Source organism: Myotis yumanensis, unplaced genomic scaffold (assembly GCF_028538775.1).
Source record: "Myotis yumanensis isolate MYYU_CA2020_CCGP unplaced genomic scaffold, mMyoYum1.0.hap1 SCAF_21, whole genome shotgun sequence".
Lineage (NCBI taxonomy): Eukaryota > Metazoa > Chordata > Mammalia > Chiroptera > Vespertilionidae > Myotis > Myotis yumanensis.
Window position 1 is genome coordinate 17,788,048 of NW_027223772.1, and position 144,179 is coordinate 17,932,226.

The window sequence follows — 144,179 nt, forward strand, 5'->3', positions numbered from 1 at the left end:
TCCAACTCCAGATGCAGCTCCAGATCTAGATCCAACTCCTTCTTCAGCTCCAGCTCCAACTCCAGCTCTAGATCCAGCTCCAAGTCCAGCTCCAAGTCCAACTCCAAGTCCAACTCGAGCTCCATCCGTGGCCACACTCTCGCCTCAGGGCCCCGACAACGCCAGGAATTTCTCTTCAGTCCCTGATTTCACAGACCTGCTCTCAGCCGATTGCTTCTTGGAGGAGCCCTTCTCCTCCCGCAGGCCCTGGTACGACTTTGTGGGTGACAGCGACGTGGACCTCTTCCAGTTACTGGATCTCCCAGGGAGTGTGTCCCCGCCAAGTCCTGCAGATGCCGCGGGACCAGAGGGGACCAGGGTGTGCGCCCACGCGGGTTCGAGGAGCGCCAGTCAGTGCGTCTCCGCCGCCAGTTGCTCGCCTGCAGAGTCGGCGAACCTCTAAGCATCCACCCTGGGGAGGTGGCCTGGGCTCTGCACCCCGCCCCGCTCCCGCCAACACCCTTCGGTGGCCACTGCGCATGCGCGTGGCGGCGGGCGGGCCTGGGCTGCTGCGTCCCTGGTCCAGGCCGAGCCCATTAGGGCGCACGTGACCTCGCTGCGGGTTCACAGCGCTGGGAGCGCAATAGCTGCTGCTGGTGCGGGACCCACTGGAGAGCTGCTGCCCACAACCTTCCCAAGGACCCAGGCCAGCCTCCACGCTCCTCCTGGCAGCGTGCTCTGGCGCCCGCAGGGCTGGGCGAACTTTCAGAGTGTGCCCATCTGCGACTCGCGGCTTCCTGGTGCTTTTCCCAGCGCATTCCCTGGACTCGGAGGATTCACCCCCTTCTCGCGGCGGCATCACTGAACACCGGGAAGACGCATCACGTCTCGTTGGGGAGGGGGGTGGTTATTTTACTTATTTTATTTTATGTACTATGCTGTATGAAATGATTTATTAAATTCCGCTGCATATACTTTTTATCCCATACTAATAAAATTCTGCACAATATGTCGTGCTTGTGATTGGGTGTCATTTCTGATCATGTCAGATCATGTTTGGCATCATGGTTGTGCCACAAAGCTCAGGTCCCCGAGAGGAGAGTGGAGTCTGATGTTCCTTGAAATGACTGTAGTTTGGGCTCCACCTGTAGGTTCCTGCCTAATCCCTCTCTCACAGGCAAGGCCATCCCCACCCTAAGGGGCACTAAAAGCCCTTAGGAACTCACCCTCCAAAGGTGCCCCTCCCTTGTGGTCCTTCGGCAGCCTCAGTGCCCCTCTCAGAATCCCTCAGTCCATGCCCAAACCCGACCCCACCCGAGGAGCCCGCCCTGACCTGGACGACTTCAGAACATGTCCAGAACCCTACCCCTGCCCCCGCCATGCCGTGAGAATTCGAGCTCTCCACAGCTCCTAGAAGAAGGGTGCCAAGGGCTGATAGGAGTGATGAAGTTACTCATAGATCAGCCGGGTCTCCACATTCCTCAGTTCACGTAAGAAAGAAACCAGATGTCAGCCAACAGTGCGGAAAGTCACCTGGACTAGAGGAATGCCCCGGTAGACACAATGACATGCACACCACAGTGTGACCGTGGGATGCCCTTCAGGAATGTTTTCAAACTCAGAAGGCAGAACGTGACGCACCCTAGAGAGAAACCATGTGAATGTCATCTACGAGGGAAAGGCTTTCTGCGACGATCTGGGCTTAGAAACAACAATGCGATGCACAATGGAGAGAAGCCTTATGAGTGCGCTGAGTGTGGGAAAGCCTTCAGTCAGAGTTCTTTCCTTCGACAGCATGAGGCCATCCACACAGGAGATTAACCACATGAATGTCCCCTATGTGACAGAGCTCTCAATCAAAGATCTCACCCCAGAAAAGCAGGATTGAGTCCATCCTGGCAAGCAATGCTATGAATGCCACTAGTCAAAGCTCTGGCCTGGACCAGCACCGGAGAATGCACACGGGGCACAAACCACATGCATGTCCCATGAGTGGGAAGGCTTTCCGTCCAAAGTCTGAGCTGACGACACGTTCCCACGTAACACACAGCAGAGAGAATCCATGCGAATGCCGTCAGTGTGGGACCGCCTTCAGTCAACATGCGAATCTCATCAGACACCAGAGTTCCTACACGGGAGAAGAGCCCTAGGCATGTCGGCTATGTGGAAAATCCTCCAGTCATGGTCCTTCCCTTAGAAAACATGACGGAACTCAATGAAGGAGAGGGAATCATGAAAGACCGAGACTGCTTTACACATTATTCGCTCAAGTGAAATGATGCAGGGTAAAATCAGGTGAAACCTTTTATTCATCAAACAACACTGGTCATGTACGGAATCATTCACGGTGTAAAAACCACTGTGTCTGAAAGGGAGGCATTCGCCAATCACTTCTTACACAACCTAAAATATCCCACACCAAGGATACCGCAATCCCAAATGGAAACACACATACTTAGTTGTTTTTATATTAGAAAATATGAGGGCATGTGTGCTGTGTGCTGTGTGCTGTGTGTGTGTGTGTGTGTGTGTGTGTGTTTGTGCATCTGCCTGTGTGAACGCTTGTAAAGAGCCCTTCAACACACAGCTCAGCAAGTAATGAAATGTCTGTGGAAAAGAAAGTTGATTATAGAACTGTGACATCCATTGCGGGAAGCTAGGGTGATCTGGCAACTTTGAATGTAGAATTTTGTAAGAAATTCATCTTTCAGAACAGCAATGCTTGCAGATACTTGAACAACAAAATGTGTTGCGAAAGAAGCAAAGTGTTGGTGTGTTAGTTTTCCTTATGCGGTTTTGAACACATACGTTCAGGTTCACACAGCCCTTTCCCCAATGGCTGCTTGGAAAGATGGCAGCTCCCTCTGTCTATGTTTTCTTCAACACAATCCAGTGATGACGCAGCCAAGATCTTCTACCTCAGGTGCTAGATGCCACTGCAGAGCACGACCCTGCTCAGGCAAGGTCATCCGGGCATATCAAGGGCTCTCACGGGAAAATCTTGGTGGGACATCATTCTATGTCTGTGCTATGTGGGGCCAGGAGACAGAGTTCTAGACACTTTTTTTTTTTTTTTTGGTTCGTTACACACCCTGTTTTTCTTTTAGACATCATGGAGCAGGGGGCCTCCAGTCCCAATTTACAAACCAAGGAATCGATCGGTTGGGTTATCCCTTGTGGACGTCAAGGCCGTCAACTTCTGTGGAGACCAACGTGCTCCCAGGAAGCAGAAATCATGTCCAGTTAGGGGAGAAGCCACCCTGACACGGGAAGAGGCGGTTCAGATGGCGAGCTGAATCTAGCAAGGAGATCTCACAGTGTGGTTTCCTTTGGCCTTCCATCAGGCAGGTCATCGTCTCTCACATGGATTCTAATCAAAGCCCCCTCGGGAACAGCACACTCCCGAGTCCTCTTGAGGGCAGGGCCACGGCTGTGTGGCCACCTATGTCTGCCAGGCCCGAGGACAGGCACGTGGTGCGGGCAGCTGCTCGGTCAAAGGACTAACCAATGATTGCGGCTCCCTGATGGCCCCGCCGGCCCCACCCCCACCCCACCCCACCCCACCCCGCCCCTACGCACCGGCGCGCGAAAAAGCAGGCATGCACGCACGCACGCACGCACGCACGCACACACCTGCACAAGGGGCGGGGCCTGAGGGCAGCGCTGCCTCGAGCCCCATTGGTTGGGACAGCTGGGTGGCGAGTGGCTCCCAGGTATTTAAGGCGACACTCGCAGGGCTGTTTGCCAGAGCTTCAAGCGCAGAGGGCCCAGGAGCACCCAGGATGCAAGACCCCGGGTTTCCCACCGGCTCCCGGTTGTCCCCAAGCCCCCCGAGGAAGAGGACGCGGCTGTGGCGCCAGCGGCGGCCTCGCACGGTGTTCAGCGCACAACAGCTGCGGGTTCTGGAGGGATTCTTTGAGGGGAAACCCTACGGGACCTATGAGGAACGCGAGACCCTGGCGGCCAGGCTGAACCTGCAGGACTCCCAAGTGAGGGTGTGGCTCAAGAACCGCAGGGCCAAAGAGCAAAGGTTGCAGCGACTGCGCAAGCAGCAAGGCCAGGGAGCCCAGGCTGCTCCCCAGCAACTGGCAGTCTGCGCCCCTCAGCCCGCGCCTGTGCCCTCGCCTGCAGGCCCTGCGTCCCACGAGGGCCCTCTGCTCCCTGCCAGCCCTGTGCTGCCCACCATTCCTGTGCGCCCTGAGGAGCCAGTGTTCCCCGCTGGCCCTGTGTTCCCAGCCGGCACCATGCTCCCCGCAGGCCCTGGGCTCCCCGCTGGCCCCGTGTTCCCGGCCGGTCCTGTGCTCCCCGCGGGTCCTGTGTTCCCAGCCGGCCCTGTGCTCCCCGCAGGCCCCGGGCTCCCCGCTGGCCCTGTGTTCCCGGCCGGTCCTGTGCTCCCGGCGGGTCCTGTGTTCCCAACCGGCCCTGTGCTCCCTGCAGGCCCTGGGCACCCCGCTGGCCCTGTGTTCCCGGCCGGTCCTGTGCTCCCGGCGGGTCCTGTGTTCCCAGCCGGCCCTGTGCTCGCTGCAGGCCCTGGGCTCCCCGCTGGCCCTGTTTTCCCAGCTGGTTCTGTGCTCCCGGCGGGTCCTTTGCTCCCGGCCGGCTTTGTGCTCCTCGCTGGCCCTGTGCTCCCCACCAGCCCTGCACTCCCTGCCACCTCCGTACACCAAGGGGGCCTTGGTTTCGGCAGCCTACCTCCGCGCAGGCCCTTGCATGTCTTCCCGGCAGCAGATCCCAGCGCCTCCAGCTACAGCCAGGCCTGCTCCGACCCTGCGCAAGGCGTCCAGGGCACGGTCACCGCTGCACCCGCTCCAGCTCCAGCTCCAGCTCCAGCTCCAGCTGCAGCCCCAGATCCAGACCCAGCTCCAACTCCAGATGCAGCTCCAGATCTAGATCCAACTCCTTCTTCAGCTCCAGCTCCAACTCCAGCTCTAGATCCAGCTCCAAGTCCAGCTCCAAGTCCAACTCCAAGTCCAACTCGAGCTCCATCCGTGGCCACACTCTCGCCTCAGGGCCCCGACAACGCCAGGAATTTCTCTTCAGTCCCTGATTTCACAGACCTGCTCTCAGCCGATTGCTTCTTGGAGGAGCCCTTCTCCTCCCGCAGGCCCTGGTACGACTTTGTGGGTGACAGCGACGTGGACCTCTTCCAGTTACTGGATCTCCCAGGGAGTGTGTCCCCGCCAAGTCCTGCAGATGCCGCGGGACCAGAGGGGACCAGGGTGTGCGCCCACGCGGGTTCGAGGAGCGCCAGTCAGTGCGTCTCCGCCGCCAGTTGCTCGCCTGCAGAGTCGGCGAACCTCTAAGCATCCACCCTGGGGAGGTGGCCTGGGCTCTGCACCCCGCCCCGCTCCCGCCAACACCCTTCGGTGGCCACTGCGCATGCGCGTGGCGGCGGGCGGGCCTGGGCTGCTGCGTCCCTGGTCCAGGCCGAGCCCATTAGGGCGCACGTGACCTCGCTGCGGGTTCACAGCGCTGGGAGCGCAATAGCTGCTGCTGGTGCGGGACCCACTGGAGAGCTGCTGCCCACAACCTTCCCAAGGACCCAGGCCAGCCTCCACGCTCCTCCTGGCAGCGTGCTCTGGCGCCCGCAGGGCTGGGCGAACTTTCAGAGTGTGCCCATCTGCGACTCGCGGCTTCCTGGTGCTTTTCCCAGCGCATTCCCTGGACTCGGAGGATTCACCCCCTTCTCGCGGCGGCATCACTGAACACCGGGAAGACGCATCACGTCTCGTTGGGGAGGGGGGTGGTTATTTTACTTATTTTATTTTATGTACTATGCTGTATGAAATGATTTATTAAATTCCGCTGCATATACTTTTTATCCCATACTAATAAAATTCTGCACAATATGTCGTGCTTGTGATTGGGTGTCATTTCTGATCATGTCAGATCATGTTTGGCATCATGGTTGTGCCACAAAGCTCAGGTCCCCGAGAGGAGAGTGGAGTCTGATGTTCCTTGAAATGACTGTAGTTTGGGCTCCACCTGTAGGTTCCTGCCTAATCCCTCTCTCACAGGCAAGGCCATCCCCACCCTAAGGGGCACTAAAAGCCCTTAGGAACTCACCCTCCAAAGGTGCCCCTCCCTTGTGGTCCTTCGGCAGCCTCAGTGCCCCTCTCAGAATCCCTCAGTCCATGCCCAAACCCGACCCCACCCGAGGAGCCCGCCCTGACCTGGACGACTTCAGAACATGTCCAGAACCCTACCCCTGCCCCCGCCATGCCGTGAGAATTCGAGCTCTCCACAGCTTCTAGAAGAAGGGTGCCAAGGGCTGATAGGAGTGATGAAGTTACTCATAGATCAGCCGGGTCTCCACATTCCTCAGTTCACGTAAGAAAGAAACCAGATGTCAGCCAACAGTGCGGAAAGTCACCTGGACTAGAGGAATGCCCCGGTAGACACAATGACATGCACACCACAGTGTGACCGTGGGATGCCCTTCAGGAATGTTTTCAAACTCAGAAGGCAGAACGTGACGCACCCTAGAGAGAAACCATGTGAATGTCATCTACGAGGGAAAGGCTTTCTGCGACGATCTGGGCTTAGAAACAACAATGCGATGCACAATGGAGAGAAGCCTTATGAGTGCGCTGAGTGTGGGAAAGCCTTCAGTCAGAGTTCTTTCCTTCGACAGCATGAGGCCATCCACACAGGAGATTAACCACATGAATGTCCCCTATGTGACAGAGCTCTCAATCAAAGATCTCACCCCAGAAAAGCAGGATTGAGTCCATCCTGGCAAGCAATGCTATGAATGCCACTAGTCAAAGCTCTGGCCTGGACCAGCACCGGAGAATGCACACGGGGCACAAACCACATGCATGTCCCATGAGTGGGAAGGCTTTCCGTCCAAAGTCTGAGCTGACGACACGTTCCCACGTAACACACAGCAGAGAGAATCCATGCGAATGCCGTCAGTGTGGGACCGCCTTCAGTCAACATGCGAATCTCATCAGACACCAGAGTTCCTACACGGGAGAAGAGCCCTAGGCATGTCGGCTATGTGGAAAATCCTCCAGTCATGGTCCTTCCCTTAGAAAACATGACGGAACTCAATGAAGGAGAGGGAATCATGAAAGACCGAGACTGCTTTACACATTATTCGCTCAAGTGAAATGATGCAGGGTAAAATCAGGTGAAACCTTTTATTCATCAAACAACACTGGTCATGTACGGAATCATTCACGGTGTAAAAACCACTGTGTCTGAAAGGGAGGCATTCGCCAATCACTTCTTACACAACCTAAAATATCCCACACCAAGGATACCGCAATCCCAAATGGAAACACACATACTTAGTTGTTTTTATATTAGAAAATATGAGGGCATGTGTGCTGTGTGCTGTGTGCTGTGTGTGTGTGTGTGTGTGTGTGTGTGTGTGTGTTTGTGCATCTGCCTGTGTGAACGCTTGTAAAGAGCCCTTCAACACACAGCTCAGCAAGTAATGAAATGTCTGTGGAAAAGAAAGTTGATTATAGAACTGTGACATCCATTGCGGGAAGCTAGGGTGATCTGGCAACTTTGAATGTAGAATTTTGTAAGAAATTCATCTTTCAGAACAGCAATGCTTGCAGATACTTGAACAACAAAATGTGTTGCGAAAGAAGCAAAGTGTTGGTGTGTTAGTTTTCCTTATGCGGTTTTGAACACATACGTTCAGGTTCACACAGCCCTTTCCCCAATGGCTGCTTGGAAAGATGGCAGCTCCCTCTGTCTATGTTTTCTTCAACACAATCCAGTGATGACGCAGCCAAGATCTTCTACCTCAGGTGCTAGATGCCACTGCAGAGCACGACCCTGCTCAGGCAAGGTCATCCGGGCATATCAAGGGCTCTCACGGGAAAATCTTGGTGGGACATCATTCTATGTCTGTGCTATGTGGGGCCAGGAGACAGAGTTCTAGACACTTTTTTTTTTTTTTTTTTGGTTCGTTACACACCCTGTTTTTCTTTTAGACATCATGGAGCAGGGGGCCTCCAGTCCCAATTTACAAACCAAGGAATCGATCGGTTGGGTTATCCCTTGTGGACGTCAAGGCCGTCAACTTCTGTGGAGACCAACGTGCTCCCAGGAAGCAGAAATCATGTCCAGTTAGGGGAGAAGCCACCCTGACACGGGAAGAGGCGGTTCAGATGGCGAGCTGAATCTAGCAAGGAGATCTCACAGTGTGGTTTCCTTTGGCCTTCCATCAGGCAGGTCATCGTCTCTCACATGGATTCTAATCAAAGCCCCCTCGGGAACAGCACACTCCCGAGTCCTCTTGAGGGCAGGGCCACGGCTGTGTGGCCACCTATGTCTGCCAGGCCCTAGGACAGGCACGTGGTGCGGGCAGCTGCTCGGTCAAAGGACTAACCAATGATTGCGGCTCCCTGATGGCCCCGCCGGCCCCACCCCCACCCCACCCCACCCCACCCCGCCCCTACGCACCGGCGCGCGAAAAAGCAGGCATGCACGCACGCACGCACGCACGCACGCACACACCTGCACAAGGGGCGGGGCCTGAGGGCAGCGCTGCCTCGAGCCCCATTGGTTGGGACAGCTGGGTGGCGAGTGGCTCCCAGGTATTTAAGGCGACACTCGCAGGGCTGTTTGCCAGAGCTTCAAGCGCAGAGGGCCCAGGAGCACCCAGGATGCAAGACCCCGGGTTTCCCACCGGCTCCCGGTTGTCCCCAAGCCCCCCGAGGAAGAGGACGCGGCTGTGGCGCCAGCGGCGGCCTCGCACGGTGTTCAGCGCACAACAGCTGCGGGTTCTGGAGGGATTCTTTGAGGGGAAACCCTACGGGACCTATGAGGAACGCGAGACCCTGGCGGCCAGGCTGAACCTGCAGGACTCCCAAGTGAGGGTGTGGCTCAAGAACCGCAGGGCCAAAGAGCAAAGGTTGCAGCGACTGCGCAAGCAGCAAGGCCAGGGAGCCCAGGCTGCTCCCCAGCAACTGGCAGTCTGCGCCCCTCAGCCCGCGCCTGTGCCCTCGCCTGCAGGCCCTGCGTCCCACGAGGGCCCTCTGCTCCCTGCCAGCCCTGTGCTGCCCACCATTCCTGTGCGCCCTGAGGAGCCAGTGTTCCCCGCTGGCCCTGTGTTCCCAGCCGGCACCATGCTCCCCGCAGGCCCTGGGCTCCCCGCTGGCCCTGTGTTCCCGGCCGGTCCTGTGCTCCCCGCGGGTCCTGTGTTCCCAGCCGGCCCTGTGCTCCCCGCAGGCCCCGGGCTCCCCGCTGGCCCTGTGTTCCCAGCCTGCCCTGTGCTCGCTGCAGGCCCTGGGCTCCCCGCTGGCCCTGTTTTCCCAGCTGGTTCTGTGCTCCCGGCGGGTCCTTTGCTCCCGGCCGGCTTTGTGCTCCTCGCTGGCCCTGTGCTCCCCACCATCCCTGCACTCCCTGCCACCTCCGTACACCAAGGGGGCCTTGGTTTCGGCAGCCTACCTCCGCGCAGGCCCTTGCATGTCTTCCCAGCAGCAGATCCCAGCGCCTCCAGCTACAGCCAGGCCTGCTCCGACCCTGCCCAAGGCGTCCAGGGCACGGTCACTGCTGCACCTGCTCCAGCTCAAACTCGAGCTCCAGCCCCAGATCCCGATCAAGCTCCAAATCCACCTCTAGCTCCAGCTTCAGCTCTAGCTCCAGCTCTAGCTCCAGCTCCAGCCCCAGATCCATATCCAGATCGAGCACCAGCTCCAGCTCCATCCCCAGATCCAGATCGAGCCCCAACTCCAGATCCAGCTCCAGATCTAGATCCAGCTCCTTCTGCACCTCCAGCTCCAACTCGAGCTCTAGATGCAGCTCCAAGTCCAATTCCAACTCCAACTCCAACTCCAACTGTTGCTCCATCCGAGGACACACTCTCGCCTCAGGGCCAGACAACGCCGGGAATTTCTCTTCAAACCCTGATTTCACAGCCCTGCTCTCAGCCTATTGCTTCTTGGAGGAGCCCTTCTCCTCCCCCAGGCCCTGTTACGACTTTGTGGGTGACAGCGACGTGGACCTCTTTCAGTTACTGGATCTCCCAGGGAGTGTGTCCCCGCCAAGTCCTGCAGATGCGGTGGGACCAGAGGGGACCAGCGTGTGCGCCCACGCGGGTGCGAGGAACGCAGGTCTGTGCGTCTTTGCCGCCAGTTGCTCGCCTCCAGAGTCGGCCAACCTCTAAGCCTCCACCCTGGCGAGGTGGCCTGTGCTCTGCACCCCGCCCCTCTCGCACCAAGACCCTTTGGTGGCCACTGCGCATGCGGGTGGCGGCGGGCCAAGGCTGCTGCTTCAGTGGTCAAGGCTGAGCCCATTAGGGCACACGTGACCTCGCTGCCCATTCACAGCGCTGGGAGAGCAATAGCTGCTGCTGGTGCGGGACCCACTGGAGAGCTGCTGCCCACAGCCTTCCCAAGGACCCAGCCCAGCCTCCACACTCCTCCTGGCAGTGTGCTCTAGCACCCGTAGGACTGGGCGAACTTTCAGATTGTGCACATCTGCGACTTGCGGCTTCCTGGTGCTTTTCCCATCGCATTCCCTGGACTTGGAGGATTCACTCCCTTCTCGCGGCATCGTTGAACACCGGGAAGACGCATCACGTCTTGTGGGGGCGTATTTTACTTATTTTTTTATGTATTATGCTGTATGAAATGATTTATTAAATTCTGCTGCATATACTTTTTATCCCGTACTAATAAAACTCTGCACAACATGTCGTGCTTGTTATTGGGTTTCATTTCTGATCATGTCAGGTCATGTTTGGCATCATGGTTGTTCCCAGCAGGCTCTGTGCTCCTCGCTGGCCCTGTGCTCCCCACCACCCCTGCGCTCCCTTCAGCCCCAGTACACCACGGGGGCCTTGGTTTCAGCAGCCTCCCTCCGCAAAGACCCTTGCAGGTCTTCCAAGTAGAAGATCCCAATGCCTCCAGCTACAGACAGGTGTGCTGCAACCCCTTTCCATCTGGGGGCTCTTGGGGAGCACCTCGCCTGCCTCCACCAGCTGCTGGTGGCCTCTAGCTTCCTGCTCAGAGCTAATATACAAAAGCACACACATTTTATTCACCTCAACTTCAACCTCAGCCTCCCATGACCTTCAAGGCCCGCTTAGTTTGGTGTTTTTGTGTCTCTAGTCTCCCCTTTCTGGCACCCCTACATCGTGCCCTCCTTTGGAGGAATAAACATCAGGCATCGCAGCCAAGTTCAGCACAAGGAGAGAGAAAGAGAGAGAGAGAGAGAAAGAGAGAGAGAGAGAGAGAGAGAGAGAGAGAAACATTGATGTGAGAGAAACATGGGTTGGTGCCTCCCACAAAAGCACCCTGCCAAGAGCCAGGATAGAACCTGGTAAGTGCAACCATGTCTGTGCCCTTGACCAGGATTCCCTTGTGACCCCGAATGGAACCTTCAGCTTTCCATTGCATGATAGGTCCTCTCACCTACTGAGCCACATCTGCAGGGCTCCGTTTTGTCTTTCAATTGGATCTTGTCATCTGTTTATACTGGAAGAGCTTATCGCCAGTTAAGGGTGCTTGCAATGTTATTTTTTACTGAGTGTTTTGGAATCCTCTGTTTCTCTTTTGTTTTCCTGTTCTCTTGTCCTGTATGTTGATTGCTGGGGTCCAATCCCAGCGGGTCCAGGGGTCCCCAAATGTATGGACGGAGTCGGCGAAGAAGGAATGACACGAAGACAGCCTTCAGTTGATCAGCAGCCTAGTCAGGACCTATAGCCAGGATCTCCAGCCAAAATTCTGGTCGGAGTTCTGGTTAGGAACTGATGAGGATCTGATGTTTATTGTCTTGTTACATCCGTATTTATACCAGCCGATTTTAATCCTGTCAATTTCTATTACAAAGGTTAGGGCGTTTCTTATCTCCATTCCAGGGAGTAAAGATTATGTAGCTTAACTACCTGCCTGGCACTTAATTAAGGGGTTGTATCCCCTCCCTAACCTCAGGGAAAGATCCCCACCTGGGGAAACAACCTTTCTCGGAGAGGTGACCTTGGTTAAAACACATGGCGCTAAAGGGAGCAAACATATTAAGAACAGTATGCTATATATGCCAGGTCCATTGAAACATATGCTGTGCAGAAGTTTCTTTCCTGCAGCGACTGTGTCAAGCAGCAAGGATGGACCGGCTTCCCGCAGTTGAGGACTTTCTGTAGTGCTATGTTTGAATTATTTTCTCTTATTTCTCTCGTGCCTCCCATAGACTTTCGTTGTGTGGTTACCTGGACTCTTGACTTAGGACAAATGAACAGCCTCTCCTTACATTGGAGGTTGAAAAACCAGGAGAAACACACACACACACACACACACACACACACACGCACACGCACACGCACACACACACACACCCCAAACCACCCCCAAGGTAAAGCCCTACCTCACACTACACTCCATCACTGCTAGATGTATTCAAGGACAGTTGACAACTTGGATAGCAGAGACAGTGAACAGGGATTCTATAGAGTTATATGTCAATTTTCAAATGAAGCATGTGGTTAAGGTCATTTTTAAGCTTTTTTTTTTTTTTAGTAAATTCACTAGGTTTAAGGGCATCCGTTTGCCACGGATGGAAAGGACAGACAGATATGTGACAGGCAACAATAAGCACTGAAATAGTCCTTAAAATCCAGAAATTCTACTGATTAAAAAAATACAAATGGGGCCGATGTTTGTAACCATTCATTGCCCAGAAATAGAATCAATTGCAATGAATGAAGAGAAATGAGCAAAGAAATAATAAAATAAAATAAAATAACCTCCCCCCTCAACACTCTTCACGGGTACTGGGTCCAAGGAGTCCGCACAAGAGGCGATGGTGAAGCACACCAGGCATCGCAGCCAGCTTCAGGAGAACCTTTCCTTGAGATGCTTTTGGTGAATGCCACCTGAAGGGCGGGCCATGCGGGGGCCTAGCCTGGGTCATGAGCTTCCCCACCCTAAACTTGACCTCCAATGTGTGAGGGCGTTTCAGTCCTGGGGCCGGCTGATTGGTGGGTCTCTGGCTCCTCCCACCAAGCTCTTGGGCTATAAAATGCAGCAAGGTGAGCGGCCTAGGGCCTTCTGTTCGCAGAGACTACTTTTGGAGCACTTTAATAGAGTGATCTTTGGTATAATATGCTCTTTCATTATTTATTTTATTTTATTTTAGAAATTGTTGGGGCCTGAAACTCGAAAAGCAAAGGCGCAGTTCCCGGCATTCCTCGTGGGCTGTACTTCCCGTTGACCCCACGCTGAGATGAGGCACTTCCTGGCCTCTGTCACTAAGGCGGGGAAGATGGAGGTAGCGTCGGTGTTGGTCTCGGTCGAGTGGATAAATAACTGGGAGAAATCAGGGAGAGGCGACCTGTTGGACTTATGTTGGCTTCTCAGTGAAAACAAGAGCCACAGCAGTTCGACTTACAGAGATTTCCAGCGAGCTCTCTATGAGTTATCACACCATGTCATTCAAGGAAATCTGAAGCCCGAACAAGCAGCTGATGTTTTCAATGACATCAGCGAATTTCGTGAGGATGCGCCTTCCATTGTTGCTGATGTCTTTTGCATGTTAAATATGGAGACAACCGTTTTAGAAGGGCAAAAGAGACTGTTTTATGCAATTGGTATCAGTGTGTTTGTATTTCTTTTCAGACACGATTCTAAAGGAACGCCTGGATCCAGAAACATTGGAATCATTAGGACTCATCAAGCAATCACGGCAATTCCATCAAAGATCAGTGAAAATCAAGACAAAACTCTTTTATACGCAGCAAAAGTTCAACTTGTTAAGAGAAGAGAATGAAGGCTATGCTAAGCTGACTGTTGAATTGGGGCAAGATTTATCGGGAAATATGACTGGTGATTTAATCTTAGAAAATATCAAATCCTTAATAGGATGCTTTCATCTAGATCCCAATAGAGTTTTGGGTGTCATTTTAGAAGTGTTTGAATGCAGACCAGAATGTGGTGACTTCTTTATATCCTTATTAGAATCTTGTGTGAATATGTGTGAGCCGCAAACACTTTGTCATATACTTGGGTTCAAATTCAAGTGTTACCAGGAGCCAAATGGAGAGACTCCTTCTTCTTTATACAGTGTTGCAGCAGTGCTCCTACAAGGTAATCTTATTGATTTAAATGAACTCTATGTACATCTTCTTCCAGCTGATAATTGCATGATGGATGAATATAAACAAGAAATGTTGGAAGCTAAGACCATTCTTAAAAAACTAAACGGTGGCTGTATTGTCTTCTGAAAAAATGGATAAGCAAGAGAAGGCAAAGGAAGAGGAGGATGAGGAGAAAGTAGAAAAGCCACCTGACAACCAAAAATGTGGTTTGTTAGAAGCCTTATTAAAGATTTCGATTGGCAGCATGCACAGAACATGATGGATCGGATGGCTCCATACTATGTTGCTTCCCACAAGCTGATAGCTCTTGCTATTTGCAAGCTTATTCACATAACTATTGAGACTCTCTACCGAAGAGTTGGCATTCCTAAAGGCGCTGAAGGCTCACCTGTTCATGCTTTGCAAAATAAGAGAGTGCTAAAACAAGCAGGGAGCTTTGAGGATTTGAGGACAGATGCCTTCAATACGTTCTGTTACCTCGGTCCCCACCTTTCTTGGGATCCCATTTTATTTGCAAAAGTGGTGCGCATAGGCCAATCCTTTATGAAGGAGCTTCAGTCTGATGGAAGGAAACAAGAGGATCAAGAGAAAGTGGACGTTATTCTTAGCTGTTTACTTGGCATTACTGACCAGGCCCTACTTCCATCTCTTTATCTAATGGACTGCAATGCTTGTATGACTGAGGAACTATGGGGAATGTTATAAACATTTCCATATCAGCATAGATATCATCTGTATGGCCAGTGGAAGGACGAAACTTACAACAGGTCCCTACTTTTAGTAAAAGTTAAAGCTCGAACAATAGACAAAGCTAGAGATATCATGAACCATCTCACCAAGGAAAATGTGAGGCCTTCTGGAAGACAAATTGGGAAATTGAGCCACAGCAATCCAACTATTTTGTTTGATTATATCTTGGCAAAAATACAGACGTGTGATGACTTGATGGCACCTGTAGTAGATTCACTGGAATGCCTCACCTCATTGAATTACGATGTCTTGGCCTATTGTATCATTGAGGCTTCAGCAAATCCAGAAAAGGAAAGGATGAAACACAACGATACAACCAGTTCAAGCTGGCTTTGGCCTCTTGTTAGTTTCTGTGCTGCAGTCTTTCCTAAATATCCAATGGATCTGGCTGGTCTTCTGCAATATGTGGCTAATCAGCTAAAGGCAGGCAGAAGTATTGGCCTGCTTATATTGCAAGAAGTGGTACATAAAATGGCAGGAATAGAAATCACGAGGGAAGAGACGACAACGGAGCAACTAGAGGCCATGACTGGTGGAGAGCAACTAAGAGCTGAGGGAGGTTCTTGTGGCCAGACCAGAAACACTAAAAAATCCTCCCAGAGATTAAAGGATGCCCTATTGGACTATGACCTTGCTCTTCTCCTTGTTTTGATGATAGCTCAGCAGTGGGATAGGGTGATCTTTCAGGAAGGTGGAGAGAAAGATGTGGAACTGGTGGGAAAGCTCTATGACCAGTGTCATGATACCCTGGTACAGTTTGGTGGATTTTTAGCACTGAATCTAAGCACAGAAGAGTACACAAAGAGAGTGCCTTTGATTGATGTGCTTTATCACGAATTTCATATACCCCATGATGCAGCATTTTTCTTGTCTAGGCCAACATATGCACGCCATATCTCATCCAAATATGATGAACTTAAAAAATCAGACAAGGGAAGTAAACAACAACATAAAGTCCACAAGTACATAGCAGCCAGTGAAATGGTGATGGCATCTGTCCGTGAAGCGGTAGTCTCATTGCACTTTTCCAATGTCTGGGATGACATCAGCCCTCGATTCTATGCCACATTCTGGTCACTGACAACGTATGACCTTGCAGTTCCACACACCAGCTATGAACGGTAAGTCAGTAAACTTAAAGTCCAGATGAGAGCACTTGATGACAATCAAGAAATGCCTCCAGAGAAAAAGAAAAAAGAAAAGGAGCACTGTAGTGCTCTTCGGGACAAGTTGCTTGAAAAAGAAAAGAAACAGATGGAACATGTACAGCGAGTTCTACAGAGACTGAAACTGGAAAAGGACAACTGGCTTTTAGCCAAGTCTACACCAAAGGAGACCATCACAAAATTTTTACAGCTGTGTATATTTCCTTGATGTATTTTTTCAGCAGTCAATGCTGTTTACTGTGCTCGTTTTGTTGAATTGGTACATCAAGAGAAAACTCCAAATTTTTCCACACTTCTTTGCTACGATTGAGTTTTCTCTGACATCGTTTTCACAGTGGCAAGCTGTACTGAAAATGAAGCGCGTCAATATGGGAGCTTTCTTTGCTGTATGTTAGAGACTGTGACTAGGTGGCACAGTGATAGAGCCACATATGAAAAAGAATGTGGAAACCACCCAGGATTCCTTACTATACTTCGGGCAACTGGATTTGATCAGGGAAATCAAGCTGATCAACTAGACAATGAAAATTTCCGACATGTGGTACATAAATGGCACTACAAACTAACCAAGGCATCGGTACATTGCCTTGAAATAAGTGAATATATTCAATGAGGAATATCTTGATTGTGCTAACAAAAATACTTCCTTGCTACTCGAAAGTTTTAAATCTGGGTCAGGCTTTGGAAAAAAGAGTGCATAAAATCTGCCAAGAAGAAAAAGGGAAAAGGTGTAGTCTACATGCATTAGCTACCGGCTACTCTGGGCAGTTGAAATGTAGGAAGTCATACATGATACCTGAAAATGAGTTTCATCACAAAGACCCCACTCCGAAGAACGCAGTACACAATGGGCCTGTTGGTGGGTCTTCTTCATCTTCCAGAGGAAGTGCATCTAAATCTCATGAAAGCAGTGCTGATGAGAATGATAACTCAATGGAAACAACTTCTTCACCACTAATCAAGAGTAAGGAGAGAGAAACAGGCAGGAAAGGATTGGACAAGTCAAGGGAAAGTAGATCCAGGGAAAGAGAGAAAAAAGATGAAAAGGACAGAAAAGGTCGGAAACGGCATCACTCAAACAATGACCGGGAGGTGCTACCAGACCTAAGGAAGAGGCGAAGAAAAGGAGAAAATGGAACGATGGCAGTTTAAAAACACAAAAGTGAAAATCCATGTGATAATTCTTCTCCAAATGAGAAAAACAAGGGGGCGTGGGGCGGGGGGCGGGGGGGGGGGGGAGTCAAAATTCTTCAGGTAATGAAAAAGGCAGCGATTCATTTAACTCTGAAAAGATGGATAAAAATCTCCCCCCAGTGGCAAAAAAGGGTATATACAGACCCCTAAGTTGAAGGTCCCCTGGAGGAGGATGCCAATGCTCCATGCATCACTCTTGGAACAGTATCTCCCATTCTTAAGAGCGTCGGGTATTGCCCATTTCAGGGGAATCTGCTTGAAGTCAAAAGATGACTGCAACCCACCATCCTCTAGACAAGTCATTTCAAAGTCACCAGTTGTCAGGATATTCTTTTCACCTCTAGTCAGTTCCTTGCAGCATGGTTCCTGGGTATACAATTTTCATTTGAAATGCGACACCTGGAAGCAGCATCTGATGAAAATTTCATCCCCTTTTTTCTCAGAAAAGAGAGGAAACCGCCTCCGCGGACTAGTTCCTTCATGATGTGAATAGACTGCGGTGATGTGCAAACTCCTATACCTTTGGCGATATTGGGATGACTGATTGTATTACGTGAGGATTTTGGCTTCTTGTAAAATATTTAACTTTACTCCCTACTGGGAGCCGATCCACCCTTGCTGTTTGACGTAGTCGCTGCATGGAAGAAACATCTGCACAGCTTACATTTTTCAAGGCACCTGGCGTGTAGGACATATTTCTGCTCCCCCTCTTAAGCTCTATGTGTTTTAACCAGGACCCTCTCCCCGAGAAATGGTCGTTTCCCCAGCTTAGGGGTTAACAGGACTATGGAAGTAAATCAATGAGTAACCCCCCCTAGTATTACAGAAATACCATGTACTACTTATGAAGAACTTGGACTAAGACCATTGGCAATAAATGTGGGACTTGCTTGACCCACATCCCCAGGGTTTTGCCCACCAGGGAGAGTACCAGAACCTATACCCCTGGAGACCCACTGACACAGGGAAGTCCCAGGGAAGGCAAGCAGCAAGGCTGGGAGGACATGACCTTGACTGGGTAGGATAAGCTCCTTCAGTCACTTTCTTGTAGCTTATCAGTAGAGCAGTAGAAGAGTGACCTTGGAATAGCCCTTATAATGGAACACAAGAGATTAACCTAGACAAGATCAAAATCAACAGCACTAGATAGAGACTAGAGACAGGATTATGGACATGAAACTAGGAACAGTAGAAGGTTTCCTGAAACATACCATGATGTAATGGAACAATAAAAAGAGAACCCAACCATGATGATCAACTGAAGGCTGCCTCTGTGTCATTCATTCTTCGCCAACTCCGTCCACACCTCCATGGGAACCCCTGGACCTGCTGGGGCTGGACCCCAGCAACTTCCTGGGAAAGATCATTTGTACATGTGGTAACAGCCATAGCAGCTTGATCCTTTCATATGCCCTTAAATATGTCACCAGATTTTCCCTTGCTCAGTCATCCTCCTGTTGTCACATCTTCTTATTCCAGTTATGGAAATACTGACCATGATAAATCCTACCCATTACCCTCACCCTCACCCTCACCCTCAGCCCTCACCCCTCACCCCTCACCCTAACCGTAAACCCTAACCCTAAACCCTAACCCTAACCCTAGCCCTAACCCTAACCTTAGTCCTAGCCCTAGCCCTAGCCCTAACCCCTAACCCCAAGCCCCTAACCCTAGCCCTAGCCCTAGCCCTAGCCCTAACCCTAGCCCAAAACCTTAAACCCTAAGCCTAACCCTAACCCTAACCCATACTTTTTTCCAGAAAGGCATGTCAATTTATACTGTAAACAGTTTATGTGAACATGGTTGTCCTATTGCACCCTCAGCAGCAAAGAGAATAATAATTTATTATCTTGCAAATATAATAGATCAAAAATAAGAAGATGCCCTAGCAGGTTTGGCTCAGTGGATAGAGCGTCGGCCTGCAGACTCAAGGGTCCCAGGTTCGATTCCGGTCAAGGGCATATGCCTAGGTTGCGGGCACATCCCCAGTGGGGAGTGTGCAGGAGGCAGCTGATCGATGTTTCTCTCTCATCGATGTTTCTGACTCTCTATCCCTCTCCCTTCCTCTCTGTAAAAAATCAATAAAATATATTTAAAAAATAAAAATATACTGCATTTTGTATTCAAGTTGCATTTCTTTATTAGACTAGTTCTAGGCTGAACATAAAAATTACAGGACATTAATATTTTCCTCCGTAAGTGGTTTGTTCAAATCCTTTGCAAATTTCTCCTAATAGATACTGTTCTTCCAATAGCTCATGAAGATCTTTCTGTGTTAAAGGGGGGGGGGGGTGTAAAGTTTCAAAGCCAAGAAGCAAGAATCCAGTTCCTTCCTTGCTTTTTCTCTTTCTCCTGGTCAGTCTCAACCTGTTATTGCCAGCACAGAAAGCACTTGGCAGGAGCATCACCTCTGTATCTCACAACGGGAGGGCCAAGCACTACAGGAATTGTCTCATTACTTCCACAAAGAGATACAATTCCAGGGAGATTCTGCTGACCAGTCAGGTCTGGGAACACTGCCATGAGGAAGAGCTAACTTCTGAAAAAAATAAATCTAAGATTTAGCAATGGGTCCCTTGGAGACTTAGAGTCCACTGCTACAACGTGCCCTTCTGAAGAAGCCTGTACTCAGCAGACAGGTCATAAAGAGATGGATGACAGCCAAGCACCCACAGGGTACTGGGCAGGCAGGCAGGTACTTTTCTTCCTAGATCAGTGGCAACAGAGAAACATGGCTCCATGTCACAGAACATACCACCATGACCTCGACGTTTTCTTTCTGTCACTTCTTGAACACTGCGGTTCAGACTTATGATCCCAGGTGCCTCTCTCCTGTGGCATCATTTGTTTAGCTAACACTTCTTGCCAAGAAACAAGTCCCTTAGGAGAAAACTCAGCAAACAGAACTGCAGAGGCAATTATCATTATTGTAATTAGCATACTTGCCTCGTAACCACCATGTAAATGCCTGGAATCCTTCATTCTCACTCAAGCTGGACTGGGAAGTCTAGGGAATAAGAAAAAACACTAGGTACAGAGACCAGAACCACAAGCAATGGGCCTGGACACAAGGGAAATGTTTGCTACCTTTTTCTCTCCCTTCTTTGTATCATTAGTAAGTACCTGGTGCCTGGGCCCCGTGGCAAGCAGTGAATATAAATGATTTGTGAACCGATTCTTACCACCTGCTTTGCTGACATGGAAATGCAAATAAATATCCCCACAGAAACCAGGGCAATGGAAGTATATTTGAATATACTGTATCTGCAGAAATAAGAACAAGAACACATTAGGAAGGCACAGGTACCAATTTCCACAGGATGTTTTCAGTAGATGGTGCCTGAGAGTATAAATCACCAGCAGAGCCCATGTAAGTCTTCATGTGCAAGGATCAGGGTGCCCACTGGTTGCTACACACACCCTTCCTTGGCGTTGCTTAACATAGTTTCTAAAAGTTTGTGGACCAACAGATTGTTTCATTGGGGAGGGGAGACCAGACGTGACATTCCATTGGTGACAGTCACATAGAACAGTTCTGACACTTTTCATTCTATCTTCTTGGCCACTTGGGCTTTATTTGGAATTTTCTTTGTACTAAGTGCACGATTAGTCCTTCGTTCACTCTGTTGCACTAATGAACACCTTCTCTGACAGCACTGCCCCACACAACTATGAGCCTGGAAATGCTCCATCCTGGGCTCTCCAATATGGTCACCAACAGCCACAAGTGGCTACTGGCAATTAAACCCTGACCAGTGAGACTTGGAAACTAGATATTTAATTTTAAGTAATTTAAATGTTAAATGTGAATAGTCACATGTGGCTTCTGGTGACCACAAAGGAACTGAAATTCTCAATCGATTGGCTTCATAGGTTAGGATGGATGTAAGGACTCAGTGATGCTAAGAACTAATTCTACAGAGAGAACACTGCTGCACAGGTGGGACCCCCTACCTGGTCAGCTGCTCCAGGAATGCACATCATTGTCACAGAGAGAACTCAAACAAAGAAGGCCAGGAGCACGCCCCCTCTAGCAGGAGAAAAGTAATCCACATGCCTAGCCTATAGGTGGGGCCAAGAATGTGCTTCCTAAACATAAATTATAAAAGCATATTGTTTACCTTTTCTTCAAAATGATAATCTCTAGAATCATGTAGGCAATTAGAGAACCCTGTAAAAGAAGACAAGAGGAAGTTTTAGTGCACTAGGGAAAGACAACATACTTCAAGATAAAAATGAACATCTCCAAGAGGGAAAAACATCTGGGCAGGAGAAGATTAGGATGAATAATTAGTAAGGTCCAGGTGTTCTTATGATGGCAAAAAGTATAAGCCATAAAAATCTATCTTGCAAAATAATTATGCCTTTTAAAGATGACAATGAAGATAACAATGATCAATTCTCAATAACTACTCATAGCTGAAGCTTATTACAGGCTTATTTTTGTCAACTTTTCCATCTAATTTCTAAGAGCTTTTACTACGTTTCTCCGCCCCCCCTGCGTTTTGAGAAAAGAAGTTATGTGGAGATCTCTCTCTTATCTGGAAGGGTGTCTGTCCTTCATCAAGTGCTCATAGAAAGTCTACTATGTGCTCAATACTGTGAGGGTCATCTTAGTCATTATAATTAGCTCTGGGAAGTGCCTTTAGAAATAACACATTTGATCTTACAAAAAACTCAGACTACACCAAAATGTTACAATTCTAATCCTTACCCGTTTTGTATTCTTCTGCAACCCTAACTATATTTCCCTTGAAGTCTTTTCTGCCCTCCAGGGAAAACTGTTCTTATCTATATACTGAACACAGATCTCTCACCAAACATGAGGCAAAGAAAAAACCTCTACTGCTTTGGAAGAAGCATGCCTCCAAGAATTTTCCTTTATTTAATTATCTCAAGTCTCTGATTTAAAAAAAAAAATCAGGAAGGAAAAGGGTCTGGCCCTGGCATGTGTTTCTCAATGGTTAGAGTGTGGGCCTGAGCACTGAAGGATTGTGGGTTTGATTCCTGGTCAAGGGCACATACCTGGGTTGCAGGTTCAATCCCCAGCCATGGTCGGGGCACATACAGGGAGGCAAACAACCCGTGTGTCTCTCTCACATCGATGTTTCTCTCTCTCCCTCCGTTCAACTATTTCTAAAAATCAATGAAAAAATATCCTCAGGTGAGGATTAACAACAGAGAGAGAGAGAGAGAGAGAGAGAGAGAGAGAGAGAAACGAAATGAAAGAAGGGTCTGTTTCATTTACTAGAAATAAATGTAATTTTATGTAAGAAAGAAACAAAAAGTGATGAGAAATGTTAAAGAACATTCATAGGAAGTTTGAATATAAAATCAACCAGATGAAGGAAATTAAAAGTTAAAATATGCTTCTCAGGAAAATGTTAACTTTCCTTATATCAATCACCCATAAGACCTGAGATAGATAAAAAGTAAACCATCCACTTTCATATTGCTCTCTTTCTGCCTTCTCAGACGATAGTCAGCCTCTGCTCACTGATCTGAGCAGCAGTACTCGCAGATCTAAATATCATGTGCAGGGGCATGGTGATGTTGAGGTTCAGGGCATAGTTGTTCACCAAGCTGACCGTGAAGAACATAGTCACCATGACGGCATAGTATCTGAAATGCAGAGGCAACGGCTTACCACACAGAATCTGCTAATTCAAGAAAATCAAATAGAGAAGGAAATAAATACCTCCAGTTAAAAGTATATTGCTTATTTCCTCTTTATTAAAATTGTATCACTATTATAATTTGAGTAGAATAATAAGTACCTATAAAAATACTTCACAAAGCCAAATGAACATGGAAAAAGTTTAACTTACAGAGTATGTTTCAAGAAACACTATTTTAATATGCTTCAAGTATACATAGCAACTAAAAACTAGGCTTCAAAAAATGTTACCTAATAGCAATTGGGTTTTTTTAAAAATATATTTTATTGATTTTTTACAGAGAGGAAGGGAGAGAGACAGCTAGAAACATCGATGAGAGAGAAACATCAATCAGCTGCCTCCTGCACATCTCCTACTGGGGATGTGCCCACAACCCAGGTACATGTCCTCGACCGGAATCGAACCTGGGACCTCTCAGTCTGCAGGCCAACGCTCTATCCACTGAGCCAAACAGGCTTCGAAAGCAATTGGTTTTTAAAAGTAAATTGGGAGAGATGACATCAGCATCATGGAAGAGTGAGAAGACTCCATTGTTTCTCCTCTTAAATTTATCTCAAGACAATTATAACTCAACAAAGATCCCATGTTCAGCACACAAACACACCTGAAATATTTATGCATTAGCACATCTGAAGATGGACATGTTGAAATGAGGGAAGGTGGGATGGGGGAAGAACAGGAGGGGAGGTGGGACAGGGAAAGGACAGGGACGTGACCACAGATGCAGTTTGGTGCCCATCCTGGCTCCAGCGATCAAGGAGCACAACAGTGGGGGAGAAGTCTGGCTGCAGCCCTCACACTACAACCTGGAGGGTCAGAGGGGCAGAAGCAGTTTTCTTCCTAGAAAAGGCATTTCCCTTCCACCCTCCCCATTAAGGCAAAGCTGGTATTGAGGTGGCTGGGAAACCATTACTGTAGGGGTGGAGCAGAGCCATAAGATCTCTACCTCAAATGCACACACAGAGAAACAACCCATCAAATACCATGAACAACAGGGTAACTTGGGAGCACAGAAAGGAAATGAAAAATCTCCAGGAACCAAACTCAAAGGCATGGAAGACTGTGGTTTAAATGACAGAGAATTCAAGACTGCAATTACAAAGAAACTCAACAATATACAAGAAAACTCAGAAAGGCAAGTCAAAAGTTCAGGAATACAATTAATGAGCAAAAGCAGTACTTTACAAAAGAGATTCAAACTATAAAAAAAAGAAACACATTCTGGAGCCAAAGAACTCAATAAATGAGACAAAGAATGCACTAGAGAGCATTGGAAACAGAGCAGACCAGATGGAAAAAAGAATTAGGGAACTTGCTCCGCCAGCATGGCTCAGCAGTTGAGCATCAACCTATAAACCAGGAGGTCACAGTTCAATTCCTGGTCAGAGCACATGACCAGGTTGCAGGCTCCATTCTTAGTGCAGGGTGTGCAGGAGGCAGCCAATCAATGATTCTTTCTCATCATTGATGTTTCTCTCTCCCTCTCCCTTCCTCTCTGAAATCTACAAAAATAACCCGTGAAGAAGAGAGAGAACTGAGAGTTGAAATTTAAAAAATAAAAGCAATATAAGGATAATAGATACGGTATATCAGAAGGAGAAGAGAGAGAGGAGGGAACAAAGATCCCACTTAAAGAAATAATTGACAAGAACTTCCAAGCCTATGCAAAGAACTAGATGTTAGAATAGAGAAAGCCAACAGAACACCTACTTATATCAATGCAAAAAGAGCTTCTCCAAGACTCATTTTATTCAAACTGTCAAAAATCAATGACAGCCGAAACCAGTTTGGCTCAGTGGATAGAGCGTCGGCCTGCGGACTGAAGGGTCCCAGGTTCGATTCTGGTCACGGGCATGTGCCTTGGTTGTTGGAGCATCCCCAGTGGAGGGTGTGCAGGAGGCAGCTGATCGATGTTTCTCTCTCATCGATGTTTCTAGCTCTCTATCTCTCTCCCTTCCTCTCTGTAAAAAATCAATAAAATATATTTAAAAAAATAAATAAATAAAAACCAATGACAAAGAAAAAATTCTTAAGGCAGCCAGGAAACAATAAAGATTAACCGACAAAGGAAACTCCATTAGATGATCATCACCAGACTTTTCTGTAATGTTTTCAGTAGCAACACTACAAGAGAGGAGAGAGTGAACGAAAATATTTAAAATATTGAAAGAGAGGAACCCATCAGCAAAGGATAAGATATTCAGCAAAGTTATCCTTTAGACATTAAGAAGAAATAAAGGCTTTCCCAGACAGACAAAAGCTGAGAGAATTTACCACCGTAAGACTGCACATAAGAAATGTTGAAAGGACGTCTTCTACTGGAAACAAAAACACAAAAGTACACAAAAAGATGAATAAGATGATTAATAGATAGTAGCAGGAAACTGAAAATCTATTTCAGAGTAGTTTATTAAATAATCTATACTAATAAAAGAGTAATATGCTAATTAGACCATGAGACCTTCCAGAGACCTTCTGGATGTCCTTCTGGACAAAGCCAGGGGCTTGGCTGGCCTGCAAATGGCCATCAGCCCCTCACCTAGGTTGGCCACGCCCCCCAGCAGAGACCCCCACCCTGAAGAGGGTCTGGCCAGCCTGAAAACAGCCCTCAGCCCCTCACCCAGGCTGGCCACGCCCCTTAAGGGGACCCCCAACCTGATCCGGGATCCTCTTCAGGGCAGATCAGCCGGCCTCCACACGTGCACCAGGCCTCTATCTATACTAATAAAAGGGTAATATGCTAATTGGAGTGGGAGACCTTCCAGGAGGCCTTCCAGATGCCTTTCCGGACAAAGCCATGGCAGCGGGGCTGAGGCAGAGGCAGTTAGGGGTGATCAGACCAGGAGGGGAGGGCAGTTGGGGGAGATCTGGCTGACGGGGGTGGGACCGGGCGGGCAGTTGGGAGCAAGCAGGCCGGAAGTGGGGGGCAATTGGGAGCAAGCAGGCTAGCAGGGGTGCAGTTGGGGATGAGCAGGCCGGCAGTGGGGGACAGTGGGGGGTGATCAGGCTGGCAAGGGGGGGCAGTTGGGGGTGAGCAGGCTGACAGGCAGAGTGGTTAGGGGCGATCAAGAAGGCAGGCAGGTGAGCAGTTAGGAGCCAGCGGTCCCAGATTGCGAGAGGGATGTCCGACTGCCGGTGTGGGATTGGGCCTAAACTGGAAGTCGGACATCACCCAAGGGGTCCCAGATTGGAGATGGTACAGGCCAGGCTGAGGTACACTGCACCCATCCACCCCCCAGGCACGAATTTCATGCTCCGGGACACTAGTTATAACATAAAGGTTAAAGGGGGGAAGGGCATTAAAATAATTGTAACTATTGCAGATTACAAGTTCACAACATAAAGAGGGATAATTTGCAACAACAAAATGATAAAAGAGGAGGAAGAGGATTGAATAGTACAGGTGAATGAAGAGGCAATCAGAAGAAAAAGGACTGTTATATGTATGTATGTATGACACATTTTGCACAATCCTAGTGGTAACCACAAAACAAAAATCCAGAGCTGAGATAAAACATTAAAAAAGAAGAAGAAATGAAGAATAAAATCATAGAAAACTGTCAAATTAAAATAGCAGAAATAATTATAAGAGAAAACAAACAATGGAAATAGAACAACAAGAAAACAAAGGATACAATAACTGTGGTAAATCTTCATATATCATTAACAACCCTAATTATAAATGGATTGAACTCACAAATCAAAAGTCTCAAAGTAGAGGTATGGATTATACAACAAGACCCAACTATATGTTGCCTGCAGGAGATGCTGCTCAATTACAAAGACAAACACAGGCTCAAAGTGAAGGGGCGAAGATGATACTTCAAACAAATGGCATCCAGAGAGAAGTGGGTGTAGCTGTACTTATATGAGACAAAACAGATGTTGAGATTTAAAAAAAAAAGAAACAAGAGACAAAGATAGACATTTTATAATGATAAAGGAGACAATTCATTAAGAAGACATAACACTTATTAATATGTATGCACCCAACCTGGAAGTATCTACACTAATAAAAGAGAAACATGGTAATTAGCGTACGACCGCTACCCTTTTCATTGGCTAATCAGTGAGTATATGCAAATTAACTGTCGGCCAAGATGGCGGTGGCCGGCAGCCAGGCAGCTGGAAGCAAACATGAGGCTCCCTTGCTTCAGTGACTACGGACTCCAACGTTCCCCACCTCACTTTCCGGCCTCTCAGTTGCAACTCTAAGCAACTATGTACTATGTTGCAAATAAGAAGCTAAACAAAAGCCTAGAAACCGGCTTTCAGTCAGCCGGGCTTTAGCAACATTATATCGATGTTTTCAGCAGCGAGGCCTCAGAGCTAAAGCTGGCCCAGAATAAAAAAAAAAAAAGAAAACAAGGAGCAGTTGGGAGCTTTTAGTAAACTGCCAGCAGGAAAACAGCCCTCAGCCCCTCAGCCAGCCTGGCCAGGCACCCCAGTGGGGACCCCCACCCTGATCCAGGACACCCTTCAGGGCAAACCAGCTGGCTCCCACCCGTGCACCAGCCCTCTATTCTATATAGTAAAAGGGTAATATGCCTCCTGGCACCGGGATCAGCGTGACAGGGGGCAGCGCCCAAAACCCCTGATCGCCCTGTGGCTCTGTGTGTGACAGGGGGCAGGGCCACAACCTCCCTATCTGCCCTGCTCTGTGCCTGATACGGGGGAGCTCCCCAATCCCCTGATTGCCCTGCAGCTCTGTGTTTGACAGGGTGCAGCGCACCAACCCCCTGATCCGCCCTGCTCTGTGTGTGACAGGGTGCGGCGCCCCAACACCCCTGATGGGCCCTGCTCTGTGGGTGTAAGAGGGTGGTGCCGCAACCTCCCCATCGACCGTGCCTTGAGTGTGACAGGGGGCAGTGCCCCAACCCCCCAATTGGCCCTACCCTGAGCATGACTGAGGGTGGCATTGCAACCTCCTGATCCGCCCTGCTCTGTGCATGATGGGGTGGCGCCCCAACTCCCCAATCGGCCCTGCTCTGAGCCTGACCAGGGGCTGCACTTAGGAATTGGGCCTGCCCTCTGCCACCCGGGAGCAGGCCTAAGCCAGCAGGTCATTATCTCCCGAGGGGTCCCAGACTTCGAGAGGGCACAGGCCAGGCTGGGGGACCCCCCCCCCCCGCCCCGAGTGCACAAATTTTTGTGCACCGGGCCTCTAGTCAAGATATATAAAGCAATTACTAATAGACCTAAGGGAGAAACTGACAAAAATAATATTATAGTAGGGGACATGAATCCCCCCCTGAGAGCAATGAATAGATCATCCAGACAAAAAGTCAATAAGGAGATAAGGGCCTTAAATGACACAGCAGGGTGAATCAACTTAATATTTATAGAATTTTACATCCCAAAATGCCAGAACACAAATTCTTTTCAAGTGCACACAGAACATTCTCAAGGAAAGAGCAGGCCGGCAGTGGGGGGCAGTTGGGGCAAGCAGGCCAGCGGCGGGGGGGGGGGGCAGTTGGGGGCGATCAGGCTGGCAAGGGGGGGCAGTTGGGGGTGAGCAGGCTGACAGGCAGAGTGGTTAGGGGCGATAATATACTGGATAATAAAACTAATCTTGATAAATTTAAGAAGACTGATATCATACCAAACATATTTTCTGGGAAAATCACAAATATGAGGAGATTAAACAACATGCCACTAAACAACTACTGGGTCAAAGAAGATATAAAAGAAGAGATCAAAAGATACATAAAGACAAATGAAAATAAAAATACAATATACCAAAATTTGTGGGATGCAGCAAAGGCAGTACAAAGGGGGAAGTTTAGAGCATTACAGGTCTAGCTCAAGAAACAAACAAAATTTCAAATAAACCACCTAGCATTACACATTTAAAAACTAGAAAGAAAAAGTCCAAGATGCTGGCAGCATAGGAGGTCTGAACTCAACCCCTCCCATGAGCAAACACAAATATACACATATATACAGAGTAATTACTCCTGCAAGATAGCTAAGGGCTTCATAAACAGTTTCTCAACAACAAACAACAACCGAATGGAGAAGGCTGGGAAAGCCACAAGCCCTCTGGGAGCTGCAGGAACTCCATGGCTTGGAGACGCCTGTGAACACCTTAGGGCAGGAGGGATCTCTGTTCAGGGGCTGTGGCTTGCCTGCAAATCACAGCAGTTTCCCAGATCTGCTGCCCAATCCTTTTGCCTCCAGAAAAGGGAGCAAGCAGGAACAACTCAGTGGTGCAGATGCCTGGCCTCCCTGCTGGGCTCCAAGTTGGCACTAAAGCCAGAGGTCACTTCTACATAAGACCACTTTCTGTACAACAAATGAGAGAGACTCTATAGAGAAGTCTGGGGAGCCACTGGAGCTCTCTGGAGACTGCGGGGATTATCCCTTGTTGGAGGTGCCAAAGAGCACCATTGCTTACCCCCCCTTCTGCCTCCACAGAGTGGGTGGCAGGGGCTCTATCCAGGTACTCTGGCCTACCAGCAAAGTAACTGCAGAGTGTACCTGACACATCACCCAAACCCATTTCAGTCCCAAACAACGGGAGAAAACAAGATCAACAGGACATTACTACATGCACCTGGCCTCCCTACCTGGAGCCATTTCAGCTCAGTGGGCCAGTGTCCAGGACACCTGATACCTGCTCAGTTCCTCTGGCTGACCAAAATCACCTGACAAACACAGCCTACACCAAGGACCCTGGTACATAAGGCCACTTTACAAAGAATGGGAGAGAGGGCTATTTCATCTAATTCATAGAACAAACATAGACACTTTAACTAAATGAAAAGATGCAAGAATTCTCTCTCAAATGAAAGAACAAGAAAAATGTGCAGAAAAAAAGAAAAACCTAAGGAAATGGATATAAGCAATTTGCCTAATAAAGAATTCAAAGAAATATCATAAAGGTGCTCACCAAACTTGAGAGTGACATAGAAAAACTTAGGGAGAACTTAAACAAAGAGGTAGAAAGGATAATAAAGAACCAACCAGGTCTGAAGAATACAGTAACTGAAATGAAAAACACACGAGAGGGAATTAGCTAATACAGAAGAACACATCCTGAAGACAAACAATGGGAATCAACCTATCAGGACAGAAAACAGAAACAGAATTTTAAAAAATGAGGATAATTTAAGGGACCTCTGGGATAACATCAAGAACCCAAACATTAGCATTACAGGGATCCCAGAGGAGAAGAGACAAAAGAACAGGAACTATATTTAAAGCTGGGAAAGGAAAAGACACCCAGGTCCATGAAGCACAAGATTTCCAAACAAAGATGAACCCAAGAGACTTACACCAAGACATATTGTAACTGAAATGGCAAAAGTTTAAGATATAGACACAATCTTTAAGGAAACAAGAGGAAAACTGAATTACACACAAAGGAAACTCCATAAGGTTATCAGCTGATTGCTCAGCAACAACTTTACCAGCTAGAGGAAGTGGCAGGGCATCTTTAAAGTTCTGAAAGAAAGAAAACTACACAATAATTTACCCAGCAAGGTTATCATTCAGAATTGAAGAAGAGATAGTTTTCCAGAGAAAAGCAAAAACTAAAGAAGTTCATCACCATTAAACCAGCTTTACAAAAAATGTTAAAGGGACTTCTTTAAGCAGAAAAGGACAGGCTATATTCAGAAATAGGAATATATATATTAAAGGGAAAAATCTCACAGGTTAAGCCAAATATTAAATAAATACAGTGAATCACACATTGAAAACATACTAAGATCAAAAGAAAGAAGTATCAAACACAACTCAAACAATAAGTAGCCAGGATATACAAAACACAAAACATAATACCAATAGCATACGGCTCGGATGGGGTAGTAAAATGTAGTCCTTCTAGAATATATTCACCCTTAAATGCTTATCAACTTAAAACAGACTGTTATAGATATACATAGACCTCATGTAAACCACAAACCAAAAACCTACAAAAGATATACAAAGAAAAAAGAGAAAAAAACCCAACTACTGAAAACCAGCAAACCGCAAGGAAGAGATCAAGAGAAGAAACAGAGAACTATAAAAACAACGAAAACAATTAACAAATGGCAATAAGTACATACTTATTAACAATTATTTTAAATGTAAATAGATTAAATGCTCCAATAAAAAAAATAAGGTGGCTGAATGGATTTAAAAACAAGACCCATCTATAAGCTGCTTACAAGAGACTCACTGCAAATCGAAAGATGCGGACTGAATGTGAAGGGATGGAAAAAGATATTCCATGAAAAGAAAGATAGGGTAGCAATTTCAGACAAAATATACTTTTAAACAAAAATATTTTAAGAATACAAAGAAGGACATTACATAATTATAAAGGGTTCTATCCAAGAAAAGGATGCAGCAAACATAAATATCATAACTATCACATCCAACACAGGAACAACTAAACGTATAAAGCAATTGCTAATGGCATAAAGGGAGAGACCCACAGTATTACAATAGTACAGGATTTTAATATCCCACTCATATCAATGAATAGATAATCCAGACAGAAAATCAATATGGAAATAATGGTCTTAAATGTCACTTTAATCCAGATTGATTTAATATCATTTTTAGAATATTTCAAACAAAAACTGCAGAATACATTTTTTAAGTGTACATGGAACAATCTCTAGAATTGATCACATATTACATCACAATATAAGCCATAATAAATTCAATAAGACTGAAATCATATTAAGCATCTTTTCTGATCACAATAACATGAAACTTAGAAATCAACTCCAGCAAGAAAATTGGAATGTATCAAAAAGGAAGTCAAACAGAACATCAAAAACTATCATAAAAACAAATGAAAATGAAAAAACTTCTCAAAATTTATGGGATACAGTAAAAGCAGGTATAGAATAAAGTTTATAGCTATGCAGGACTACCTCAAAAAAAAAAAAAAAAAAGGAAAATCCCAAATAAACAATTTAAGTCAACACCCACAGGAATTAGGGGGAAAAAAACACCCAAAGTAAACAGAAGCAAGGAAACAGTGAAGATCAGAGAAGAAAAAACAAAATTGATATTTTAAAAATTGAAAAGATCAATAAACTAAAACACTGACTCTTTGAAAAGATAAACAAAATTGCAAACCCTTAGCCAAACTCATCAAGAAAAGTGAGCCCAAATAAATAAAATCATAAATGAAAGAGAATTTACAAGTGATACCACTGACATATAAAAAGTCATTAAAGAATAATACAAACAATTGTTTTCCAACAAATTCAACAAAATAGAAGAGATGGATGAATCTTCCAGAAGTATATAACCTTCCAAGCCTGAATCAGGAATAAATGCAAAATCTAAATAAACTGATTACTAGCAATGAAACTGAAGCAATAATTTTTAAAAATTTCAAACAAATAAAAGTCCAGTACCAGATGGCTTTATAGGTGAATTTTCAAAGAAGAATCAACACCTACTCTTCTTAAACTATTTCAAAAAACTGAAGAGGAAGGAATGCTTTCAAATTCATTCTATAAAGCCAGCATTATCCTGATAACAAACTCAGACAAAGACATTACAAAAAAAGAAAATTACAGGCCAATACCCGTGATGAACACAGATGCAAAATTCTCAACAAAATATCAGCAAACCAGATTCAACGATACATTTAAAAAAAGTATACATCATGATCAAGTGAGATTTATCCTAGGAACGCAAGGCTGACTCAACACCCATAAATCGATCATCATGATACATCACATTGACAAAATAAAGGGTTAAAACCATATGATCATCTCAATAGATGCAGCAAAAGCATTTGACAAAATTCAACAAAAAGCTCTCAACAAAGTGAGTATACAAGAAACATAGGCTATATATGATCAAACCTATAGGTAATATAATACTCATTGGTGAAAAGCTTAAAGCTTTTCCTCTAAGATCAGGAATAGGACAAGGATGATCACTATCACTAGTTCTATTCAACATAGTATTGGAACTCCCATCTATAGCAAACAGACAAGAAAAATAAATAAAAGACATCTAAATAGAAAAGGAAGTAAAGCTCTCATTATTTTCAGATGACATAACCATAAGGACTGAAAGAAAAAAAAAACAATTAGAATTAATAAATGAATTCAATAAAGTCACAGAATAGAATTAATACACAGAAATCAGTTGGGTTTCTCTACACCAATAACCAATGATCAAGAGGAGAAATTAAGAAAACAATTCCATTTACAATTGCATCAAAAGCATAAAATACCTAGAAATAAATTTAACCAAAACCTGTATTATGAAAACTATAAGACAATGGAGGAAAAAAAATTGAAGAGCAAATAAATGGAAGAATACACCTTGCTCATGTAATGGAAGGATTAATATTGTTAAAATGTCCTTATTAAAGGAAGATACAGATTCAATGTAACCAATATTAAAATATTAATGGCATTCTTTGAGAATTAAAACGAATCCTAAAATTTATATGGAACCACAAAAGACTGAAAACAGCCAAAGAAATTTTGAGAAAGAACAAAGTGAGAGGTATCACACTACCTGATATCAAACTATTATTATTATGCTACAATACTTAAAACAGTATGGTACTGGCATAAAAACAGAGGTATAGATCAATGGAATATCGCTGGGGTCCAACCCCAGCGGGTCCAGGGGTCCCCAAAGGTGTGGATGGAGTTGGCGAAGAAGGAATGACATGGAGGCAGAGTTCAGTTGATCAGCATAGCAAGGTTCTCCCGCCAGATTCTGTTGCCAGGTTCTTTAGCCAGGTTCTCCAGCCAGGTTCTATCCAGGTTCTTTTGCCAGGTTCTGTCTAGGTTCTCCAGCCAAGTTCTATAGCCAGGTTCTGTCCAGGAACTTTTGCCATGTTCTCTCGCTAGGTTCTGTCTCTAGGTTCTGTGTAGGATCTCCAGCCAAGTCCTGTCTCTAGGTTCGGTCTCTAGGTTCTTCAGCCAGGTTCTCTTGCTAGGTTCTGTTTCTAGGTTCTGTTTCACTCTAGGTTCTGTTTCTCATTGTATTGTTACATCTGTATTTATACCAGTTGATTCCAATCCTATCAATCTCTACTCCAAAGGTTAGGGCGTTTCTTATCTCCATTCCAGGGAGTAAAGATTATGTAGCTTAAGCGTGATTGTTTGTAGTTAAGGTGATTAACTACCCGCCTGGCACTTAGTTAAGAGGTTTCATTCCCTCCCTAACTTCAGGGAAAAATCTCCACCTGGGGAAACAACCTTTCTCGCAGAGGTGGCCTTGGTTAAAATACATAGCGCCAAGAAGGGGAGCAAACATATTAAGAACAGTATGCCATATACGCCAGGTCCCTTGAAACATATGTTGTGTAGATGCTTCTTCCCTGCAGCAACTGTGTCAAGCAGCAAGGATGTACCAGCTCCCAGCAGAATATAATAGAGCAACCAGTAATAAATCCTTGCTTATATGATCACTTAATCTACAATAAAAGAGGCAAGGATATACAATGGGGTAAAGACATTCTCTTCACTAAGATGTATCAGGAAAACTGAAAACATTAAAAAAAAGAGAACTAAACCACTTTTTTATACCACATACAAAAATAACTCAAAATGGATTAAAGACTTGGATATCATACCTGAAACAATGAAACTCTAGAAGAAAACATAGGCAGTAAACTCTTTGACATTTTTTTAGCAATTTCTTTTTGGATATGTTTCCTCAGGCAAGGAAAACAAAAGAAACAATAAACAAATGTGACTACATCAAACTAAAAATGTTTGCACAGCAAAGGAGACAATCCACAAAACAAAAAGGCAACCTACTGAATGGAAGAAAACATTCACAAATGATACATCCTATAGGGAATTAATATGCAAAATACTGTACATAAGGAACTCATACAACATAGCACCAAAACAAAACAAAAAAATTAATCCAATTTAAAAATGGGCAGAGGACCTGAATAGACATTTCTTTAGAGGACATACACATGGCCAACAGATATATGGAAAAATGCTCAAAATCACTAATCAGGAAAATGCAAATTAAAACCACAATGAGATATCACCTCACACCTGTTAGAATGGCTATCATCAATAAATCAGCAAATAAGTACTAGTGACGATGTGAAGATGCACTGCTGGTAGGATTATAAATTACTGTAAACACTATGAAAAATGGTATGGCACTTCCTCAAGAGATGAAAAGTAGAATTGCCGTAGGACCTATAAATTGTTTTTTTGGGAGGTATTTATCCAAAGAAAACAATATTACTAATTTGAAAGACATATGCACCCCTATGTTCACTGCAGCATTATTAATAACAGCCAATATAGAAGCAACCTAGATGCCCACCAATAGATGAATGGGCAAAAAAATGTAGTGAACATATACAATGATATATTAGTCAGCAATAAAAAATAATAAAATCTTGCCATTTGCAACAACATTGAGGGACCTAGAAGGTACTATGTTAAGTGAAATAAGAGAAAGACAAATACTGTATTTCACTTCTGTGTGAAATCTAACAAACCACACCAAAAGAATGAACAAAACAATACAAACAGACCTATAAATATAGAGAACAAGCTGACGGTTGCCAAATCGGGTTGGGGGAGGTGGTGAGAGGGGGATTTAAATATTTATTTTTTTAATTAAATTTTTAAAAAAGCAACAAGCTATTGAATAACTATTGGGTCAAAGAAAAAAAGAGAAGAGATCAAAAGATGCATAGAGACAAATTAAAATGAAAATTCAACATACCAAAAATTTTTGGATGCAGCAAAAGTGATATTAAGATATAAGTTTAGCTTAGTAAAGGCCTATCTACACTAATAAAAGAGAAACATGCAAATTGGTGTCACTCTGCTATCCTTTTGATTGGCTAATCAGGGAGATATGCAAATTAACTGCCAGCCAAGATGGCGGCCGGCAGCCAGGCAGCTTATGTGAACAGGGAGGATTCCTTGCTTCAGTTACAGAGGACTCCAACGTTCCCCGCCTGACTTGCCGGCCTCTCAGCTGCAACTCTAAGCAACTATGTTGCAAATATAGAAAGTAAACAAAACCCCAGAAACCTGCTTTACTCAGCCAGGCTTCAGCCAGCTGGACTGCAACATTGTATCAAATACAGAAGGTAAACAAAGGCCAGAAAGCTCCTTTCAGCAGCAGAGGCCTCAGAGCTAAAGCTGGCCCAGAATAAAAAAAAGAAAAAGAAAGAAAGAAAGAAAGAAAGAAAGAAAGAAAGAAAGAAAGAAAGAAAGAAAGAAAGAAAGAAAGAAAGGGGCAGCTGGGAGCTTCCGTCACCTGCCAGCCTGAAAACGCCCTCAGCCCCTCACCCAGGCTGGCCAGGCACCCCAGTGGGGACTCCCACCCTGATCCAGGAAACCCTTCAGGGCAAACCAGCCAGCCCCCACCCGTGCACCAGGCCTCTATTCTATATAGTAAAAGGGTAATGTGCCTCCCGGCACCGGGATCAGCATGACAAGGGGCAGCACTCAAACCCCCTGATCGCCCTGCAGCTCTGCGTGTGACAGGGTGCAGCGCCCTAACCCCCTGATTGGCCCTGCTCTGTGGGTGATAGAGGGCAGCGCTCCAACCCGCCCCCCCCCCCCCGCTCTGTGTGTGACAGGGTAGAGCCATAACCTCCCCATCGGCCCTGCCCTGAGTGTGACAGTGGCGGCACCCCAACCCCCTAATCGGCCCTGCTCTGTGTGTGACAGGGTGCGGCGCCCCAACTCCTCCCCCCACAGGCCCTGCTCTGTGTGTGACGGGGTAGAGCCATAACCTCCCCATCGGCCCTGCCCTGAGTGTGACAGTGGCGGTGCCCCAACCCCCTGATCGGTCCTGCTCTGTGTGTGACAGGGGGCGGTGCCCCAATGATCCAATTGGCCCTGCTCTGAACCTGACCAGAGGCTGCACCTAGGGATTGGGCCTGCCCTCTGCCACCCGGGAGCAGGCCTAAGCCAGCAGGTCATTATCTCCAGAGGGGTCCCAGACTGCGAGAGTGCACAGGCCAGGCTGAGGGACACCCTCCCCCCCCCCCCCCCCCCAAGTGCACAAATTTTTGTGCACTGGGCCTCTAGTCTCAAAAAAAAAGAAATTTTAAGAATTAAATGTATCTTAGCAAGTAGAAAAAACATCTAGAAAAAGAAGAACAAATAAAGCTCAAAGTCAGTAGAGGAACAAAAATAATAATAATCCGAGCAGAAATAAATGAAACAGAGAACAAAAAAAGGATAGAAAAAAACATCAATGAAATAGCTGGTATTTTGTAAAGATAAACAAAATTGACAAACCTCTAGTTAGATACACTAACCAAAAAATGAAAACAGACTCAAAATCAGAAGTGAAAGAGAAGTTACAGTGGCCATCACAGAAATATAAATCATTATACAAAAACACTATGAAAGGATATACACCACCAAATTCTATAAAACTAAAAAAAAATGGTAAAGTTCTTAGAAATATACAACCAACATAGCCTGAACCATGAATTGGAAAGCCTAAAGAGAGTGATCACTAGTAAGGAAAATGAAACAGTAACACTCAAAGAAGACTTAATACTAATCCTTCTCAACCTCTTCCAAAAAATTGAAGAGGAGGGACTACTTCCTAATTTATTTTATGAGACCAACATTCCCCTGATAGCAACACACAAAAAGAATATTACAGGCTAATATCTCAGATGAACATAGATACAAAATGTCTAATCAAAATATTTGCAAATATAACAATACATTAAAAGGATAATACATCAAGATTAAGTGGGGTTGCCCAGTCAGTGTAGCTCAGTGGTTGAGCAATGACCCATGCACCAGAAGGTCTCAGATCAATTCTTGGTCAGGGCACATACCGGGTTGTGGGCTCAATCCCTGTTGGGGAGCACAGGAGACTTGGTTGGAAAGTTTGTAAGGAGGACATTCCGAGAGGGAAAAAAAAAAGTGTGCTGAAGGCAGACTGCTCTGTTTATTGGAATTACGACTTAGGGGAGTGCCAAAGGCCACACCCCTAATTATTCCTTGACCTTTCCAAACAAAAAGTCTGTGCACGTGCAGACCCCTGGATGTTTACTGGAATCCTTATGCTTAATCTTTGGGTGTCCTTGCTTAAAGGACACTGCAAACACATATGTCCTCCCAAGATTACTTACCCTACTGATTGTATCTAAAAGATAAAATTTATCTCAAACTGCTGCTACAATAAAAGCCTAATGAGACAGGTAATCCAGGCTGTCTGGTTCCTTTAGCCAGGCAGTCCCTTAGTCCTCTCTTTCACAGCAAACATTGTGTTAGAGTAATCATTCACTCGTCACTCAGGGTGTGCTGGTCAGCCCTAACAGATCCCCAGTAAGGGGCGTGCAGGAGGCAACAGATCGATATTTCTCATCGATGTTTCTATCCCCCACTTCCTCTCCTTTCCTCTCTCAGAAATCAATTCTATATAATAAAAGCCTAATATGCTAAGTGTCTGACCATTCAACCAGTCACTATGATGGACACTGACCATCATGGGGCAGACACTCCAACTGGTAGATTAGCTTGCTGCTGGGTATGGCTGATTGGGACTGGGCGAGGCGGGCCAAACACAACCTGGAGCCCTCCTGTGGTCCCTCCCGGCCCGATTGTGCACCAGTGAGGTCCCTTGGCCTGGCCTATGCTCTCTCACAATCTGGGACTCCTCGGGGGATGTCTGCAGGCCAGGCCGAGGGACCCCACCAGGGCACAAATCCGTGCACCAGGCCTCTAGTAAAAACAAATTGGAAAAAAAAAAAGTTTAAGTAGGGTTCATTCCCTGGATGCAAGGATGGTTCAATGTTTGCAAATCAATCAATGTGATAAACCACATTAACAAAATAAAAGATAAAAATCATATAATCATATCAATAGATGCAGAAAAAGCATTTGACAAGATACAACATCCACTTATGATTAATATACTATATAAGATGGATATAGAAGGAAAGTATCTCAACATAATAAAGGCCATATATGACAATTCAACGGTGAAAAACTGGACTTTTTTTTCTAAGATCAGGAACAAAACAATGATGCTCACTCTTGCCACTGTTATCCAACATAGTACTAGAAGTGCGAGCCAGAGCAATTAGGGGAGAAAAATAAATAAAAGGTGTCGAAACAGAACTGTCACTATTTGCAGACAACATGATTCTGTATATAGAAAGCCCTAAAGATTCCACCAAAAGACTATTAGAAACAATGACAAATACAATAAAGTAGCAAGATACAAAAATCAGTATACAAAAATCCACTATATTCCTATATGCCAGGGGTCCTCAAACTTTTTAAACAGGGGGCCAGTTCACTGTCCCTCAGACCGTTGGAGGACTGGACTATAGTTTAAAAAAAACTATGAACAAATTCCTATGCACACTGTACATATCTTATTTTGAAGTAAAGAAACAAAACGGGAACAAATACAATATTTGTATTTGCATGTGGCCTGCGGGCCGTAGTTTGAGGACCACTGCTATATGCTAACAACAAAATACCAGAAAAATAAACAAAACAATCCCATTTACAACTGCAACAAGAAGGATAAAATACCTAGGGAGAAATTTAACAAAGGAGGTGAAAGACCTGTACACTGAAAACTATAAGACATTGTTGAAAGACACTGAAGAAGACACAAAGAAATGGAAAGATATCCCATGTTCATGGATTAGAAGAATAAACACTGCTTAAAATGACCATTACCTAAAGTAATATACAGATTTAACACAATCCCTATCAAAACCCCAATGTTATTTTTCACAGAAATAAGAACAAAAAAATCCTCAGATCTATATGGAACCACAAAAGACCCTAAAATAGCCAAAGCTACCTAGAGAAAAAAAGACAAAGCCTGATGTATCACACTACCTGTCTTAAAATTATACTACAAAGCTAAAACAATCAGAAAAAGAGACATACAGACCAAAGGAACAGAGTTTAGAGCCCAGAAATAAGCTAACACATACTAGTCTATGGGCAACTAATAGTTGACAAACGAGACAAAAGCACACAGCAGAGAAAAGAAAGTCTCTTCAATAAATGGTGCTGAGAAAACTGGAAAGCCACATCTAAAAGAATGAAACTAAACTGCTATTTGACACCATAAACAAAAGTTAGCTCAAAATGGACCAAGGACTTGAATATAAGACCTGAGCCAATAAAATACATAGAAGAAAACATAGGCACTAAACTTGTGGACTTTGGTCTCAGAGGGGCTTTTGTGAACTTGACCCCAAAGGCATGGGAAATAAAAGCAAAAATAAATGAATGTGTCTACTAGTACATCAAACTAAAAAGCTTCCACATAGCAAAAGAAACCATCAACAAAACAAAAAGGCAACCAACTGAATGGGGGAAGATATTTGCAAATGATACCTCTGATTAGGGCTGATACCAAAAATACATAAAGAACTCATACAACTCAACAACAACAACAGCAACAAAAAACACCAAACAATCCAATTAAGAAATAAGCTGAGGCTGAACAGACATTTCTCTAAAGAGGACATATAGATGGACAATAGAGATATAAAAGGATGCTCGGCATGACTAATCATCAGGGAAATGACAATTAAAACCACAATGAAATATCATCTCACCTCTGTCAGAATGGATATCAGTAAATCAAATAAGTGCTGGCGAGAATGTGGAGAAACAGGAACCCTCTGGCATTACTGGTAAATTGTAAATGTAAATTCACAATGTAAATTTCTGCAATCACTATGGAAAACAGTGTGGACTGGTTCCTCAAAATATTAAGAACAGAGCTACCACATGACCCAGCAACCCCTCTTCTGAGTATCTACCTAAAAAGTTGGAAAACATTTATCTGTAAAGATATGTGTATCCCTATGTTCACTGCACAAGACCCAAGATATGGAAACAACCTAAGTATCCTTTGACAGATGATTGGATAAAGAAGATGGGGTACATATATACAATGGAATACTACTCAATCATAAGAAAAGATGAAATACTCCCGTTTGCGAGAACGTGAATGGATCTTCAGAATATTTATGCTAAGTGAAAATAAGACAAAGAATAACAAGAATGGTATGATTTCACTCGTATGTGGTGTAATGGGTTGACTCAGCGAGATAGACCACCGACTCAGAATTTAAATTTAGGAACCTTTATTAAGCTGGCCAGCTGTCTGCAGTTCAGCCTTTGCTTCAAACTGCAGCACCTGACTGCAAGAGTTTTGGCTATTTATTTGCAAAAACTACAAAGTTACAAAGCCATGCTTACACAATTTGTTCCCGACACAGTATAGCATTATCACCTTCCTATCTATGTTTTCCGGGAACAGAGAGCACAGTATATTGAGGAGGGACCATGAGACCATATCTCAAGGCCTGACCTGATGTCAGTACCTTCCTATCTGTCTGTTCCAGGAACAGACAGCACAGCGTGCCCCCATATGCAGCCCAGTACATTCCCTACTGGTCTTATTCCCGAATCAAATCTTTGATTCAGCGTCCTCCTCTACGATATGAAATTGAGGAGGCATTTGGCAATGCAGGGGCCAAATATGAGCCCTAGGAGGAGCAGAACGACTGGTCCTGCCAAGTAGGAGAGCAGGGTAGTTAGCCAGGGGGACCAGGAAGTTTTAGCTGGGGCTGGGTGCTGTGGCTGGCTCGGCCTCTCTGGCTTGTCTAGGGGATGCAAGGGGCCAATCGGGTTGAACCACCGGGGAAGAGTCCGGCGTTGAATGATGAAGAGCTGGCCAGGGTCTCGGCCGCTTACATAGAGTCTTAGTCCCCAGGTCTTTCCCCCTTCCCATTGGTCAGTCTACCAGGCGAGAGGCATGAGGAGGACGGGGTTACAATTTCCGATCGTGCAGTTCTTCTTCGGGGCCCCAGGTAGAACCTCTCTTCAACGGGTCTCCGGTCTTCTGGACCCGCCATCCCTCGACGCTGTCGTTCGTTTTCTTAACCTGCGTAGGATGGATCCAGTGCCTCTTTCCTGCGACTTTGATGGCGGTTGGAGTGCTCAGCACCACCTGGTAGGGTCCATCCCATCTAGGTTCCAGGCTGCCAGTCGTGAGGCTTCACCCAAACGAGATCTCCCGGAGAGAAGGCAGGCTGTGTTGGACTGGATCTCAGCACGTCCTCCTCCCGTAGGGCTCTCACCACCCGTCGTGCTGACGTGGCGCTGCTCTGCAAAGCCTGTAAGGACTTAAGCAAATTTTGGGTAGAGAGATGGGCGACTTCCTCCTCCCTCAACCTGGGCACCAATGGCAGCGGTTGCCCAAACATTATCTCAAAAAGGAGTTAGCCCTTGGATGCATGGGGTGCACCTAGCTCTGAAGAGAGCAAAAGGAAGGAGACTTACCCAGTTTTCACCAGTCTCTAATTTTAACTTAGTTAATGTTTCCTTTAAGATCCAATTTATCCTCTCTACCTGTCCAGAGCTCTGTGGTCTATAAACACAATGCAATTTTCAAGTAACTCTTGGGGCCTTAACTATGGATTGTAACTTTGGCGATAAACGCCAGGCCATCGTCGGACCCATGTATAGTGGCAGGCTAAACCGGGGACAATTTCGGTGAGGAGTTTCCTAACTACTACCTGTGCTGTCTCTGCCTTGGTTGGGTATGCCTCAGGCCAGCCAGAGAAGGTATCAATGAAAACCAGCAAGTATTTATACCCTCCTTGTCCTCCTGGTATCTTGGTGAAGTCCACTTCCCAGTGTTCTCCGGGGTTCTGACCTCGGAATCGCTGTCCCGGCGCGGTCACAACAGGGGGCCCTTGATTCACCCGGGCACACACTTGGCACCTTCTAGCCAACTCTTGAGATATTTTCTGGAGCCCTGGGATGTAAAATTCTCTTCCTAGTAGTTCTGATAGCTTCATTCCCCCAGGTGGGTGCTCTGGTGGGTCTGGGAAGCGATGGTCTGCCCCAGGGCTTCTGGCATTATAGGCCTCCCATCTGGCAGAATTAGCCATCCAGCCTCTCCTTCCCGGGCCCTTAGTTTCTCAGCTAGCTTCTGCTCCTCTGGCAGATGAGTAGGCTTCTCTGGGAGCCTCCGTGCTGGCAGGGCTACGAGAACTTCTAGGGGCCCTACTGGTCTTTTAGTCAATTCCTTGGCCCCTATATGGCTGCCAGGTGGTTAAGTATCTCAGGAGCTTTTTTCTTTCCTCCTGAGGTCAGGAGACATCTTTAAGGTGGCTCCCGTGTCCTCCTGTAAGGGCAGTGTGAGGAGATATATCCCTGCAGTCCCTGGGTAGGTCTGGCAGGGCCAGTGCCGGGGCGCTTACCAGGGCTTCTTAGATCTCCCCTGGCTCCTCCTCATGTGCCCCCCACTACCGGGTACCTTCCTCTGCGAAGCTGCTCCCGTCGTCCGTGTAGAAGGTCTGATCTGGATTCTGCAGGGCTGGTCCACAATGTCCTCACGGAGGGAAGTGAGGGTAGTCAGTGTCTCCTTGCAGTCAGGCAAAGGGGCCTCTGCCTTCTCGTCAGGGAGGAGTGTGGCAGGGTTCAAGGTAGCTGTTTTCAGGAAGCTGAAATGTTTACTCTTTTTCCCTTTCCCTACCAGACGGCCTGAGTGAGTGCTATGAGTTCCACAAGGAAGTCCACCTTTTGGCCCCCCACTGTCAGGGTTATTCTGGGCTCCTGGGGACCAGCTGAGCTCCGACAACCCCAATCCACCTCCTCCACCAGCATGGAGGGAGTCGGTTCCCCCGCACATTCAGGGCACTCCCTTTTCCAATGTCCTTCCTTTCTGCAAAATGCACATTGATTCTTCCCAAGCCTGGGTTGGACTCCTTTTCTTCCGCGAGGCTTTTCTTTGCCCTTGTTGTCTCTCTGGCCCCTTGGGCCATTTTCCTCGTTTAGGGCCAGGAGGACCTTGGCCATCCAGGTGTTTAAACCTGCCATTGGGTCCTTCAGATTGTCAGAAACCTTCTGGGCCACCTCAACCAACTTAGAGATTGATTTCCTCTCAAAGTTCCTTCTAACTTCTGTCATTTTTTCCTAATATTTGGGGCCGACTTGGACAACCTTCCGACTTTCCAGGGCATCAGGGTTAGGCTCCTGGACTGTCTCTGTCACCTTAGAGAGGTTTGTGGGTCTCCAAGCAGCAACTCAGATGCCCCCTAATAGAGTCTGGCGATACCGATCGAGAGCCTCCTTTCCCCTGTCACTATAGGGGTTCCAGTTGGGTTGCCTAGAGGGAAACACAGCCTTTAATCTGTCTTTTATTTGTTCTTTCAGAATGGACTAAAGGAGCTTTATTTCCCTACAGGGTCTTATATGTCACAGGACCTCACAGGGTCTGTAATTCCTGGAACAGAGGGCTAGTATTCACCACTTTATTAACCCCCTCTGTTCTAGACAGGCCTTTCCCAGTTTCCTACAGTTGAGGTTTTGTGCCACCCCTGACATGGGCATGGTCACGCAGGCCTGTAACACAGTATACAGGTTGCTAACTGTCAACTGTCTCTCAATAGAGACCAAAATTTAATGGGTATTCTTCTTTGCCCACCTGGGCAACTGCCCTCTCAGCAGCTAGACACCCTTTACTTTTTGGGTTCATTCCACATAGTCTTTTTCCAGGGCAGTTTACACATAGGCCAGTTCTTCTTTCTAGCCACAAATACAGTTTGTCAAATTTCCTTAAAATGTATTCTGGCACAGGAGAAAGTTGTTTTGCTGTATACAGGTAGCTTAACCCCTATACAACTGGGCTTGGACCTCTGCCTAGCAAATTGCAGTTTATAAGTTCAATATGCAGCCTCCAGTCCTCCTAACCCAATGAGGTTTCGGCTAGTCTCTGAGTCAGACTTCTCCTCTCTTGGAGAATTTCAAAGTCCTGATGGCTCCCAGGTCCAGGGAGAGTGCCCTTTTCTTAACTCTGTTTATAGTTACAGGGCCCTGCTTTCCTTGTCTTCCCACCAGTCCCCTTCTCTCAGCCCAGGCCTGATTGATTCAGCACTGGAGGGGTTAAAAAGAATAAACCAGGGCAGAGAAAGACTGTGCTTAGTTACTTTTTGTGACCTTGAAGTTCATTGATAAGACCTGTTAGGTCTGCAGCCAATAACTTAACTGCCAACACCCCCGCCCCCCTTCGCTCATTCACTCCCTAATCTGGTCTGGAGCTGGGAATAGCGCCTCGGTCTGCCTTGTTTCCCCAGAGGGCTGCCTGTCTAGCCCCAGATCTAGAGGGCCGACCTGCCATAGTGGCAACATAGGAACTGCAGGACTGGCAGATGTCGCAAGGTCCTGCAGGTTCTCCCCCTCTCTCCCTCTGTCTCCATACTCTGTCCCTGTCTAGTATGGGACGGACTGAAGGGGTTAAAGGACGACAAAGCCCCTCCTGTCGGTGGGTACGGAGGGAAGACAATTGGCATCGGGGGAGGCAGGGGCTCTGGGTCAAGAGCTGCTGGCGTGGCCTGGGCCTGAGGCCCGGGCTCACCCGAATCCTGTGCCAGGGGACCATAGCGGGTGGCCGGCTAATGGGTTCTTCCTGCTCTCCCTGAAGGACCGGGGGAGCCTTTCTCTTCTGGGGCCCGGCCAAAAGAATTGTCTGTCTCTGTCCCAATTTTCCCTCAGGAGGCAAGCCCTCATTTACCGGGATTTCTTGGACAATATGTCAACCTAAATTTGAATATAAGGAATTTGATTAGGATGCCCTGGGCGGCCGTGTATGACGTAATGGACCCGGTAGGCAGTGGTCAGATCAAAGGACCCTGCATCCGGCCACACCTCCTGGAAAGTGGGCCACTCCCATTCACAGAATCGCTGCAAATCAAAAGCATTAACATTATAACCTTTAAATCTACCCTAGAACTTCAGTTTAATACAGTAAATTACAACCTAGGTAAGAGCAGCTGATAGACAGAAATCTTTATTAACTAAGTGGGCTAATTCTCCTTAACAGTGAGCAAAAGACTCAGAAAAATAATAGTTGCAGCTGCCGAGAGACTATTTGCAGACTGTTAAGGGGCCAGCCCAAACGTTCAGCCAAGCATATCGACAGAAAGCAGAATAAATCAAAGTAGCTCTTACTTCACACAGACCAGTAATGATTTACACTTTTTCCTCCTTCTCTGTAGTAAATTGACTAGTCCCACACAAACTTTGTCCCGACCCCATGATGATTGGTGGCGAGAGACAGACAAGGGAAGGGGTGACCTGTTTTCACAGATTCTCACTCAGATGCCCACCTGGCCGTGTCCCTTGGGAGCTTAGATTTGTCGTAGCTAAGGTGCACCCATATAAACCCCGGGCCTGGTCACCTCCACATGGGGGTGAGTCACCGTTATGCCATATGACGAATCGCGGAACCGCAGGTTGGGGCCCACTCTGACTCCGTAACCGAAGTCGTGGAGCCACACAAAGGAGAGGAGAGGGCAGACCCCCTCCCTCCACACTCACACACTTTCACCAGACATTCACTCAGAGTTTAAACAATCCACCCAATTCCTAACAATTTCCTAATTCCTGAGGGAGCTCTATAGCTTCCCGGGAGGTGATCAAGCTCCCCTTCCACTCACCCGGAGTGGGCCTGACTAATAGGGGGTCAACGAAGATGACTGACCCTATCCCATTTGATAAAGACAAAGACAACAAAGAACAAAGACAAAATAAATCAGCCAAATGCAACCTAAGGTTGCCCGGAACCTGCAGCTTGCTCCTTGAAGTCCTGAAAATGTTCAAAAAACACTGCAGCAGAGTGTACACAGAAGCAGACAACTTATTAACAATAAACAGCAAGACAAACAAATACCAGACAGACAAACCCAGTGCAGCCTACAGCCACACGAACCAGGGACCCCGGCCACCATCGTGGCCAAGGGTCAGGACCAGGAGTACTGCTGCGTCCAGCCCTCCGTATAGGTCCTTCCGTGGGACGTCCCAATTCCTGTTTAACGACCGGTCCTTACCTCTCTCGAGAGTCCAGATGGTTTGGTTTCCGAATTGAAAGTTTTGGGTGGACTGGAGGCCTCCTTGGTAGTTGTTCTCCACAGGTGTGGGGTATCTCTCTGATTGCCCGGCGACCAGTGGGGGAGAGCCTCCTGCCTTGAATAGGGGGTCCCTCTCCTCCCTTCCAGGGGAGAGCCTCCTGCCCTGAATAGGGGGTCCCTCTCCTCCCTTCCGGGGGAGAGCTTCCTGCCCTGAATAGGGGGTCCCTCTCCTCCCTTCCGGGGGAGAGCCTCCTGCCCTGAATAGGGGGTCCCTCTCCTCCCTTCCAGGGGAGAGCCTCCTGCCCTAAACAAGGGGTCCCTCTCCTCCCTGCCGGGAATCTCGCTGCGGGCCTCCAAATGTAATGGGTTGACTCAGCGAGATAGACCACCGACTCAGAATTTAAATTTAGGAACCTTTATTAAGCTGGCCAGCTGTCTGCAGTTCAGCCTTTGCTTCAAACTGCAGCACCTGACTGCAAGAGTTTTGGCTATTTATTTGCAAAAACTACAAAGTTACAAGGCCATGCTTACGCAATTTGTTCCCGACACAGTATAGCATTATCACCTTCCTATCTATGTTTTCCGGGAACAGAGAGCACAGTATATTGAGGAGGGACCATGAGACCATATCTCAAGGCCTGACCTGATGTCAGTACCTTCCTATCTGTCTGTTCCAGGAACAGACAGCACAGCGTGCCCCCATATGCAGCCCAGTACAGTGGGATATAAGAAAAAACAAACAAACAAACCCCAAACTCTTAGAAACAGACAACAGAATGGTGATTACCAGAGGGGAAGTGGTAAGAAGGTAGAACAAAGAGGGTAAAAGGAGTAAAATATAGTGACAGAAGATTTGACTTGGGTGGTGAACACACAAAAGAGTATACAGATGTCATAACTTGTATACCTGAAATTTATATAATGCTATTAATAACAAATTTATTGCTACCTCAATATACTTAATGTCAAAAAGAAAACAAAAAGTGAATAATTTTTTTGACTTTTTAAATAATATATAATTTATTGATTTTTTACAGAGAGGAAGGGAGAGGGATAGAGAATTAGAAACATCGATGAGAAACATTGATCAGCTGCTTCCTGCACACTCCCTACTGGGGATGTGCCCCCAACCAAGGTACATGCCCTTGACTGGAATCGAACCTGGGACCCTTGAGTCCGCAGGCTGACACTCTATCCACTGAGCAAAACTGGTTAGGGCAAAGTGAATAATTCTTATTACTGTATCACTTCTTTTTATAAGTTTCATATACCTCTAAAGAACTTAAAAATGGTTAATTCTCTCAAATACTTCTATACACTTGTTTATACCAATAATTTTCACTATTTCTAAAGAAATTATTTGCTAAGTCAAAGGTTACTTTCAGCCTAGCAACTGTTAATAATTACCTCGCATTTGGAGTGGCCTCCAAATTAATGAGGACATCATTTAACTTGTACAAATTTGTTTTTAAAAACCAGCCCCCCCCCTTGCCGAAATCGGTTTGGCTCAGTGGATAGAGTGTCAGCCTGTGGACTGAAGGGTCCCAGGTTCGATTCCGGTCAAGGGCATGTACCTGGGTTGCAGGCACATCCCCAGTGGGAGATGTGCAGGAGGCAGCTGATCGATGTTTCTCTCTCATCGATGCTTCTAGTTCTCTATCTCTCTCCATTTTTCTCTGTAAAAATCAATAAAATATATATTTTTTTTAAAAAACAGGGCCCCTGTTTTTAAGACTTATAGATCTTTAAATAAAAAACAACCACACAAAAGCTAAAAAGAAAATCCAGTAAGCCTAGTACCTTAGAAAAATAAAGGGATAAATACAAATAAACAAATGAATTAAATAGTTTTACTTTTGTATGACCCCACTTTGAACTACACAATACTTTTACAATGCCTTTCATACATACCAGGTTAAACCAAATAAAATTAAGATGCCTTTTATACATATCACATTCAACCACATGAAATTACCATACTTTTGTAGGTCAAAAAGGATTGAATGTCAGTAATTTCATTTTATTCAACCTAATACATTCAATAGGAGAAAAAAAATTATATATATATATATATATATATATATATATATATATATATATCCTAATATATTAAAAGCTTTCACTACCAAAACAACCGGGATAACGACTGAAAAGGCTGTGTGGGGCGACAAGCCCGGCAAGGGGGTTACTGAGGGATAACCAAATGAATGAATAGCAGGCTGCATGGGGCAACCAGGCCAGCAGGGGTGGTTAGTGAGGGACGACCAAATGACTGAACAGCGGGCTACATGGGGTGACCAGGCTGGTGGGGGAGGGGGCTGTTGGGGTGACCAGGATGCATGGGGTGACAAGGCTGGTGGGGGAGGAGGCAGTTGGGGCGACCAGGCTGGCGAGGGGAGGAGGGGAAAGTTAGGGGTGACCAGGCCAGCAGAGGGGGGCAGTAAGAGATGACCAGGCTGGCCAGGAGGGCAGTTAGGGGTGAACAGGCTGGCGGGAGTGGGGGCAGTTGGGGGAGACGAGGCTGGCAAAGGGGGCAGTTAGAGGCAATCAGGCAGGTGAGCAGTTAGGAGCCAGCAGTCCCGAATTGTGAGAGGGATGTCCAACTGCCGGTTTAGGCGCAGGGATCAGGTCTAAACCGGAAGTCAGACTTTCCTGGAATGGAGAGGGTGAAGGCTGGGCTGAGGGGACCCCCAACCATACACAAATTTCTTGCACTGGGCCTCTAGTATCTATAATAATAAAAGCATACTATGCTAATTAGACTGGACGTCCTTCCTGATGACCTTCTGGACAAAGCCGGGATGCAGGAGAAGCCTGAGTCAAGGGTGCCAGAGGGAAGCTGGTGCTGGCAGCCAGGGGAAGGAAGGCCTATCCTTGCACAAATTTTGTGCACCAGGCTTCTAGTCTACACTAATAATAGACAAACATGGTAATTGAACATACCTTCGCTACGATTTCCATTGGCTAATCAGGGTGACATGCAAATTAATTGTCAACAAAGATGGCAGTTAATCGCCAACAAAGATGGTGGTTAATTTGCATATGTAGGTGCAATGCTGGGAGGCGAAAGGGGAAGGAGGGAAGAAGCCATGTGCTGCTGACAGTGATTGGAAACCCAGGCAGCCCCCAGGCCCATGATCGGAGAACCGGGCCGCCTTTGCCTGCCCCCTGGCAAGTGATCAGAAAAGCCGGGCAGGGCAGGGAAGAGGCGGACGCCAGCAGCCGACTCTTCCCTGCCCCGCTTGGCTTCTCTGATCACTGATCACTGGTGACCGGTGATCAGAGAAGACCCAGAAGCCGGGCTGTGTTGCAGCCCGGGGACCCGATCTGGAACTGGGTGGGGAAGCGGGAGGCAGCTCTTCACCTGGAAGCTTAAGTCCAAGATGGGAGGTGCCATTTTCTGTACTGAAAGGCAGGGGGCATGGCTAAGCACAGGTGGCACCATGTTTGCATATGGAGAGGGGGCATGGCTCAGAGCAGGGTGGCGCTACGTCTGGAGAGAATGGTGCTGAGGCCAGGTGTTCACCTCAGAATTCGAGAGGCAGGAGAGGAGTGCAAGGTACAGCAGGTGCGGCTTCTGGCAAGTGAAGGAAAAGGGCAGGTCGCCCAGCCGCGACACTGTTCCAAGCTTCCCAGCCCAGGTTTTCAAATGTAAATATTACTTCAGATGTTGTAGTTGCATGTACTTTATTTCCTTCCCCTCATCTTGGCTGTTAAAGTCATGCTCACCCCCTGGGCAGCTAGGCCTCACGTTCATGGCACAGACAAGGTTTGGTTCTGGGGTCACCCCTTAGATTTTAAGCAGCTGCTACACTTGGTTGATAGGAAGAGTGAGACTGTAGCCCTGAAAAGATGGAAGGCTTGGGGCAGACGGTTCTCTTGAGGGCTCAACCCACTTTCGGGCCATAGGCACAGAGAATGTCCAGGGCAGCGCCCAGAGCAGGCATTCGTCTGAGCTCGGACAAGGCCATTTTGCAGCCTCCCTGTCCTCTGTCCCAGGTGGTGGGGGCTGTGACTGCCTCAAGGCTGCTCCCTGGAAGCCATTCTCCCCTCAGCCTGTAGCTGTAAAACAGTGCACATGAAGAGAATCTTTTTGTGCCTCATGTTAAAAAAAAAGGGTGTGTGATTCCTCACTGTGTTCATTTGTTAAAAAAAAAAATGCTATTAAGACCCCGGGCAGTGAGGCAGCCCAGCCCCAAAGAAAGTATATGCACAACATTGGTCACAGACAACGATATGGTGATGGCCAGAGAGAAGTGGGGCACAAGAGCTGGGTAGAAGGGGCAAAGGGGGGGAAATAGGGACATCCTATCCTATCTAATAAAAGAGAAACATGGTAATTAGCCATAACTCTGCTACCCTTCCCATTGGCTAATCAGGGCGATATGCAAATTAACTGCCACCCAAGATGGCGGCTGGCAGCCAGGCAGCTTGAAGTGAACATGAGGTTTGCTTGCTTCAGTGACGGAGGACTCCAACGTTCCCCGCCTGCCAATGCCGGCCTCTGAGCTTGCAGTTTGAAACAATGTTACAAATATGGAAGCTAAACAAAACCCCAGAAACCTGCTTTCAGCCAGCCAGGATCTCATAACTGGAGTTGAAACAGTGTTTCGATTATAGAACCCAAACCAACCAGATACCTGCTTTCAGCAGCCAAGGCCTCAGAGCTGGGCCAGCTTTAGCTCTAAGGCCGCCTCGCTGCTGAAAACATCTATGCAATGTTGCGGTCCGGCTGGCTTTCAGTCTGGCTGGTTTCTGGGGTTTTGTTTAGCTTCTAATTTGCAACATAGTACATAGTTGCTTAGAGTTGCAGCTGAGAGGCTGGCAAGTTAGGTGGGGAACTTTGGAGTCCACAGTCACTGGAGCAAGCAAGCCTCCCTGCTCGCTTCAGTGCATGGCTGCCGGCCGCCATCTTGGCTGACAGTTAATTTGCATAAGGATATGCTGATTAGTCAATGGGAAGGGTAGCGGTCATACGCTAATTACCATGTTTCTCTTTTATTAGTGTAGATACTGTTGTCTCCATCGCAGTTATTTAAAGTGTTGTGGCAGGAATTTTATTCTAAATATAGGCTCCTGGAGTTTCACAACGTATTAAATTCAGAAAATGAATATAAACTCTACTAATATCTTTGATACAAATCTTATAAATGGATCTCATATTCCTTTTATATAAGTACCAGAAAAGCTCTTAATTTTTTATTTTATTTTTTTTTTAATTTTTTTTTATATATTTTATTGATTTTTTACAGAGAGGAATGGAGAGAGATAGAGAGTTAGAAACATCGATGAGAGAGAAACATCGACCAGCTGCCTCCTGCACATCTCCCACTGGAGATGTGCCCGCAACCCAGGTACATGCCCTTGACCGGAATCGAACCTAGGACCCTCCAGTCCGCAGGCTGACGCTCTATCCACTTAGCCAAACCGGTTTCGGCGAGCTCTTAATTTTTTAAAAATTTCTCTTTATCATTGAAAGCATTACCAATGTCCTGTATGTGTTTTTTCCCCATTGACCCCCTCCACCCAGTACCCACCTCTCCCAGGCTTTTACCACCCTATTGTCTGTGTTCTTGGGTTATACATAAATGCATATAAGTTCCCCAGAGAATCTTCCCCTTCCACCCCTAACCTCCCGCCACCCCCATTTCCCTCTGAAGTTTGTCAGCCTGTTCCATGCTTTTATGCCTCTTGATCGGTTTATTTTGTTCATTAGATTCCACAAATGTGTGAGATAATGTGATACTTATCTTTCTCTGACTGGCTTACTTAGATTAGCATAATACTCTCCAGGTTCATGCCCACTGTTGCAAATGGTGAGCTCTTTCTTTTCTTACAGCTGTGTAGCATTCCCGTGTGTAAAGGTACCACAGCCTTTTTATCTGCTCATCTCGCTGATGGGCATTGGGGCTGTTTACAAATCTTAGCTAGTGCAAATTGCACTGCTATGAACATAGGGGTGGATATATTCTTTCTAACTGGTGTTTCTGAATTCTTAGGCGATGTTATTTTAAGACAAACAAGGCTAAAAGAGACTTCAATGTACATACCTTATTGGGATAGATGTCTGCTTCCTCCCCAAATTGGCTTCAAAGAGGAAGCCTTCCACAGCAATAAATAAAAATGGTGCAAATGTCACAATGTTCCCGCATCCTGGATGCTTTCTGCATAGTGAGGGACAAAAAGAAAAAGACACAAAAGACTGAGATAAAGGCCACTATGACCTGTTATCTTGACAGTTCAGAGTAACAGGGAGATAGATTTCCATTACCGACTGTCTTCTCAGTTTTCATGTCCCATGGATCACATACATTTAGCAATATACCTCACAGAGAAGAACGTCAAGCCTTATTTCACTCTTCCAGGCCATCACGAAGGACTACTCTGATACACTCTTCCTGGAACTATGACACAACCTTCCTAGTAAACTATAGGAAGTTGGTCAGTCAGATATTCTTTTTGAGATCTTCGCTTATGTAACCAAAAGGACTTCATTTAGGATCCTAGTCAGCCTATACATCTCATGCTCAGGTCTCCTAGAAACATTTATATATCCTCCTGACCAGCAATCTCCAAGACTACAGTTAGTCAAAGACTCATATCCAGGGACATTGCCTTCACTCCTGTATAGGGGAAAAAACTGGTTCTTAAGGTAGGAGAAAGCTTTGTATTTTGTAAGTATAAAGTACAGATATATGTACAGTACATAAACCCATATACAGTGTGTCTGTGGGGAGATGACTAGGAAAAAAACTGTCTAAAAGGGGGTTTTAGATGGGGGTGGGGAGAGTGGTAAGAAGCAATAATGAAAAGAATGAGGACACTGCTATAGTCTACTATTCTCCACAACCTTTAACACAAATATACTGAAGCATAGTAATTCCTCCTTTAGAAAACTGCTGTTTGAACTACTCTGTTATTCTTAGACAGTCTCTTATTATGTAGGTCAACTCTGTTATTTTTAGATAGTCCCTTATTCTATAAAAGAGTTGTTTTAGTTTGAATAATAGAAAAAGATAAAAACTTAACTGTCTGACCTTGCAAGCTAGCCGTCTAACGTAATAGGTGAATACTGACAATAATTCCCATATTCTCATGCCAAGTGTTTGTTCATTATGTATCAAAAGTTACAAACTGTCTGCAAAAATAACCTACACAAAGCTCTTTGTAAAATCTGCGACGCAATCAAAAGATATAAATAGAGAGAACTTCCTCTATGTTTGGGGGTTCAGAAGTTGACAGCGGTATTCTGCTCTGAACCCGCGTGCAATAAAGATGACTCCTAACTAATTGACTCATTAAGGCATCTTATCTAGCTCGCTGATTTACGATACAACAGGATTAGGCACTCAGTGAATTGTTACAGTTAACTCCCCCCTTGTAAAATCTCTTAACCTATGAATGTCCCTCTCAGGTATGTTGGCAGTTACTGGGGAAATGGAACAAACTATGGTCGAGGGTAGTCTGGGAAATGGGGCAAGTTTATAATAGCTAGGGCAACGGGGCAAGTTGATATTAGTAGCTAGAGAAATGGGGCAGTGTTGATTAATGTACCCCAGGTAACTTTGTGTGTGTTTAGGCAACCGTTGTATGGCTTTTGGGAATAAAAGGCTGGCATGGAACCAGAGTCGGTGCTGTTGTGGGAGAACACGCCTGTAGCAGCCACTGGCCAGCTTTTCAATAAATCCTCAGCTTTTCATAAATCCTGCTTAAGACCTAATTGGAGTTGGTGGTCTTACTCTCGCTAACATTGGTCCATAACAGAATGTTCATGAAATTCAATCGAAGCTCTTCAGTGATCTAGAAGGGATGGGGAATCTTTCATGGTGACTTAGGGAAAAATATACAAGAGAAGAATTCCTTCTGGAATGCCTCCTGAGGCACGCTGAAAGGAGTTACTCAAACCGTGTGTGTTATTCTTGAGCTTGTCCTCCATGAGGCTCTGCTCAACCACTGGAGGAAGGTCAAAGTGAGCAGCTAGCTGCCTTTGTTTTCCTGAAGCGTCCTGGTTGCCCATACTACCCATATCCCCACATTACAAAATTCAGCCTTTGTATCCTGCATCTTCACCTTCACCCAAGGCATTTACCCACAGGTACTGAGTAGAGGGGTGTAATTATATTACTACATATTAATACAATGCTATTTTTTTAAAAAAAAAACCTCCATCCTCTGTTAGTGATTTTAGTATTGAATAGCAGTGCCGAGCATACAAATTCCAAAATACACCCAACAGGCATAAAAATAAATAGCTCCAAGCACAAGCCTTTCTTGTATGGAGCTATGCTGACATCTAAGGCAGAGCTGTTGCTACTCTTTAGGTTCCACTGCCTATGAAAACTACAGCTTTATATTCAATTCGGTGATTTCTTTTTAGCACCTCTTACGTTCAAGGGACAGGGCTAAAGGCTGCAGGAATCCATAAATAATCATGTAAGACATTTACCTCATTGAAGGAGCTAATTAAAGCCACTAGCCTCACTATGAGTTAGGGGAGAAGGAACCTGAGCTCTAGATAGTTACTGGCACAGTCTTCACACTTAGGCTGCTCCTTAAAACCATGTGCACTGGGAGCCTCCCCTCCCAGTTTGGACTGGATTGGTCTGGGGTAAGTCCTGTACTTTTGTAAGCTTCCCACTTGATTCTCATGTTCAGCCAGAGCTGAGAACCCTAAGGTAGGTCTGGGGGAAAGGACAGGAGGGGTGAAGGTGTGTGTAAGATGCACAGGCAATCTTTATGTGCTGACACAGGGTTGAGAATTACTGCGCTCCAGTGGCTAAAAATACACAGTGACGTGCAAGACGCAGCTGTCACTTACCCAGTGACATGGAAGTTGATTATCCTATCTACATCTAGTTTTCTTATCTTTCAAATGGGAACAGTATGAGTGCCTACTGTCTCATTGGTTTTACTGCAGAGCAAATAAGCCAGTCCCTGAAAAGCACTTCCCACAGTGCCTGCCAAGCAGGGAAAAAGGCAGACTGGGACTCTAGGATGACCAAAATGTTGCATCTTGCATATGAGAAGGTCTTCAATTGAATATAGTAACCTTTTAAAATATGTTTATATTGACCGTTTTCTTCTCACTTATAAATCAAAAGGGACATGTTTTTAACCTTGTCATGAGGATGCAATGAAAAAAATATACATAAAGTGCCAAGCCCAAGACTTAGCCCAAGGGCTCAAGAAGCTTCCTGGCTTTCCCTCCCATTTCTCTTTACCAAAAGCCTAGGATTCAACTAAAGAACAATTAGGGAGTACTTACTGTGGGAAAAGTTAGGGGCTAGCTGCCAGGAAGCTCCCATGTGAATGAGAGCTGATCCCTGCCCCCTAGATGACAGGATGAGGGAGTATGAGATAGTAAGGACCCAGTGCCACAGAGGGATGACTAGAGGAAGGTGCCCCTACTCTCTGGGAAGTGTCTGACCTTCATTCAAGCACCTGAATAAATGTGGGTATGCCTCACTTTAAGCAAACATGATCTGGATTTAGGACACCTCCAACAACAAATCCAATCAGCCCCCTGACAACTCTAATCTCCTTGCTCTATTTCCATAGCATTGTTAAACTTCCCTACTGCACTCACATGATTCCATTTTTTAAAAATGATCTTACAGAGCTTTTTAGGAACACACTGTTGTGTAGATAACAATGGAATTATTTACTTTAACTTAATTCATTTTAAAACTTCAGAGTAAAAACTTAAGAGCCTTTTTCCTAAATCACTTGTTTCGTTGAAATTCATTTTTGGGAATTATGGTCATAATTGCAAGCAGGTTCTTTGACTTTGAATTCTCTTTTGCAAGAATCCAAATTTATTTTATTTCATTCTAACTTTTTATATAAAAATTTTTTAAAATCCTCACCCGAGGATATGCTTTTATTGATTTTAGAGAGAGACATACACGTGAGAGAAGAACATCGATTGGTTGCCTCTTGTATGCACCCTGACTGGGGATCGAAACCACAACCTGGGTATATATCTAACCAGGAATCCAACCCATGACCATTCAGTGCATGATGGAATGATGCTCAAACCAACCGAGCCATGTGGGCCAGGGCAAATTTTTATTTTTCAAAAAAGGCAACTTTGAAGAGAAATGTTAACGTAAAAAACCATTGAAACCTGTAAAGAATTTTTGTGATTTTATTTGAGCCAAACTGTGGACATATGCCCGGAAGCAGAACCTCAACGAATTGAGATAGTGCTCCAGAGAATGGTAGGGTTATATGCGTACTTATACATGAAATTCATTGGTGACAGATTTAAGGAGGTGGGATTAAGCAAAGAGGGGAAACCTACGTGATAGGATAAAAAGTAAAAATGGACACATACTTAGGTGGGTGCAGGAACAATTATCATGATAAATGAAAGAATCTGCTGCATCTGTCCTGGGCCCAGCACACCTGGCTGTGCCCTAGGGGCTTCAGATACAGGGAAATCACAAGTTACCCAGACATTTCAAGGGTATGTTATCTTAGATGCAAAAAGACAGATAGGCTCAGTTACGGTAAAGGTTGACCTTATCAGTGAAGATATCGGCTTAGAACGTAACTGCTCACCATAACTGCTTTTAGTTAAGGTTTAATTTCAGACCATTCTTTGTGGTTACTTTAGGTCTCCGAGTCTGCAAAATTGCCATGCAAGCCTCTCCTGAGCTTGTCATGTCAGCACGTGGCCCCTTTCGTCCACAGAAAGAATTGGGCATATATTTTTTGCCTTTTGTTATCTCATAGTCTAGATTTAGGAAACTTTTCTATTTGATTCAATACCAGGCACTTGATTGGAATAAAATGGGGGAAAGAAAATGTTTCAGAGTGTTTTCCTCATATAAAACACACAATACCTTGCCTACTCAGTTAGCTGCTGCATATCCCCTCAGTCATTCACATCTTCTCTTTACACTGCATTATGGCCTGTATTTTATTTTAGATCCCCAATATAGGCATGAACATCAAAAACAAAAAACCTACATTTGTTTTTCCAATTTGGGAAAAATGATTTAAAATGTTTGCTTCTCCCTGCAATTCACTTTAGCATTTCCATGTTTCTACTTTCCATTTATTACAGCACCCAAGGGTTCCAAGGAAGCCATATAAAAAGCACAGTTCCTGCTCTATACAGATTTATGAGCTGTGATGTCCCAAGACAGAGTCACAAATTCTGACAAGGCCAAAACTAGAAAGAACTTTAAAGACTATCCAGTCCAAGCAGCTCTTATTTTATTGTAACGTGAGAAGTCGTGAGTTGCCCAAGCAAATCAGGAAAAAAGCTGCTATTCATCTGATGCACCATTCATTAAAGTCATAAATGTACCCCTCTCCTTACGAAAGCCCACTGCTGTATGCAAAAATTTCGATTTACAAAAGGGATAAATGAGTGACAATTTATTTACACATTATTCAAAGCATTCTAAATAGAAGCTTCCATAATGCATGAAAACATTCCATAAAGTTAGATTTATTCACAACTTCTCCGGAACAAACCCATAAAACAAGGCAGACCTGCACTGAAATAAAAGTTGTTAGAGGGGAGGGGAAGCCTGAATGTGCTTCAGGCTTTGCACGTGAATCTCCTTCAAATCCATTTGAAGCAGGTGGAGCCATCACCTCCCCATCCCACTTTTACTGTTGAGCAAACAGACCAGGGAGATCAAGTAATTTAGCTGAGTGCTCATAACTAGTAAAGAAGACCTTCAGCTGCTAGCGTAACTGAGTTCACACAACCTTTCAGAAGATTTAATTTAATGGCATATTCAACACAAATGTGACACTATTCTTCTCTGACCTTTATTTGGCTGGCCTGATTTTATCACATTTTTATATTTTAAAATCAATTTCCATTAGTTAAGTTGTATGAGTCCTTTAAATATTTTGAAAATTAACCCCTTACCATGTATATGTGTGGCAAATATGTTCTCCCATGCAGTGAGCTCACTTTTCATTTGTTGGTGATTTCTTTTACTGTGCAGAAGCTTTTTATTTGATGTAGTCCCATTTGTTTATTTTCTCCTTTGTTTCCCTTGCCTAAGACTTAGGACATCTATCAGCAAACATGTTACGAGAGGTATCAAATATTTTGCTGCCTAGGGTTTCTTGCAGAATTTTTATGGTTTCATGACTTACATTTAAGTCTTTTATCCATTTTGACTTCATTCTTGTGTATGGTGTAAGTTGGTGGCCTAGTTTCATTTTTTTGCTTGTATTTGTCCAATTTTTCCAACACCACTTATTGAAGAAACTGTCTTTACTCCATTATATGTTCTTGCCTCCTTTGTCAAATATTAATTGAGCATAATGGCTTGGGTTGATTTCTGGGTTCTCTGTTCTGTTCCATTAATCTATATGCCCATTCTTGTGCCAGGACCAGGCTATTTTGAGGCACAGTGGCTTTGTAGTATAACTTGATATCTGGTATTGTGATCCCTACCACTTTATCCTTCTTTCTCAAGATTGCTGCAGCTATTCATGGTCTTTTTTGGTTCCATATAAATTTTGGAAAATTTGTTCTAGATCAGTGAAATATGCCATTGATATTTTAAAGAAATTACATTAAATTCATAGATTGCTTACAAATAATCCAATAAAAAAAATGGGCAAAGACCTAAATACACACTTTTCCAAAGAGGACATTAAGCTGGCTAAGAGACACATGAAAAAATGCTCAGTCACTAATCAACAGAGAGATGCAAATTAAAACAACAATGAGGTAACACCTCACACCTGTCAGAATAGCTATCATTAACAAATCAACAAAGGACAAGTGCTGGTGAGAATGTGGAGAAAGGGGAACCCTAGGACACTGCTGGTGGGAATGCAGACTGGTGTAGCCACTGTGGAAAACAGTATGGAGTTTCCTCAAAAAATTAAAAATGGAACTGCCATTTGACCCAGTGATCCCACTTCTAGGAATATATCCCAAGAAACCTTAAACACCAATCAGAAAAAATGTATGTACCCCTATGTTCAGAGCAGTACACTTTACAATAGCGAAGATCTGGAAACAGCCCAAATTAGATGAGTGGATAAAAAAAGCTGTGGTACATTTACATCATGGAATACTATGCAGCAGTAAAAAAGAAAAATTTCTTACCCTTTGGTATAGCATGGAGGGACCTGGAGAGTATTATACTAAGCCAAATGAGCCAGTCAGAGAAAGACAAGTATCACATGATCTCACTCATATGTGGAATGTAATGAACAAAATAAACTGATGAACAAAACAGATCCAGAGGCATAGAAGCATGGAACAAACTGACAAATCTCAGAGGGAAGGCAGGGTGTTAGAGGGGGTGGAGGGTGGGAAGAGATTAACCAAAGAACTTCTATGCATATCTGCATAACCCATTGACACAGACAATAGTGCAGTGAAGGCCTGGGCCAGGAGTCAATGTGGAAAAAAGGGGGACATATGTAATACTTTCAACTATAAAGATAAATTTAAAAAAAGAGAAAAGAACAGAAATCATTAAAAAAAATGATTTCCATAGTAACCTTCCTTTGAAATGTACCAGCTTACAGCAGGATACATTGCTATATCCCTCGCCACCTACTCTCAAGAAGGACAAATGGCTCTGGCCAGTGTGGCTCAGTTTGTTGGGGCTCCTCCTGTGCACCACAAAGCTGCCGGTCAGATTCGAGGTCAAGACACATAGCCAGGTTTTGGGCTGGACCCCCGGTGGAGAGCGTGCAGGAGGCAGCTGATCGATGTTGCACTTTCATATCAATGTTCCTCTCTCTCTAAAAATCAATAAGCTATTCTTTTTTTTAAGTACTTTATCCTTTAAAAAGAAAAGAGTGACAAATGACAGATCTTAATCAACACTGTCTGCATAACAAAATTTCAAGCTCAGTAACTGCAAAAATTAACCCCACACAGAGTTTATCTTAAATAAACTGGTTGATTCACAATGACTTAATCAATGGTATCAAGAAAATAAAATACATTTTTAGTGAGCACCACATGAGAAACTGGACTAGGAGTTTAGATACCCTGGATTCCAGTTTTGTCTCTGCCACTTACAAGAAGTAAAAGACGATCTAACTTCTTGGGAACTGTTCCATTTTCAGTAAAACAGACATTATAATTCTTGACCTATACTGGACACAGATTGTCCTGAGGGTCAATGGAGATAACGTGTAGACTCAGAAACATGATGGTAGATAGCGCCATAAATAGCATTTTACAGCAGGAGGAGGAGGTCCAGAGAAGCGAAATGATTTGAAAAGGTCACCCAACCTGGGTATGACAGAGCCAAGAATGAAGTTCATAATATCGAGATTTTTCAGTCCTGAGCCTTTTTCAGGACACCTGGTGCTTTCTCTGTAACAGTTTGCACCCACTGAACGTTGCACATTATTACTCAACATTATTTGCATGCCATCCTAGTTTCCCTTTGGTGAAGCCATTCTTTTCTTTTCTTCTTTTCTTCTCTTTTCTTTTCTCCTCCCTTCCTTCCTTTCCTTCCTTCCTTCCTTCCTTCCTTCCTTCCTTCCTTCCTTCCTTCCTTCCTTCCTTTTAGCTAACATTGCATAAGTTTCCGGTGTGCAACATTAAAATTTGCCATCTGTGTGTAGTACCTCCTGATCACCACTAGAAGCTTCCATTTGGCACCCCGATTCTTTTTTTCTTTTTTAAGTGAATTTATTGGGGTGACACTGGTTAATAAAACCATACAGGTTTCATGTGTACAACTCAATAAAAACATCACCTGCATCCAGCGCTCACCACCCTAAGTCAAGTATATTTCTGTTCCCACTTACCTCTTCTTTGCCCACTTCTACCTCCCAACTCCTCCTTTCCACCTGGCTATCACCATACTGTTGTTCCTTTGTATGTGTCATATATATATATTTTTTTCTTAATCCATTCACTTTTTTTCACCCAGCCCTCAACTCTCCTCCCCTCTGACAGCTGTCAATCTGTTATGTACCTATGCTTATTTCTATTTTGTTTGTCAAATGATTGTGTTGATTATATTCCACATATACCTGAGATCATATGGTATTTGTCTTTCTCTGACTGGCTTATTTTACTCAGCATAATACTCCCCAGGTCCATCCATGCTGTTGCAAAAGGTCAGATTTCCTTCTTTTTTACAGCCAAGTAGCATTCCACTGTATAAATGTACCACAGCTGTTTTTATCCACTCCCCCAATCTTAATTTAGAAAGTTAGGTCTCAAAATACATGCCTCCCAATTTAAAGACTAATATCTTAAAGCTGGAAATGCTCTCTTAGGTCAATCAGATGGACCATATACATAAATAAGAACTGATTCACCTACATCACTGAGAGGTAATGTTTGAGCAAAGTCCTCATGGCCATCTGATCTGTAAGGGTAGCAAACAAATGCTTTGGAGGCACTTTAATACACATGACACTTTCTTTGCAGCGTGTGCAAAACCAGACTGCATTATAAGTCGAAAGCTTTGCTTTAGCCAAACATGGCATTATTACCCGAGAAGAGGGCTAGAGGAACCTTATGGTCTGCCACAAGTTCCTGCCAACCTGAGGCCAGTCACGTGAGAAATCCCCCCGGATTAAATCCCCTGGTGTGTGAAAAGGGGGTGATGCCAGCAACACCCCGAGTGTTTCTGCGAGCGACGCTGTGAAACTATTTGGTGGGACAGCGGGCGGAGCACAGGATGAAGGAGTGGACTCTCAGGGTTCCAGGTGCGCAGAGCAGACCCCGCGGCGCGTGGGGGTGACGCGTGCGGACTCACCTCCGGCTTTCTTGGTGCAGCCCCGGGAACCAAGGGGGGCACTCACCTGACCAGGAGCTCCAGGAAGATCACGTTACTGCAGCAGCCAGGGAACACCAGGCCCACTGCCAAGAGCTGGCTCATGGCAGGCGCGGGGAAGGGGAGCGCGCGCGCGCAGAGGAAGCGCCCGCCTAGACCACTACCTCGCGGTGGCACAGAACTTCGTCCCTTCCCAGAGTGCCGCTCTTCACCGGCGCCGCCACCAAAGCTCGCAGCCAGAGGAGCTGTAGTTCACTATCAGCCCCGACCCATTCATTTGAGGGGGCGCTCTGGTCCCAGCCAGACTACGTATCCCAGGATGCCGCCCGCACTTTATACCTTGCTGGGAGGTGTCCCGCCTCTGCTGGGACCCTCCACTCCAGAAGAGAGAGCAGCGAGGTTCTCCTCATGCCTCAAGCGATAGGAAGCCGCAGGGTTTGTTGGGAAGTGAAGTTCAACCCTGCCCAGGTGGTTTCTGGCGAGTAAGCCAAGGGCTCAGAGAGGGATGCGAGCGTCCCAGTCTCAACAAACACAGCGGCGGCACTAGAGCTGCAGACCTGTGATTGATCGCTAGCATCTGAAACAATTCTGAATGGAGTGAAAGCAAAAACTCCTCTGAACTTACTTTTCTACCTTTTGAAAGGAACATTGGAGTCAGAAAGTGCTGGGATTGAATGTTGGCTCAGCTGCTAATCAGCTGTGCTATCTCAGGCAACTTCTTGAAGCCTTAGTCTCATTATTGGCAAAAAACGGGAGCAGTAATGCCCATCTCACCGCTTGTTGTGAGGGTTACAAGCTATGATCACCTGGGGATCTTGTTAAAATGTGGATTCTGCTTCATTACACCTGCAGTTTGCCCTGAGATTCTGCATCTCTAGCAAGTTCCCAGGTGCTGCTGATGCTACCTGTCTGGACCTCGCTTAGGAGAGCAGACACCTTTAAAACAATCGTCTCTGGAGACTTCTCTACCCCACCCCATTGACTTTGGGACCACCTGCCACTCAACGGTTGCTTAGTTTTCTCCTTCCCCTTAGCCTACAATAATGCTCAAAGTAATTTACTTTTCTCCTTCAATTTACCACCAAATATCTCTAAACACTAATCTATAGTCATAGCCTTTTTTATTCTGATCAAAGCCAGATTTTTAAAAATAGTTTCATTTTGACTCCTACTGACCTCTTTGTCGAAACCATATACATCAGGTCTCTGAGTACCATTTCATTTAATGTTGGTTTAGTTATAACGTTCATAAGGTGCCATTACTGTTATGCCCAGATTTCAAGATCCCCATTAGACCACACCAGGAAGTCAGCTGAGTTGGATGCAAAAGCAAAGAGTCCTTTATTTTCAAACCCTGGTTTGGGTCTCAACCTCCATCGAGGCACGGTGAGATGAGAGTGCCCACCCGTGGGAAAAAATGGGGTTTTAAGAGGGAGGTGGAGTGAGGGGAGGAGAGATGACTGTGGGCCCTGCCAATTGGCCAGGTGCAAGTCGGGTCTTGTTACACAGGATGTGGTTATCTCCATGGCCCGCACATCCCCTGATTGTCATTGGTTAGTTTAAAATAATCCCGGGCGTGGCCAGCAGAGGCCTGGGCTTCCGGGAGAAGGTACTTTCCTGAGCACATGGCGGCTGCCCCAACATGGAGGATACGGAGCACGATGGAGGGCATAGCCCTTGCCCTTTCATTCCCCTCTTTGTCTTGGAACTTCTGGCTCAATCATGAGTCTGACTGCATTTCTATTTCACCGGTGCTAGAGGCCCATACTGGGCACACAGAACTATCAACTGAATTTATTTTTAGCTTTAATAACTTCTATTGAAATAGGATTTTTCTTCTTAAAATTCCTCCATGGCTATCAAAAAGCCAAATTAAGATTAATTTATTTACTGTCCTGATGTTTGCATAAACACAACAAGAATGGTAACTGACTACCTTTGCTGGAATCTCATGGTTGAATCTTAATGTGCCATAATGGGCCAGGAAGCCAAGCCATCCAGCTGCCATCAGGCCAGCCTGCAGTATCTGCTGAGCTAGGTGAATCCTTCACCTGTAGCAACTCCACCTGGGCCCACGCTCCAGGCTTTAAGGCCCATCTCAGTAGCTCTCCTACTCGTTGTGGCCCAGAGTGTGTGGGGGTTCCGCAGGGATGCAGAGGCATCTTTACTGCTCCCCTTCTACTCTCACCAACCGTCAGTGATGGTAGGGCATGGGCCTGATGCTCCAGCACCAGCCATCTTCAGGGCTCCCAAGCAGGATACCAGGCTTTCTTTGTGGCATTTTTACTGGTTTCAAGTCTTTAGAGCTCAGACAGTGCTCTTTAAAACATAATACTCCAGTCAAAGTTTTCCATTAATAAAACCACTATTAGGAACCGATCTTATTGAATCTATGCAAAGAAATGTATTGCCATGACTTATTTAGCTTTGCCAGATTTCGGAGGAATTACATAAGGAGAAAAACATACTGATCTACTCTAAGATTCTCTGACTTTCCTTGCCAATTCCTTTTCATGGATTTTTCAGAGCTATAACAAAACAGTAATTGTTGGCATTAAACTTTCTTTCTATGCATAACCATGCCTTAGACCTTTTATTCTAAACAGGCCTTTTCCAGCTTACTACCCCTGACATGGGCATGGTCACGCAGGCCTGTAAGCAGTACACAGGCTGCCAACTGTCAACTGTCTCTCAACAGTGACCAAAACCTGATGGACACCCTTCCCTGCCCAGTTGGTCACCTGCCCTCTTGGCAGCTAGACACCTTTTACTTTTGGGGTTCACCCCACATAGTCCCCTTTCAGGATAACCAGTATACATTCAAACCTGCAAGAGAATCAAAGGTCAATATAACATATCAATACCATGAAACATAATATTGGCACCATGGCCGCTTCAGGCAGCCAAATCTTCTGCTACTAAACATGCGATCCTATAAATTGTCCTTGTCTCTTTGGAGCCATGTCCATGAAGATACAGGCATTGTCTAAGTCTATTACACAGTATTGTGGGGGCTCCCAGTGACAGGAGTGATCGCGAGCAATGTTGCCAGCATCAGGCAGGTCGAGCCCATCGTAGCTTGAGCTTGAGGGGGTTGTGTTGATCTCGATCGACACTCCATTTGGTGCATGGATGGGACCGCTGACTGTAAGTGAGTGTAATGGACCCAGGTCGCGACGACATCTACCTTGAGAGCAGTGGGGGTTGACAGCACCACAGTGTAGGGAACATTTCAACATGGCTCGAGGGTCTCCTGGCAGTGCCTTCTGACGTAGACCCAATCTCCTGGTCTGTGCTGATGAGGAGTTGGGGTTGGGCTGGTCTTGTAGATGGCGCGGAGGCATGGCCAAATGTCCTCGGGTGCCCTCTGGAGCCCTCTCAAGGAAAAAGATAGTTAAAGAAGAGGGTTTTATAATTATACCTGCCAAACATGATAGGAGAGCAGCCCAGTCCCTGCCAGTCTCCGAGTCAGATTCCTCTTCTTTTGGAGAATTTCAAAGTCCTGATGGCTTCTAGGTAACCCTGTTTATTAGTTACAGCGCTCTGCTTTCTTGTCTTTCTACCAGTTCCCTTTGTAGCAGAGCAGCAACTAGGGCTCTTTCAAGGGAGTGCCTAGGAGGGGGTATCAGCCCCTCCTTTGCTAGCAGCAACAGGTACCAAACCCTTTCAGTACATTTGACCAGCCTCATTCCCGCCCACCTTAACAGATTCTAAGGCCCATTGTCTTCCTTTAACCAGCAAGCCAAGTGACACTGGCCTGTATTATTTATTCAGCACAGGCAGGGGGAAGGGTCCATGAAATCTCTGCCCTGAGGAATTGTGATCCCCATCCTTAAATGTCCCAATTAGACTAGAAAAGCCACAAATACCTTTTAAATCTACCCCAGAATTCCAAAATCCCAACCCAGCACAGAATATCACGTAGCAAATCAAAGTTCCCAGCAAACAAACAGACAGAGATGTTTATTAGTTAAGCGGGCCGATTCCACCTCTCACAGAGAGCAAGTGCCCTTAGGGAAAGATCCCAGCAGTCACTCAGGGCACTTTGCTATGGGTCAGAGCACTCAGCCTCAAAGAAATCAAGCGTGTGGCGTGTGTGTGTGTGTGTGTGTGTGTGTGTGTTTAGCAGACTTCCACACTTTTATGAACAAATAATTATACCCAAGTAGACATACAAATATCAAATAAACATTTACACTTACACCCTTTTAGGGCTTGGGATCTTGAGCAGATAACAGGAACACTGCCCAAGTCCCCTAATGGGGGCCTGACAGGAATAGATGTGGGGGCCTTCCTTTCCCACATATCAGGACAGGATTCTTGACCTATGTCTTATCCAGATAGAAACGGTACTTATCACAAACAAACAAACAAACAAATCCAAAACCAAAAATAATTAACATTATACATAAATAAGCAATAAGGACAGATCAATTTACAGAATCAGAGACAGCATACAATCTAAATCACAGCTTTGGGTAAACAAATTATCTAGAACCTAGGTTAAACTGGGTCTCCAGAACACTGAGTTGGCAAGTTAACTGAAACCCTTCGACCCTTGGAGAGCTGTGCTGTCCCTCCCAGGTAAAGGAAAAATGTGCCCTCTAAGATCAGTATGAAACCACAGTTTCTATCTGAAATAATCATACTTTAGAAATTGGATTACTGCTATGAGTCCCTTTTAAAGATTTTGACATAACCTTTAATTGTCCTTAGTTTAAGGAAAGCAGGGTTTTTTAGATTTAAAAGATTAGCTTAAAAATAAAGCCGTGATACTGAAACCGGTTTGGCTCAGTGGATAGAGCGTCAGCCTGCAGACTGAGAGGTCTCGGGTTCGATTCCGGTCAAGGGCATGTACCTGGGTTGCGGGCACATCCCCGGTGGGGGATATGCAAGAGGCAGCTGATCGATGCTTCTCTCTCACCGATGTTTCTAACTCTCTCTATCTCTCTCCCTTCCTCTCTGTGAAAAATCAATAAAATATATTTTAAAAAATAAATAAATAAATAAATAAATAAATAAATCCGTGAGGCAAGCACACTTCCTGCCCCATTCACATTTCTGCAGCAAAACTCCACCTTAAAGCCCCACCCCTGACTAAATCAGAGGGAGGGGCCTTTGCTCTTTCAAAATGGCGGCCCCCAGGGGAATGGCAAGTCATGTGGCTGTATTGTAGAAAAACAGAAATCTTATTAGCTGTTTTTATACTTTTTATACTTATTTAAAGCAAAAATCTTCAGTTGAGGTCACAAAATCAATCCTCCTTTCTGAATCAAACCAATAAGCAAAGGCATTTAGTTATTACAGTTACATAATTTTTTCCAATTCAATCTGAACCTTAAACTTTTAGCTGGCAAGTTAAATATTCAGCATTTCTCAATATTCAATCAATAGATTTAATTCTGTTCTTTAGATTTTTCATGAGCCAAATTAGAGTAAACTACTTTTTACTTTTAAGAGGCTCTGGAAAACCATATTAGAGCCTTGCAAAACAGGTTCTGGCCTACCTGGTCTTTTCAGATGTAAATTTACCACATTCTTTAAGATTTTGCTACAGACAGGAGATGACTATCTTCTTCCTCCATTAAGAAAAGCTTTCTTAATTAACAAAGGACCAGTTTTCCCCCCCTTTGGAAAAACTGTTCTTTATTATGGAAATGCCAATCCTGCTGCTAGAATTTAGCTAGCATCTTTTTTCCCTGGGTAAATGATTAGTCTTGGGATCTATCCTGCACATTGACAAGGATATCCCAGCTTAAAACTCTATCCAAAATCGGATGTTGCGCACATTAGTTCTAAACCAGCGCTTTTCTTCTTACACGTGCACAGAAATCCCAGACGCATTTATTTGGGGAGGGGGTAACCTGTTTTCACAGATCATTACTCAGATGCCCACCTGGCCAAAATCCTGGAGCCACACAAAGGAGGGGAGAAGGCAGGCACCCTCCCTCCACACTCACATACTTTCACCAGATATTCATTCAGAGTTTAAACAATAACAACTTCCCAACTCCTGAGGGAGCTCTACAGCCTCCCCCAATCTCCTTGAAATGATCAATCACAATACCCAAAGGAGCAGTCTGAGTCCATCATAACGTCCATCCAGCAAGTCCACAAAATAAAACGGAAAAAAAAACAGACAACTAAAGGGCCCCCAGAAAAGTACAGCCTTCCAACTCCATGGAAGCAAAAACCGAAAGCTAGACGATGGCTGCGTGCCAACCAGCGGGAACGACCCGCCTGTCTCAGATTGAGGGGTTTCTACAGACCTTCTGACTCCACGGAAGCAAAACTACACCCCTACAGATGGAGGGTCAAGGCATCCCCTGACTCATCCAGCCTGTGATCCCCCTGTGCATCCACTTAGACCTTTATGGGCAATTACAGATTTCAGAAGTGAGCTCACACAGGACAGATACAGAACACACAACGACACAGACACCTATCGTGGTCAGTCAGTCTCTTTGAATCGGGGGTCCCTTGATGGTCTTGGGGATCCCAGACGAGCCCCCAAATGTTATGCCCAGATTTCAAGATCCCCATTAGACCACACTAGGGAGCCAGCCGAGTCTAATGAAAAAGCAAAGAGTCCTTTATTATCAAACCCGGGTTTGGCTCTCATCCCCCACCGACGCATGGTGAGACGAGAGTGCCCACCCATGGGGAAAAAATGTGGTTTTATATGGGGGTGAAGTGAGGGGAGGAGAGATTACTGTGGGCCCTGCCGATTGGCCAGGTGAAGACCTAGCAGAGGCTTGGCCTTCCGGGAAGAAGGTACTTTCCTGAGCACATGGCTGCTGCCCCAACATGGAGGATACGGGGCAAGATGGAGGGCATAGCCCTTGCCCTTTCAACAGGAGTTCTGAACTTAAACCTACTTGCTCATTTGCAACCCTCACATTTTCATGTCCAGGCTTCCTGTTGGTTTGACTTCCTCCTTCCTGTTGATTTGTGTGTCTGGCAAAGGGCTCTGCCAGGAGCAGCAGGAAGCATGGCAGGTGAGCTGCTCGAGGGACTACTCCATGTCCTGGAGGGACAGGACCCTTCCCCCTCTAGGAGTCTTTGTCTCTCTCCTGGGTCCTTCCCTGGAGTTTGTAAACAAGCTTAGATAAACCACACTCAAGGACTACCTGAAAAGTGTCCCTGGAATAGATCCCCTTCACCTCTACTTCCTTACACCCACCTCATACCCATCACCTCCAGCTTTCACCAGGAGTGTCCCTTCACTTCCTTTCCCAGAAACTGTCTCAGGTTGTATCAAGGTTCCACTCCTAGTCCACTCAGCTATGGAGGGGGGGGGCGGCGGTGTGAAGTTGCATGGGGCTAGCTCCAAGGTAATGCCTACTGATCCTGAAAAGCTGGGGTTGGGCTTTGGGCTTTCCTACTGGAAAGGAGACAACTATTTAGGACTGGGCTATCACCCCAAGAGCTCTCTATTGCTTTTGTCCTCCATGCTTTTGTCAGAGGATTAATAAAACCCTGGCCTGACTATATAAATCTATACAAAGAGCCCAGCTGACCTGGCTCCATGGTTGAGCGTTGACCTATGAACCGGGAGGTCACGATTCAGATTCCCAGTCAAGGCATATTCCTAGGTTGGGGGCTTGATCCCCAGTTTGGGGCATGCAGGAAGCAAGCAAGCAATGATTCTCTCATTGATGTTTTTATCTCTCCCTCTCCCTCCCTCTCAAATCAATAAAAGTATAAAAAATAAACCTATACAAAAGCGTTAACCTCTGATGTGTAAATTCTTCCAATGTGAGAACAACAAGTGAGCTATCTCCAACCCTGGGCTCCTTGGGCTGCTCAATTGGAAACACATGATATTTAACAAGGTCCCACGAGGGGGCGCTGTGCTTTGTAAAGAGGTGACTGCGTGGCAGGTGTAACCAGTGCTGTGAGTCTTCAGCTCCCTGCAAGCTGTAGACCTTGTGCCTGAGTTCCGTTCCCACTCCAGGTTGTCTCCAGGGACAGGACCTCCAGGAAGAGAACGCTACCACGGCATAGCCTCCGGCTAGTTTGAACAGTTCCAGGGAATCACATCCTTAAGTTTCTGACCTGTTGGTTTAAGCCATCAAGTCATCATCAGCTAAGTCTGCTCTATCTGATCCCTCTCAGGTCCGGGTAAGAGTTAACTGCTGTCACCTGCAAACTTGGCCTCAGAGACTTGGCCCTTGGCCCGTGTTCTATGCTGCCCCCCTCGCCACCTTTCCCCACTGAGCAGCAAGGGTCTGGCACAGTCACTGCCACCTTCTGTCCCTCTTTTCATTTTGCACAAAGAGCTCCAGTGAGTGAAATTGGACGGGTTTTGTCCTTTTCCACCTGATTTATTCCGTTTAGCATAACAGCCTCCGGACCCATCCATGTTGTTGCAAATAACAAATGAAGAAAACAGATTCCTAAATACATGTTTCCCTGTAAGTGGAGCCTGTTGTTGCCAAGACCTGCGCATGGCTGGAAAGATGTCTTTGCTGGAGCTGTGGTAACTGAATACCACAGCGGAGGGGCCGGAACGACAGACCATCTCTGGTGGAGGCTGACCATTGCGTCAAGGCCCCAGCCATGTTGGCGCCTTCTGCAGGCTGCGAGGAAGAGTGGGCTCCATGTCCCCAGCTCCTGGGGCATCGCCCCGATCTCAGTCCATGTTCACATGATGTTCTCCCTGAGTGGGTCTGTGAACCAAACTCCCCACCCCCCTTTTAAACAACATCAGACATGTTGGAATAATTCCATCATACTCCAGCATGACCACTTTTTAACTAATTACACTGACAGTAGCCCTGTTTCTGCATAAGGCCCCACTCTAAGGTCTTATGTATTGGGACTTGACTGTGCCATTGTGGGGGACACAACTCAACCCATAAGTCAGAGGGGCTTGTCTGTGTTACCTCCGTCGCCCTCCCATCTGGAGCCCCAGTCCTGGCCCTGAGCCCCACAGATGGAAGGACACCTACATACATTGCAGTTGGCACACATCCATTGTGGCAGAGGCACTTGCCCTGTAGGTCTGCCACCCCTTCTGGGCACCTGCTTTTGGGAAAACCCCAACCAGGGCACAAAGTGAGAGTACAGGCAGGTGTCCCACCAAAGACTCCCCAAAGGGGAGACACATTCTTACACTCCCTTATGCTCTGCTTGGGACTCTCGGCTCTCCCGACAATTGTCCTGTTATTCTCTTTGTAGGTGGCATGATTAAATGCCTCACCATTTCCAGGCGGCCACCTACACCTGGCCCCACCTGCACCTGGTCCGACTGGTTTCTCTGACTGACCCTCACAATGGACATAAATACCCTGCTCCCCCTCCTTGGTCCTGCTGATGCCATCTTGGTCTCGGCCCTTCTGCTGGCAGATGTAATCATAAACTTGTAATTCCTTACCCCTTTGGACCTTATGCATTCCTCCTTCAGTGACCCTGACACTCTACACCCCACCTCCAGATCTGGCTTCAAATGCCTTTAGCCACTGGAACATTTTTGTTGTGTTTGGGGGCTGCTTGGCTCTGGTGGTGCCCTTGGGGCTGTGAGCACAATTCCTCAGTCCCGCTGACACGAAATACTCTCCCGACCAGGTGCAGTCACAGAGGCCAGGACCGTTCTGCCTTGGTGCCTCCAGCTGGCATCTGGGCCCTGAGGAGCCCAGGCCCTTTGTCCCTGATGGGCTGGGCACCAGGCCCTACCAGGGCATTGCTGGGACGGCACAGGAAGGGCCTCTGTCTGCAGGCACCTGGAGCTGTGTGTGATGTTCATTCTCAAGTCGATAGTCCAAAGGGAGATGGCAGAGATGCCGGTGCGGGAGAGTGAGCCCAGCCGCTGCTACCAACATGAATGGATCAGGCAGCACCACTGACGTGCCTTTGGAAACAGCTGGCATCTGGTTTTAGTTTTCAGCAATGTTGGAGTCTCATTCTGGGCATGCCTGTCCCATGGAAACCCTAAGTACCTTGGCTGTAGCTTAGTTCTCAGGAAGGTGGTATGTCTGTGACCTATTGAGGGATTCCCCAAACTGGGGGATGGTGCAGTGCCGGCCACAGCAGGGTTACAGCCGTGGGAGTGTGGGTCCTCCCAACTGGGCAGAAAGAACTGCCTTGAACCCTAGTTAAAGCTGAAGAGGACTTGGAATCCCCAGGTTACTTCCCCTAAAGCTCTGCCTTCGTAGAGAATCAACCAGTTCCCTCTGTGACTAGCTGGTTAGCACGCTAATGAGTTGAGTTACTTTTAGTGTAATGGGAGTTGGCTGAGCTAACAGTGCCTAAACTCCCATGCTGGGATAGCACCTAAACATCTGTGCTGGGAAGTTAGCTGGAGAGGTATGAGAATATCTGGGCTGTAAAAACATAGACATGGTCCATGAAATCACTACCGAGACCCAAGTTACTTTGACGTGCTACATAGTAGTCATCCAAGTGAAGCAGCAATTCTCGATAGCCAGCTGCTGCAAGTCATCTATGCACATGTGACTCATAGAACTGAGGTAGGTTTGGTCTTATCAGTCATTGTCTGTGTTATTTGCTCAGTTCAGGATTAGCCCAGTGCTGTCTGGTGACCCAGTCCTTGTTCATAGCTCCCAGGTGGTGTGGGGACCACTAGGGGCCTAGTGCTGGAGACTGACTGCACAGGCAGCGGTTTTATCATTTGAGGGATGTTGGGTCACTTGGAGGGGTGGGGAGGTAAAGAACGGGGACCTATAACGGAAGAGCTGGGGTGAGCACAGGCCCAGCTGGTTTTGAAGCGGCCCATCTCCATGCATGAAGCCACTTGTCTGTACCCTCAGTCTGAGCAGACATCAGGGTGTGTCTGCTCAGTCTGAGCAGACATCAGGCTTCTTTCTTGGGTTCTGAAGAGGCTCGGGGTGGGGCGGGGAAGCTGGGACACTGCACCAGCCGTGCATGTGGCCCAGAGAGGAGCTCAGCTGCTCACTTGCTCTGGCCCCAGTCTCCTGGTGCCTTTGGCTGGCATCTTGCTGAGGCCACGCTCAGTGGGAAAACTCAGACACACTAAGATGCTCGAAGGCACAGGAGGTGAGCAGAGAGCTGCTGTCCAGGTGGCCCAGTGTGCAGTGCTTCCATAGGTTGACCCCATTGAGACTCAGTGACCTCTGAGCATGGAATTTACCAGAGAAACCTGCTCAGCCAGGCAGTGCTGGCTGCCTTCCAGGGCCTTCTCCATGAGCCTGAGCCTGAGGGCAGATCGGGAGTGTGAGGCTCCCCCCTGGAGCATCGGCTTCCCTGGCCCCTTATTGTAGGTGATTTAGTTCCACAAGGCTGCTCCTCTGTAGTATCTCCTTCACCAGCCAGGACAGAGGCGCCCTAGGTATGATGGAGGTATGTGAAGTGTGCCCCTTACATTATGAGCAGCCACAGTCTGCCTCCTCGTGCTGCCCCTGTGTGGCCACACTGCCTCATTTTCACAACTCAACTTTAGTTCCCCTTTTCCCTGCAAATGGGGGGAGGGGGAGGTCTGTGTGCCTTTCCTGGAAGGATCCATTCAGCTGTAGAAATTAAGGTCCGATGGTCAGGGTGCCAGGACCCAAATGTTCAACTTCCACAGTCTGCTGCTGTCATGCCCCATGGCCAGCAGGTGGTGCCAGAAGGCACCCAAAATATTCATATTCTCCACCAACTGGTGGACAGAGAGGGTGGTGCTGTAGGGCTCAACCACAGTGTCGAACACTTTGGGTGAAGATAACCACATTGTGGGTGGTCATGATGCAGTTGGGATACTCTTCATAGATCATGCTGATGAGCAAGATGCCCATCCCGGAGCCCATGCCCCTGCCCCTGCCCCTGCCCCTGCCCCTGCCCAGTGAGTGGGAAACGCATTTGTCCTATTGATGCCACTGTGACATGTATCCCAATAAGTGGCATCAATTGACTACTCTGAACCATAACCACCTCGTTGCTAATAGCTGTCCTTGAATAACTTGTGACAACACTCAGGAAATTGATGGAGTCTTGAATTCTCAATCTTAGAAAAGTACAGATAGTTGTACAAAAACACTCCCCCCCCCCCCCCAAATTTCCAACATTGGCCACTGTGTTGACTCATTCTAAAACCTGCAGGTATGGTCTATCAACCAGATGTTTCTCTCAGGGCATAAGTTAGGGCATAGTGATCCCTGAAATCCTTGTCCATGCCAGAAGGACAAAGGGAAAAGGGGACCAACAGTGTTTGGGACATCTGGACATGGGAGCTTTCTGCCCTGGGGGCTGGCTAGCCTGCGGAGGTGGATCAGATGTCACCCTTATCTTCTTGATGAGTTTCACCTGCTCACCCAGGAAGTGGCTCTCCAGGAAGTCACAGAGCTGAGGGTCTATGTGGGGAGAACCAGGGCACGCAGATCCAAGGGTCAGGTTCTTCTCTAGGACTACAGTGGCTTCTATGGCATCTTGGGTTTTACCACACTCCTCTTAGGAGGGCTTCTGCCTGTCCTGGAGGAGGATGTGGCCGCCTGCTGATTTTGCATCTTAAAAGACACCTGGTTCCCTTGTACTTCTCCTCAACCAATTCAAGGAAGAGCTGGCCAACACCCTCCAGAGCCTCGTAGTTGAGGCCTAAATAGAAGCCCAGAGACAGGTAGGAGACCCACAGATGCAGGTTGACTAGGCAGTTGACAGCAGCCTCCACCTTGGTGGAATAATTCTGGAGAATTTGGGATCTCATGGTTGTTCCACAATAAGAAGCTAAGGAGAAAAACAGTATTGGCTGGTCTCAGAGGTTGAGGATAGCTGTGGCGTTTCTAAAGGTGGTGACTGGAAAAGAGGTTGGAGGGTGGTTGGAGGCTGGAAGAAGGGCCATCCCTGGGTCTGTGCCGTCCACACAGTTGAAGCAAGAGCAATAGCCCTACATTTTCTTGCTGATCAAATTCCTATGACAAGATTGTGACTCTTCTTGACTACTGGTTCCTAGATATAAGGAACCCCAAATATCTCCTGGGAGGAGTATTCACCTGGGCTCTACAGGAGGAGAGCTCCTGGTCCCTAAAGGTGCATGAATGGAAAGGACACGTTCCTCATGTGGCTTTGGGGGAATGATGGCAAGTGGAGCTACTCCTGCATGCGCCCCTTGGCTCCAGGCATTCTTCTGATTAGTGTCACAGTACCGTATAAAAGTACTGGAATGAAAAATGCACCCTTAATCCTGGAGGATGGCATCCCATCCTTAGAGCATTGCCTCTGAGAAGGCCAGTCAAAGTCGTGTTTGAAGCATCAAATTCACTGAGCCATCAGCTGACTTGCGATGGAGCATCAGATGCCATCAGCACATCCCATGCCATGGCTGATGCTTGCAGCTTCTCTGTGAAATGGATGCCTTAGTTTGATGTGATGAATGAAAAAAATGACCAGTTGCCAAACAGTGCCCCTCCTTCCTCTTTGCCATCTTGCCCTCTGGAAAGTAGCCCTTTTTAAAGAAAGACCCTTCACATCATGTGCATTGTGGCCTGTGCTCTGAGCAGCCAGACCACTTAGGTATGTCACACTGAGGTGGATTGCACTTTCTGGTTTTGGTTTGATAGCAACCTTGGGATCTACCTGTTTTCTTTCCTCCATGTTTCTTTGTGCCTACTCGTGGTCATAGCAGAGGCTTGCTGTACAGTAGCTTTCTGATGATTTTTTCCCCACAGCCTCCATTCTGACTTTATTAACAATTTTTGGTTTTACAGCACTTGGTAGGGTAAGCATTCTTCTGACCAACAGAATATCCATTCCCATGAAACATTCAGGTAAAAAAGACACAAATTATTTGCATAAGCCTGCTTAAACATCCCCACATTCATAATCCCATCAAACCTTTTGTTGGGAGAACAACCTTGATGTTCTCTCAATCTAATTCTGGCCCAAACCAGGGCTTCACAAATGGGTTTTGGTACCACAGTATGTGAGGCTCCCATGTCAAGGAGTCCAGAAACTTCTCTAGCTCATGAACATTTTACCCAATCTGGTGCAAAGGGTTAGGGCCCCCAGTGAGGGGTTGAGTCAAGGGACTGTGGGGTTTTTTTGTCAGCCTTCATCTTGATTCATCTCTCTAGACATTGCTCAAAGCAATTTCAGGTTAGATTTCTCATAATCTCTGAACAAGATAGAGCAGACTCATTTGGGGAATCCATTGCAGACCCTTTTGACCCACACAACCTAGGGTAGTACTGTATTCAAATCTTTGCTTGAACCCAATCAATGTTCATTTTACTCATATCTAACCATTGAGGGCAACTGCGGTAAGGGGTCTGCACATGGGCTCCTTCCCTGGGTGGTTCAGTGGCATAAATTCTGGACAGGTTCATCAGCTGAGATTAGCATAGGCAAAGACTGAGGGAGTCTTTAGTGGCAATAGCTTTGGGGTTCCTAACAGCCAGGAGGCCTGCTTGGGTTGTTGATGGTGAAGTTAGCTAGGGTCTTCAGTCATTTTCTTCCAAAATGGGAGGTTACAGCTGAGGGGATCCCTGCTGATCGCAAGCCATATGGGACTGGGGGGTGGGCTGACACAGGGAAATGTTGCCTATGATTTCCTATGTGGCCATCGTTGACATCTGTGTTCCACTGGATAGCAGTAGCTCCTGCATTGCACTCCAGAGCTCTCTGAGCTATTTTCATCAGCAAGTACTGGTAATCATTGTTTTCCTGGAAGTACAAGTGCTGGGACCTCCTAGTCCACCAAACTTGCTGATGTTATAGTAAAAAATGTTTGTTTCTTTCTTTTGTGTAAGAAATAATGATGGTTATTGGGGAACAGGAATTTTTAATGGTATTGACGGTAGCTGGGGTGCTTTCATGGTGCTAAGCTAACTGGGAGAGGCTAGGATCCAAGGAAAACTAGCTGATTCTGCTTCCTCCAAAGTCGCTGATGACTGTCCTTCATACTGACATTTGGCTCAGGAGATTCAGAGGACAGACACTGTGGGCAGTGATGAAAGGTAGATTTTCTAGCCTAGCCTGTTTGTCTTAGTGGATAGAGCATCAGCTCATGAACTGAAGGATCCTGGGTTGGATTCCAGTCAAAGACACGTGCCTAGGTTGCAGGTTTGAATCAGGGCACATGGAGGAGGCAACCAATTGATGTCTCTGTCACATAGATGTTCCTCTATCTGTGTGTCTCTCTCCTTCCCTTTTACTCTCTCCAAAAATCACTGGAAAAATATCCTCGGGTGAGGATTTTAAAAATGTGGTTACATGGTCTTTTAAAACGTATCTTTCAGTTATTCTCAGGTGTTCTGGACTAAAGGTTGTGCGGTATTGGCGAGCAGCCCTTGGCTTTTTGGCCATAATGCCTTGTAGAAATAGAATGCTTCCGAGTTCCTGAATGTTGTTTGTGTTCCTACTGGGTTTAGAGGTCTAATATAGCCACATTTGATGTTTTTAAAATAACTCTCAGGGTTGGGATTGTCTTTCCTCAAGTTATTTTCAGGGTGTAGTCCCATGTGCTCTTATTCTGTATTAGTTTTTTTTTTTTATTTTAAATAATAAGAAAACGAAAACATCTTTATTCCATATTTTCACAAACTGTTCTAAAGACAGCAAATTGCTCAGTTGTTTATCCTTGGCTTTAAAATATACTGATAATTCTAAACCAGTCTAAATTGTATTGTTAATGAATAAAATCTAAGCATTTATACTTGCAAAAATGTTTTGCAATGAGTGAAGCATTGGCCTAAGGAGAAACTAGAATTTATTTTCAAATTCTGTAACTGGCTTCCAATAATTCCTTATCAGTAGACTTATTGGCAAAATACCAGATATTAAGGATCAGATTTAATGCTTTAGTAGAAGCATGAAACTGTTTCTGAGAGCTTTTCATGGCTAGCATAAACCAAGTAACCCAAGGAGCATGGGAAACAATAATGAAGTCTAGTATACAATGCAAGTCAGGCAGGAGCCATAACTTAACATTTTGTTTTTAAACAGGGGAAATCAACACTAACAATACATTCTAGGGAAGGAATCTAAAACCTACTTAGAAGCTTTAATATTATATCAAACCAAAAGATTAAGCTTCAAAATGACTAAATTTATAACTGGATATTTTGCTGCATTTTGGCTTTATACTGTAACTTGTAGTATACAACAATCTGAGGACTCTTAGCACTACCTTGGCACAACTGACTAACTCCTCCCACCCCTCCCTCCAGAGTGTGGGGGGAAATAATATTCTTCTCACCATAAATGCCTCAATTTTATACAAGTCAGAGTGAAAGGTATAAAAACAAGGTTACAACTATATTATCATTTTGCATTTTTTTCTTTGTGACATATACAAGTATATTTTTGTTTTGGGGGCTGTATACTTTTTAATTTAGCAAGTTTAAAGCCTATAAAATTTAACTTTTTGAATAAGAAGAGTATAGGACTTTATAGTTTTTAATTTTATCATCAAAATATCTAAGGGACTCAATCCACTTTAATAATGATAATTTTTCTAAATATCACTTGAAAAATTCTTTGTGCACACTAGACTCAAGACTACGCTAAAGGGAGAGGAAAATGGAGACAAGCAGGAAGGTAGGGAGGGAGAGAGTGTGAGAGCACAAGGAAGTGATAGAGGAGTGTGTGGAAGTGTGTGGTGTGTGTGTACGAGCTAGGGACAGTTAGATTCTGCAGGTCTTCTAAGGGGCTGCTAAACCAGGCAGTCTTAGGCGGCGGAGTCCCGCTCCCGGCGTGGACACTCCTGGGCAGCCAGCACAGGCATAGCAACCATGCCATCTTGGGAAACAGAGCTTCTTGAGACTAGGATCCTGGCCTCAGCACCACCCAGTCTGATCTCAGATGCATACCAGGACCCTGCAGCCACTGGGGACAGAGACCTGTGACCACAGCTACAGACTTGCGGACACCAAAAGTTCAGAGATCCCCGCAGCAGATCCTTGAGTAACAGAGCCCATCGCCCCTTCCGGCAGGCTCCTGGGCAGCGCCAGAGTAACTAACTGATAGACCCACCACTTGCTGGGGCCTCAGTGCTGCAGGAACTTTGGCCTGGAAGTGCGCAAGCACCTTGTAACTGATCCTACGGAGCCCTGGGCTGGGTGTAAACGCTCGAGGGAATTTGTCCATGTAGCACAGGCCCAGGGACCCTGTTTCTCCGGGGCAGGAGGCAGCATCAAGCACCAGTGACTTGGTTGTGTTTCTTATCACCTGCGCCTGAGATCCTGATTCCCTGTGCATTCATACTAAGAGCCCGTGAATCCAATTCCTGGTGCAAGGGCACATAGGGACCCTGATTCTCAAGGTGAGGTCGCATGAAGCAACAGAGACTCTGATACTGGTCTCTTGGGGAACTCTGACTCCTGGCGCATGCTAGGGGGCTCTGGTTTTCAACACAGTGCAGGCAGGGTCCCTGATTCTAAGGGCATGTACGAGGCCACATTGAGTGCTGGCAACACTGACTCAGAGCGATTCTGGTTCCCACTAACCAACAACAACCACACATCTTAGTGTCAGAGCTCTTCAGTGACACTAGGATGGTGGGAGGCTCTCACTGCACATGGCCCAGGCCCACGCAACTCGACGTTTGAACCATAGGGAGATAATCAGAATGAAGAGACGACACAACACCCAGAGGAAAGACAATGAGGAATCACCAAGAAAGGAAATTAATGAAGTTGAAGCATGCAACATGACAGAAAAAGAATTCAGAATAATGGTTGTACAATTCATTCACTGGATGGATGAGAAAATCAACAACCTATGCAAGAATCAGGAAGAAATGAAAAGTGATATAGCTACAATCAAAAATACCATGGAAAGTTTCAACAGCAGACTAGAAGAAGCAGAGGACAGAATTAGTGAGTTAGAAGATAAGGCAGAGAAACAAGCTCAATCTGAACAGCAACTGGAGAAAAAAATTAAAAAACAGGAGGAGAGCCTAAGGGATCTTAAGGACAACATGAAATGAAGTAACATATGCATAATAGGGCTGCAAGAAGGACAAGGAGAGCAGCAAGGATTAGAAAATCTATTTGAAGAAATAATGACAGAAAACTTCCCAGATATGGGGAAGAAAAAAAGTTACACAAGTACAGAGAGTCCCAGGCAAGATGAACCCCAAAAGACCCACACCAAGACACATAATAATAATGATGGCAAATGTACAAGACAAAGAGAGAATCTTAAAGGCTGCAAGAGAGAAACAGAGAGTTACCTACAAAGGATCCCTCATCAGATTATCAAACGATTTTTCAACAGAAACACATCAGGCCAGAAAAGAATGGACGGAAATCTACAAAGTGATGCAAAGCAAAGGACTGAATCCAAGAATACTCTACCCAGCAAGGCTGTCATTCAAAATTGAAGGGGAAATAAGAAGCTTCACAGACAAAAAAGGCTAAGGGAGTTTATCACCACCAAGCCAGCAATGCAAGAAATGCTAAAGGGACTGGTGTAAAAAGAAGAAATAAAAAGCCGAGAAAGAAAACAGCCACACACACAAAAAAAATAGAAATGGCTACAAACAAATACCTTTCAATAATAACTTTAAACGTAAATGGACTAAATGGCCCAATCAAAAGACATCAAGTGACTGAATGGATAAAAAAAACATGACCCATACATTTGCTATCTACAAGAGACCCACCTCATTAGAAGGTACTCACACAGACTGAAAGTGAAGGGATGGAAAAATATCTTTCAGGCAAATGGAAATGAAAAAAAAAGCTGGGGTAGCAATACTGATATCGGACAAAATAGACCTCAATGTGAAGGCCATTACAAGAGATAAGGAAGGCCACTTCATAATACTAAAGGGATCAATACAACAAGAGGTTATAACCCTGATAAACATATATGCACCCAATGCAGGAGCACCCACATACATAAGAAAACTCCTGGAAGATAACAGGGGAGAGATCGACAACAATAAAATCAGAGTAGAGGACTTTAATACACCACTGACATCACTGGATAAATCCTCTAGACAAAAAATCAGCAAAAAAACAGCAATCCTAAATGACTCACTAGATCAGATGGACTTAATTGACAACTTCAGAACACTTCACCCCAAAGCCACAAAATATACATTCTTCTCAAGTGCTCATGGGAAATATTAAAAAATAGACCACATATTGGGTCACAAACATACTCTCCCCAAATTCAAGAAGATTGAAATCATACCAAGCATCTTCTCAGACCACAAAGGCATACTATTAGAAATAAACTACAATAAAAACAACTCATAATACTCAAACACTTGGAAGCTGAATAGCATGTTATTAAATATTGATTGGGTTACCAATGAGATCAAAGAAGAAATTAAAAACATCCTGGAATCTAATGACAATGAAAACACAACAATCCAAAACCTTTGGGACACAATGAAAGCAGTCCTGAGAGGGAAGTTTATAGCTCTACAGGCCTACCTCAACGAACAAGAAAAAATGGTAGTAATCTAAATCTACAGCTCAAAGAATTAGAAAGAGAGCAACAAGAAAAGCCCAGAGTGAGCAGAAGGAAGGAGAAAATAAAGATTAGAGCAGAAATAAATGACATAGAGACTAAAAAGACAATACAGAAAATCAATGAAACCGAGAGCTGGTCCTTTGAAAGGATAAACAAGATTGACAAACCTCTAGCCAGGCTCACCAAGAAGCAAAGAGAGAGGACCCAAATAAACAAAATCAGAAATGATACAGGCAAAATTAAAACAGACCCCACAGAAATACAAATGATTGTTAAAAAATTCTATGAACAACTTTACTCCAACAAACTAGACAACCTGGAGGAAATGGACATATTTCTAGAAAAATACAACATTCCAAAACTTAATCAGGAAGAATCTAAAAATATCAACAGGCCAATAACTATGGAAGAAATTGAAGCAGTTGTCAAAAAGCTTCTAGCAAACAAAAGCCCAGGACCAGACAGCTTCAAAGGGGAGTTTTACCAAACATTCAAGGAAGAACTAAAACCTATCCTCCTCAGACTACTATAAAAAATTCAAGAGGAAGGAACACTTCCAAGCTCATTCTATGAAGCCAGCATCACCCTAATACAAAAACCAGGTAAAGACAACATAATGAAAGAGAATTACAGGCCAATATCCCTCATGAACATAGATGCCAAAATCCTCAACAAAATCTTAGCAAATCGGATACAGCAGTACATCAGAAAGATCATACACCATGACCAAGTAGGATTTATTCCAGGGATGCAAGGATGGTACAATATCCGCAAATCAATAAACGTGACACATTACATAAACAAATTGAAGGAAAAAAAACACATAGTCATATCAATTGATGCTGAAAAAGCGTTTGACAAAATTCAACACCCATTTTTGATAAAAACTCTCAGCAAGGTGGGAATAGAAGGATCATACCTCAACATAATAATAGCCATATATGACAAACCCACAGCCAACATCATACTCAATGGACATAAACTAATACCATTTCCCCTAAGAACAGTAACAAGACAGAAATGCCCACTCTCACCATGCCTATTCGACATAGTACGGGAAGTATTAGCCATTGCAATTAGAGAAGAAGAAGAAATAAAAGGCATCCAAATTGGAAAAGAAGAAGTAAAACTGTCCTTATTTGCAGATGACATGATATTATACATAAAAAACCCTAAAGACTCCATCAAAAAACTATTAGACTTAATAAAAGAATTTGGCAATGTAGCAGGATACAAAATTAATGCCAAGAAATCTATGGCATTTCTATACATCAATAGTGAACTAACAGAAAGAGAGACTAAAAAAGCAATCCCATTTACCATCACACCAAAAAAATTAAGATACCTAGTAATTAACTTAACTAAAGAGGTAAAAGACCTCTACTCAGAAAACTACAGGACGTTGAAAAAAGAGATAGAGGAAGACATAAAGAGATGGAAGAACATACCATGTTCTTGGATTGGTAGAATCAACATCATTAAAATGTCCATACTGCCCAAAGCAATCTATAAATTCAACACACTTCCCATTAAAATACCAACGGCATATTTCACAGACCTAGAACGAATTCTCCAAAAATTCATCTGGAATAAAAAATGACCCCGAATAGCTGCAGCGATCCTGAGAAAGAACAAAGTAGGTGGGATCTCAATACCAGATATCAAGCTGTATTACAAAGCCACTGTTCTCAAAACTGCCTGGTACTGGCACAAGAACAGACATATAGATCAGTGGAATAGAATAGAGAGCCCAGAAATCAGCCCCAACCAATACGCTCAATTAATATTTGACAAAGGAGGCAAGAACATACAATGGAGTCAAGATAGTCTCTTCAATAAATGGTATTGGGAAAATTGGACAGATACATGCAAGAAAATGAAACTAGACCACCAACTTACACCATACACAAGAATAAACTCAAAATGGATAAAGGACTTAAATATATGACGGGAAACCTTAAAAATACTAGAAGAATCCAAAGGCAACAAAATCTCAGACATATGCCGAAGCAAGTTCTTCATGGATACAGATCCTAGGGTATTGGAAACTAAAGCGAAAATAAAGAAATGAGACTACATCAAAATAAAAAGTTTCTGCACAGCAAAAGAAACCATCAACAAAACAACAAGAAAGCCCACTACATGGGAGAACATATTTGCCAACATTATATCTGATAAGGGCCTAATCTCCAACATTTATAGGGAACTCATACAACTTAACAAAAGGAAGATAAACAATCCAATCAAAAAATGGGCAAAGAACCTAAATAGACACCTTTTAATAGAGGACATTCAGAAAGACAAGAGACATATGAAAACATGCTCAAAGTCACTAATCATCTGAGAGATGCAAATCAAAACAACAATGAGGTACCATCTCACACCTGTCAGAATGGCTATCATCAACAAATCAACAAATGACAAGTGCTGGAGAGGATGTGGAGAAAAAGGAACACTTGTGCACTGCTCGTGGGAATGCAGACTGGTGCAGCCACTATGGAAGACAGTATGGAGTTTCCTCAAAAAACTGGAAATGGAACTCCCATTTGACCCTGTGATCCCACTTCTAGGAATATATCCCAAGAAACCAGAAACACCAATCAGAAAGGATATATGCACCCCTATGTTCATAGCAGCACAATTCACCATAGCTAAGATCTGGAAACAGCCTAAGTGCCCATCAGTAGATGAATGGATTAGAAAACGGTGGTACATCTACATGATGGAATACTATGCTGCTGTAAAGAAGAATGAACTCTTACCATTTGTAACAGCATGGATGGAACTGGAGAGCATTATGCTAAGTGACATAAGCCAGTCAATGAAGGAAAAAATACCACATGATCTCACTCATTCATGGATGATAGAGTCCATTATAAACTTTTGAACAATAATAGATACAGAGGCAGAGTTGCCTCGAATAGACTGTTAAACTACAGCCGGAAGGCCGAGGAGAGTGGGGGGGCAGGAGGGGAGGGTAAGAGATCAACCAAAGGACTTGTATGCATGCATATAAGCAAAACCAATGGACATAAGACACTGGCGGGTAGGGGAGGCCAGGGGATTGTCAAGGGCAGGGGAAAAAAGGAGACGTATGTAATACTCTTTGTAATAATTTAAGCAATAAAAAAAAATTTAAAAAAAGACTACACTAAATCCAAACAGTATACCTATGATCTGGGTTTTAAAGTTTTTCACCTCAGTAACCTGACTTCAACCTGCTACTTCCTCTCATGCTTTCTTCATTTACTTACAAAAATTGTCAGATTTTTACATTGGACCTTCTCCTCCAAGGCTCTATTAAGCATATTTTTAAACATGCATTTATTGCCTTCAAAGAGCAACATTTTAAACTGAGACTTATGCTAGAGTCACCTTTCTTGTTAAAATTTCAACTTTAAAGATTTATAACTCTGGAGCATTAGCCTAACACTATCTGAAAAATGAACCAATTTCCAGATCTTCCCATAAATCTTAAAACCCAAATTCTAAGTTTTTAAATATCTCTAATGAAAGAAGTCAACTGCACTTATTACATCAACACTATTAAAGGATAAGGGACAGCAACAAAAGGACCTACTTATATTTCTGAAGACCAAGATTTACCATGGCAAAGTACTAAAAGTGGGCAAAGGAGATGAGATCCTAAATACCACTATCATAAAAATAATTTTTGTCTTTCTGTCTTTCTGCTGTATGAGGAACCAAAAAGTCAACTAGAGAATTGTTCTATCTGGCTCAACCAAGAAATCTTTAACGACAGGTAGGCATATTCCCTGTTATTCTTTCAGGGCATTATTTATACATATTTAAAAAAACTTCAAAAATAAAAAGAGTATTTAGCCTTGTGAATATTTTGAAATAAAGTTTCTTAAATTTCTGCGATAAATATATCCCAAGAAACCAGAAACACCAATCAGAAACTCTTCAAGTAATTCAACTTTTTTAACAGAGTCATCACTCAAAAGTCCCTTTAACATGGGTTCTATCCCACAGTTACAAAGCAGCTTCCTCCTTTGTTGAATGTGAGAGTGGCTCTTTGTTCCTTCAGGATTCCAAATCGCTCATTCAAAGTCATCCCTGTCTGTTTTCCCACACTATTTATATCAAATTGCAGGGGAACACCTTTAGGGACTTTCTTTACATCAGATTGCTCCCATTTTGCCAAGAATGAAGGTACAGCAGTAGGAGTTAATCATGGTTTCTGAGTTACTGGGCACTGCACTGTTCCAGGGTTATCAATGGATACAGTTAAAATTCCTCCATTTGTGGTGGAAGTCTGCCATTGAGGAGTTCTCTTTGCTACTACATCATCTGGCAGTTGTTCTGTGTTCAACTGGGCCTGAACCTTCAGGTCTCTTCTGAAAAGAAAAGTTGCCTGACGAGTGTCTTTCTGATGACTTAATTTATTTTCACTCCTGGTATAATTGGTTGGGATGTTATTTTTTTCTCTTTAGCTGGTTAGGTCTCTTAAGAACTGCAACTGGTTTTCTCTGCACTTCATTTTGTCTCAGAAAGTTTGCCTTCCTTTTTAACGCTGGAAAATATCTCTCTATATTCTTGTCACTTAGAGGTGGTCGGTCGATTCATAGGACTAATTCCTTTTCGAATTCGTTGTTTTCCTAGCTGCAAGGCCAGTGACAACTCCATAAGGAGGTCTCTTCCCAGGCATCATTCTTCCTCTATGGCTCAAATTATTCTTACCAAAACCAGAACTCTGCTGGATTCCCCATCGTACTCTCATCCTGAATTGTTGGGCACCACTTTGCTGGAGTCTTCTAGTTAGTCGTGGAAAATTCTGCTTCTTTCCTTCCTTTCAATTCAATTTGATGATATCGTCCAGAGACATATCAATTTTGTCGAGGTTTTCATTAGTGCGGTGTTTTGGCGGTGGTGGCGGCAGCGGCAGCGGGATCCTAGTGGCTCCCACTAGCCGGGTACCAAACCGGTTCATGGCTGGAGGCGTCCTGCAGATTCAGTCAGTCCACAAGGCCAGAGACCTAGGCCTACCACCTTCCACTTACGCTCACAGACCAGCTGCACCAAAGGAGTGCGCACACTTGCTAGCAGAACCCTCCCCTCCCACCCATGGCTGCGCACAGGGGGCCTGTATTAGTTTTGAAGGAAGTGTGGAGAGACAAGGACCAGAGGCAGCTGCTATTGCCTGCAGCCTTTCTTCCTCTTATTTCTGATAAAAACTAAATTTCCTAACACAAGTGTGAAGTAGAGTTGCAGCACCACTGCTCCTGCACTTTAGGGATATTATGAAGTAAAATAAGGGTGATTTGTTGGTCTAACAACCAAGACAGCTACTGAATGCCTAACAGGAAGGGGATTAACACAGCATGGGTATGCTGGACAAAGGGATGATTTCATCATGCTACTCAGAACAGCATGCAACCTGCACCCCAGTCCGAGGTTTCATGTTCCAGGGGCCCAGAAGGAAGCCCTTGTTAGGTGCACCTGGTGAGCAGGGTCACTATAGGGGCACACCACAGACTCCATGTCATGAAAATGCCATGAAATAAAACTCCCTGGAGCTAAAGTACTTGGTGTCAAGATGGATGGTCCTGGGTTGTCCTAACTCCCTCAGTGTCTCTGTGAGCTCAGCCCGGATCAGGGCAACTCTCTCCTGGTCCACAGTCTCTTGGGTCCTGTAACACTCCAGGGGGACAGGGTATAGCTGGAGCTCTAAACTGTGCAGCCAGGCTGTGTGGCACATCAGCTTCTTTATGGTGGCCACAGAGAGGTGGTTCTCAGAGATGGTGAAGCCCCTGAGCTGGTGACAGTGGCTCAGGACAGGCAGGATGGCCTTGACTTGGGAGTCCACCATCCCACAGTTATCCAGGCACAGGTCCTGGAGGGTGGGTGTCACTGCCTCTGCACTCACTGGTGCAGAGAAAAAGACTCGAAAGGCTATATCATGAGTCTAGGTGTACTGATTATTAGCATATTATGAATGCTAAAGTATCTTATCTTTTGTACAATGAATATATATAGCATTGGAAATAAGAAAACAAACAACAATGATCTCACTTACATGTAGAATTTATAAAGAGCTGAATTCATGGAAACATGGAGCAGAATGGTGGTTGCCAGAGATTGGGCCTGGAGGAAATGGGGTGATGCTGGTCAAGAGGTACAAACTTGCAGTTACAAGATGAGTAAGGTCTGAGGTTCTAACATACAGCATGGTGGCCGCAGTTAACAATATTAAATTGTATACCTGAAAGTTGCTAAGATAGTAAATCTTAAGTGCTCCCACTACAACAACAAAAAAGTAGCTATACATGTATCGACACATCATGTGCACACCTTAGATTTACACAGCAGTTGCATGTCAATTACTAGCATATATCTCAATAAAGTTAGCAGGTGGAGAGAGAGAATAAAAACAAACAATTATGATTATTTGATTTTTAAAACATTTTTTTCATTCTGAAAAAGTGGGGGAAGAGGTTACCTCTACAGGGGATTGAGAGCTTGATCACTGTGAACCAAGTAAACAGAAAATGCAAACAATACTCTAAGCCTCAGACCAGAAACTTTGCTTTGCTTCTTCACCTAATTACTCTCAGCCCCCAAGGATTTAAAACAATATGCCAGGACATCAATGGTGTACAAATATTTTCTAGATTCAACATATAAAATCAAATGAAAAATTGCATAAATCCTTAAATCATTTTCAAGCTCATTGGTATCAATCTGATACCCTTACCTTCACCCCCATCCCCACCCCCTGGGGCAATTGTCAGTCTTCCTTGCTCTCAGAGACTCTTCTATGCAAAAGTTTGGGAAGCCCTAAGGCAAAGTGCACCATCTGATTCCCACCCAGGAGCCCCCTCGCCGCTTTGAAAGAGCAGCAACCTCATTAATAATATCACTTTTACTGTTAGTTTTTTTTTAAGTCAAATTTTTCTTCATCTACTCTATCTTCTAAAATTCTTTACAAAACAGGTGGCAGCAAACATCTTGCCAGGGAAACCCAAAAGCCACAGGAGCATCCTTGGCTCTGCTTTCCTTGCTGGTGGGGCAGGGGAAGGGACGGGGGCAGGGGGCCGGTGGAGAGAGAACTGTCTGGCCTGGCGCCCTGGGCTCTGAGGGCTACCTCTGGGCTGCCGCACATTTCTGCAGAACAGCAGATTGCTCTGCACAAGGTGCTAATTCAGCCATTCCATAGGTATTTACTGAGTGAAGCCTGAGAAAGGCCTCTTAGGGGACAGTGTGATCATTCACAAGCCAATGATCAGGGCTAATGGATCAGATGTGGAAAATCCATCTTTCATTAGACCTCAAACCACCTCTAGGATACAATAGCTGGGCCCTTGCCGCACCCACTCAGAGCAGCTGGGCCAGATCAGGCAGGGGCTGTGGAACAGGGGTGCTGTCTGGGAGAGGCTAAGGCAGTCCCGGATCCACACCAGAATCACTGAAACCCTTGCACCTGACTTTGAGCTAACACCTCTAAATGCTTCCAACGGTGTCCGGTGTTATGCCCAGAGTTCGGGGTCCCCAAGAATCAACCACCAGGGAGCCTCCTCTGATGCAAAAGCAGAGAGTCTTTATTCAAACTAGTTTGCCACCCCTCCCCGCACCCTGTCAGCCACATTTGCCGATGCAGCGGCAAGTGGCCGAGAGAGCCCCGATTCCCAGGAGAACAAAGGTTATATAGGGCTAGTCATTTGGGTGGGCTTAGGTAAGTGACGTGGGTTACAGAGACTGGTCACTTTGGTCAGGGTCTTTCAGCAGGGTCTTACAGCACAGTGGTCAGGAAGTGACCAACACATTCTAAGGTTTGAGTCATACCTCACTACGCCCTGATTGGTCAACAGCGACGCATAGGGAACAATTTATGGTATAGCTTTGTTAGGACCTTGGCTGCATTCCTTAGCTTCATTGGTCCACTCAGGCAGTGGTTGGGGGAGTTAGGACATTTCTGGCATTCCTCTGGTCACTCCCTGCGGGGGGGGGGGGCGGTCAGGCTGAAGACTCAGCTCTACAAGTATGGGGATAGTCAGTTCTGCTTTGTTCTTTCACTGGCACCTACTGAGAACTCAATCGTCAGTTTTGCTGGTACTATTCCAGCTTGCCCTTCCTCAAGGAGCATCAAAACAGTGGAAAGAACACAGGTGTTAGATTCAGAGAGACCGGATTTGAGTCCCAGCTATGCCACTTACTAGCCATGTGACTAAGGGACGTGATCATTCCGAGCCTTGGTTTCACATTTGTAAAATGGGGTCAAGGGCAGTATCCCGTCCTCACACGAGGCTTTGAGAGAATTAAGGACGCATTTTATGCAAAGAGAAGTGTCTGGCCCGTAAATGCTCCATAACAGATAGTCAGTACTGCTACTAGTTTGCTTCACCCCTTCCCCACCCCTCTTGAAGGGTCCTGGAATCTGAACTCACATGGAAGTCACAGTAGAGCAGAAAAACTACAGGGGTGAGGTAATGAGGGGAGTGTTGGCGAGGGGGAGGGGGAGATAGGGAAGGGAAGGCTGAAGAACTTCCAGCAAAGTCCCCAGTTCCTTTCAGGCACCTTCCTCTGGCTGCTCCATCCAACTGACAGCTGGGGCCACTATTCCCTAGTTGGGGAGGCTGCCAAGACAGGGACAGGAAGCTGGACAGCGGTTTGAATCCATCCAATTTTCCCGTGTTTGTCTGTCTGTCTGAACCCCACTGGGCTTCCTCTGCACGTCCCTGCCAGGATGAGGGGATCAGAAGGCTGACAGTATGACTCACAGCTGTTCTTATCTGGGCTTCCATCCCCACCCAGAGCCCAAAGGCCTGGAGGGAGGCCGCTGGTCACCACCTAACATTCAATGAAAATGAAGACTTTTGACTAACCTAGGGGATTTATAAAGGGAAGAGGGAGAAAAGGGAAGAGGGGGTTGGCAGGGTGGGTGCAGAGAGAGGCCCACTTCCTACACGCTGGAGGAGCCGATGACTTAGCGCCGCAGCAGTTGGCTTTCCACTTTAGAGAATGACAGCTAGCACTCCTGTCATTTATAACTCACCGTGGGACAGGTCTGCGTGTAGGAAGAGAATTCCAAAAACAAATCTGCTTATTTTCCAAGTACAAATTATCAGCCGCAAATCCCCTTCCCAACACCCCACCAGTGTGGCCAGTGGTCCTAGCGCGCTGCCTAAGTCACCTGAGCAATCTGGGGCCTTCCCTCTGTAGCCAGGTCCCGCCAGCAGCCAGCCCTGACCCGGGCTCAGGCCTCAAAAGCCCCAGGAAACCCCAGCGCCCAGCGGAGCCCCCGCCGACCCAGGCATCTTGGCTTCCTGGAGCCTCCACCCACTGGGCAGCGGAGCTGGCCCTTAAGTAGGTGGGGAATTGACCAAGGAAGCTTGCCGGTTGCCAAAATGCAGTTCACGTGTTAGAATTCATAAGACTAAAAAGCACCATTCAACCCCAACGCCTTCATTGAACCGAGAAGGAAACAGAGACTCCGAGAAGGAGCGAAAGTTGCCCGAGGTAACACAGTGAGTGGGCAAAAAAGTACAGACTAGCACCCGGAGCGCTCCGAGTGGCAGCCCGACAGGGAGCGCGTCCCGCAGCCTTCAGAATCCTCTAAGCCGAGGCCAAAGCCAGGTGTGCAACACTCAACCCCGGTTACCTTCCCCACCAACAGGGGAGCAGGAGCCTCCTCTTCCCTGCCGGGCACTGGCGGCTCTGGTCTGCTCTGCTGTGGCAGGGGCGGAGGGCAGTGCTGGGGCTCCTGGGAGCACCCGCCAATGGAGCAGATCCTGCTCCCTCCGCCCTCGCCTCCCAAGGGCCCCAGCACCCTTCCTGCCATTTGCCACCCTTTTCAGCCTCTTATCAGTTTGCTGCTCCTTCTGAGCCCTCAGGGTCCTCCTGGCCGGCCTTCTCCAGGGCACATGAACCCCGAAAAAGCTTTTTTTTTTTTTTTCTGCGCAGAGTGCAGCGCTGTTATGTTGTAACAACTGTGCGTTAAGGGACTTGGAGCAGGAGAGTGGGTAACACTCCACTCATTTGGGGTCAGCCACCCAGCAGGGACAACGGCGCTGAGTGGTGTAGAGCCTGGTGACCCCAACAAGATGCTTCACCTGCTCTGGGCACCAGTTTGCTCACGAGTAAATAGATAACAAATAACTCCCAGGTTGTTGAGAGGATTCAATGAGGTGATGCTTTACATTTCTAATAAACACTGGGATCAATGGTGAGTGCAGTTGTAGGGCCTGATCCTCCCAAGGGGTGGGCAGTGAGGACTGGTAGGATGCTGGAAGGTGCTGGCTGGTGTGAGGCATACCTATAAACACAATGTAATATTACAGCCAACTTGAAAAATTACTGATGATGTGGCAGACCAGGCAAACTTCTGAAATTGGTGAACCTTAAGGCCTTCTCCCATCTTCCCAGTTGGTGCTGTCCATCCAACTAAAGGTGGTCCAGGTCAGCATTGGATTCTTCCAAAGATCTTCCTTCTCCCAGACTTACAAATGCGACATCGCAAGGGCCTCTTTCAGTGCTGGGGGCAGGACTGCTAACCTGCTTAGGAATCCATGCACTGTGTTAACGTGGGTACTCTAGCTTTCACCCAAACTTGTGGAGTCTGCTGTGTCCCTGTGCAGGGTGAGCACTCAGCATGCAGAAGGGGATCAAGCCACTTGTCTTGCCTTTGGTGAGACAAATTTTCAAATAATTTATACTTATGTTAATGACTGCTTTGAAACTACAAAGTGTTTAATAGTCACACTGGACGAATAGGACAAGGAAAGCTTAATTAAGGTGTGGCCAAGGTAAGTCTTGAGGGCGGGGGGGCTATAACTTAGGTGGGATGGAAGCAGGAGAGAGCAGTGGGTGCAGACAGGCAAGGAAGGCATGGAGAGGTGCCAGTCATATATAGTGGCTGTGTGACAGGCAGGCAGAGATGAAGCTAAGGTGATCCATACAGATGGGGTGGCGTGCCTGCGGGAAGCAGCTGTATCCTGTTGGTGATGGCTGCTGGTGAGAGCTTTTAAGCAGAGGAGAGACATGGCCTCATTTGCTTTGGTATCTCACTTCCAGTGTTGATAGCACCTTCCTTTGTTATCTCCTGTGCTATACCAGCACGGCCAAGGGTGATCCCGAGTGGGGGGGGGGGGCGGTAAAGGATTGAGAAAAGACAGATAAGAGAATGATAGCTGGGTGTCGGTGGGACGCTGCCTCCATGATGAGGAGACAACGACCATACCCACAAGCCCTGTCTTTATTTTATAGCAGATACCACGAGGTAAAGTAGGGGCATGATCAAGCTGTTTACAGCATTCTCCTGAGTTTCAACCCTACTCAACTATATGCACCTGAACTCTAGCACAAGGCACGTGGGGCCACGTGTTCACACCATAGGTTCAATCTTACAACCACAGCCGTTGGCTATGTGCTGGGAGGACCCTGCCCTCCAGCTAGGACTTGCACGTGGCAATGAGAGGACCCTGTCTTTTCATTAGTCTGAGGTTTGAACCTGGCCAAAACACTGTAGCCTCGCCCCACATATCCCCCTTTACTTTTGTCTTTAAACACGCCCATTTACACTATCCAAAAAACTCTGAACAAATTATTCAGCATCATCAAAACATCAAAACAAACCCCTGGCTGTTAACAAAACCATAAACAGCAATGTTAACAAGAGAACAAAATTCTGGCTACTAACAAAGCAATCACAATGCAAAATCAAACCACAAATATGTTAACATTTTCAGGATATCTTACTCAAAGTCCTTAGATTTAGCTCCACAAGATTTTATGGAAAACTGAGAGTTCACCAATGCTAGCATAGCTTCCACTTGCTTTTCTCACATCTGGTTGGCCTCAGTTGCCATCTTGTTCAGCTGACTCCATGCTGATATCTCTGTCACGAGCGTAGTAAGATGTCGCCGATGCAAAGATGTCCTTGATGCAAAACCGGTCCCCTGGTCAGGCTGTTTGGACGGTTGACCTGGACACTGAGTCTGCACCAGTCCCAGTCAAATCATCCCCGTCCACGCAGGTGGAAGTCTGGTCAATTCTCAGCCTCTTTCTTTATCTGTGGCTGCATGGAAAGGAGCATCCCTCGGTCCTGCAGAGCTGGAGACTTCCCATTCTGAGTCTGGCGTCTCACACAGACCCAAAGTCCCAGTGAGCTATCAGTTCATACATGCAAAGATAACCAAAGCCTAGAAACAATGCAGCTGCTGCAAGAGCTTGCAATCTAAGTCTAAAACAAAATTACTTCCTTAAACAGCATCAACCACAGCCATCTTCTGCTTTACAGTAGCTTAAACAAAACCTAGGAGATTTCCACTTTATTTTGTATTTCCTAATTATTTTCTTACCGCTTATTTTCTACCACTTATTTCTCTATTTCTACTTTCTTTCTATTGTTACTTTATTTCTACCACTTTTTTTTTACTTATTTCTCTATCTCTAACTATGAACTACAGTGGGGCCTTGACTTACCAGTGTCCCGACTAACGAGTTTTTTGAGATACCAGAAGTCTCTCGGCAGGTTTTTTGCTTTGAGTTGACAGAGTAATTTGAGTTAACGAGCTCCTTAACGAGCATGGTCTCCGAAAGAATTAAACTTGTAAGTCAAGGCCCCACTGTATAGGTCTGCTTCGCTGCCCCTGCCTAAACCTTCCTGGGTTGCAACCATCCGCTGGTTTCTATATTCCTACAACTTATTTCCTACTCTCTATTTCTATGGCTTATTTTCAACTGCCTACTTTTCTATTGATCTCATCATTTCTACAGCTTATTTTTTAAACCAATAAATATAGCAAAACCAAACTTAGTCCTCGGTTTTGGCTGCACAAGATTTTATAGAAGACTGGCAGCTAACCAATGCTAACATAGCCATAAACATGGCTGAAGGAGTAGCTTCCACTCCTTGTTTTTCTGCTATTTGCTGGGCTTCAGTTTTAGCTTCTTCAACTGACCCCATGTTGGCACCTCAGCCCCTAATGTAGCCTTTGTTTTCTTTTTCTTCCTCTTTGCTGTCACCGGGGCAACTCTCAGTCTCTTGAATGGAAGGACAAGGAGCTTTTCTGAGTCCATTGTGGTGTCGCACATATCGTTCTGGCACCCAAATTGGCTGCACTGCTCCTTCTGGAAAAACACAAACACAACCTCTTCCCCACATCATTACTGGATCTGGTCCTAACCATCGTCCAGTTTGTAAGTCTTTCCACCGGGCTAACCTGGAGGAGGCTATTGTGCTGGAGGCCTGATGCCTTTAAGCTGCTGGAAGACCCTCTGCATCACAATTCAGAAAGTTTAAGACATATAGAGCATGACTGAGTTTATTTTGAGGTGACACATAACATCCGTCTCCCACCCCTTTATTTTTAGTAATTGCATTTTAAAAGTAGGATTGGCTCTTTCCCATACTGCTTGCCCTTGAGTGTCATAATTAATACCAGTTTTATGACAAATTTGATACTGTTGACAAAACTGCTGAAAAGTGGAACTAGCGTATGCGGGTCCATTGTCTGTTTTCAGCTCTAAGGGAGAACCTAGCACCTCAAAGGCGGCTAAGCAATGATTGATTACATGCTTGGCGCTTTCTCCTGTTTGGGGAGTCGCAAAAATAAAGCGAGATCAGGTACCTATGGTAACATGTGCCCATCTCTGCTTACCAAATTCTGGATCATGGGTGACATCCATTTGCCAGATTTGATTAGGTTAAGACTCCTAGGATTAACCCCTAATGATTGTACAGGGCAATGAAATATACACTGATCACACTGCTTAACAATTTGATGAGCTTGCTCCCTAGAAATACAGAATTGTTTATACAGGGCAGCATTTTGATGATGCAAAGCATGGGAGGGCTGTGCAAGAGAAAATGGTGTCTTCTCCGGCACCACAGCAAGGAGGCAATCAATAGCCTCATTGCCATAGCTAATGGACCAGGGAGACCTGAATGAGGTGGAATATGGCCAATAAAGCAGGGAAATTGTCATTCTCTAGTGACTTTTTGAAGGCTGAGAAATAAATTAAAAAGTCCCTCTGAATTAGAATGCCCTATAGTAGCTGTCTCTATAATTTTGGCCATACTTACCACGTAGGCACTATCACTATACCAGTTGATAGGCTCTGTAGCAAAATCTATCAAAGCATAGACAAGGGCTTGTATTTCTACCCATTGTGCTGAGGTATAAGGGGTTTGACAGACCTTGGAACCTCTGTTGCAGTAATATCCAGCTTTTCCAGAACTAGATCCATCTGTAAAAATGGTTAATGCTTGAGGTATAGGTTGTGATTTTATTATCATTGGAAAGATGAAGATAGTGACTGGAAGAAATTGTAAAATTTTATTTGCTGGATAATGGTTATCAATCTGTCCACAGTAATTAGAGAGTGAAATTTGCCAACTTGTTGACCGTTGCCAGAGCCACTCTTGCTGTATGGCTCAGGGTCTCGGCCCACTAACTGGCCCAATCCAAGATGGCCTCGGGCAATCAACTGCGACACTGAATCATGAAAGGGAGAATGAGCCAGGTGTAGCCATTCAATGACTCTAGCATCTTGCCAAATAACCCCAGTGGGTGTATGTATAGTGGGAAAAATTAAAACTTGTAAAGGAAGGGAGTAATCAATTCTAGTAAGCTGTGCCAAATTTAGGACATCCTAGACTTTATGTAGGGCTGTCCTGGTTTCCTCTGTCAAACAGCGTGGGGCTGTTGGAGATGGATTGCCCCTGAGTACATGAAATAAAGGGCTTATGTCGGCTGTACTTGGTTTTAAAACAGGTCGAACCCAATTAATGTCTCCTAATAATTTTTGGAAGTCATTTAAGTAAAGTGTCAGTCCGAATTTGAATTTTCTGAGGTCTTATTTTTTGTCCTTCGATAATGCTACCAAGGTAAGAAAAAGGAAATGTTCTTTGAACCTTTTCAGGTGCTATGCATAATCCAGCACAGCACAAGGATTCCTGAAAATCTATATAAATGGTATTTAAGAGCATCTCATGTTTATGAGATAAGAGAATATCATCCATATAATGAATAATATAAGCCTCAGGATATTTTTCCCTTATAGGATGTATGGCAGCAGCCACAAAATCCTGACATAAGGTAGGTGTATTAGCATGCCTTGAGGCAATTTTTTTCCACTGATACCTTTTCATGGGCCCATTGAAATTTATTGTAGGGACACTAAATGCAAATCTTTTGCTATCCTCAGGGTGGAGAGGAATAGTAAAAAACAAAAAACAAAAACAAAACAAAAAAAAACCAAAAAACAGTCTTTTAGATCTAATACCAATAAATGATATTGCAATGGGATACCTGTGGGGGATATTAACCCCGACTGAAGGGATCCAATAATCTCCATGGTCTTATTAACTGCCCTCAGGTCTGTTAGATTTAATGTAAGGTTTAATCTGAGATGTAAGATTTAATCTGACCAAAGCCAATAAATTGACCAAGACAATCAGGGTAAGAGCGAATTATCGCGTTTATTGGAAGCTCTTGGGTGAGGTCCCACGGTCTGGGGGTGCAGGCCGGGGGAGTCACACCCGCCTATGCCTGGCAGAGATTTTTTATGCTGCTGTTGGACCAATCAGGTTTATCTGAGGTAGCTTGTGGCGGGTGATTGATGAGTGGGAAGTTGGTGCAGCTGCACCCTGGCCATCTTGAGAAGCCTCCGGTGGTTATTTATTGGCCATCAGCACAACAGGATGCTCTGGTGGGTCCCAGGATGGCAGCTATTGTCCAGCAGGATGTGGCTCGGCAGTTCTGGGTTGTTTTGTCCAACTCAGCTGGTGGGATCAGGAAAGACCCTATTTTCCCAGCCCCAGACCTTACAAGGTCTTGCAATAGTCTCCATTCACCAGACTTCTTCTTTATCACAAATATGGGTGTGTTCCATGGACTGTGAGTGGGTTCAATATGCCCTGCCTCAAGTTGTACTTGAACCAATTCTTGTGCAGCTTTTAATTTTTCTCCTAATAGGGGCCATTGATCCAACCAGATAGGGGTATCTGTAAGCCAGGTAATCTTAGCTGCTGTACACTGGATCAGAGAAATGAGCAAGGCCCCTGTTGAAAATCCTGGTAACCCAATCCATGCCCTTTTAACAGACATTGGGATAGACAAACGCCTTTCTTGATGCTTCTTTCCCTGCCTCTTTTGGGGGTGAAATTCTTGACCAGAAGTAGCAATAGAACTAGGACTTGTTTTTAAAACTTCCATTTGTTCTAACATCTCTCGACCCCATAAATTGACACGTAAATATTGCAATACATAAGGTTTAAAATAACCTGTATTTCCATCTGGATCTTCCCATTGAAGGAGTTGAGCACTCTGAAGAGGTTGAGTAATATGCCCTACTCCGTGCAATTCAGAAGCTGCGGGATTTAAGGGCCAAGCCTGAGGCCAGTGTCTAAAGGCAATGACTGATACATCAGCTCCGGTGTCTATAACCCCTTTAAAAGGCTTCCCATTAATTTTTAGTTCTAATTCAGGCCGATCTTGCTTAACTATTTTTGCCCAGTATACAGCGTCATTGGATCCAAACCCCACTGCACCACGGGGTCGACCCGGTTAAAGGCCGCCCTTCTACATAATACAGCAGAAGGAAAATTTGTGCCATTTTTGTTCCTGGTAATACCTGAATTACAGTATTGATTGTTTGTGCTATTACTTTAATTTCTTCAGTATAGTCCTGGTCTGTTACCCCAGGGAGAACTTGAAATCCTTTAGTGTTAAACTGCTTCTCCCTAAAGTTACTCCCATCTTGCCTGCGGGAAGGGGACCATACACTCCCGTAGTAATGGCTGAGGCCCCATTTCAGGTGTCAGTACACATCGGCAGGTAGGATACAAGGTCCATTCCTGCGCTTCCCGGCGTGGTAAGGTAAAGGTCTCCGATGGTTGGCTTTGGGACTGAGCCGCCTGTAAAGGCTGAAGTGGTGTCAAAGATATGACGCCTACTGTTGGGTGGGCCTGGGGCTGGCCCCTCTTGAAGTTTCCCTGCCTATGGGGTATTGAATTATCATTAACATCAGTCCATGAGTAACATTCATTTACCCAATGCTTTCCTCTCCTGCATCTTGGACATAGTCCAGGCTGCCTATTTCCACTCTCCATAGCCTTCCCACCTCCATTTCTGACATAGCATTCATTTTTTGTTTTTTTTTACTGCATTTCTGTGAAATGTGTCCCCCACCCCCCCCTCCCATAGCCATATCCCTGGAGGCAACTCCCTACAGAAAGCAGATTAGTGACTGCCTGGGGCTAGGGCTGGAGGACAGGGAGTGGGTACTGGGAAAGGGAGGCAACTGTTAATGGGTATGAGTTTAAAGTCCTACAATTGACTCCTCTCTGAGGGGGTGTGGCTAGGCCGAGGAGGGCGTGGCTGGAATCTAGGGTGGACCTAGCCAGCTTAAAATCCTGCTGAGGTTTAGTGGCCCAGGCTATGGTGGCTGTTAAGCCTGGAGGCATGGAGGAATGCCCTTACCTGTGCGGCTTCGGCTCTTCCAAGGATGTCTCTGTCATCAGGAGTGCTAGGGCACAGCTGAGATGGCAGCGGCTAAAGGGAAGCAGTGTCTTCGGGAGGGCGAAGAACCAGCTGAGAAAGCACAGGACAATGGCAAGCCGGCCCCAGCAGAGAAGCACATGGAGGCGGCCCCTGCCGCGCCCCTCTGTGCGGGGAGTGGAGCAATGGCGAGCCCCATGCTGCCCCCGCACTGCTCGCTGCAGGACCTGCCTGTGGAGATGCTGCTGGAGATCTTCGCCTCGCTCCCTGGCACCTACCTGGCCAGCCTGGCCCAGGCCTGCACCAAATTCCGCCACATCCTGCCCACCGACAGCATCTGGAGACAGCGCTGCTGGGAGGAGTATGGCGTTCGTGCAAACTCGCAGATCCCGGAGTTGATCAGTATGTCTTATCGAGAGGTCTACGCCAAGATCTTCCATACAGACACATTTTGGGATTGACGCAGCTAGATCATTGCTATAGAACGCTGCTGAGTGTAGTGGTGGATGGCTTATGCATTACTGCTTGGACGTGCAGGCCTTCCTTTAACACCCATGTGGATGACCCAGTGCAGTTAGAGCCCTGCTTTACAATTCTCCTGACGGAGAGGAAATCAGCCTCGGTGGAGTCCTACATGGACAACCCCTACAGCTTTTTCCACAAACGCCACCTGCAGATTCAAAAGGACAGGTTCAGCATCCAGTGTGTCAAGAGAGACCACCAAAAGTATTCATCATCGCGGCTTAGGGGAGAAGGGGGCGGGGGGCGATTGCTGTTGGTGAAGGACTTTCTGCTTTATAACCACGTGACCTACTGCCGAGTCTACCTCCCGCTGAGGCACGCGGAAGACCTCATTAGGCAGGCCTCTACCAATGTGTATACTATCACAACAGCCTAAAGATTGTCATGCTCAGCTTCCAGGGGAAGTATGCCAGGGTCACCAACATCACAGGACAGGCCATGAACATTAAGTTAGAAATCCACCTCATGCGCTCCATCCACCTGCCAGGTGGCGAGATCTTCTGTAATTTCAACCAGCTCTCCTGCGTGGTCCAGGAGATTGACCAGCAGGTGATCCGAGAGGAGCAGCAGCAGCAGCAAGAAGACAGGACAGAGGAAAGCCAAGGCCATGGCTGGGAGAGCCCTGCCCAGCCCAGCGTCCGGGAGTCCAGGGCTGCAGCTTTGGAGGAGTAGCCTGTTCCGTTTCTTCTGGCTGTGGACATGGGCTCGAGAGATCAGAATTACACACCCTCCACCCCGAACCTTCAGGATGTGTTTCTATGGTCTTAGAAACCATTAGTGTTTAGTGTTAACTTACCTACCTTCGTCTTCGCCAGGCGCCGCCCTGGAGTCTTCGCCCTGTTTGACGAGAACCACGTCGGGTTCCTCTGGCTGTCGGCAAAATACTTCATCCTGTTTGGCAGAGTCCAGAACACCTTTCAGAATGCAGAAGCACCGGCCCCGCAGGCCTTCCTGGAGATACCCTCGAACATGCAGTCTGGACCTCCTGGGAGGAGCAGCTTGCATGCACTTTGAAGATTTGACCTTCTGACTTGGTTTAAAAAAAAAAAAGAAAAAAAAACACACCCTCATTTAAAATTAAAAAAACAAAACATATTTAAAAAAAAACCCTGCCAAAACGCAAACACACACACACACACACACACACACACACACAGACACTAAAATAAAATAAAATATAAAATAAAATAAAATAAATAAAATAAAATAAAATAAACCTTCCTTAGAAATGACATTGATCCAGCCTTTCAATGCTTTTAGACGCTTCGGCAAGCGCATGTGGCCCGGCCCGGACTTGGTCTGTGGACAGGGGCCTGACCATTCATCCACAGAGGGAGCTGGACCCCAGGGCCCAGCCCAAGCAAGGCGTAAGAGCCCGTCCCGCCCTCTGCTGGTCGAGTAGCGCTAATGCAGGTCACCCTCTTGCAGCCACCTCTGGGGAAGGCAGAAACAGGTGCCTGGACTTGAGCTGAGGGGGGAAGGACAATCAGGGGGCGCGCCGTCTACGAGAAGGCAGGGGCTGAAGGGCGCTCATGGATGCCAACGGACCATTCAGATCCAGAAGTATCCGTGCGTGACTGCGGACGTAAACACACAGACAAGCACACGCCTCACTCAGACCCTGTTCCCAAGGGCCCCACAGACACAGGGACTAGTCATGCCCTCCCTCGGTAGGGCTAAGCTGTTTGACTGCAAGCAGATGGCATTCTCTCCCTAGGCCCCCACTCTTCACCCTGTTCAGAAGGAAACCCTCACCCTGGCCCTCAACTTCTTTAACTGCAGCTTCCTGTCTTCCCGTTCATGCAAATCAATTTCACCTGCCTCAGCCTCAGTTTCCTCTTCCAGGTATGGAGTAATGTAACCTGCAAGGTGTCCCTGCTCCCACCACACTGGAAGCCCTCAGGTGCCATTGGCAACTGGGTGTCCCCCCACCCCCAAGGGAGGGGCCAAACCCTAAGCTGCTTTCTGTTGGGAGATGCCTCCAGGGATATGCCTATAGGGGTTTGGGGGTGTGGGGTGGGGAGTGGGGGGGGGAACATTTCACAGAAATGCAGTAAACACAAACACGCACACACGCAACTGGGGTACATCTACACACAGTGGAATACTACGCTGCGGTGTAAAAAAAAAAGTATTAAGAAAAAGGAAGGAATTCTTGCCAGCATGGATGGAACTGGAGGGCATTATGCTAAGTGAAATTAGCCAGTCAGAGAGAAATGAATAGCACATGATCTCACTCATTTGTGGAATATAGAGAATAACATAGACTGACGAACAGGGACAGATCCATACACATCTATACCAGCACTCTCTGATGGGGCTGTTTCACTGCTGGTGGCCTCTGGCGTCCTGGGCACAGAGCTAAGATACAAAAGCATACACGTTTTATTCACATCCACCTCAGCCTCTGCCTCCCATGACCTCCAAGGCCCCGCTACGTTCGGTGTGTTTGCGTCTCCGGTCTCCCCCTCCCCCTCCCTTCGAATGCCAATGGGACCGACGTTTGCAACGGTTCGTTGCCGAGAGAGAGAATCAATTGCAATGCATGAAGAGAAATGAGCACACAAATAAGAAAAAAGAACATAAAGTAAAATAACCCCCCCACCCCCAACACTCTTCACGGGTCCCGGGTCGGAGGAGCCTGTCCAAGAGGCACCGGTCAAGCACCCCGGGCATGGCAGCCACGTGCAGGAGAACCTTTCCTTGAGATGCGCCACCTGCCCCACCCTAAAGTTGGTGTCACCCAAACGGTGACGCTTCATTCCTGGGAGCGGCTGATTGGTGGGTCTCTCTGGCTCCTCCCACCAGGTGCTGGGGCTATCATATAAAAGAAGGGCGGCAGCGCCTTGCAGGGTCTATCATTCGCAGACCTTCTCAGCCCTGGGTGCATCTGAACGCTCTCCGTCCACACCTCTGGGAATCCCTGGGCCTGGCTCCCAGCATCTGGTGCCCTCTCAGGAACAGCTCCGTCGCCGCTCGGGAAGTAAAGGGCCGGCCTGCTTACTGCACGGGCATGACCCGAGGCCGATGCCGGGCCCCGCCATGGCCGACAAAGTCAACATGTCTCTGGACGACATCATTAGGCTGCACCGGAGCCAGCAGGGCTGCGGCGGCCGCGGTGGGGGCAGGGACCTAGGCCGGGACCGAGGCCGGGCCGGCTCCCAGGGAGGCCGTAGTAGCGGAGCGCAAACCGCAGCACCAGTGAGCCAGGGCGGCGGGCCGTTCAGCAACCGGGCGGCCCTCGGCCCAGGCAGGAACCGGCCTGCGCCCTACAGCAGGCCGAGACAGCTTCCCGACGAGTGGCACCACGACCGCTTCCGCAGGGGAGCCGGCCTGGTGACCGCGGGGAAGCTGCTTCTGTCCAACCTGGCCTTCGGAGTGTCCGACGCAGACGTGCAGCAGCTGTTTGCGGAGTTTGGGCCTCTGAAGAAGGCCGCTGTCCATTACGACCGCTCTGGCCGCAGCCTGGGAACAGCCCACGTGCACTTTGAGCGCAAGGCAGACGCCCTGGAAGCCAGGAAGCAGTACAACGGCGTCCCTTTGGATGGCCGCCCCCTCCACATCCAGATCCTCACCTCGAAGATAGTCACGCAGCCCAGGCCCGTACCGAGTGTCAACAGAGGCTGGGTGACTACAAACCGAGGATCTGGAGGCTTTGGCGGCGGCGGTGGCGGCGGCGGCGGCGGCGGCGGCGGTGGCGGCACTCAGGACCGCTCCCGCGGAGGCAACCTGCGTACAGGCAGGCGCACTGGCCGCCATTCAAAGCCACAGATCTCGGCGGAGGAGTTGGACGCCCAGCTGGACGCTTACATCTCCATGAGGGGCCCCAAGCAGTTGGACGCCAAGCAGGACGCTTACAGCGCGATGAGGGGCACCCAGCAGTTGGACGCCCAAAAGGGCGCTTACAACTCGATGAGGGACACCAAAAGGATGGACGCCCACCTGGGCGCTTACCATGCCATGAGGGACACCAAAAAGTTGCACGCCCAGAAGGACGCTTACAGCTCCATGAGGGACACCGAGGAGTTGGACTCCCAGCTGGACGCTGACAGCGCGATGAAGGACGCCGAGGACTTGGACGCCCTGCTGGACGATGACGATGCGATGATGGACACCAGCTAAAGCTCCAGCAAGTCAGTGTGCGCGAGGATGGCCGGGGACCCGGGGCCAATGATGGAGTTGTTTCTTCTGTTTGGAAATAGGATTTAAAACTCCTGGAAAGATTTTTCGTTAACTTGTACTTTATTCAATAACTCTGAAAAAGACCTGTTTTGTGCCGAGTCATTTTCGCGATTCATTTTACCGGTTGCTGTTTTCACCTTGACCATAATCACCCGAAAAGCTGTGGGATAAACAAACAAACAAACAAACAGACAGACAGACAGACAAACAAAATAACTCGTTCCCTCCGATAAAACAACAACAACAAAATACCCTCCTCAGAAAAAAAAGGTTGATCCCGCCTTTCCAATTTCTGAGGCTTTGGTAAGCCCAGGTGGCCAGGCCTGGACTTGGTCTCTGGGAGGGGGCCTGACCATCCATCCACAGAGTGAGCGGGGTGGGGGGAGGCTTGCGGGTGGCGGTGGGGGCCGGGGGGGGGGGGTGGACGTGGGCGGGGTGTCGATCAGATGGACAGCCCAGGACGTCATCTTTGGCTGTGGATTACAGAATTTGGGTGGACTGGGGCAGGGGCCGAAGAGCCCGCCCCGCCCTCTGCTGGTCGAGAAGCGTGAATGCAATCCCCCCTCCTGCAAACGCCTGTGGGGAAAGCACAGACAGGTGACTGGACTTCCCCATTTCTGGCTCGACCCGAGGCGGGAAGGACGAGCAGGGGGCGTTGTCTTTGAGAAGGCAGGGACTGAAGGGTGTTCATGGATGGCGACGGACCGTTCAAAGCAAGGAGTGTCCGTGCGTGACTGCGGATGTACACGCACAGACGCACACGCTCGTGCGCGGGCACAGACAAACTCCCACACCCACACCCACACCCACACACCTATCCCTCCCGCCTCCAACCCCCCCTCCCCCCGCGTCCCCCGACACATACACACACACACACACACACGAGAGCACAAGGTCCCTCTAACAAGATATCTGCCGAGTGAGGCACGCCTAGGAGGTTTTCCGTGGCTTTGTTTCCTTTTGGCCCGTCCTGGGCCCACGGGAGCCTGTCTAAGTATGTATTGTCCCCTCTTCCACCGAGAAAAAACGACGATGCCGTCCCGCAAGGCGTGGAGACAGAGCCCTGCAGGCCTCCTTGGGCACCTGCCCTGTCTCCCAGGTTCTCCCCCAAGCCCCGGGAATCGCTTGGGCGGGCCAGTGGCGCCCTCTCCTGGTCCTGCAGCGCCAATGCAAGCCTCCTCGCGTCACCTTGAGGCCCAACCGGTGACGTCGGTCCTGGGGGCGGCTGATTGGTCGAGCGGGCAGCTGATTTGGCTCCTCCCACCAGCTCTGGGGCTATAAAAGAACGCAGGGCCTTCTTTGCAGAGCTTCTCAGCCCTAGGCTTGTGGTCGTGGTCGTCGTCCTCGTTCTCCAAGGGAGCTTTCAGGAGAGAGGTCTCGCCAAGACCCGGTCCCGGGACATAGAAGCCGCGAGAGCACCTGGCTAGAGCCTGGCTGGGCTGCTGATCCACTGAACGCTGTCTCGGTGTCATTACTTCTTCACCGACTCGTCCACACCCTTGGGAACCCCTGGGCCTGGACCCCAACATCTGGGACCGCCCCGGCGCCTCGCGGGAAGTGAAGGACCGGCGTGCCTCCGCACGGGCTCGATCCGAGGCTGATTCGGGGCCCGCCATGGCCGACAAAATCCACATGGCACTGGACGACAACATTCGGCTGGACCGGAGCCAGCGGGAAGGCCATGGCCGGGGCCGCGGCCGCGGCGGGGGCGGGGGCGGGGGCGGGGACCGAGGCTGGGACCGAGGCCGGGCCGGCTCCCAGGGAGGCCTCCGCGGTGGCGGAGCGCAGGCCGCCGCCGCCCCCGAGAGCATGGGCGGCCGGCCGTTCCGGAACAGGGCGGCCCTCGGCCCAGGCAGGAACCGGCCTGCGCCCTACAGCAGGCCGAGACAGCTTCCCGACGAGTGGCACCACGACCGCTTCCGCAGGGCCTTCGGCAGGGGCGCCGGCCTGATGACCGGGGGGAAGCTGCTGCTGTCCAACCTGGACTTCGGAGTGTCCGACGCGGACATCCAGCAGCTGTTTGCGGAGTTTGGGCCTCTGAAGCAGGCCGCTGTCCATTACGACCGCTCTGGCCGCAGCCTGGGAACAGCCCACGTGCACTTTGAGCGCAAGGCAGACGCCCTGGAAGCCAGGAAGCAGTACAACGGCGTCCCTTTGGATGGCCGCCCCCTCCACATCCAGATCCTCACCTCGAAGATAGTCACGCAGCCCAGGCCCGTACCGAGTGTCAACAGAGGCTGGGTGACTACAAACCGAGGATCTGGAGGCTTTGGCGGCGGCGGCGGCGGTGGCGGCGGCGGCACTCAGGACCGCTCCCGCGGAGGCAACCTGCGTACAGGCAGGCGCACTGGCCGCCGTTCAAAGCCACAGATCTCGGCGGAGGAGTTGGACGCCCAGCTGGACGCTTACATCTCCATGAGGGGCCCCAAGCAGTTGGACGCCAAGCAGGACGCTTACAGCGCGATGAGGGGCACCCAGCAGTTGGACGCCCAAAAGGGCGCTTACAACTCGATGAGGGACACCAAAAGGATGGACGCCCACCTGGGCGCTTACCATGCCATGAGGGACACCAAAAAGTTGCACGCCCAGAAGGACGCTTACAGCTCCATGAGGGACACCGAGGAGTTGGACTCCCAGCTGGACGCTGACAGCGCGATGAAGGACGCCGAGGACTTGGACGCCCTGCTGGACGATGACGATGCGATGATGGACACCAGCTAAAGCTCCAGCAAGTCAGTGTGCGCGAGGATGGCCGGGGACCCGGGGCCAATGATGGAGTTGTTTCTTCTGTTTGGAAATAGGATTTAAAACTCCTGGAAAGATTTTTCGTTAACTTGTACTTTATTCAATAACTCTGAAAAAGACCTGTTTTGTGCCGAGTCATTTTCGCGATTCATTTTACCGGTTGCTGTTTTCACCTTGACCATAATCACCCGAAAAGCTGTGGGATAAACAAACACACACACGCAGACACACACACACACACACAGGCACACACACTAGAGCACAGGGTCCTGCTATCAGGATATCTGCGGAGTGAGGCATGCCTTGGAGATTTTCCGTGGCTTTTTTTCTTTTGGCCTGTCCTGGGCCCACGGGAGCCTATCTAAGTTTGTATTGTCCCCTCTTCCACCGAGAAAAAACGGCGCTGTGTTTGTTGAGACTGGGATACTCGCATCCCTCTCTGAGCCCTTGGCTTACTCGCCAGAAACCACCTAGGCAGGGTTGAACTTCACTTCCCAACAAACCCTGCGGCTTCCTATCGCGAGAGGCTTGAGGAGAATGTTGCTGCTCTCTCTTCTAGAGTGGAGTGTCCCAGCAGAGGCAGGACACCTCCCAGCACCGTGTCATGTGCGCGGGGCATCCTGCGATATGTAGTCTGGCTGGGACCAGATCGCCCCCTCAAATGAATGGGGTCGTGGCTGATAATGAACTACAGCTCCTCTGGCTGGGAGCGTTGGTGGCGGCGCCGGTGAAGAACAGCGCTCTGGGAAGGGGCGAAGTTTTGTGCCACCGCGGAGGTAGTGGTCCAGGCAGGCACTTCCTCCGTGTGCGCGCTCCCCTTCCCTGCGCCGGCCATGCGCCTGCTCTTTGCGGTGGGCGTGGTGTTCGCTGGCTGCTGCAGTAACGTGATCTTCCTGGAGCTCCTGGTCAGATGAGTGCCCCCCTCGGTTCCCGGGGCTGCACCGAGAAAGCCGGAGGGGCGTCCGCACGCGTCACCCCCATGCGCCACGGGGTCGGCTCTGCGCGCCTGGAACCCTGAGAGTCCACTCCTTCATTCTGCGCTCCGCCAGGTGTCCCACCAAATAGTTTCACAGCATCACTCGCAGAAACACTCGGGGTGTTGCTGGCATCACCCCCTTTTCACACACCAGGGGATTTAATCCGGGGGGATTTCTCACGTGACTGGCCTCAGGTTGGCAGGAACTTGTGGCAGACGCCAAGGTTCCTCTAGCTTTCTTCTCGGGTAATAATGCCATGTTTGGCTAAAGCAAAGCTTTTCGACTTATAATGCAGTCTGGTTTTGCACACGCTGCAAAGAAAGTGTCATGTGTATTAAAGTGCCTCCAAAGCATTTGATTGCTACCCTTACAGATCAGATGGCCATGAGGACTTTGCTCAAACATTACCTCTCAGTGATGTAGGTGAATCAGTTCTTATTTATGTATATAGTCCCTCTGATTGACCTAAGTGAGCATTTCCAGCTTTAAGATATCAGTCTTTAAATTGGGAGGCATGTATTTTGAGACCTAACTTTCTGAATTAAGATTGGGGTAGTGGATAAAAACAGCTGTGGTACATTTATACAGTGGAATGCTACTTGGCTGTAAAAAAGAAGGAAATCTGACCTTTTGCAACAGCATGGATGGACCTGGGGAGTATCATGCTGAGTCAAATGAGCCAGTCAGAGAAAGACAAATACCATATGATCTCAGGTGTATGTGGAATATAATCAACACAATCATTTGACAAACAAAATAGAAAGAAGCATAGGTACATAACAGATTGACAGCTGTCAGAGGGGAGGAGAGTTGAGGACTGGGTGAAAAAAGGTGAATGTATTAAGAAAAAATATATATATGACACATAGAAAGGAACAACAGCATGGTGATAGCCAGGTGGAAAGGAGGCGTTGGGAGGTAGAAGTGGGCAAAGAAGAGGTAAGTGGGAACAGAAATATACTTGACTTTGGGTGGTGAGCGCTGGATGCAGGTGATGTTTTTATTGAGTTGTACACATGCATCCTGTATGGTTTTATTAACCAGTGTCACCCCAATAAATTCACTTAAAAGAGAAAAAAAGAATGGGGGTGACAAATGGAAGCTTCTAGTGGTGAGCAGGAGGTACTACACACAGATGTCAAATTTTAATATTGCACACCTGATACTTATGCAATGTTAGCTAAACGGAAGGAAGGAAGGGAGGGAGGGAGGAAGGAAGGAAGGAAGGAGAAAAGAAAAGAGAAGAAAAGAATATAAGAAAAGAATGGCTTCACCAAAGGGAAACTAGGATGGCATGGAAATAATGTTGAGTAATAATGTACAACATTCAATACGTACAAACTGTTACAGAGAAAGCACCAGGTGTCCTGAAAAAGGCTCAGGACTGAAAAATCTCGATATTATGAACTTCATTCTTGGCTCTGTCATACCCAGATTGGGTGACCTTTTCAAATCATTTCACTTCTCTGGACCTCCTCCTCCTGCTGTAAAATGCTATTTATGGCGCTATCTACCATCATGTTTCTGAGTCTACACGTTGTCTCCATTGACCCTCAGGACAATCTGTGTCCAGTATAGGTCAAGAATTATAATGTCTGTTTTACTGAAAATGGAACAGTTCCCAAGAAGTTAGATCGTCTTTTACTTCTTGTAAGTGGCAGAGACAAAACTGGAATCCAGGGTATCTAAACTCCTAGTCCAGCGGTTCTCAACCTGTGGGTTGCAAACAATGAAAATACATCCTGCATATCAGATATTTACATTACGGTTCATAACAGTAGCAAAATTACTTAAGTAGCAACGAAAATAATTTTATGGTTAGGGGTCACCACAACATGAGGAACTGTATTAAAGGGTCGCGGCATTAGGAAGGTTGAGAACCTGTTAATTTTGAACTTGAGCAGCTTATAGGTTTTGGTCACCCAGTTTCTCATGTGGTGCTCACTAAAAATGTATTTTATTTTCTTGATACCATTGATTAAGTCATTCTGAATCAACCAGTTTATTTAAGGTAAACTCTGTGTGGGGTTAATTTTTGCAGTTACTGAGCTTGAAATTTTGTTATGCAGACAATGTTGATAAAGATCTGTCATTTGTCACTCTTTTCTTTTTAAATGATAAAGTATTTAAAAAAAGAATAGCTTATTGATTTTTAGAGAGAGAGGAACATCGATACGAAAGTGCAACATCAATCAGCTGCCTCCTGCACGCTCCCCACGGGGGGTCCAGCCCAAAACCTGGGTATGGGCCTTGACCTAGAATCTGACTGGCAGCTTGGTGTTGCACAGGAGGAGGCCCAAAGAACTGAGCCACACTGGCCAGAGCCATTTGTCCTTCTTGAGAGTAGGTGGCGAGGGATATAACAATGTATCCTGCTGTAAGCTGGTACATTTCAAAGGAAGATTACTTTGGAAATCATTTTTTTTAATGATTTCTGTTCTTTTCTCTTTTTTAAAAATTTATCTTTATAGTTGAAAGTATTACATATGTCCCCCTTTTTTCCACATTGACCCCTGGCCCAGGCCTTCACTGCACTATTGTCTGTGTCCATGGGTTATGCAGATATGCATAGAAATTCTTTGGTTAATCTCTTCCCACCCTCCATCCCCTCTAACACCCTGCCTTCCCTCTGAGATTTGTCAATTTTTTCCATGCTTCTATGCCTCTGGATCTGTTTTGTTCATCAGTTTATTTTGTTCATTACATTCCACATATGAGTGAGATCACGTGATACTTGTCTTTCTCTGACTGGCTCATTTGGCTTAGTATAATACTCTCCAGGTCCCTCCATACTATACCAAAGGGTAAGAAATCTTTCTTTTTTACTGCTGCATAGTATTACATGGTGTAAATGTACCACAGCTTTTTTTATCCACTCATCTAATTTGGGCTGTTTCCAGATCTTCGCTATTGTAAATTGTACTGCTCTGAACATAGGGGTACATACATTCTTTCTGACTGGTGTTTCAGGTTTCTTGGGATATATTCCTAGAAGTGGGATCACTGGGTCAAATGGCAGTTCCATTTTTAATTTTTTGAGGAAACTCCATACTGTTTTCCACAGTGGCTACACCAGTCTGCATTCCCACCAGCAGTGTCCTAGGGTTCCCCTTTCTCCAAATTTTCACCAGTGCTTGTCCTTTGTTGATTTGTTAATGATAGCTATTCTGACAGGTGTGAGGTGCTACCTCATTGTTGTTTTAATTTGCATCTCTCTGTTGATTAGTGACTGAGCATTTTTTCATGTGTCTCTTAGCCAGCTTTATGTCCTCTTTGGAAAAGTGTGTATTTAGGTCTTTGCCCATTTTTTAATTGGATTATTTGTAAGCAATCTATGAATTTAATGCAATTCCTTTAAAATACCAATGGCATGTTTCACTGATCTAGAACAAATATTCCAAAATTTATATGGAACCAAAAAAGACCATGAATAGCTGCAGCAATCTTGAGAAAGAAGGACAAAGTGGTAGGGATCACAATACCAGATATCAAGTTATACTACAAAGCCACTGTGCCTCAAAACAGCCTGGTCCTGGCACAAGAATGGGCATATAGATTAATGGAACAGAACAGAGAACTCAGAAATTGACCCAAGCCATTATGATCAATTAATATTTGACAAAGGAGGCAAGAACATATAATGGAGTAAAGACAGTTTCTTCAATAAGTGGTGTTGGAAAAATTGGGCAAATACAAGCAAAAAAAATGAAACTAGGCCACCAACTTACACCATACACAAGAATGAAGTCAAAATGGATAAAAGACTTAAATGTAAGTCATGAAACCATAAAAATTCTGCAAGAAACCATAGGCAGCAAAATATTAGATACCTCTTATAACATGTTTGCTGATAGATCTCCTAAGCCTTAGGCAAGGGAAACAAAGGAGAAAATAAACAAATGGGACTACATCAAATAAAAAGCTTCTGTACAGCAAAAGAAATCACGAACAAATGAAAAGCGAGCTCACTGCATGGGAGAACATGTTTGCCACACATATATATGGTAAGGGGTTAATTTTCAAAATATTTAAAGGACTCATACAACTTAACTAATGGAAATTGATTTTAAAATATAAAGATGTGATAAAATCAGGCCAGCCAAATAAAGGTCAGAGAAGAATAGTGTCACATTTGTGTTGAATATGCCATTAAATTAAATCTTCTGAAAGGTTGTGTGAACTCAGTTACGCTAGCAGCTGAAGGTCTTCTTTACTAGTTATGAGCACTCAGCTAAATTACTTGATCTCCCTGGTCTGTTTGCTCAACAGTAAAAGTGGGGTGGGGAGGTGATGGCTCCACCTGCCTCAAGTGGATTTGTAGGAGATTCACGTGCAAAGCCTGAAGCACATTCAGGCTTCCCCTCCCCTCTAACAACTTTTATTTCAGTGCAGGTCTGCCTTGTTTTATGGGTTTGTTCCTGAGAAGTTGTGGATAAATCTAACTTTATGGAATGTTTTCATGCATTATGGAAGCTTCTATTTAGAATACTTTGAATAATGTGTAAATAAATCGTCACTCATTTATCCCTTTTGTAAATCGAGATTTTTGCATACAGCAGTGGGCTTTCGTAAGGAGAGGGGTACATTTATGACTTTAATGAATGGTGCATCAGATGAATAGCAGCTTTTTTCCTGATTTGCTTGGGCAACTCACGACTTCTCATGTTACAATAAAATAAGAGCTGGTTGGACTGGATGGTCTTTAAAGTTCTTTCTAGTTTTGGCCTTCTCAGAATTTGCGACTCCGTCTTGGGACATCACAGCTCATAAATCTGTATAGAGCAGGAACTGTGCTTTTTATATGGCTTCCTTGGAACCCTTGGGTGCTGTAATAAATGGAAAGTAGAAACATGGAAATGCTAAAGTGAATTGCAGGGAGAAGCGAACATTTTAAATCATTTTTTCCAAATTGGAAAAACAAATGTAGGTTTTTTCTTTCTGATGTTCATGCCTATATTGAGGATCTAAAATAAAATACAGGCCACAATGCAGTGTAAAGAGAAGATGTGAATGACTGAGGGGATATGCAGCAGCTAACTGAGTAGGCAAGGTATTGTGTGTTTTACATGAGGAAAACACTCTGAAACATTTTCTTTCCCCCATTTTATTCCAATCAAGTGCCTGGTATTGAATTAAATAGAAAAGTTTCCTAAATCTAGACTACGAGATTACAAAAGGCATAAAATATATGCCCAATTCTTTCTGTGGATGAAAGGGGCCACATGCTGACCTGACAAGCTCAGGAGAGGCCTGCATGACAATTTTGCAGACTCAGAAACCTAAAGTAACCACAGAGAATGGTCTGAAATTAAACCTTGGGCAGTTACGTTCTAAGCCGATATCTTCACAGATAAGGTCAACCTTTACCGTAACTGAGCCTATCTGTCTTTTTGCATCTATGATAACATACCCTTGAAATGTCTGGGTAACTTGTGATTTCCCTGTATCTGAAGCCCCTAGGGCACAGCCAGGTGTGCTGGGCCCAGGACAGATACAGCAAATTCTTTCATTTATCATGTTAATTGTTCCTGCACCCACCTAAGTATGTGTCCATTTTACTTTTTATCCTATCACGTAGGTTCCCCCCCCCCCCCCCCCCCCGCTTCGCTTAATCCCACCTCCTTAAATCTGTCACCAATGAATTTCACGTATAAGTACGCATGTAACCCTGCCATTCTCTGGAGCACTATCTCAATTCCTTGAGTTTCTGCTTCCCGGCATATGTCGACAGTTTGGCTCAAATAAACTCACAAAAATTCTTTACAGGTTTCAATGGTTTTTTACGTTAACATTTCTCTTCAAAGTTGCCTTTTTTAAAAATAAAAATTTGCCCTGGCCCACATGGCTCGGTTGGTTGGAGCATCATTCCATCATGCACTGAATGGTCATGGGTTCGATTCCTGGTTAGATACATACCCAGGTTGTGGTTTCGATCCCCAGTAAGGGTGCATACGAGAGGCAACCAATCCATGTTCCTCTCTCATGTGTATGTCTCTCTCTAAAATCAATAAAAGCATATCCTCTGGTGAGGATTTTAAAAAACTTTATATAAAAAGTTAGAATGAAATAAAATAAATTTGGATTCTTGCAAAAGAGAATTCAAAGTCAAAGGAACTACTTGCAATTATGACTATAATTCCCAAAAATGAATTTCAACAAAACAAGTGATTTAGGGAAAAGGCTCTTAAGTTTTTACTCTGAAGTTTTAAAATGAATTAAGTTAAAGTAAATAATTCCATTGATATCTACACAACAGTGTGTTCCTAAAAAGCTCTGTAAGATCATTTTTAAAAAATGGAATCATGTGAGTGCAGTAGGGAAGTTTAACAATGCTATGGAAATAGAGCACGGACATTAGAGTTGTCAGGGAGCTGATTGGATTTGTTGTTGGAGGTGTCCTAACTCCAGATCATGTTTACTTAAAGCGAGGAATCCCCACATTCATTCAGGTGCTTGAGTGAAGGCCAGACACTGCCCACAGAGTAGGGGCACCTTCCTCTAGTCATCCCTCTGTGGCACTGGGTCCTTACTATCTCATACTCCCTCATCCTGTCATCTAGGGGGCAGGGATCAGGTCTCATTCACATGGGAGCTTCCTGGCAGCTAGCCCGTAACTTTTCCCACAATAAGTACTCCCTAATTGTTCTTTAGTTGAATCCTACACTTTTGGTAAAGAGAAATGGGAGGGAAAGCCAGGAAGCTTCTTGAGCCCTCGGGCTAAGTCTTGGGCTTGGCACTTTATGTATATTTTTTTCATTACATCCTCATGACAAGGTTAAAAACATGTCCCTTTTGATTTATAGGTGAGAAGAAAACGGTCAATATAAACACATTTTAAAAGGTTACTATATTCAATTGAAGACCTTCTCATATGCAAGATGCAACATTTTGGTCATCCTAGAGTCCCAGTCTGCCTTTTTCCCTGCTTGGCAGGCACTGTGGGAAGTGCTTTTCAGGGACTGGCTTATTTGCTCTGCAGTAAAACCAATGAGACAGTAGGCACTCATACTGTTCCCATTTGAAAGATAAGAAAACTAGATGTAGATAGGATAATCAACTTCCATGTCACTGGGTAAGTGACAGCTGCGTCTTGAATGTCACTGTGTATTTTTAGCCACTGGAACGCAGTAATTCTCAACCCTGTGTCAGCACATAAAGATTGCCTGTGCATCTTACACACACCTTCACCCCTCCTGTCCTTTCCCCCAGTCCTACCTTAGGGTTCTCAGCTCTGGCTGCACATGAGAATCAAGTGGGAAGCTTACAAAAGTACAGGACTTACCCCAGACCAATCCAGTCCAAACTGGGAGGGGAGGCTCCCAGTGCACATGGTTTTAAGGAGCAGCCTAAGTGTGAAGACTGTGCCAGGAACTATCTAGAGCTCAGGTTCCTTCTCCCCTAACTCATAGGCTAGTGGCTTTAATTAGCTCCTTCAATGAGGTAAATGTCTTACATGATTACTTATGGATTCCTGCAGCCTTTAGCCCTGTCCCTTGAACGTAAGAGGTGCTAAAAGAAATCACCAAATTGAATATAAAGCTGTAGTTTTCATAGGCAGTGGAGCCTAAAGAGTAGCAACAGCTCTGCCTTAGATGTCAGCATAGCTCCATACAAGAAAGGCTTGTGCTTAGAGCTATTTATTTTTATGCCTGATGGGTGTATTTTGGAATTTGTATGCTCAGCACTGCTATTCAATACTAAAACCACTAACAGAGGATGGAGTTTTTTTTAATAGCATTGTATTAATATGTAGTAATATAATTACACCCCTCTACTCAGTACCTGTGGGTAAATGCCTTGGGTGAAGGTGAAGATGCAGGATACGAAGGCTGAATTTTGTAATGTGGGGATATGGGTAGTATGGGCAACCAGGAAGCTTCAGGAAAACAAAGGCAGCTAGCTGCTCACTTTGACCTTCCTCCAGTGGTTGAGCAGAGCCTCATGGAGGACAAGCTCAAGAATAACACACACGGTTTGAGTAACTCCTTTCAGCGTGCCTCAGGAGGGATTCCAGAAGGAATTCTTCTCTTGTACATTTTTCCCTAAGTCACCATGAAAGATTCCCCATCCCTTCTGGATCACTGAAGAGCTTCGATTGAATTTCATGAACATTCTGTTATGGACCAATGTTCTTGAGAGTAAGACCACCAACTCCAATTAGGTCTTAAGCAGCAAGTGACCATTTATTGAAAAGCTGGCCAGCGGCTGCCACAGGCGTGTTCTCCCATGACAGCACTGACCCTGGTTCCATGCCAGCCTTTTATTCCCAAAAGCGGTTGGCTAAACACACACAAAGTTACCTGGGGTACATTAATCAACACTGTCCCGTTTCTCTAGCTACTAATACCAACTTGCCCCATTTCCCAGACTACCCTCGACCATAGTTGGTTCCATTTCCCCAGTAACTGCCAACATACCTGAGAGGGACATTCAGAGGTTAAGAGATTTTACAAGGGGGGCTTAACTGTAACAATTCACAGAGTGCCTAATCCTGTTGTATCGTAAATCAGCGAGCTAGACAAGACGCCTTAATGAGTCAATTAGTTAGGAGTCATCTTTATTGCGTGCAGGTTCAGAGCAGAATACCGCTGTCAACTTCTGAACCCCCAAACATAGAGGAAGTTCTCTCTATTTATATCTTTTGATCGCTTTGCAGATTTTACAAAGAGCTTTGTGTAGGTGATTTTTGCAGACAGTTTGTAACTTTGGATACATAATGAACAAACACTTGGCATGAGAATATGGGAATCATTGTCAGTATTCACCTATTACGTTAGACAGCTAGCTTGCAAGGACAGACAGTTAAGTTTTTATCTTTTTCTATTATTCAAACTAAAACAATTCTTTTATAGAAGAAGGGACTCTCTAAAAATAACAGAGTTGACCTACAGAATAAGAGACTGTCTAAGAATAACAAGTAGTTCAAACAGCAGTTTTCTAAAGGAGGAATTACTATGCTTCAGTATATTTGTGTTAAAGGTTGTGGAGAATAGTAGACTATAACAGTGTCCTCATTCTTTTCATTATTGCTTCTTACCACTCTCCCCACCCCCTTCTAAACCCCCCTTTTAGACATTTTTTTCCTAGTCATCCCCCCACAGACACACTGTATGTGGGTTTATGTACTGTACATATATCTGTACTTTATACTTACAAAATACAAAGCTTTCTCCCACCTTAAGAACCAGTTTTTGCCCCTATACAGGAGCGAAGGCAATGTCCCTGGATATGAGTCTTTGACTGACTGTAGTCTTGGAGATTGCTGGTCAGGAGGATATATAAATGTTTCTAGGAGACCTGAGCATGAGATGTATAGGCTGACTAGGATCCTAAATGAAGTCCTCTTGGTTACGTAAGTGAAGATCTCAAAAAGAACATCTGTCTGACCAACTTCCTATAGTTTACTAGGAAGGTTGTGTCATAGTTCCAGGAAGAGTGTATCAGAGTGGTCCTTCGTGATGGCCTGGAAGAGTGAAATAAGGTCTGACACTCTTCTCTGTGAGGTATATTGCTCAATGTATGTGATCCATGGGACATGAAAACTGAGAGGACAGTGGGTAATGGAAATCTATCTCCCTGTTACTCTGAACTGTTAATATAACAGTGGCCTTTATCTCAGTCTTTTGTGTCTTTTTCTTTTTGTCCCTCACTATGCAGAAAGCATCCAGGATGCGGGAACATTGTGACATTTGCACCATTTTTATTTATTGCTGTGGAAGGCTTCCTCTTTGAAGCCAATTTGGGGAGGAAGCAGCCAGCTATTCCAATAAGGTATGTACATTGAAGTCTCTTTTAACCTTGTTTGTCTTAAAATAACATAGCCTAAGAATTCATAAACACCAGTCAGAAAGAATATATCCACCCCTATGTTCATAGCAGTTCAATTTGCACTAGCTAAGATTTGTAAACAGCCCCAATGCCCATCAGCGAGATGAGCAGATAAAAAGGCTGTGGTACCTTTACACACTGTAATGCTACACAGCTGTAAGAAAAGAAAGAACTCACCATTTGCAACAGTGGGCATGAACCTGGAGAGTATTATGCTAATCTAAGTAAGCCAGTCAGAGAAAGATAAGTATCACATTATCTCACGCATTTGTGGAATCTAATGAACAAAATAAACCAATCAAGAGGCATAAAAGCATGCAACAGGCTGACAAACTTCAGAGGGAAAGGGGGGGGGGTTAGGGGTGGAAGGGGAAGATTCTCTGGGGAACTTATATGCATTTATGTATAACCCAAGAACACAGACAATAGGGTGGTAAAAGCCTGGGAGAGGTGGGTACTGGGTGGAGGGGTTCAATGGGGAAAAAACACATACAGGACATTTGTAATGCTTTCAACGATAAAGAGAAATTTTTTAAAAATTAAGAGCTTTGCCGAAACCGGTTTGGCTCAGTGGATAGAGCGTCGGCCTGCGTACTGAGGGGTCCCAGGTTCAATTCCGGTCAAGGGCATGTACCTGGGTTGCGGGCACATCCCCAGTGGGAGATGCGCAGGAGGCAGCTGATCGATGTTTCTCTCTCATCGATGTTTCTGACTCTCTATCTCTCTCCCTTCCTCTCTGTAAAAAATCAATAAAATATATTAAAAAAATAAAAATTAAAAAAAAATAAAAAAATTAAGAGCTTTTCTGGTACTTATATAAAAGGAATATGAGACCCATTTATAAGATTTGTATCAAAGATATTAGTAGAGTTTATATTCATTTTCTGAATTTAATATGTTGTGAAACTCCAGGAGCCTATATTTAGAATAAAATTGCTGCCACAACACTTTAAATAACTGTGATGGAGACAACAGTATCTACACTAATAAAAGAGAAACATGGTAATTAGCGTACGACTGCTACCCTTCCCATTGGCTAATCAGCGTATCCTTATGCAAATTAACTGTCAGCAAAGATGGCGGCCGACAGCCATGCACTGAAGTGAGCAGGGACGTTTGCTTGCTCCAGTGACTGTGGACTCCAACGTTCCCCGCCTACCTTGCCGGACTCTCAGCTGCAACTCTAAGCAACTATGTACTATGTTGCAAATAAGAAGCTAAACAAAACCCCAGAAACCAGCCGGACTGAAAGCCAGCTCGACCACAACATTGCATCGATGTTTTCAGCAGCGAGGCGGCCTCAGAGCTAAAGCTGGCCGAGCTCTGAGGCCTCGGCTACAGAAAGCAGGTATCTGGTTTGTTTGGGTTCTATAATCGAAACACTGTTTCAACTTCAGTTATGAGATCCCGGCTGGCTGAAAACAGGTTTCTGGGGTTTTGTTTAGCTTCTATATTTGTAACATTGTTTCTTAGAGTGCAAGCTCAGAGGCCGGCAGCGGCAGGCAGGGAACGTTGGCTTCCTCTGTCACTGAAGCAAGCAAGCCTCCTGTTCACTTCAAGCTGCCTGGCTGCTGGCCGCCACCTTGGCTGGCATTTAATTTGCATATTGCCCTGATTAGCCAGTGGGAAGGGTAGCAGAGTTACGGCTAATTACCATGTCTCTCTTTTATTATATAGGTTAGGATGTCCCTATTTCCCCCCCTTTGCCCCTTCTACCCAGCTCTTGTCCCCCACTTCTCTCTGGCCATCACTATATTGTTGTCTGTGACCAATGTTGTGCATATACTTTCTTTGGGGCTGGGCTGCCTCACTGCCCGGGGTCTTAAGAGAATTTTTTTTTTAACAAATGAACACAGTGAGGAATCACACACCCTTTTTTTTTTAACATGAGGCACAAAAAAAGATTCTCTTCGTGTGCGCTGTTTTACAGCTACAGGCTGAGGGGAGAATGGCTTCCAGGAAGCAGCCTTGAGGCAGTCACAGCCCCCACCACCTGGGACAGAGGACAGGGAGGCTGCAAAATGGCCTCGTCAGAGCTCAGATGAATGCCTGCTCTGGGCGCTGCCCTGGACGTTCCCTGTGCCTATGGCCCGAAAGTGGGCTGAGCCCTCAAGGGAACCGTTTGCCCCAAGCCTTCCATCTTTTCAGGGCTAAAGTCTCACTCTTCCTATCCACCAAGTGTAGCAGCCGCTTAAAATCTAAGGGGTGACCCCAGAACCAAACCTCGTCTGTGCCATGAACGTGAGGCCTGGCTGCCCAGGGGTTGGGCATGACTTTAACAGCCAAGATGAGGGGAAGGGAATAAACTACGTGCAACTACAACATCTGAAGTAATATTTACATTTGAAAACCTGGGCCGGGAAGCTTGGAACGGTGTCGTGGCTGGGCAACCTGCCCTTTTCCTTCACTTGCCTGAAGCTGCACCTCCTGTACCTTGCGCTCCTCTCCTGCCTCTCGCATTCTGAGGTGAACACCTGGCCTCAGCACCATTCTCTCCAGACTTAGCGCCACCCTGCTCTGAGCCACCCTGCTCTGAGCCACGCCCCCTCTCCATATGCAAACATGGTGGACCTTGTGCTTAGCCACGCCCCCTGCCTTTCAGTACAGAAAATGGCACCTCCCACCTTGGGCTTAAGCTTCCAGGTGAAGAGCTGCCTCCTGCTCCCCACGCGGTTCCAGATCGGGTCCCAGCGGCAACACAGCCCGGCTTCTGGGTCTTCTCTGATCACCAATCTCCAGTGATCAGTGATCGGAGAAGCCAAGCCTGGCTTCTCTGATCACTGGCCGGGGGGCAGGCAAAGGCGGCCCGGTTCTCCAATCATGGTCCTGGGGGACGCCTGGGTTTCCAATCCCTGTCAGCAGCAGGCAGCTTCTTCCGTCCTTCCCCTTTTGCCTCCCAGCATTGCACCTATGTATGCAAATTAACCGTCATCTTTGTTGACAATTAATTTGCATATTGCCCTGATTAGCCAATGGGAATCCTGGCGAAGGTTTGGTCAATTACCATGTTTGTCTATTATTAGTGTAGACTAGAAGCCTGGTGCACAAAATTTGTGCAAGGATAGGCCTTCCTTCCCCTGGCTGCCGGCACCGGCTTCCCTCTGGCACCCTTGACTCAGGCTTCTCTTGCATCCCGGCTTTGTCCAGAAGGTCGTCAGGAAGGACATCCAGTCTAATTAGCATAGTATGTTTTTATTATTATAGATACTAGAGGCCCAGTGCAAGAAATTTGTGTATGGTTGGGGGTCCCCTCAGCCCAGCCTGCACCCTCTCCATTCCGGGAATGTCTGACTTTTGGTTTAGGCCTGATCCCTGGGCCTAAACTGGCAGTTGGACATCCCTCTCACAATTCAGGACTGCTGGCTCCTAACTGCTCACCTGCCTGATTGCCTCTAACTGCCCCCTTTGCCGGCCTGGTCTCCCCCAACTCCCCCCCCGCCACCAGCCTGTTCACCCCTAACTGCCCTCCTGGCCAGCCTGATCATCTCTTCCTGCCTCCCTCTGCTGGCCTGGTCACCCCTAACTAATCCCCCCTCCCCCCGCCAGCCTGGTCGCCCCAACTGCCTCCTCCCCCGCCAGCCTGGTCACCCCATGCAGCCCGCTGTTCAGTCATTTGGTCATCCCTCACTAACCCCCCCCTGCCGGCCTGGTTGCCCACGCAGCCTTCTATTCATTCATTTGGTTGTCCCTCAGTAACCCCCTTGCCGGGCTTGTCGCCCCACACAGCCTTTTCGGTCGTCAGCCCGGTTGTTTTGGTAGTGAAAGCTTTTTATATATTAGGATATATATATATATATATATATATATATATATATATATATATATACAATTTTTGCTCCAATTGAATGTATTAGGTTGAATAAAATGAAATTACTGACATTCAATCCTTTTTGACCTACAAAAGTATGGTAATTTCATGTGGTTGAATGTGATATGTATAAAAGGCATTTTACTTTATTTGGTATAACCTGGTATGTATGAAAGGCATTGTAAAAGTATTTTGCAGTTCAAAGTGGGTTCATACAAAAGTAAAACTATTTAATTAATTTGTTTATTTGTATTTATCCCTTTATTTTTCTAAGGTACTAGGGTTACTGGATTTTCTTTTTAGCTTTTGTGTGGTTCTTTTTATCTATAGATCTATAAGTCTTAAAAACCGGGGCCCTGGTTTTTTTTAAAAATATATTTTATTGATTTTTTACAGAGAGAAAGGGAGAGAGACAGAGAGCTAGAAACATCGATGAGAGAGAAACATCGATCAGCTGCCTCCTGCACATCTCCCACTGGGGATGTGCCTGCAACCCAGGTACATGCCCTTGACCGGAATTGAACCTGGGACCCTTCAGTCCGCAGGCCGATGCTCTATCCACTGAGCCAAACCGGATTCGGCAAGGAGGGGGGGGGGCTGGTTTTTAAAAACATATTTGTACAAGTTAAATGATGTCCTCATTAATTTGGAGGCCACTCCAAATGCGAGATAATTATTAAGAGTTGCTAGGCTGAAAGTAACCTTTGACTTAGCAAATAATTTCTTTAGAAATAGTGAAAATTAATAGTATAAACAAGTGTATAGAAGAAGTATTTGAGAGAATTAACCATTTTTAAGTTCTTTAGAGATATATGAAACTTATAAAAAGAAGTGATACAGTAGTAAGAATTATTCACTTTGCCTTAACCAGTTTGGCTCAGTGGATAGAGCGTCAGCCTGCGGACTCAAGGGTCCCAGGTTCGATTCCAGTCAAGGGCATGTACCTTGGTTGTGGGCACATCCCCAGTAGGGAGTGTGCAGGAAGCAGCTGATCAATGTTTCTCATTGATGTTTCTAATTCTCTATCCCTCTCCCTTCCTCTCTGTAAAAAATCAATAAAATATATATTTTTAAAAAGTCAAAAAAATTATTCACTTTTTGTTTTATTTTTGAAATTAAATATGTTGAGGTAGCAATAAATTTGTTATTAATAGCATTATATAAATTTCAGGTATACAAGTTATGACATCTGTATACTCTTTTGTGTGTTCACCACCCAACTCAAATCTTCTGTCACTATATTTTACTCCTTTTACCCTCTTTGTTCTCCCTTCTTACCACTTCCCCTCTGATAATCACCATTCTGTTGTCTGTTTCTAAGAGTTTGGGGTTTGTTTGTTTGTTTTTTCTTATATCCCACATATGAGTGAAATCATACCGTTCTTGTTCTTCTTTGTCTTATTTTCACTTAGCATAAATATTCTGAAGATCCATTCACGTTCTTGCAAATGGGAGTATTTCATCTTTTCTTATGATTGAGTAGTATTCCATTGTATATATGTACCCCATCTTCTTTATCCAATCATCTGTCAAAGGATACTTAGGTTGTTTCCATATCTTGGGTCTTGTGCAGTGAACATAGGGATACACATATCTTTACAGATAAATGTTTTCCAACTTTTTAGGTAGATACTCAGAAGAGGGATTGCTGGGTCATGTGGTAGCTCTGTTCTTAATATTTTGAGGAACCAGTCCACACTGTTTTCCATAGTGATTGCACCAATTTACATTTCTACCAGTAATGCCAGAGGGTTCCTGTTTCTCCACATTCTCGCCAGCACTTATTTGATTTACTGATATCCATTCTGACAGAGGTGAGATGATATTACATTGTGGTTTTAATTGTCATTTCCCTGACGATTAGTCATACCGAGCATCTTTTTATATCTCTATTGTCCATCTATATGTCCTGTTTAGAGAAATGTCTGTTCAGCCTCAGCTTATTTCTTAATTGGATTGTTTGGTGTTTTTTGTTGTTGTTGTTGTTGATTTGTATGAGTTCTTTATGTATTTTTGGTATCAGCCCTAATCAGAGGTATCATTTGCAAATATCTTCCCCCATTCAGTTGGTTGCCTTTTTGTTTTGTTGATGGTTTCTTTTGCTATGTGGAAGCTTTTTAGTTTGATGTACTAGTAGACATATTCATTTATTTTTGCTTTCATTTCCCATGCCTTTAGGGTCAAGTTCACAAAAGCCCTTCTGAGACCAAAGTCCACAAGTTTAGTGCCTATGTTTTCTTCTATGTATTTTATTGGTTCAGGTCTTATATTCAAGTCCTTGGTCCATTTTGAGCTAACTTTTGTTTATAGTGTCAAATAGCAGTTTAGTTTCATTCTTTTGGATGTGGCTTTCCAGTTTTCCCAGCACCATTTATTGAAGAGACTTTCTTTTCTCTGCTGTGTGCTTTTGTCTCGTTTGTCAACTATTAGTTGCCCATAGACTAGTATGTGTTAGCTTATTTCTGGGCTCTAAACTCTGTTCCTTTGGTCTGTATGTCTCTTTTCCTGATTGTTTTAGCTTTGTAGTATAATTTTAAGACAGGCAGTGTGATACATCAGGCTTTGTCCTTTTTTCTCTAGGTAGCTTTGTCTATTTTAGGGTATTTTGTGGTTCCATATAGATCTGAGGATTTTTTTGTTCTTATTTTGTGAAAAATAACATTGGGGTTTTGATGGGGATTGTGTTAAATCTGTATATTACTTTAGGTAATGGTCACTTTTAACAGTGTTTATTCTTCCAATCCATGAACATGGGATATTTTTCCATTTCTTTGTGTCTTCTTCAGTGTCTTTCAACAATGTCTTATAGTTTTCAGTGTACAGGTCTTTCACCTCCTTTGTTAAATTTCTCCCTAGGTATTTTATCCTTCTTGTTGCAGTTGTAAATGGGATTGTTTTGTTTATTTTTCCGGTGTTTTGTTGTTAGCATATAGCAGTGGTCCTCAAACTATGGCCCGCGGGCCACATGCAAATACAAATATTGTATTTGTTCCCGTTTTGTTTCTTTACTTCAAAATAAGATATGTGCAGTGTGCATAGGAATTTGTTCATAGTTTTTTTAAAACTATAGTCCAGCCCTCCAACGGCCTGAGGGACAGTGAACTGGCCCCCTGTTTAAAAAGTTTGAGGACCCCTGGCATATAGGAATATAGTGGATTTTTATGTATTGATTTTTGTATCTTGCTACTTCATTGTATTTGTCATTGTTTCTAATAGTCTTTTGGTGGAATCTTTAGGGCTTTCTATATACAGAATCATGTTGTCTGCAAATAGTGACAGTTCTGTTTTGATACCTTTTATTTATTTTTCTCCCTTAATTGCTCTGGCTCGCACTTCCAGTACTATGTTGGATAACAGTGGCAAGAGTGAGCATCATTGTTTTGTTCCTGATCTTAGAGAAAAAACGTCCAGTTTTTCACCGTTGAATATGATATTAGCTGAGAGTTTGTCATATATGGCCTTTATTATGTTGAGATACTTTCCTTCTATATCCATATAATTGAGTATATTAATCATAAGTGGATGTTGTATCTTGTCAAATGCTTTCTCTGCATCTATTGATATGATTATATGATTTTTATCTTTTATTTTGTTAATGTGGTTTATCACATTGATTGATTTGCAAACATTGAACCATCCTTGCATCCAGGGAATGAACCCTACTTAATCTTTCCAATTTGTTTTTACTAGAGGCCTGGTGCACGGATTTGTGCCCTGGTGGGGTCCCTCGGCCTGGCCTGCTGACATCCCCCGAGGAGTCCCAGATTGTGAGAGAGCGTAGGCCAGGCCAAGGGACCTCACTGGTGCACAATCGGGGCTGGGAGGGACCACAGGAAGGCTCCAGGGTGTTTTCAGCCCACCTCACCCAGTCCCAGTCGGCCAGACCCAGCAGCAAGCTAACCTACCAGCTGGAGTGTCTGCCCCATGATGGTCAGTGTGCATCATAGTGACTGGTTGAATGGTCGAATGAATGGTCAGACACTTAGCATATTAGGCTTTTATTATATAGAAATGATTTCTGAGAGAGGAAAGGAGAGGAAATGGGGGATAGAAACATCGATGAGAAATATTGATCTGTTGCCTCCTGCACGCCCCCTGGGGATCTGTTAGGGCTGACCAGCACACCCTGAGTGACAGATGAATGATTACTCTAACACAATGTTTGCTGTGAAAGAGAGGACTAAGGGACTGCCTGGCTAAAGGAACCAGACAGCCTGGATCACCTGTCTCATTAGGCTTTTATTGTAGCAGCAGTTTGAGATAAAGTTTATCTTTTAGATACAATCAGTAGGGTAAGTAATCTTGGGAGGACACATGTGTTTGCAGTGTCCTTTAAGCAAGGACACCCAAAGATTAAGCATAAGGATTCCAGTAAACATCCAGGGGTCTGCACGTGCACAGACTTTTTGTTTGGAAAGGTCAAGGAATAATTAGGGGTGTGGCCTTTGGCACTCCCCTAAGTCGTAATTCCAATAAACAGGGCAGTCTGCCTTCAGCACACTTTTTTTTCCCTCTCAGAATGTCCTCCTTACAAACTTTCCAACCAAGTCTCCTGTGCTCCCCAACAGGGATTGAGCCCACAACCCGGTATGTGCCCTGACCAAGAATTGATCTGAGACCTTCTGGTGCATGGGTCATTGCTCAACCACTGAGCTACACTGACTGGGCAACCTCACTTAATCTTGATGTATTATCCTTTTAATGCATTGTTATATTTGCTAATATTTTGTTTAGAAATTTTGTATCTATGTTCATCTGAGATATTAGCCTGTAATCTTCTTTTTGTGTGTTGATATCAGGGGAATGTTGGTCTCATAAAATAAATCAGGAAGTAGTCCCTCCTCTTCAATTTTTTGGAAGAGGTTGAGAAGGATTAGTATTAAGTCTTCTTTGAGTGTTACTGTTTCATTTTCCTTACTAGTGATCACTCTCTTTAGGTTTTCCAATTCATGGTTCAGTCTATGTTGGTTGTATATTTCTAAGAACGTTACCATTTTTTTTTAGTTTTATAGAATTTGGTGGTGTATAGCCTTTCATAGTGTTTTTGTATAATGATTTATATTTCTGTGATGGCCACTGTAACTTCTTTTTCATTTCTGATTTTGAGTCTGTTTTCATTTTTTTGGTTAGTGTATCTAACTAGAGGTTTGTCAATTTTGTTTATCTTTTCAAAATACCAGCAATTTCATTGATTTTTTTTCTATCCTTTTTTTGTTCTCTATTTCATTTATTTCTGCTTGGATTATTATTATTTTTGTTCCTCTACTGACTTTGAGCTTTATTTGTTCTTCTTTTTCTAGATGTTTTTTCTACTTGCTAAGATGAATTTAATTTTTAAAATTTCTTTTATTTTGAGACTTGAGGTCCGGTGCACAAATATTTGTGCACTTGGGGGAGGGGGGAAGAGGGTGTCCCTCAGCCCGGCCTGTGCCCTCTCACAGTCTGGGACCCCTCAGGAGATAATGACCTGCTGGCTTAGGCCTGCTCCCGGGTGGCAGAGGGCAGGCCCAATCCCTAGGTGCAGCCCCTGGTCAGGCTCAGAGCAGGGCCAATTGGGGAGTTGGGGCTCCACCCCCTGTCATGTACAGAGCAAGGCAGGTCAGGAGGTTGCGATGCCACCCCTAGTCACGCTCAGGGTAGGGCCAATTGGGTCGTTGGGGCACCGCCCCCTGTCACACTCAAGGCAGGGTCGATAGGGAAGTTGTGGCGCCACCCCCTGTCATGCACAGAGCAGGGCCGATCCGGGTGTTGGGGCACCACCCCCTGTCACACACAGAGCAGGGCTGATCAGGGGGTTGGGGCGCCACCACTGTCACACTCAGGGCAGGGCCAATGGGGAGGTTATGGCTCTACCCTGTCACAAACAGAACAGGGCCTGTGGGGGGGGGGGGTGTTGGGGCGCCGCACCCTGTCACACACAGAGCAGGGCCGATCAGGGTTTGGGGTGCCGCCACTGTCACACTCAGGGCAGGGCCGATGGGGAGGTTATGGCTCTACCCTGTCACACACAGAGCAGGGCCCGTGGGGCGGGGGGCGGGGGTTGGAGCGCTGCCCTCTATCACCCACAGAGCAGGGCCGATCAGGGGGTTGGGGCGCTGCACCCTGTCACACACAGAGTTGCAGGGCGATCAGAGGGTTTGGGTGCTGCCCCCTGTCATGCTGATCCTGGTGCCCGGAGGCCTCGCGGCTCTGCTGATCCTGGTGCCGGTAGGCCTATTACCCTTTTACTATATAGAATAGAGGCCTGGTACATGGGTGGGGGGTGGCTGGTTTTCCCTGAAGGATGTCCTGGATCAGGGTGGGAGTCCCCACTGGGGTGCCTCGCCAGCCTGGGTGAGGGGCTGAGGCCCGTTTTCAGGCTGGCGGGTGACTGAAGCTCCCAGCTGCCCTTTTCTTTCTTTTTTTTTAATTCTGGGCCAGCTTTAGCTCTGAGGCCTCAGCTGCTGAAAGGAGCTTTCTGGCCTTTGTTTACCTTTGTATTTGATACAATGTTGCGGTCCAGCTGGCTGAAGCCCGGCTGAGTAAAGCAGGTTTCTGGGGTTTTGTTTAGTTTCTATATTTGCAACATAGTTGCTTAGAGTTGCAGCTGAGAGGCCGGCAAGTCAGGCGGGGAACGTTGGAGTCCTCCATAACTGAAGAAAGCAACCCTCCCTGTTCACATCAACTGCTTGGCTGCAGGCCGCCATCTTGGCTGGCAGTTAATTTGCATGTCTCCCTGATTAGCCAATCGGAAGGGTAGCGGAGTGACACCAATTTGCATGTTTCTCTTTTATTAGTGTAGATAGGCCTTTAATAAGCTAAACTTCTCTCTTAATATCACGTTTGCTGCATCCAAAAATTTTTGGTATGTTGAATTTTCATTTTAATTTGTCTCTATGCATCTTCTGATCTCTTCTTTTTTTTCTTTGACCCAATAGTTATTCAATAGCTTGTTGCTTTTTTAAAATTTTAATTAAAAAAAAATTTACATCCCCCTCTCACCACCTTCCCCAACCCTATTTGGCAACCATCAGCTTGTTCTCTATATTTATAGGTCTGTTTGTATTGTTTTGTTCATTCTTTTGGTGTGGTTTGTTTTTAGATTTCACACAGAAGTGAAATACAGTATTTGTCTTTCTCTTATTTCACTTAGCATAGTACCTTCTAGGTCCCTCAATGTTGTTGCAAATGGCAAGATTTTATTATTTTTTATTGCTGACTAATATATCATTGTATATGTTCACTACATTTTTTTGCTCATTCATCTATTGATGGGCATCTAGGTTGCTTCTATATTGGCTGTTATTAATAATGCTGCAGTGAACATAGGGGTGCATATGTCTTTCAAATTAGTGATATTGTTTTCTTTGGATAAATACCTCCCCCCAAAAAAACAATTTATAGGTCCTATGGCAATTCTATTTTTCATCTCTTAAGGAATTGCCATACCATTTTTCATAGTGTTTACAGTAATTTATAATCCTACCAGCAGTGCATCTTCACATCATCATTAGTACTTATTTGCTGATTTGTTGATGATAGCCATTCTAACAGGTGTGAGGTGATATCTCATTGTGGTTTTAATTTGCATTTTCCTGATTAGTGATTTTGAACATCTTTCCATATATCTGTTGGCCATGTGTATGTCTTCTAAAGAAATGTCTATTCAGGTCCTCTGCCCATTTTTAAATTGGATTAATTTTTTTGTTTTGTTTTGGTGCTATGTTGTATGAGTTCCTTAAGTACAGTATTTTGGATATTAATTCCTTATAGGATGTATCATTTGTGAATATCTTCTTCCATTCAGTAGGTTGCCTTTTTGTTTTGTGGATTGTCTCCTTTGCCTTGCAAACATTTTTAGTTTGATGTAGTCACATTTGTTTATTGTTTCTTTTGTTTTCCTTGCCTGAGGAAACATATCCAAAAAGAAATTGCTAAAGAAATGTCAAAGAGTTTACTGCCTATGTTTTCTTCTAGAGTTTCATTGTTTCAGGTCTGATATCTAAGTCTTTAATCCATTTTGAGTTATTTTTGTATGTGGTATAAAAAAGTGGTTTAGTTCTCTCTCTCTCTCTTTTTTTAATGTGTTCAGTTTTCCTGATACCTCTTAGTGAAGAGAATGTCTTTACCCCATTGTATATCCTTGCCTCTTTTATTGTAGATTAAGTGATCATATAAGCAAGGATTTATTACTGGTTGCTCTATTATATTCCATTGATGTATACATCTGTTTTTATGCCAGTACCATACTGTTTTAAGTATTGTAGTGTAATAATAATAGTTTGATATCAGGTAGTGTGATACCTCTCACTTTGTTCTTTCTCAAAATTTCTTTGGCTGTTTTCAGTCTTTTGTGGTTCCATATAAATTTTAGGATTCGTTTTAATTCTGAAAGAATGCCATTAATATTTTAATATTGGTTACATTGAACCTGTATCTTCCTTTAATAAGGACATTTTAACAATATTAATCCTTCCATTACATGAGCAAGGTGTATTCTTCCATTTATTTGCCCTTCAATTTTTTTCCCCCTCCATTGTCTTATAGTTTTCATAATACAGGTTTTGGTTAAATTTATTTCTAGGTATTTTATGCTTTTGATGCAATTGTAAATGGAATTGTTTTCTTAATTTCTCCTCTTGATCATTGGTTATTGGTGTAGAGAAACCCAACTGATTTCTGTGTATTAATTCTATTCTGTGACTTTATTGAATTCATTTATTAATTCTAATTGTTTTTTTTCTTTCAGTCCTTATGGTTATGTCATCTGGAAATAATGAGAGCTTTACTTCCTTTTCTATTTAGTTGTCTTTTATTTATTTTTTCTTGTCTGTTTGCTATAGATGGGAGTTCCAATACTATGTTGAATAGAACTAGTGATAGTGATCATCCTTGTCCTATTCCTGATCTTAGAGGAAAAGCTTTAAGCTTTTCACCAATGAGTATCATATTACCTATAGGTTTGATCATATATAGCCTATGTTTCTTGTATACTCACTTTGTTGAGAGCTTTTTGTTGAATTTTGTCAAATGCTTTTGCTGCATCTATTGAGATGATCATATGGTTTTAACCCTTTATTTTGTCAATGTGATATATTATGATGATCGATTTATGGGTGTTGAGTCAGCCTTGTGTTCCTAGGATAAATCTCACTTGATCATGATGTATACTTTTTTAAAATGTATCGTTGAATCTGGTTTGCTGATATTTTGTTGAGAATTTTGCATCTGTGTTCATCACAGGTATTGGCCTGTAATTTTATTTTTTTGTACTATCTGTCTGAGTTTGTTATCAGGATAATGCTGGCTTTATAGAATGAGTTTGGAAGCATTCCTTCCTCTTCAATTTTTTGAAATAGTTTAAGAAGAGTAGGTGTTGATTCTTCTTTGAAAATTCACCTATAAAGCCATCTGGTCCTGGACTTTTATTTGTTCGAAATTTTAAAAAATTATTGCTTTAGTTTCATTGCTAGTAATCAGTTTGTTTAGATTTTGCATTTTTCCTGATTCAGGCTTGGAAGGTTATATACTTCTGGAAGATTAATCCATCTCTTCTATTTTGTTGAATTTGTTGGAAAACAATTGTTTGTATTATTCTTTTATGAGTTTTTATATGTCAGTGGTATCACTTGTAAATTCTCTTTCATTTATGATTTTATTTATTTGGGCTCACTTTTCTTGATGAGTTTGGCTAAGGGTTTGCAATTTTGTTTATCTTTTCAAAGAGTCAGTGTTTTAGTTTATTGATCTTTTCAATTTTTAAAATATCTATTTTGTCTTTTCTTCTCTGATCTTCATTGTTTCCTTGCTTCTGTTTACTTTGGGTGGTTTTTCCCCTAATTCCTGTGGGTGTGGACTTAAATTGTTTATTTGGGATTTTCCTTTTTTTTTTTGAGGTAGGCCTGCATAGCTATAAACTTTATTCTATAACTGCTTTTACTGTATCCCATAAATTTTGAAAAGTTTTTTCATTTTCATTTGTTTTTATGATAGTTTTTTTAAAAAATATATTTTATTGATTTTTTACAGAGAGAAAGGGAGAGGAATAGAGAGTTAGAAACATTGACATCAATCAGCTGCCTCCTGCACATCTCCCACTGGGGATGTGCCCGCAACCCAGGTACATGCCCTTGACCGGAATCGAACCTGGGACCTTTCAGTCCGCAGGCTGACGCTCTATGTTTTTATGATAGTTTTTGATGTTCTGTTTGACTTCCTTTTTGATACATTCCAATTTTCTTGCTAGAGTTGACTTCTAAGTTTCATGTTATTGTGATCAGAAAAGATGCTTAATATGATTTCAGTCTTATTGAATTTATTATGGCTTATATTGTGGTGTAATATGTGATCTATTCTAGAGATTGTTCCATGTACACTTAAAAAATGTATTCTGCAGTTTTTGTTTGAAATATTCTAAAAATGATATTAAATCAATCTGGATTAAAGTGACATTTAAGGCCATTATTTCCATATTGATTTTCTGTCTGGATGATCTATTCATTGATGTGAGTGGGATATTAAAATCCTGTACTATTGTAATACTGTGGGTCTCTCCCTTTATGCCATTAGCAATTACTTTATACATTTAGGTGTTCTTGTGTTGGATGTGATAGTTATGATATTTATGTTTGCTGCATCCTTTTCTTGGATCGAACCCTTTATAATTATGTAATGTCCTTCTTTGTATTCTTAAAATATTTTTGTTTAAAAGTATATTTTGTCTGAAATCGCTACCCTATCTTTCTTTTCATGGAATATCTTTTTCCATCCCTTCACTTTCAGTCCGCATCTTTCGATTTGCAGTGAGTCTCTTGTAAGCAGCATATAGATGGGTCTTGTTTTTTAATCCATTCAGCCACCTTATTTTTTTTATTGGAGCATTTAATCTATTTACATTTAAAATAATTGTTAATAAGTATGTACTTATTGCCATTTGTTAATTGTTTTCATAGTTCTCTGTTTCTTCTCTTGATCTCTTCCTTGTGGTTTGCTGGTTTTCAGTAGTTGGGTTTTTTTCTCTTTTTTCTTTGTATATCTTTTGTAGGTTTTTGGTTTGTGGTTTACATGAGGTCTATGTATATCTATAACAGTCTGTTTTAAGTTGATAAGCATTTAAGGGTGAATATATTCTAGAAGGACTACATTTTACTACTCCATCCATGCTGTATGCTATTGGTGTTATGTTTTGTGTTTTGTATATCCTGGCTACTTATTGTTTGAGTTGTGTTTTATACTTCTTTCTTTTGATCTTAGTATGTTTTCAATGTGTGATTCACTGTATTTATTTAATATTTGGCTTTACCTGTGAGATTTTTCCCTTTAATATATATATATTCCTATTTCTGAATATGGCCTGTCTTTTTCTGCTTAAAGAAGTCCCTTTAACATTTTTTGTGAAGCTGGTTTAATGGTGATGAACTTCTTTAGTTTTTGCTTTTCTCTGGAAAACTATCTCTTCTTCAATTATGAATGATAATTTTGCTGGGTAAATTATTGTGTAGTTTTCTTTCTTTCAAAACTTTAAAGATGTCCTTCCACTTCCTCTAGCTGGTAAAGTTTTTGCTGAGCAATCACTTGATAACCTTATGGAGTTTCCTTTGTGTGTAATTCAGTTTTCCTCTTGTTTCCTTAAAGATTGTGTCTATATTTTAAACTTTTGCCATTTCAGTTACAATATGTCTTGGTGTAAGTCTCTTGGGTTCATCTTTGTTTGGAACTTTTGTGCTTCATGGACCTGGGTGTCTTTTCCTTTCCCAGCTTTAAATATAGTTTCTGTTCCTTTCTCTCTTCTCCTCTGGGATCCCTATAATGCTAATCTTTGGGTTCTTGATGTTATCCCAGAGGTCCTTAAATTATCCTCATTTTTTAAAATTCTGTTTCTGTTTTCTGTCCTGATAGGTTGATTCCCATTGTTTGTCTTCAGGATGCGTTCTTCTGTATTAGCTAATTCCCTCTAATGTGTTTTTCATTTCAGTTACTGTATTCTTCAGACCTGGTTGGTTCTTTATTATCCTTTCTACCTCTTTGTTGAAGTTCTCCCTAAGTTTTTCTATGTCACTCTCAAGTTTGGTGAGCACCTTTATGACCATTTCTTTGAATTCTTTATTAGGCAAATTGCTTATATCCATTTCCTTAGGTTTTTCTTTTTTTCTGCACATTTTTCTTGTTCTTTCATTTGAGAGAGAATTCTTGCATCTTTTCATTTAGATAAAGTGTCTATGTTTGTTCTATGAATTAGATGAAATAGCCCTCTCTCCCATTCTTTGTAAAGTGGCCTTATGTACCAGGTTCCTTGGTGTAGGCTGTGTCTGTTGGGTGATTTTGGTCAGCCAGAGGAGCTGAGCAGGTGTAAGGTGTCGTGGACACTGGCCCACTGAGCTGAAATGGCTCCAGGTAGGGAGGCCAGGTGCATGTAGTAATGAACTGTTGATCCTGTTTGCTCCCGTTGTTTGGGACTGAAATGGGTTTGGGTGATGTGTCAGGTACACTCTGCAGTTACCTTGCTGGTAGGCCAGAGTACCTGGATAGAGCCCCTGCCGCCCACTCTGTGGAGGCAGAAGGAGGGCGGTAAGCAATGGTGCTCTTTGGCACCTCCAACAAGGGATAATCCCCGCAGTCTCCAGAGAGCTCCAGTGGCTCCCCAGACTTCTCTATAGAGTCTCTCTCATTTGTTGTACAGAAAGTGGTCTTATGTAGAAGTGACCTCTGGCTTTAGTGCCAACTTGGAGCCCAGCAGGGAGGCCAGGCATCTGCACCACTGAGTTGTTCCTGCTTGCTCCCTTTCCTGGAGGCAAAAGGATTGGGCAGCAGATTTGGGAAAGCTGCTGTGATTTGCAGGCAAGCCACAGCCCCTGAACAGATATCCTGCCTGCCGTAAGGTGTTCACAGGTGCCTCCAGGCTATGGAGTTCCTGCAGCTCCCAGAGGGCTTGTGGCTTTCCCAGCCTTCTCCATTCAGTTGTTGTTTGTTGTTGAGAAACTCTTTATGAAGCCCTTAGCTATCTTGCAGGAGTAATTACTCTTTATATATGTGTATATTTGTGTTTGCTCATGGGAGGGGTTGAGTTCAGACCTCCTATGCTGCCAGCATCTTGGACTTTTTCTTTCTAGTTTTTAAATGTGTAATGCTAGGTGGTTTATTTGAAATTTTGTTTGTTTCTTGAGCTAGACCTGTAATGCTCTAAACTTCCCCCTTTGTACTGCTTTTGCTGCATCCCACAAATTTTGGTATATTGTATTTTTATTTTCATTTGTCTTTATGTATCTTTTGATCTCTTCTTTTATATCTTCTTTGACCCAGTAGCTGTTTAGTGGCATGTTGTTTAATCTCCGCATATTTGTGATTTTCCCAGAAAATATGTTTGGTATGATATCAGTCTTCTTAAATTTATTGAGATTAGTTTTATTATCCAGTATATTATCGCCCCTAACCACTCTGCCTGTCAGCCTGCTCACCCCCAACTGCCCCCCCCTTGCCAGCCTGATCGCCCCCAACTGCCCCCCCCCCCCCCACCGCTGGCCTGCTCGCACCAACTGCCCCCCACTGCCGGCCTGCTTTTTCCTTGAGAATGTTCTGTGTGCACTTGAAAAGAATGTGTGTTCTGGCATTTTGGGATGTAAAATTCTATAAATATTAAGTTGATTCACCCTGCTGTGTCATGTAAGGCCCATTTCTCCTTATTGACTTTCTGTCTGGATGATCTATTCATTGCTCTCAGTGGGGAATTCATGTCCCCTACTATAATATTATTTTTCTCAGTTTCTCCCTTAGGTCTATTAGTAATTGCTTTATATATCTTGATACTTCCAGGTTGGGTGCATACATATTAATAAGTGTTATGTCTTCTTAATGAATTGTCTCCTTTACCATTATAAAATGTCTATCTTTGTCTCTTGTTTCCTTTTTTTTTTAAATCTTAACATCTGTTTCGTCTCATATAAGTACAGCTACACCCACTTCTCTCTGGATGCCATTTGTTTGAAGTATCATCTTCGCCCCTTCACTTTGAGCCTGTGTTTGTCTTTGTAATTGAGCAGCGTCTCCTGCAGGCAACATATAGTTGGGTCTTGTTGTATAATCCATACCTCTACTTTGAGCCTTTTGATTTGTGAGTTCAATCCATTTATAATTAGGGTTGTTAATGATATATGAAGATTTACCACAGTTATTGTATCCTTTGTTTTCTTGTTGTTCTATTTCCATTGTTTGTTTTCTCTTATAATTATTTTTGCTATTTTAATTTAACAGTTTTCTATGATTTTCTTCTTCATTTCTTCTTCTTTATTAATGTTGTATCTCAGCTCTGGATTTTTGTTTTGTGGTTACCATTAGGATTGTGCAAAATATGTCATACATACATACATATAACAGTCCTTTTTCTTCTGATTGCCTCTTCATTCACCTGTACTATTCAATCCTCTTCCTTCTCTTTTATCATTTTGTTGTTGCAAATTATCCCTCTTTATGTTGTGAACTTGTAATCTGCAATAGTTACAATTATTTTAATGCCCTTCCCCCCTTTAACCTTTATGTTATAACTAGTGTCCCGGAGCATAAAATGCGTGCCTGGGGGGTGGGTGGATGCGGTATCCCTCAGCTTGGCCTGTACCCTCTCCAATCTGGGACTCCTTGGGGGATGCCTGACTGCCAGTTTAGGCCCAATCCCACACCAGCAGTCGGACATCCCCCTCGCAATCTGGGACTGATGGCTCCTAACCGCTCACCTGCCTGCCTTCTTGATCGCCCCTAACCACTCTGCCTGTCAGCCTGCTCGCCCCCAACTGCCCCCCCTTGCCAAGCTGCTCGCTCCCAACTGCCCGCCCCCCGTCAGCCAGATCTCCCCCAACTGCCCTCCCCTTCTTGCCTGATCACCCCTAACTGCCTCTGCCTTGGCCCCGCTGCCATGGCTTTGTCCAGAAAGGCATCTGGAAGGTCTCCCAGAAGGTCTCCCAGTCTAATTACCCTTAATTACTAATATTACCCTTTTATTAGTATAGATAGAGGCCTGGTGCACGTGTGGGGGCTGCCTGGTCTGCTCTGAAGTGGGTCCCGGATCAGGGTGGGGGTCTCTGCTGGGGGGCGTGACCAACTTGGGTGAGGGGCTGAGGGCCATTTGCAGGCTGGCCAAGCCCCCGGCTTTGTCCAGAAGGACGTTCAGAAGGTCTCTGGAAGGTCTCTCAGTCTAATTAGCATATTACTCTTTTATTAGTATAGATTATTTAATAAACTACTCTGAAATAGATTTTCAGTTTCCTGCTTCTATCTATTAATCATCTTATTCATCTTTTTGTGTACTTTTGTGTTTTTGTTTCCAGTAGAAGACCTCCTTTCAACATTTCTTATGTGCAGTCTTACGGTGGTAAATTCTCTCAGCTTTTGTCTGTCTGGGAAAGCCTTTATTTCTTCTTAATGTCTAAAGGATAACTTTGCTGAATATCTTATCCTTTGCTGATGGGTTCCTCTCTTTCAATATTTTAAATATTTTCGTTCACTTTCTCCTCTCTTGTAGTGTTGCTACTGAAAACATTACAGAAAAGTCTGGTGATGATCATCTAATGGAGTTTCCTTTGTTGGTTAATCTTTATGTTTCCTGGCTGCCTTAAGAATTTTTTCTTTGTCATTGATTTTTGACAGTTTGAATAAAATGAGTCTTGGGGAAGCTCTTTTTGCATTGATATAAGTAGGTGTTCTGTTAGCTTTCTCTATTCTAACATCTAGTTCTTTGCATAGGCTTGGAAGTTCTTGTCAATTATTTCTTTAAGTGGGATCTCTGTTCCCTCCTCTCTCTCTTCTCCTTCTGGTATACCGTATCTATTATCCTTATATTGCTTTTAGTTTTTAAATTTTAACTCTCAGTTCTCTCTTTTCTTCATGGGTTATTTTTGTAGATTTCAGAGAGGAAGGGAGAGAGAGAAAGAAACATCAATGATGAGAAAGAATCATTGATTGGCTGCCTCCTGCACACCCTGCACTAGGAATGGAGCCTGCAGCCTGGTCATGTGCTCTGACCAGGAATTGAACCGTGACCTCCTGATTCATAGGTTGATGCTCAATTGCTGAGCCATGCTGGCCGGGCAAATTCCCTAATTCTTTTTTCCATCTGGTTTGCTCTGTTTCCAACGCTCTCTAGTGCATTCTTTGTCTCATTTATTGAGTTCTTCGGCTACAGAATGTGTTTCTTTTTTTATAGTTTGAATCTCTTTGTAAAGTACTGCTTTTGCTCATTAATTGTATTCCTGAACTTTTGACTTGCCTTTCTGAGTTTTCTTGTATATTGTTGAGTTTCTTTGTAATTGCAGTCTTGAATTCTCTGTCATTTAAACCACAGTCTTCATGCCTTTGAGTTTGGTTCCTGGAGATTTTTCATTTCCTTTCTGTGCTCCCAAGTTACCCTGTTGTTCATGGTATTTGATGGGTTGTTTCTCTGTGTGTGCATTTGAGGTAGAGATCTTATGGCTCTGCACCACCCCTACAGTAATGGTTTCCCAGCCACCTCAATACCAGCTTTGCCTTAATGGGGAGGGCGGAAGGGAAATGCCTTTTCTAGGAAGGAAACTGCTTCTGCCCCTCTGACCCTCCAGGTTGTAGTGTGAGGGCTGCAGCCAGACTTCTCCCCCACTGTTGTGCTCCTTGCTCGCTGGAGCCAGGATGGGCACCAAACTGAATCTGTGGTCACGTCCCTGTCCTTCCCCTGTCCCCCCTCTCCTCCTGTCCTTCTCCCATCCCACCTTCCCTACTCATTTCAACATGCCCACCTTCAGATGTGCTAATGCATAAATATTTCAGGTGTGTTTGTGTGCTGAGCACGGGATCTTTGTTGAGTTATAATTGTTTTGAGATAAATTTAAGAGGAGAAACAATGGAGTCTTCTCACTCTTCCATGATGCTGATGTCATCTCTCCCCATTTACTTTTAAAAACCAATTGCTGCCGAAGCCAGTTTGGCTCAGTGGATAGAGCGTCGGCCTGCAGACTGAGAGGTCTCAGGTTCGATTCCGGTCGAGGGCATGTACCTGGGTTTCGGGCACATCCCCAGTAGAAGATGTGCAGGAGGCAGCTGATTGATGTTTCTCTCTCATCGATGTTTCTAGCTCTCTCTCTCCCTTCCTCTCTGTAAAAAATCAATAGAGTAATAATAAAAAAAAAACAATTGCTATTAGGTAACATTTTCGAAGCCTAATTTTTAGTTGCTATGTATTCTTGAAGCATATTAAAATAGTGTTTCTTGAAACATACTCTACAATTAAAACTTTTTCCATGTTAATTTGGCTTTGTGAAGTATTTTTATAGGTACTTATTATTCTACTCAAATTATAATAGTGATACAATTTTAATAAAGAGGAAATAAGCAAAATACTTTTAACTAGAGGTATTTATTTCCTTCTCTATTTGATTTTCTTGAACTAGTAGATTCTGTGTGGTAAGCTGTTGCCTCTGCATTTCAGATACTATGCCGTCATGGTGACTATGTTTTTCACGGTCAGCTTGGTGAACAACTATGCCCTGAACTTCAACATCGCCATGCCCCTGCACATGATATTTAGATCTGTGAATACTGCTGCTCAGATCAGTGAGCAGAGGCTGACTGTCGTCTGAGAAGGCCGAAAGAGAGCAATGTGAAAGTGGATGGTTTACTTTTATCTATCTCAGGTCTTATGGGTGATTGATAAAAGGAAAGTTAACATTTTCCTGAGAAGCAGATTTTAACTTTTAATTTCCTTCATCTGGTTGATTTTATATTCAAACTTCCTATGAATGTTCTTTAACATTTCTCATCACTTTTTGTTTCTTTCTTACATAAAATTACATTTATTTCTAGTAAATGAAACAGACCCTTCTTTCATTTTGTTTCTGTGTGTGTGTGTGTGTGTGTGTGTGTGTGTTGTTAATCCTCACCTGAGGATATTTTTTCATTGATTTATAGAGAGAGTTGAACAGAGGGAGAGAGAGAAACATCGATGTGAGAGAGACACACGGGTTGTTTGCCTCCCTGTATGTGCCCTGACCATGGCCGGGGATTGAACCTGCAACCCAGGTATGTGCCCTTGACCAGGAATCAAACCCACAATCCTTCAGTGATCAGGCCCACACTCTAACCATTGAGAAACACATGCCACAGCCAGACCCTTTTCCTTCTTGATTTTTTTTTTAATCAGAGACTTGAGATAATTAAATAAAGAAAAATTCTTGGAGGCATGCTTCTTCCAAAGCAGTAAAGGTTTTTTCTTTGCCTCATGTATGGTGAGAGAACTGTGTTCAGTATATAGATAAGAACAGTTTTCCCTGGAAGGCAGAAAAGACTTCAAGGGAAGTATAGTTAGGGTTGCAGAAGAATACAAAATGGGTGAGGATTAGAATTATAACATTTTGGTGTGGTCTGAGTTTTTTGTGATATCAAATGTGTTATTTCTAAAGGCACTTCCCAGAGCTAATTATAATGACTAAGATGACCCTCACAGCATTGAGCACATAGTAGACTTTCTATGAGCACTTGATGAAGGATAGACACCTTTCCAGAGAAAAGAGAGATCTCCACATAACTTCTTTCCTCAAAACGCAGGGGGGAGGAGAAACGTAGTAAAAGCTCTTATAAATTAGATGGAAAAGTTGACAAAAATAAGCCTGTAATAAGCTTCAGCTATGAGTAGTTATTGAGAATTGATCATTGCTATCTTCATTGTCAGCTTTAAAAGGCGTAATTATTTTGCAAGATAGATTTTTATGGCTTATACTTTTTGCCATCATAAGAACACCTGGACCTTACTAATTATTCATCCTAATCTCTTCCTGCCCAGATGTTTTCCCCTCTTGGCAATGTTCATTTTTATCTTGAAGTATGTTGTCTTTCCCTAGTGCACTAAAACTTCCTCTTGTCTCCTTTTACAGGGTTCTCTAATTGCCAACATGATTCTAGGGATTATCATTTTGAAGAAAAGGTAAACAATATGCTTTTATAATTTATGTTTAGGAAGCACATTCTTGGCCCCACCTATAGGCTAGGCATGTGGATTACTTTTCTCCTGCTAGAGGGGGCGTGCTCCTGGCCTTCTTTGTTTGAGTTCTCTCTGTGACAATGATGTGCATTCCTGGAGCAGCTGACCAGGTAGGGGGTCCCACCTGTGCAGCAGTGTTCTCTCTGTAGAATTAGCTCTTAGCATCATTGAGTCCTTAGATCCATCCTAACCTATGAAGCCAATTGATTGAGAATTTCAGTTCCCTTGTGGTCACCAGTAGCCACATATGACTATTCACATTTAACATTTAAATTACTTAAAATTAAATAGTTAGTTTCCAATTCTCACTGGTCAGAGTTTAATTGCCCAGTAGCCACATGTGGCTGTTGGTGACCATATTGGAGAGCCCAGGATGGAGCATTTCCAGGCTCATAGTTGTGTGGGACAGTGCAGTCAGAGAAGGTGTTCATTAGTGCAACACAGTGAACGAAGGACTAATCGTGCACTTAGTGCAAAGAAAATTCCAAATAAAGCCCAAGTGGCCAAGAAGATAGAATGAAAAGTGTCAGAACTGTTCTATGTGACTGTCACCAATGGAATGTCATGTCTGGTCTTCCCTTCCCCCCGCCAATGAAACAATCTGTTGGTCCACAAACTTTTAGAAACTATGTTAAGCAACACCAAGGAAGGGTGTGTGTAGCAACCAGTGGGCACCCTGATCCTTGCACATGAAGACTTACATGGGCTCTGCTGGTGATTTATACTCTCAGGCACCATCTACTGAAAACATCCTGTGGAAATTGGTACCTGTGCCTTCCTAATGTGTTCTTGTTCTTATTTCTGCAGATACAGTATATTCAAATATGCTTCCATTGCCCTGGTTTCTGGGGGGATATTTATTTGCATTTCCATGTCAGCAAAGCAGGTGGTAAGAATCGGTTCACAAATCATTTATATTCACTGCTTGCCATGGGGCCCAGGCACCAGGTACTTACTAATAATACAAAGAGGGGAGAGAAAAAGGTAGCAAACATTTCCCTTGTGTCCAGGCCCATTGCTTGTGGTTCTGGTCTCTGTACCTAGTGTTTTTTCTTATTCCCTAGACTTCCCAGTCCAGCTTGAGTGAGAATGAAGGATTCCAGGCATTTACATGGTGGTTACGAGGCAAGTATGCTAATTACAATAATGATAATTGCCTCTGCAGTTCTGTTTGCTGAGTTTTCTCCTAAGGGACATGTTTCTTGGCAAGAAGTGTTAGCTAAACAAATGATGCCACAGGAGAGAGGCACCTGGGATCATAAGTCTGAACCGCAGTGTTCAAGAAGTGACAGAAAGGAAACGTCGAGGTCATGGTGGTGTGTTCTGTGACATGGAGCCATGTTTCTCTGTTGCCACTGATCTAGGAAGAAAAGCACCTGCCTGCCTGCCCAGCACCCTGTGGGTGCTTGGCTGTCATCCGTCTCTTTATGACCTGTCTGCTGAGTACAGGCTTCTTCAGAAGGGCACGTTGTAGCAGTGGACTCTAAGTCTCCAAGGGACCCATTGCTAAATCTTAGATTTATTTTCTTCAGAAGTTAGCTGTTCCACATGGCAGTGTTCCCAGACCTGACTGGTCAGCAGAATCTCCTGGGAATTGTATCTCTTTGTGGAAGTAATGAGACAATTCCTGTAGGGCTTGGCCCTCCCGTTGTGAGAAAAAGAGGTGATGCTCCTGCCAAGTGCTTTCTGTGCTGGCAATAACAGGTTGAGACTGACTAGGTGAAAGAGAAATAGCAGGGAAGGAACTGGATTCTTGCTTCTTGGCTTTGAAACTTTACACCCCCCTCTTTAGATTGCTATTCCTTAACACAGAAAGATCGTCATGAGCTATTGGAAGAACACTATCTATTAGGAGAAATTTGCAAAGGACTTGAACATACCACTTACGGAGGAAAATATTAATGTCCTGTAATTTTTATGTTCAGCCTAGAACTAGTCTAATAAAGAAATGCAACTTGAATACAAAATGCAGTATCTTTTTATTTCTGATCTATTATATTTTCAAGATAATAAATGATTATTCTCTTTGCTGCTGAGGGTGCAATAGGACAACCATGTTCACATAAACTGTTTACAGTATAAATTGACATGCATTTATGGAAAAAAGTATGGGTTAGGGTTAGGGTTAGGCTTAGGGTTTAGGGTTTAGGGTTTAGGGTTTAGGGTTTAGGGTTAGGGTTAGGGCTAGGGCTAGGGCTAGGGGCTTGGGGTTAGGGGTTAGGTCTAGGGCTAGGGCTAGGGGTAGGGACTTGGGGTTAGGGGTTAGGGCTAGGGCTAGGGCTAGGACTAGGGTTAGGGCTAAGGTTAGGGTTTTGGGTTAGGGTGAGGGGTGAGGGGTGAGGGGTGAGGGTTATGGGTAGGATTTATCATGGTCAGTATTTCCATAACTTGAATAAGAAATGTGTTCTCAATCATGAAGATGTGACAACAGGAGGATGACTGAGCAAAGGAAAATCTGGTGACATATTTAAGGGCATATGAAAGGATCAAGCTGCTACGGCTGTTACCACATGTACAAATGATCTTTCCCAGGAAGTTTCTGGGGTCCAGCCCCAGCAGGTCCAAGGGTTCCCATGGCGGTGTGGACAGAGTTGGCAAAGAATGAATGACACAGAGGCAGCATTCAGTTGATCATCATGGTTGGGTTCTCTTTTTATTGTTCCACTAGAGGCCTGGTGCACAAAAATTTGTGCACTGGGGCGGGGGGGGGGGGGGTCCTCCAGACCAGCCTGTGCCCTCTCGCAGTCTGGGACCCCTCGGGAGATAATGACCTGCTGGCTTATACCTGCTCCTGGGTGGCAGAGGGCAGGCCCAATCCCAAAGTGCAGCCCCTAGTCGGGCTCAGAGCAGGGCCAATTGGGGAGTTGGGGCGCCGCCCCGTCATGCACAGAGCAGGGCGGATCGGGGGTTGTGATGCCACCCTCAGTCACACTCAGGGTAGGGCTGATTGGGGGGTTGGGGCACCACCCCCTGTCACACTCAAGGCAGGGTCGATGGGGAGGTTGCGGTGCCACCCCCTGTCATGCACAGAGCAGGGCCAATCAGGGGGTTGGGGCGCTGCCCCCTGTCACTCAGAGAGCAGGACCCATCAGGAGGGTTGGGGTGCTAGCCCCTGTCACACACAGAGCAGGGCCAATCGGGGTTGGGGCGCTGCCCCCTGTCACTCACAGAGCAGGGCCAATCAGGGGGTTGGGGCACCACCACTGTCACACTCGGGGCAGAGCCGATGGAGAGGTTATGGCTCTGCCCTGTCACACACAGAGCAGGGCCTGTGTGTGGGGGGGGGGGGTTTGGAGCGTCGCACCCTGTCACACACAGAGCAGGGCTGATCAGGGGGTTGGTGCCCTGCACCCTGTCAAACACAGAGCCACAGGGCAATCAGGGGATTGGGGAGCTCCCCCCTATCAGGCACAGAGCAGGGCTGATCAAGGGGTTGGGGTGCCTTTCCCTGTCATGAACAGAGCAGGGCGGATAGGGAGGTTGTGGCCCCGCCCCCTGTCACACACAGAGCAGGGCCGATCAGGGGATTTGGGCGCTGCCCCCTGTCACGCTGATCCCGGTGCCAGGAGCCTCGCTGCTCCACTGATCCTGGTGCCAGGAGGCATATTACCGTTTTACTATATAGAATAGAGGACTGGTGCATGGGTTGGGGCTGGCTGGTTTGCCCTGAATGGTGTCCTGAATCGGGATGGGGGTCCCCACTGGGGTGCCTGGCCAGTCTAGGTGAGGGGCTGAGGGCTGTTTTCCTGAAGTGAGTAACTGAAGCTCCCAACCGCTCCTTGTTTTCTGTTTGTTTGTTTTTTTAATTCTAGGCCAGCTTTAGCTCTGAGGCCTCGCTGCTGAAAACATCGATACAATGTTTCGGTCTGGCTGGATGAATCCAGGCTGAAT

The 144,179-nt window shown here is 45.3% G+C and overlaps 2 protein-coding genes and 2 pseudogenes across 2 annotated transcripts; 2 read left to right on the forward strand and 2 right to left on the reverse strand.

Moving 5' to 3' along the window:
- The first annotated feature begins 13,206 nt into the window (after positions 1-13,206).
- On the forward strand, positions 13,207-17,920 carry LOC138998978 (THO complex subunit 2-like; annotated as a pseudogene).
- Positions 17,921-19,378: 1,458 nt separating this feature from the next.
- Positions 19,379-62,516, reverse strand: LOC138998979 (nucleotide sugar transporter SLC35B4-like). Its single transcript, XM_070400998.1, has 7 exons — positions 62,440-62,516; positions 52,719-52,832; positions 22,668-22,770; positions 21,270-21,319; positions 20,331-20,412; positions 20,091-20,155; positions 19,379-19,418 (listed from the first exon to the last, which is right to left on the reverse strand). The coding sequence occupies exons 1-7, from the start codon at positions 62,514-62,516 to the stop codon at positions 19,379-19,381; spliced, it is 531 nt and encodes a 176-aa protein (XP_070257099.1).
- A 23,250-nt stretch (positions 62,517-85,766) lies between these two features.
- LOC138998839 (UAP56-interacting factor pseudogene) lies at positions 85,767-86,745 on the reverse strand (annotated as a pseudogene).
- A 16,075-nt stretch (positions 86,746-102,820) lies between these two features.
- On the forward strand, positions 102,821-107,619 carry LOC138998980 (RNA-binding protein cabeza-like). Its single transcript, XM_070400999.1, has 3 exons — positions 102,821-103,582; positions 105,557-106,363; positions 107,482-107,619. Exons 1-3 carry the CDS (start codon positions 102,821-102,823, stop codon positions 107,617-107,619), a joined length of 1,707 nt encoding a protein of 568 aa, XP_070257100.1.
- Positions 107,620-144,179: the final 36,560 nt, after the last annotated feature.

What these genes read in the sequence shown, in the direction of transcription:
- LOC138998979 (XM_070400998.1), bottom strand. Translation starts at nt 62,516, where the DNA reads ATGAGCCAGCTCTTGGCAGTGGGCCTGGTGTTCCCTGGCTGCTGCAGT. An exon ending in CAGACATCTATCCCAATAAG is followed by an intron (nt 22,771 to 52,718) that starts GTATGTACATTG and finishes TCTGCATTTCAG; the next exon opens with ATACTATGCCGTCATGGTGA. An exon ending in CCATGTCAGCAAAGCAGGTG is followed by an intron (nt 20,156 to 20,330) that starts GTAAGAATCGGT and finishes CTTATTCCCTAG; the next exon opens with ACTTCCCAGTCCAGCTTGAG.
- LOC138998980 (XM_070400999.1), top strand. Translation starts at nt 102,821, where the DNA reads ATGGCCGACAAAGTCAACATGTCTCTGGACGACATCATTAGGCTGCAC. An exon ending in AGTTGGACGCCCAGCTGGAC is followed by an intron (nt 103,583 to 105,556) that starts GCTTACATCTCC and finishes GCTCGATCCGAG; the next exon opens with GCTGATTCGGGGCCCGCCAT. An exon ending in AGTTGGACGCCCAGCTGGAC is followed by an intron (nt 106,364 to 107,481) that starts GCTTACATCTCC and finishes GCCACCGCGGAG; the next exon opens with GTAGTGGTCCAGGCAGGCAC.